The 138,182-nt window shown below is 57.5% G+C and overlaps 5 protein-coding genes across 11 annotated transcripts; 4 read left to right on the top strand and 1 right to left on the bottom strand.

The window, feature by feature from the left end:
- Positions 1–7,150: 7,150 nt before the first annotated feature.
- Positions 7,151–15,260, top strand: CSF1 (colony stimulating factor 1). Of its 5 annotated transcripts, none has more exons than XM_071578548.1 (9): positions 7,151–7,258; positions 8,554–8,685; positions 10,463–10,525; positions 10,779–10,958; positions 11,142–11,319; positions 12,154–12,920; positions 13,418–13,473; positions 13,559–13,611; positions 13,902–15,260. In XM_071578548.1, exons 1-8 carry the CDS (start codon positions 7,238–7,240, stop codon positions 13,608–13,610), a joined length of 1,449 nt encoding a protein of 482 aa, XP_071434649.1. In that variant the 5' UTR covers positions 7,151–7,237; the 3' UTR covers position 13,611; positions 13,902–15,260. The 5 variants fall into 5 exon arrangements, with proteins under 5 accessions (XP_071434649.1, XP_071434654.1, XP_071434651.1 ...); XM_071578553.1 differs by having other exon boundaries at positions 12,793–12,920; XM_071578550.1 differs by lacking the exon at positions 7,151–7,258 and adding an exon at positions 8,250–8,281.
- Positions 15,261–27,909: 12,649 nt separating this feature from the next.
- AHCYL1 (adenosylhomocysteinase like 1) lies at positions 27,910–78,704 on the top strand. 2 transcript variants are annotated; one of them, XM_071578452.1, is made up of 17 exons: positions 27,911–28,505; positions 52,520–52,631; positions 54,232–54,375; positions 55,020–55,120; positions 58,635–58,737; positions 60,679–60,773; positions 62,952–63,058; positions 63,133–63,249; positions 63,397–63,460; positions 65,908–65,996; positions 66,462–66,532; positions 67,180–67,274; positions 68,586–68,684; positions 70,953–71,021; positions 73,199–73,277; positions 73,666–73,786; positions 75,941–78,704. In XM_071578452.1, exons 1-17 carry the CDS (start codon positions 28,401–28,403, stop codon positions 75,945–75,947), a joined length of 1,578 nt encoding a protein of 525 aa, XP_071434553.1. In that variant the 5' UTR covers positions 27,911–28,400; the 3' UTR covers positions 75,948–78,704. The 2 variants fall into 2 exon arrangements, with proteins under 2 accessions (XP_071434554.1, XP_071434553.1); XM_071578453.1 differs by lacking the exon at positions 75,941–78,704 and having other exon boundaries at positions 27,910–28,505; positions 73,666–73,790.
- A 731-nt stretch (positions 78,705–79,435) lies between these two features.
- On the top strand, positions 79,436–81,303 carry LOC139683379 (uncharacterized). Its single transcript, XM_071578455.1, has 2 exons — positions 79,436–79,940; positions 79,988–81,303. Exons 1-2 carry the CDS (start codon positions 79,436–79,438, stop codon positions 80,395–80,397), a joined length of 915 nt encoding a protein of 304 aa, XP_071434556.1. The 3' UTR covers positions 80,398–81,303.
- Positions 81,304–81,713: 410 nt separating this feature from the next.
- Positions 81,714–112,193, top strand: STRIP1 (striatin interacting protein 1). Of its 2 annotated transcripts, none has more exons than XM_071578681.1 (21): positions 81,714–81,863; positions 83,740–83,809; positions 84,054–84,128; positions 88,785–88,919; positions 91,869–91,989; positions 93,341–93,409; positions 95,534–95,640; positions 98,304–98,431; positions 100,115–100,297; positions 101,145–101,362; positions 101,600–101,665; positions 102,642–102,705; positions 103,897–103,968; positions 104,198–104,272; positions 104,399–104,496; positions 105,618–105,744; positions 106,475–106,575; positions 106,829–106,895; positions 107,780–107,884; positions 109,083–109,287; positions 110,786–112,193. In XM_071578681.1, the coding sequence occupies exons 1-21, from the start codon at positions 81,810–81,812 to the stop codon at positions 111,031–111,033; spliced, it is 2,388 nt and encodes a 795-aa protein (XP_071434782.1). In that variant the 5' UTR covers positions 81,714–81,809; the 3' UTR covers positions 111,034–112,193. The 2 variants fall into 2 exon arrangements, with proteins under 2 accessions (XP_071434782.1, XP_071434781.1); XM_071578680.1 differs by lacking the exon at positions 81,714–81,863 and adding an exon at positions 81,878–82,013.
- A 1,693-nt stretch (positions 112,194–113,886) lies between these two features.
- ALX3 (ALX homeobox 3) lies at positions 113,887–121,152 on the bottom strand. Its single transcript, XM_071578753.1, is given in 6 exon segments — positions 113,887–114,168; positions 116,764–116,826; positions 117,864–118,165; positions 120,943–121,013; positions 121,015–121,050; positions 121,052–121,152. Coding segments are annotated over 6 exon segments (855 nt in total).
- Between the last annotated feature and the right edge of the window lie 17,030 nt (positions 121,153–138,182).

A 138,182-nucleotide genomic window follows, 5' to 3' on the forward strand; every position in this document is an offset into this window, starting at 1 on the left:
ACCGGCCCCTGGCCCAGCCAAAGCTGCGTGTTTGTGGAGAGCTTTGCTTCCTGTTTCTCTGTTCCGGTGAGGAGTCCCTGGCACAGCCAGGGGATCACCTCGTGGTCACTGATCGTTCCACTCCCCTGCAAAACAAACGGGCAGCCAAGGGGAAAATCCCAGATTTGGGAATGGGGCCTGCATGGCCTTGGATCCGGCCCCACGGAGATCTGTGTGGGCTTCCCTGCACCTGGATCCATCCCTGCACTCATGGATTCATCCCTGCACTCATGGATTCAACCCTGCACCTGGATCCAACCCTGCACTCATGGACCCATCCTTGTACTCACAGATCCATCTCTGCACTCACAGATCCATCCCTGCACTCATGGATCCATCCCTGCACTCATGGATCCATCCCTGCACTCACAGATCCATCCCTGCACTCTCAGATCCATCTCTGCACTCACAGATCCATCCCTGCACCTGGATCCATCCCTGCACTCATGGACCCATTCTTGTACTCACAGATCCATCTCTGCACTCACAGATCCATCCCTGCACTCACAGATCCATCCCTGCACTCACAAATCCATCCCTGCACTCTCAGATCCATCCCTGCCCTCATGGATCCATCCCTGCACTCACAGATCCATCCCTGCACTCACAAATCCATCCCTGCACTCTCAGATCCATCCCTGCCCTCATGGATCCATCCCTGCACTCACAGATCCATCCCTGCACTCACAGATCCATCCCTGCCCTCATGGATCCATCCCTGCACTCACAGATCCATCCCTGCACTCACAGATCCATCCCTGCACCTGGATCCATCCCTGCACTCACAGATCCATCCCTGCACTCACAGATCCATCCCTGCACTCATGGATCCATTCCTGCACTCACGGATCCATCCCTGCACCTGGATCCATCCCTGCACTCACAGATCCATCCCTGCACTCATGGATCTATCCCTGCACTCACGGATCCATCCCTGCACTCACGGATCCATCCCTGCACTCATGGATCCATCCCTGCACTCACAAATCCATCCCTGCACTCTCAGATCCATCCCTGCCCTCATGGATCCATCCCTGTACTCACAGATCCATCCCTGCACTCACAGATCCATCCCTGCACTCACAGATCCATCCCTGCACTCACAAATCCATCCCTGCACTCTCAGATCCATCCCTGCCCTCATGGATCCATCCCTGCACCTGGATCCATCCCTGCACTCATGGATCCATCCCTGCACCTGGATCCATCCCTGCACTCACAGATCCATCCCTGCACTCATGGATCCATTCCTGCACTCACAGATCCATCCCTGCACTCATGGATCCATCTGTGCACTCACAGATCCATCCCTGCACTCACAGATCCATCCCTGCACTCATGGATCCATCTGTGCACTCACAGATCCATCCCTGCACCTGGATCCATCCCTGCACACTTGGATCCCTTCTATACACCCGTGAAAATGGATTGCACAAGCACCTGGATCCATCCATGCACATGGGTCTGTCCATGCACACCTGGATCTGTCCATGCACACCTGGATCCATCCATGCACACCTGGATCTGTCCATGCACACCTGGATCTGTCCATGCACACAAGTCTCTCTAAGCACATGTAGGTCTGCCCATGCACATGTGAATCCATCCATGAACATGAGGATCTACCCACACACACATGGATCAATCCATGTACATGGATCTGTATGTGCACATGTGGATCCATCCATGCACATGGATCCATCTGTGTACATAGAACTGTCTGTGTCTGTGGATCTATCCATAGATGTGGGTCCATCCATGCACATCCATGGAAACGCAGCTGCTGGTGCACATGTGGATCTGTCCATGCACATGTGGATCCATCCATGCTCACAGATCTGTCCATGCACATGGATCCATCTGTGTACATAGAACTGTCTATGTCTGTCTGAATCTATTCGTGTGCATGTGGATCCATCCATGCTCATGGATCTATCCATGCTCACATGGGTCCATCCATGCACATGGATCCATCTGTGTACATAGAACTGTCTGTGTCTGTGTGGATCTATCCATGCACATGTGGATCCATCCATGCTCACAGATCTGTCCATGCACATGTGGATCCATCCATGCTCACGGATCTATCCATGCACACATGGGTCCATCCATGCACCCATGGATCCATCCATGCACATGTGGATCCATCCATGCACACGGATCTGTCCATGCACACTTAGATCCTCCATTCCCAGAGCTCAGATTCTGGAACAATGAGGTGCCTCCTGCCATTCCCTGCTCCCTGACACCTCCATTCCAAGAGTTCATATTCTGGAACAATGTGGCTCCTCCTGCCATTCCCTGTTCTCTGACACCTCCATTCCAAGGGCCCAGATTCTGGAACAGTGAGGTGCCTCCTGCCATTCCATGTTCCCTGACACCTCCATTCCAAGGGCTCAGATTCTGGAACAATGAGGTGCCTCCTGCCATTCCCTGCTCCCCGACACCTCCATTCCCAAAGCTCAGGTTCTGGAACACTGAGGTGCCTCCTGCCATTCCCTGCTCCCTGACACCTCCATTCCAAGGGCTCAGATTCTGGAACAATGTGGTGCCTCCTGCCATTCCCTGCTCCACAACACCTCCATTCCCAGAGCTCAGATTCTGGAACACTGAGGTGCCTCCTTTCATTCCCTGCTCCCTGACACCTCCATTCCAAGGGTTCATATTCTGGAACACTGAGGTGCCTGCTGCCATTCCCTGCTCCCCAACACCTCCAGTCCAAGGGCTCAGATTCTGGAACAATGTGGCTCCTCCTGCCATTCCCTGCTCCCTGACACCTCCATTCCCAGAGCTCAGATTCTGGAACACTGAGGTGCCTCCTGCCATTCCCTGCTCCCTGACACCTCCATTCCAAGGGTTCAGATTCTGGAACAATGTGGCTCCTCCTGCCATTCCCTGCTCCCTGACACCTCCATTCCCAGAGCTCAGATTCTGGAACAATGTGGTGCCTCCTGCCATTCCCTGCTCCCCAACACCTCCATTCCCAGAGTCCAGATTCTGGAACACTGAGGTGCCTCCTGCCATTCCCTGTTCCCTGACACCTCCATTCCCAGAGTCCAGATTCTGGAACACTGAGGTGCCTCCTTTCATTCCCTGCTCCCTGACTCCTCCATTCTCAGAGCTCAGAATCTGGAACAATGTGGCTCCTCCTGCCATTCCCTGCTCCCTGACACCTCCATTCCAAGGGCTCAGATTCTGGAACACTGAGGTGCCTCCTGCCATTCCCTGCTCCCTGACACCTCCATTCCAAGGGCTCAGATTCTGGAACACTGAGGTGCCTCCTGCCATTCCCTGTTCCCTGACACCTCCATTCCCAGAGTCCAGATTCTGGAACACTGAGGTGCCTCCTTTCATTCCCTGCTCCCTGACTCCTCCATTCTCAGAGCTCAGAATCTGGAACACTGAGGTGCCTCCTGCCATTCCCTGCTCCCTGACACCTCCATTCCAAGGGCTCAGATTCTGGAACACTGAGGTGCCTCCTGCCATTCCCTGCTCCCTGACACCTCCATTCCCAGAGCCCAGATTGTGCCTATGCCATTCCCAGGGCACTGGGAGCTGCACACACGTGTGGGAGGGGGGCGGTGTTTGTGCAAACGTGCTGTGTGTGGGGGCTTGGGGTGCACGTGTGTGTCAGGGGGTGCTTGTGGTTTGGGCACAGGTATGAACATGTGACCCCGTGTGTGTGTTATGGACATGTGACCCTGTGTGTGTGTGCACATATGTGTGAGTGTGTGCATGTTCCATGGGGTAATCATGCACATACACACGTGTGTGAGGTCCAGGGCTCTCTGTGTGTGCACGGGTGTCCAGGGGTGTCCAGGAGTGTCCAGGGGTGTCCAGGGGTGTCCAGGGGTGTCCAGACACACACAGAGGGGTATCTATCCCTGGTGTGTACATGTATGTGCACATATGTATGAGTGTGTGCATGTTCCATGGGATAATCATGCACATACACACGTGTGCAAGGTCCAGGGCTCTCTGTGTGTGCACGGGTGTCCAGGGGTGTCCAGGAGTGTCCAGGGGTGTCCAGGGGTGTCCAGGGGTGTCCAGACACACACAGAGGGGTATCTATCCCTGGTGTGTACATGTATGTGCACATATGTATGAGTGTGTGCATGTTCCATGGGATAATCATGCACATACACACGTGTGCAAGGTCCAGGGCTCTCTGTGTGTGCACGGGTGTCCAGGGGTGTCCAGGGGTGTCCAGGGGTGTCCAGGAGTGTCCAGGGGTGTCCAGACACACACAGAGGGGTATCTATCCCTGGCGTGTGCACATATGTGCACATATGTGTGAGCACTAATAAGAGTGCCAAGGGGTGTCCATGCCCCTGAGGGAGTGTCTGTCCCTGGCGTGTGCACACATGTGTGCATATATGTGTGTGTGTGTGTGTGTGCTATGGGGTAATCACACACATACACACGTGTGTGCAAGGGCCAGGGCTCTGTGTGTGTGTGCACATGGGTATAAATGCCCAGGGGTGACCACACACATACACCTGTGTGCAGGGCTGTGCATGTGTGTGTGTGTGCACATGTGTCCAGGGGTGTCCAGGGGTGTCCAGGGGTGTCCAGGCACACACAGAGGGGTATCTATCCCTGGTGTGTACACATATGTGCACGTATGTGTGAGTGTGTGCATGTTCCATGGGGTAATCATGCACATACACACGTGTGCAAGGGCCAGGGCTCTGTGTGTGTGCACGTGTGTCCAGGGGTGTCCAGGGATGTCCAGGGATGCCCAGGGGTGTCCAGGCACACACAGAGGGGTATCTATTCCTGGTGTGTGCATGTATGTGCACATATGTGTGAGTGTGTGCATGTTCCATGGGGTAATCCTGCACATACACACGTGTGCAAGGGCCAGGGCTCTGTGTGTGTGCACGTGTGTCCAGGGGTGTCCAGGGATGTCCAGGGATGCCCAGGGGTGTCCAGGCACACACAGAGGGGTATCTATCCCTGGTGTGTGCATGTATGTGCATGTATGAGTGTGTGCATGTTCCATGGGATAATCATGCACATACACACGTGTGCAAGGTCCAGGGCTCTCTGTGTGTGTGTCTGCACGTGTGTCCAGAGATGCCCAGGAGTGTCCAGGGGTATCCAGGGGTGTCCAGGGGTTTCCAGGGATGTCCAGGGGTGTCCAGGCACACACAGAGGGGTATCTATCCCTGGTGTGTACACATATGTGCATGTATGTGTGAGTGTGTGCATGTTCCATGGGGTAATCATGCACATACACACGTGTGCAAGGGCCAGGACTCTGTGTGTGTGCACATGTACATGTTCCAGTGGGTATCCAGGCACATATCAAGGTGTCTGCCCCTGGCATGTGCAGGTGTGTGCACATATGTGTGTGTATGTGCGTGTGTGCTATGGGATAATCCTGCACATCCACAGACATGGGGGCCCACGGCTCTGTGTGTGTGTGTGAGCACATGTGGAAGTGCCAGGGGGTGTCCATGTCCATGACGGGGCGTGTCCCTGCTGTGTGCATGTGTGTGCATGCATGTGCATGTGCCAGGGGTGAGCAGGGACACACACACGTGTGTGCAGGGCCTGGGGCTGTGCATGTGTGTACATACATGTGCATGTATGTGTGTGCATGTGCCAGGGGTGAGCACGGACACACACACGTGTGTGCAAGGCCGGGCTGTGCATGTGTGTACATACATGTGCATGTATGTGTGTGCATGTGCCAGGGGTGAGCAGGGACACACACACGTGTGTGCAGGGCCTGGGGCTGTGCATGTGTGTACATACATGTGCATGTATGTGTGTGCATGTGCCAGGGGTGAGCACGGACACACACACGTGTGTGCAAGGCCGGGCTGTGCATGTGTGTACATACATGTGCATGTATGTGTGTGCATGTGCCAGGGGTGAGCAGGGACACACACACGTGTGTGCAGGGCCCGGGGCTGTGCATGTGTGTACATACATGTGCATGTGCCAGGAGTGAGCAGGGACACACACACGTGTGTGCAGGGCCCGGGGCTGTGCATGTGTGTACATACATGTGCATGTGCCAGGGGTGAGCAGGGACACACACGTGTGTGCAGGGCCTGGGGCTGTGCATGTGTGTACATCCATGTGCATGTATGTGTGTGCATGTGCCAGGGGTGAGCAGGGACACACACGTGTGTGCAGGGCCCGGGGCTGTGCATGTGTGTGCATGCATGTGCCTGTTCCAGGGGTGAGCAGGGACACACACACGTGTGTGCAGGGCCTGGGGCTGTGCATGTGTGTACACACATGTGCGTGTTCCAAGGGTGTCTGTACACACCCAGGGGTATCTACATGTGCCGGGGGTGAGCACACACGTGTGCTCATGGGATGGTTTGGGGGGTCACACATGTGGCAGGTGCCGCGATCCGACCCGACCGGGACACACCCGAGCGGTTCCGATCCGACCCGAGCGGTGTCGGTTCCACCCCGGCGGTTCCGATCGGACCCGATCCATGGGAGCCGAGCCCATCCGGGTACACCCGAGTGGTTCTGAGCCCACCCGGACCACCCGAGCGGTTCCGATCGGACCCGATCCGTGGGAGCCGAGCCCATCCGGGCCACCCGAGCGGTTCCCATCCGATCCGATCCATGGGAGCCGGGGCCACACGAGCGGTTCCGATCCGATCCGATCCATGGGAGCCGAGCCCATCCGGGTACACCCGAGTGGTTCTGAGCCCATCCGGGCCACCCGAGCGGTTCCCATCCGATCCGATCCATGGGAGCCGAGCCCACTCGGACCACCCGAACGGTTCCGATCCGATCCGATCCATGGGAGCCGAACCCACCTGGGCACACCCGAGCCGTTCTGAGCCCAGCCGGACTACACCGAGAGGTTCCGATCCGACCCGATCGGTTTCGATCCGACCCGAGCGGTGCCGGTTCCACCGAGGCGGTGCCGAACCGAACCGATCGGGCGGCCCGGGCGGTGCCGATGGCTCGCACTGGCCCCGGCGGTGCCGCTCGGTGCCCGCCCGATGCCCGCCCGGTGCCGCTCGGTGCCGGCCCGGCCCGTCCGGTGCCGGCGCGGGGCCCTGGCCGCCCGCCAGCCCCTTTCTCATAAACCACATGCTGCCGCGGCGCTATAAAGGGGAGCGCGGCCGCGGCGGCGGCTCAGCCCGGCCCCGCTCGGCCCCGCCGCTGCCGCCTCGCCCGCTCCGCTCCGCCCGGCCCCGGCCCCACGGCAGCCCCCATGCCCCGCCTCGGAGCCAAGGTACGGCGGCCCCTCCCGCTGCCCACGGCCGCGGAGACCCCCCGAGCCCCCGGTGCCCGCTGCCACCTGTGCGGGGGTCCCGCGGGGACGGCGGCCCCGGTTCTTCTCGTGTCCCCGGGGCGGGTCCCCTCCGCGGGGATGCTCCAGCCCCGGCTCGGTTCGCGGCTCCAGCCCCGGACCCGCGGGATGAAGCCTCGGCTCCAGCCCCATTTCCCGGCTTCAGCCCCGTCCCGATTCCCGTTCCTGGCGCGGGGAGGCCCCGATTCCAGTCCCGGGCCGTCCCCAGCCCCGGCGGGGTGATGCTTTAGCCCCGGCTCTGTTCCCGGACGCGCAGGATGAGGCTCCAGCCCCGTCCATGTCCTTGGTTGCAGTCCCGGACCCGCGGGGTGAAGCCCCGTTCCCGCCCCGGTTCCCGGCTCCAGCCCCATCCCGGTCCCCGTTCCCGGCGGGGGGAGGTCCCGGCTCCAGCCCCATTGCCAGCTCCATTCCCGGCTGCATTCCCGGCTCCAGCCCCATTCCCTGCTCCATTCCCCGTTGCATTCCCGGCTCCAGCCCGTCCCCGGCGGGGTGAGGCTCCGTTCAGCCGTGGCCGCATCTCGGCGGTGGCCCGGGAGGCATCTTGGAGTTTCACAAGAGGGGAGGATTCCTGGACACCCTCCGAGGGAAATTTCCCCCCACCCATCACCCAGGCACCCTGTCCCTGCCGGTGCCCCGCGAGAGGGGTGCACCCCTACCCCGGGGGTCCCCTCTATCCCTGCCTCGGGGGTCTTGGCTCTGGGACAAGTCCCCGTTGCCCACCCGGGGGTCCCTCCACGGTTCGGGGCCTCCTCGTTCCTTTGCAGGGGGATTGGGAGGAGAATTTGGGACGAGGCCAGAGCTGCTGCATGGAAAGAGCCCGGCGGGTGCAGCTGGGGGGGTCCGGAGGGTGGGAAGAGGATTTTTGGGGATGGGTGGGTCAGTGTGTCAGACGGCTCCGGAGAGCCGGGGCGGAGGAGGAGATTTTACAGGAGAGACGGAGAAATGGTGTGGGAGAGGGGCTGCCTGGGGGACGTGGAGGTGGCCAAGAGTCACATCCAGGCTGCTGTCACCGGGCCCTGGGAAATTCCCTGCTGACCTGGTGCTCCTAAAAATAGCAGGATGGGGACGGGCGCGGGGTTGGAGGACCACAGTGGGATTATCCCGCTGGCCCGTGGCCAAGCCTTGTCCACCGCAGGGGTGGGGAGCGGAGGGGAAGGGCAGGGGGCTCGGTGTCGGGAGGTTATCCCTGCTCCAAGCTTTTCCTGTGCCGTGCTCAGGTGTGCCTGCTCCGCTGCACGCTGCTGTCCTCCCTCCTCCTCCTCCTGGTCTGCAGCATCCATGAGACGGAGCAGAACAGCTACTGCCAGCAGATCATCACCGAGAGGCACCTGGCCGAGCTGCAGGAGCTGGTGAGTGCCCTCCGGGGGCTGTGCCGTGGGACGAATCCACCTTTATTTAGGGCTGAGGGAAGGAAATCCGGCGGGTTTCAGCTCGCCCAGCGAAGTGGTGGTACCCAGGAGCTGAGCATCCCTGGGCACCCTGAACCAGCTGGCACCGGGGGGTGACAGTTGTAGTGCCTTTATTAAGGGTGGCTGTGGAAAAGTGACAGCAGGAGGAATGGGAGAAGAGGGAAGCAAGCAGGAGTGTGGATGGGAGGGGGACAGGAGTGGGGCTTGGGGGGAGCAGGAGCGCTGGGGAAGCGGCGGAGGGGCCGGCACTGCGGGCTGGGGTGTTTTCTGGACGGCTCCGCAGGGGTTAAGCCGAGGAATCCGGCTGCATTCCTGAGTCCAGCTGCTTGCCTGGAAGCTGGGCTGGCAACGGGGCTGTGGGTGGGTGGCAGGCAGCGAGGGGGGCCGCTGGCCAGGCCGGGTGGGCGATGGAGCCAGCGGGGTTGGGGCGGTGGGTGCCGGCATCCCTCGGGCAGCTCCGGGGACTGGCACCCGCCCCGCACCCCCGGCCCCAGGGGATCCAGTTACCGGGGTCGTGTCTCCCTCTCGGTGGCCCTTGGCTCACCTCCGAGCGGGGAATCACGCGGACGTTCAGGGGAGAAGAGGGAATCGGGGGCACGCAGGGATTTGCAGGGTTGTCGCAGATTAAATTCCTCCGGGTGTGCGGGAGAGAGGCGGGAGCGGCGCCTTCGCATCCGAGGGTGGTTGCTCCGAGCTCCGGTAACCGCCGTGTCCGGGCTCGCTTCGCCTCCTCCTCTTCAGCCAGACGGTGCTCGGCTTCCTCTGCCCGAGCCCTCCCTGCACCTCCAGCCCGGGAGCCTTTGCTCTGCACCCCAGGGCTTAAAATTGGGTGCTGTTAGTGAGAGAAAAGGGATCCCCCGGGCCTTCCCTGGAGCCTTTGCACCCCCAGAGGTTCCAGTTTGGTCCGTGACTATGGGAGAAAGGGAACCCCCCACCCCTGGAGCCTTTGCTCTGCATCCCCAGGGATTCCAATCGGGTGCTGGTTGTGGGATGGAGCAGGTTTGAATGGAAACCGTGGTTTTCCTGCTGGGGTTTGTAGCCCTCTCCTCGCTGATGGAGGAGCTCCAGCGCCTGCAGGATAATGGAGCAATTGTTTCCGGGACGGCATCCCAGGCTGGGAGGAGAATTGCCGGCCGGCAGTGCTGGCAGCCCTCGCTCTCCCAGCCTGGGATGCCGGCCCGGAGGGAGGGGGGTTTGCCCGAGGGTGGGTTTTTACTCTGGGTGGGAAGGATCTCGTGGCACGGGGGGTCGGCGGCGCTGCGGGGGCGACCCCGGCACTGTGTGATCCCGAGGGATGTGTGACCTCCGTGTCACGGCCACCGCCTGCACTCCAGGATGCTCCTTTGCAGCCTGGATTTAGCGGAGGGAGAGGCGCGGGGGAGACCCGCGGGGAATTAAGCAGGGCTGGGCTCTGCCGTGGCGCTGGCAGGAAGAGGAGGAGGACGAGGAAGAGGAAGAGAGGCGGGGTAGGAGGGCAACATCCTGATGGGAGCAGGAGCCCTGGGCTCACCCCTGCCAGAGCATCGACCTGGGGGATGTGCCGGTGTGAGGAGGAGGATGAGGATGGCGTGGGATGAAATAGGGGTGGGAGATTCAGGGGGCTCAGGCACCGCTTTGTGCCCACAGCGTGGCACCCCTGGCACTGCTCAGCTCCAGCCCCTCAGAGCTCCCTGCCTGTCCCTGGGCATGTGGGTGACTCCCTGCTTTGTCCCTCCAGGCTGACACCCAGATGCAGCACCCGGGCAGGGTCTCCTTCAAGTTCATCGACAAGATGCAGTTGGTGAGTGGGGACAGAAGGGCATAGAGACCAGGACTGGCTGGCACATGGTGGGGGGCTCCCAGATCCCAAATCTCCCTCTCTTGTCCCCGTTTGGGGGAGGCAGCCCAGGAGGGACCCATCCTGATGGGCCAAGTGGCTTCCAAGTACCACTTTGGGCATTCTGTGGGGTTGTAGAAAGGTTCCCCTTGGGCAAGAGTGGGATGCCCACCCAGTAACCACTCACTCTCATTTTTGGGGGTCTATGTCATTGCAGAACGACTCCATCTGCTACGTGAAAGCTGCTTTTCCTCTGCTGGGCAAGATTTTGGAGAGAACAGAGTTCAAGGAGAACTCTTCCAACGCCAGGAAGATGCAGATGGTGCGCAGGATGTACAACAGCATCGACGAGAACGTCGACCCCTGCATCAGGGAGGAGGATGATGAGGAGAGAATGGTACAGTGCTCTTGGCTCTGGCTCTGGGTCCTCATCCTGGGGTGAAATGGGGTGTCCAGACTGTGCTGGGACAGGTGTGTGGAGGAAAGCTGGGGTGTCCATAGACACAGGGAGCCACCAAAGCCTGTCCTGGGGACACTGAGAGGGTCATGGAGCTGATGCTGAGTCTGGCACTTCCTGCAGCTCTCCCAGATGTGCTTCAAGGAGTTCACCACCTCCCCCTACGAGATGCTGGTGCTGGTGAAGGATTTCTTCCAGGACATCAACCAGCTGCTGCAGAACCGGGAGACCTTCGAGAAGGATTGCAGCCAGGTCTACCACAGATCCTGCCCGGGGCCCAGGGAGGCTGAATCCCCACCAGGTGAGATGCCAAGGCTTTGCTCTGCCTGGTTAATAACCCCGTGCCAGGCTGGGGGGATTTGGGGTCACCTGCATGAAGCAGCATGAGAGCCACATGTCCCTGTCCGTGGGCACACGTGGCCGCCTTGGTCCTTGTCATGTGGGTGGTTGTGGCGCTTTGTCAGCAAGCTCTGCATCAGTGTCGGGGGGAAAAGGGGCTGGCTGCCCTTTGGAGGTGGGATCTGACCCCATTCCTGTTGGAGGCAAGGCCAGGGAGAGGTGCTGAGGGGAATAAGGAGGTGTCTCCATGGGCTGGCTGGGGGCATCAGACTCGGCTCTGTCTCGAAGCCCCAGAGGAGTAACGGAGGTGCTGGGACTGCTGTGCCACCACCGTGCTGCATGACCTGGGCAGTGCCACTCCAGCTGCCCCAGTGTCCCCTGATCGAGCCTTCAGGGAGAGCGCTGTTGCCATCGTGCTGTGTGTGCATGGCCCTGGAGGAGCTGTGTCGCTGTCACCCCGTGTCGGAGCTGTGTCGTGTCCCTGTGCCCTGGGGGATGTTAAACGTGTCTCTCTGGCTCCTGCAAGTCATGGACAACCCACTGCCATCGGCTCGGGGGACCCGGTGACACGGGTTTGCTTCATCCCAGCCCGCTGCTTGTCACCTCCGTGCTGCCCTGCTCCTGCCTGCTCCTGCCTGCTCCTGCCTGCTCCTGCCTCTCCCGTTTTGGCGGGGGCTGCTCGACCCGCTTGCCCCGGGGGAGGGCCGAGGGTGCGCCCCCACCCTCGGATCTGCTGGCTGTGCCCCTCTGGGAGGCTGGTGACCCCATGGCCGTCTCTTCTCTCTGCTTCTTTCAGGTGTCGGGACAGATCCTGACTGCAATTGCCTGTCCCCTGCCCTCCCTCCTGCCACCCAGCCCTCCCTCTCCGCTGCCACCCGTTCCGGCGGGGACGTGGCCCCCGTTAGCACCCGGGTCCCCCCCAGCCCCCTCCGTGCCACCCTCGCTGACTTAGAGACCCCACCTCAGTCCCCCAGTGTCACGGACGGGGGCTCGGGCACCGACGAGCTCCTGGGTGCCGGGGGAGGTGACCCAGCGTCGGTGCCACTCCCCGGGATGCGGCAGATCCCGCAGGATGCAGCCGACAGTGCCGAAGCCCCGCAGGATGCGGCCGGGATGCTGAGCCTGGCAGAGGAGGACGGCCCTGGGGATGGAGAGCTGGGCGAGTGGGGCACCAGCCACCCGCCACAGGACCACCCCGGCGGGCTGCGGAGCACCCCGGCAGCTCAGCCCGGCTCCGGCGCCAGAGCCGCGATCCGCCCCGCGCCCGCATCCGAGCCCGTCCCGCAGCTGCGCTTCTCCAGGATGGCCCCGGAGCTGCGGGAGGGCCCCGGGGCCGGGGCGAGGGCGCGGGGCTGGGGGCTGAGCAGGATGCGGGGCCCCGAGGATGGCGCAGGAGCCGGGCCCAGCTTTGACTCGGGGTTTGTTCCGGGCACAGAGCAGCGCAGGAAGGAGCCGCCCGCCCGGGAGGGTCCCCCGGAGCCCCTCGTGTTCGTCGTGGTGCCCGGCGTGGTGGCCGTGCTGCTGGCAGTGGGGGGGCTCCTCCTCTACAAGTACAAGGGCAGGGTAAGACCCCCTCCCAGCACCCACAGCCCCCCCTGCCCGGTCCCCCAGTGGGTTGAGCCCCTTTTTCCCATCACTTCGAGGTTGGTGGCGCTGGGAGGGGTGGGAGGGTTTTATTGGGGAGATCTGTCCCCCCCCCCCGCCCGGTCCTCACGTGGGTTGAGCCCCTTTTTCCCATCAGTTCGAGGTTGGTGACGCTGGGAGGGGTGGGAGGGTGTTACTGGGGACATCTGCCCCCCCTGCCCGGTCCTCACGTGGGTTGAGCCCCTTTTTCCCACCACTTCGAGGTTGGTGGCGCTGGGAGGGGTGGGAGGGTTTTATTGGGGAGATCTGCCCCCCCCGCCCGGTCCTCACGTGGGTTGAGCCCCTTTTTCCCATCACTTCGAGGTTGGTGGCGCTGGGAGGGGTGGGAGGGTGTTACTGGGGAATTCTGTGTCCCCCCCTGCCCCAGCCCTCCGCTTCCTCAGGGCTCATTCCCTGTTTCCCCTCCCTCCACACAGGTCCTGGAACGGCCGCTGGAGGACGGAGACTGTGACCCCGAGGAGCCAGAGAGGAGGTGGGTGTGATACCACCCTGCTTAGGGGGGTGAGGGACCCCCACCCTGTGCCACCCTGCCCTAACCCCCCATCTCTCCCTTCCAGGGCACTGCAGGGAGTGAGGGAATGTCCAGAGCTGGAGACTCAGGACCTCTGAGGTGAGCAGGGTCTGGGTGGGAACTCACAGGGCTCCTGTCCAAGCCGAGGGGGGACGATGTCGACTCCCTGGGCTGTTCCCCTTGGCCACGGAGAGGGAAATTGCGGGTGGGAAGGCAGTGGAGAGGAGCAGGTCTGCGCCCCAGCGCTGCCAGCATGTGGTTTCTCAGCTCGTTAATCCATTACCGGCGCTTTCTTAATACACGGGGTGTTTTTTCCTGCGGTTTCCTTGCGCTTCTCCCCTCCCTGGCAGCGACTCGGCTCCCGCTCATCCTTCTCCCGCTTTTTCCAGGGCCCCAGGCGGGATGTGAAGCTGCTGGGGGATGGATCCGAATGGAAAGGATTCTGCTGCTCCCCCTTCCCTCGGCCAGAGACTGCAAACCCCTCCCTGGCAGGGACAAAGGGATGGGGGATGTGCCCCCAGTGGGACCCCCGGGCACCGGGAAGCGACGGGCTGGAAGGTGTTGGACTGTCACAGGGTGGTGGCAGTGGCTGAGGTGACACTGCAATGCTGAGCAGGACGATGGAGATGCTGGATTTGGGATGGTGGATCCCGTTTGGACACGGCAGAAGATGGAGAGAAGCAGCTCCCTCACTCCTCTGGCTCTTCTGGTTTGGAGCACCACCTGTTGCTCTCTCCACCTTTCCCTTCAGCTGGAGCATCCTGGATGCCGGGGGGACACCCCCAGCCCTGACTTGCAACTCAAACCCTCACACTGTGAATATTTAAAGCCCACCCCGTGCCCGTGTCCCCGTGTGCGGCCGGCTCTGGGGTGGCCCTTGGCACGCCCGTCCCCATTCCCACCCTCCTGCCACTCCCAGATCCGAGCTGGCCTCGGCTCTGCCACCATTAGGGCTATTTTTGATAAAGTCTTTATCCTGCACAAGTTTTTTTGGTTTTTTTTTTTTTTTGGGGGGGTCCCATGTGCCCCTCGAAGGGTCCCTGCCCCGAGCTGGCCTCGCTGGGTCCCATTCCTACATTTGGAGAAGGGAATGGGGCCGGGAAGGACGGGACCCACATGAGATGGAGCAGCCCAGACGAGTCCTCAAAGGCTCCTCAGCTCAGCTGGCTTTGGGAAGAGCCTGGTTTGGGATTCAAGAGCCCTGGAGACCCCCGCAAAATCCAGCAGCTCCTCCAGCCCCGGGTGAAGCCTGAGCTGCTCTGGGGCTTTGAAGTGTTATTTTTCTACGAAGGATGAAAATATGGACAAAGCAAACTGGTTTTAAAGAAAGCATTGCTATTAATTTGGGGGTTTTATATATATATATATATATGTATTTATGACTGTCAGAAAAAGGGACTGGTGTTAAGTCAGGAGGAACAGCCCTGAAGGCTGGGGCCAAACTCCTGCTCTGGTGTCAGTTCACACCATGGAGGAAGGAGCTGATCCTGGGGGAACAACTTGCCTTTATCCCTGTTGGATTGAAATTGCCTTTTTTTTTTTTTTTTTTTTGGGCTGGTTGGGGGTTTCTTTTGTTGGTTTGTGTTGGTTTTTGTTTGTTTTTCTTTTTTTCTGGTTTGTTTGTTTTGTGATCTTTTTATACAATGAAATGTTGAAATATTTTATACAAAGGCATTTAAAAAGTCTATTTAAAGAAAAATAATGGAAAGCAACTTGTATATTTAATATTATTAATAAACAGAGAGGTGAAGCTCCGTGTAAGTGGGGGGGGGATGGTGGAGCTGTGACCCGACCCTGGGCTCCCTGAGGGGCAAAGTCCTGGATTGTGTCACCCTGCCCTGATTCCCTGGGAGTTCATGGCCATTGGAATGAGGGCAGAAGGATGGGATGGATTTATCCTTCCTGCCCCCAGCACTGGGAGCTCCAGGAAACGGATCTGTCTCTGGGTCCCCCCCAAAAAATCTGTGTCAAGCATCTGCTTAAAGAAAACACACTTGAGGCAAAGCTTCCTGGAGCCACTTTGCTTGGAGAAATAGTTCTGGAAGAGGCATTTCCTTCCACTCCCTCAGCCCCCTTTGGCTCCTTCTCCTTCTTTCCAGGAGCGGGGGAGCCCCACAAGCCGCTCCCCCTGCAGGGATCCAGCATGTCTGGACTGGAGCACAAGCCCTGTGGGGAGAGGCTGAGGGAGCTGGGGGTGTTCAGCCTGGAGAAGAGGAGGCTCAGAGGTGACCTCAGCACTGTCTGGAACTGCCTGAAGGGAAGTTCTGGCCAGGTGGGGGTTGGTCTCTTCTCCCAGGCACTCAGCAATAGGATCTATGGGGTTCTATGGGGGGCCCATGGGGGTCTATAGGGGATCTATAGGGGTGTGTGAGGGTCTATGGGGTGCATGGGGGTCTATGAGCATCTATAGGAGATCTATGGGGGGTCTATGGAGGGGTCTATAGGGGTTCTATGGGGTTCTGTGGAGGTCTATGGGGGCCTATGGGGTTCTATGGGGAGTCTGTGGGGGTGTATGGGGGGTCTATAGGGTTCTATAGGGTATCTATAAGGGGTGTGAGGATCTGTGGGGTCTATGGGAGTCTTGGAGGGGTCTATAGGGGGTCTATGGGGGATCTACAGGGGGTGTGTGAGGGTCTATGGGGTGCATGGGGGTCTATGAGCATCTATAGGAGATCTGTGGAGGGTCTATGGAGGGGTCTATAGGGGTTCTATGGGGTTCTGTGGAGGTCTATGGGGGCCTATGGGGTTCTACGGGTAGTCTGTGAGGGTGTATGGGGGGCTATAGGGTTCTATAGGGTATCTATAGGGGGTGTGAGGATCTGTGGGGTCTATGGGAGTCTTGGAGGGGTCTATAGGGGGTCTATGGGCAGTCTGTGGGGGTGTATGGGGGGTCTATAGGATTCTATAGGGGGTGTGGGGATCTGTGGGGTCTATGGGAGTCTTGGAGGGCTCTATAGGGGGTCTATGGGGGATCTATAGGGGTGTGTGAGGGTCTATGGGGTGCATGGGGGTCTATGAGCATCTATAGGAGATCTATGGGAGGTCTATAGGGGGTCTATGGGGGGTCTATGGGGAGTCTGTGAGGGTATATGGGGGGTCTATAAGATTCTGTGGGGTATCTATAGGGGGTGTGAGGATCTGTGGGGTCTCTGGGGGGTCTATAGGGGGTCTGAGGGGGGTCTATAGAGGGTCTATGGGGAGGTCTCTAGGGGATCTATAGGGGGAGCGTGAGGGTCTGTGGGGTGAATGGGGAGTCTGTGGGGTGAATGGGGAGTCTGTGGGGGTGTATGGGGGGTCTATAGGGTTCTATAGGGTATCTGTAGGGGGTGTGAGGATCTCTGGGAGTCTATAGGGGGTCTGTGGGGGGTCTATGGGGGTCTATAGGGGATCTATAGGGGTGTGTGAGGGTCTATGGGGTGCATGGGGGTCTACAAGCATCTATAGGAGATCTATGGGGGGTCTATGGGGGGGTCTATGGGGAGTCTGTGGGGGTGTTTGGGGGGTCTATAGGATTCTATAGGGTATGTATAGGGGGTGTGGAGATCTGTGGGGTCTATGGGAGTCTTGGAGGGGTCTATAGGGGGTCTATGGGGGGTCTATGGGGGATCTATAAGGGGTGTGTGAGGGTCTGTGGGGTGCATGGGGGTCTACAAGCATCTATAGGAGATCTATGGGGGGTCTATGGGGGGGTCTATGGGGAGTCTGTGGGGGTGTATGGGGGGTCTATAGGATTCTATGGGGTATCTATAGGGGGTGTGAGGATCTGTGGGGTCTCTGGGGGGTCTATAGGGGGTCTGGGGGGTCTATAGAGGGTCTATGGAGGTCTATAGGGGATCTATAGGGGTGTGTGAGGGTCTATGGGGTGTATGGGGGTCTATGAGCATCTCTGGGGGGTTTATGGGGGGTCTATGGGATTCTATAGGGCTCTCTAGGGGTGTGTGAGGATCTATGGGGTGTATGGGGGTCTATGGGATTCTGTAGGGGGTGTGTGAGCATCTATGGGGGGCTATGGGGGGTCTGTGGGATTCTATAAGGCCCCAGACACTCAGCAATAGGACAAGGGGGCACGATGGGCTCAAGCTCTGCCAGGGGAAACTGAAGTTGGAGATCAGGAGGAAATTCTTTGCAGAGAGAGTGCTCAGGGATTGGAATGGGCTGCCCAGAGAGGGGGTGGATTCCCCATCCCTGGAGGTTTTTCAGCTGAGCTTGGCCGTGGCACTGAGTGCCATGATCTGGTAAAGGGACTGGAGTTGGACCAAGGGTTGGACTGGATGATCTTGGAGGTCTTTTCCAACCCAATCCATTCTATGGATGTGACACTGAGTGAGAATCCACCACGTCTTGATCCAACCCCACTGGGATCATCATGTCTTGATCCAACCACGTCTTGATCCAACCACGTCTTGATCCAACCATGTCTTGATCCAACCCCACTGGGATCATCATGTCTTGATCCAACCGTGTCTTGATCCAACCCCACTGGGATCATCATGTCTTGATCCAACCATGTCTTGATCCAACCCCACTGGGATCATCATGTCTTGATCCAACCGTGTCTTGATCCAACCCCACTGGGATCATCATGTCTTGATCCAACCGTGTCTTGATCCAACCCCACTGGGATCATCATGTCTTGATCCAACCGTGTCTTGATCCAACCATGTCTTGATCCAACCCCACTGGGATCATCATGTCTTGATCCAACCATGTCTTGATCCAACCCCATTGGGATCATCATGTCTTGATCCAACCATGTCTTGATCCAACCCCACTGTGATCACCAGCCCAGGGCACTCCGTGCCCTGGGCTGGTGATCACAGTAGGGTTGGATCAAGGGTTGACTTGATGATCTTGGAGGTCTTTCCCAACCCAATCCATTCTATGATTCCATGTCCAGGGGGATATTTGGGGGCTTCCACATCATCCTGAGCCCCTCCCAGCGGGTTGGGGGGTACAGGGTGTCCTCCTCATGACTCATCCCAGGGGTGGGAAGGGCAGGATGGAACCCAGGGGTGTTTTGTGGGTGTTGGGGCTGAGCTGTTTGCTGACAATTCAGGATTCCTCGAGTGGAGCTGACTCAGCCCAGCTCTTCCTCTCCCCAGCAGTGACCGCCGGGGCTTTCCCAGCTCCACATCCCCTTCCCAGGGAAGTGGGACCTATAAATATCCTATAAATATCCCTCTGGATCCAGGCCACTGCCATTATGGTTGGATTTGGGGGGGTATTTGAGGTCTTAGGGGTGGGCAGAGTGCCCAGATTTGGGGGTGCTGGGGCAAAGAGCCCCTTCCCTGCTTCAGGATGTTCTGGGCAACTCCAGGTGGATTTTGGCAGCCCAGGAGAGGAGGGTGTGAACTCTGGAGCTGAATGATGGCAACTTGAAGCATTGGTAGAGCTCAGCATTTACATTCCACAATCCTTCATCCTGGATTTTTCTTGCTGCTGTCAACATACATGGGAAAATTCGGGAAAAAAATTAAATTCCTTCTCCCCATCCTGGGGTTCAGGCCAGGAGGGGCTTTCTGCCCATCTTGTCCCCAACTTGTGGCCTTTTCCCCACCCTGCCACCAAGCAGAGAGAGGTGATTCCCTGCCCCAGGCATCCCCCAAACCCAACTCCCTACAATTTAGGGGGCAAAACCTTCTCTAACCTCCCACATTGGGGATCCCACAGCTGGGGGGACATGGAGTTGTTTCCCTGTCCCTCCACCCTTGTAGGCTGAGTGGCACAGGGGGGGTGGTGGCACCCTGGGGACCCTCCTGGGGCACCAAACGGGTGTTGGTGCCTTGAAAAGCTGCTTTGTTGGGGTGAGAAAAGGGGATTTGGGGGAAAAGGTGAGTGGTGGAGGGGAAAGGAATCAGCAAGAGGCTCCTGGGCCCTGAGCAAGGGCTGGCACAGGTCGGGGTCACCCTGCCCCAGTGCCCACCTCGGGGGTCCCGGGGGTTCCCCAACATCCCTGGTGCTCGTGGCAGCAGCTGGGCTGGGACCTCCCAGGCTCATCCTGAGACCCTCCCAAGCACCGAGACCCCCCCAAATGCTTTGAGACCCCACAAATGCTTTGAGACCCCACAAATGCTTTGAGACCCCCCCAAAATGCTTTGAGACCTTCCACAAATGATTTGAGACCCTCCCCAATTGCTTTGAGATCCTCCCCAAATGCTTTGAGACCCTCCCCAATTGATTTGAAACACCCCTAAATGATTCGAGACCCTCCCCAATGCTTTGAGACCTTCCCAAGTGCTTTGAGACCCCCCAACTGATTTGAGACCCCTCCAAACGCTTTGAGTTCATCCCAAACGCTTTGAGTTCATCCCAAACGCTTTGAGACCCTCCAAAATGATTTGAGAACCCCCCAAACGATTCGAGCCCCCCCCCAAAAGCTTTGAGATCCTCCCCAAATGCTTTGAGAGCCCCCAAATGTTTTGAGACCCCCTAAAATGATTTGAGACACCCCCAAATGCTTTGAGGTCCTCCCCAAATGCTTTGAGACCCTCCCAAATTATTTGAGACCCTCCCAAATTATTTGAGACCCTCCCAAAATGCTCTCAGACCCTCCCAAATTATTTGAGACCCTCCCAAATACTTTGAGACCCCCCAAATGATTTGAGACCATCCCCAAATGATTTGAGACCTTCCCAAGTGCTTTGAGACCCCCCAAATACTTTGAGACCCTCCCAACTGATTTGAGATCCCCTAAAATGATTTGAGACCCCCCCAAATGCTTTGAGACCCTCCCAAATTATTTGAGACCATCCCCAAATGATTTGAGACCCCCCCAAATGATCCGAGCCCCCCCCAATGCTTTGAGACCCTCCCAACTGATTTGAGACCCCCAAATGCTTTGAGACCTTCCCAAGTGCTTTGAGACCCCCCAAATGCTTTGAGACCCTCCCAACTGATTTGAGACCCCCTAAAATGATTTGAGACACCCCCAAATGCTTTGAGATCCTCCCCAAATGCTTTGAGAGCCCCCAAATGTTTTGAGACCCTCCCCAAATGCTTTGAGACCCCCCCCAACTGATTTGAGACCCCTCCAAATACTTTTAGACCCCCCCAAATGCTTTGAGACCCTCCCAAATTATTTGAGAGCCCCCAAATGCTTTGAGACCCCCCAAATGATTTGAAACACCCCCTAAACGATTTGAGACCCCCCCAAATGCTTTGAGATGATCCCAAATGATTTGAGACCCCCCCAAATGATCCGAGCCCCCCCCAATGCTTTGAGACCCCCCAAATGCTTTGAGACCCTCCCAACTGATTTGAGACCCCCTAAAATGATTTGAGACCCCCCCAAAAGCTTTGAGACCCCCCCAACTGATTTGAGACCCCTCCAAATACTTTTAGACCCCCCCAAATGCTTTGAGAGCCTCCCAAATTATTTGAGACCCCCAAATGATTTGAGACCCCCCAAATTATTTGAGACCCTCCCCAAACGCTTTGAGTTCATCCCAAATGCTTTGAGAACCCCCCAAACAATTCGAGCCCTCCCCAAATCCTTTGAGACCCCCCAAATGCTTTGAGACTCTCCCAAATGATTTGAGACCCTCCCAAATTATTTGAGACCCTCCCCGAATGCTTTGAGACCCCTCAAATACTTTTAGACTCCCCCAAATGCTTTAAGACCCTCCCCAAATGATTTGAGACTCCCCCAAATGCTTTGAGACCCTCCCCAAGTGCTTTGAGACCCCCCAAATTATTTGAGACCCCCCAAACGCTTTGAGACCATCCCCAAATGATTTGAAACACCCCCTAAACGATTTGAGACCCTCCCCAAATGCTTTGAGACTTTCCCAAGTGCTTTGAGACCCCCCCAAATGCTTTGAGATGATCCCAAATGCTTTGAGACCCCCCCAAATGCTTTGAGATGATCCCAAATGATTTGAGACCCCCCCCAAATGCTTTGATACCATCCCAACTGATTTGAGACACCCCCAAATCCTTTGAGACCCTCCCAAATGCTTTGAGACCCCCCCAAAATGCTTTGAGACCCCCCCAAATGCTTTGAGATGATCCCAAATGATTTGAAACCCCCCAAATGCTTTGAGACCCTCCCAAGTGCTTTGAGACCCCCCAAATGCTTTGAGACCCTCCCAAATTATTTGAGACCCCCCCAAATGCTTTGAGACCCTCCCAAATTATGTGAGACCATCCCCAAGTGATTTGAGACCCCCCCAAATGCTTTGAGATGATCCCAAATGATTTGAGACCCCCCCAAATGATCCGAGCCCGCCCCAATGCTTTGAGACCCTCCCAACTGGTTTGAGACCCCCTAAAATGATTTGAGACACCCCCAAATGCTTTGAGATCCTCCCCAAGTGATTTGAGACCCCCCCAAATGCTTTAAGATCATCCCATATGATTCGAGACCCCCCCAAATGCTTTGAGACCCTCCCCAACTGATTTGAGACCCCTCCAAATGCTTTGAGTTCATCCCAAACGCTTTGAGACCCTCCAAAATGATTTGAGAACCCCCCAAATGCTTTGAGAGCCCCCCCCCAAAAGCTTTGAGACCCTCCCCAAATGCTTTGAGACCCCCCAAATGCTTTAAGACCCCCCCCAATGATTTGAGACCCTCCCAAATGCTTTGAGATGATCCCAAATGATTTGAGACCCCCCCAAATGATCCGAGCCCCCCCAATGCTTTGAGACCCTCCCAAATTATTTGAAACCCTCCCCAAGTGATTTGAGACCCCCCCAAATGCTTTGAGATCCTCCCCAAGTGATTTGAGACCCCCACAAATGCTTTGAGACCCTCCCAAATTATTTGAGACCCTCCCCAAGTGATTTGAGACCCCCCCAAATGCTTTAAGATCATCCCATATGATTTGAGACCCCCCCAAATGATCCGAGCCCCCCCCCCCCCCAATGCTTTGAGACCCCCCCGAAGCGCGCCAAGAGGGCAGTGCCCACCCTGGCAGCCCCCCCATCCCGGCCGCGGGCACCGCAGAGCTGCTGACGGGGCAGAAGTGCCCGGAAGGGTTCGAGGCTGCGGCTCGAGGGGCACGGCGGGTCCGGGACGGGGTTTTGGCCAAGGAGTCGCTGCAGGATTTTGGTGACCAGAGGCCGTTTTGTGGCCAGACAGAGTGATTTTGGTTCCAACCCCTGATCCGAACTTCCCCCTGGGGTTTTAACCCAAGTGCTGATGTTTGTCCTGCTCGTCCTTCAGGGAATGCCCCTGGGAAAGGGGGCTGGGACCACCCAGCGGGGTGAGGGGTCGGGGTCGGGGCGCCCCGGGGGCAGCGGAGGGGGGTCCCTGTCCCGGGACTGGGGCACAAGGGGGTCCTCAGAGCCTGTTTGGGGACCCGACAGGGTTGGGGACCACCGTCCATGGGGCAGGAGGGCCCCGGGTGGGGGGTCCCGTCCCCATGGAATAAAGAGGTCAGTGGGGACCCCCCTGCGGGGGGAACCTGGACAGGGAGGCAGGAGGGGACCCCCAGAGCAGAGGGGCAGGAGGGGCTGGGCAGGGTGTGGGGCTGGGCAGTGTGTGGGGCTGGGCAATGTGTGTGGGGCTGGGCACAGTGTGTGGGGCTGGGCAGGGTGTGGGGCTGGGCACAGTGTGTGGGGCTGGGCACAGTGTGTGGGGCTGGGCACGTTGTGTGGGGCTGGGCAGTGTGTGGGGCTGGGCACAGGGTGTGGGGTTGGGCAGGGTCTGGGGCTGGGCACAGGGTGTGGGGCTGGGCACAATGTGTGGGGCTGGGCACAGTGTGTGGGGCTGGGCAATGTGTGGGGCTGGGCACAGTGTGTGGGACTGGGCACAGTGTGTGGGGCTGGGCAGTGTGTGGGGCTGGGCAATGTGTGGGGCTGGGCAGGGTGTGGGGCTGGGCAGTGTGTGGGGCTGGGCACAATGTGTGGGGCTGGGCAGGGTGTGGGGCTGGGCACAGTGTGTGGGGCTGGGCAGTGTGTGGGGCTGGGCAATGTGTGGGGCTGGGCAATGTGTGGGGCTGGGCAGTGTGTGGGGCTGGGCAGGGTGTGGGGCTGGGCACAGTGCGTGGGGCTGGGCAGTGTGTGGGGCTGGGCAATGTGTGGGGCTGGGCACAGTGTGTGGGGCTGGGCACAGTGTGTGGGGTTGGGCAATGTGTGGGGCTGGGCACAGTGTGTGGGGCTGGGCACAATGTGTGGGGCTGGGCAGGGTCTGGGGCTGGGCACAGGGTGTGGGGCTGGGCACAATGTGTGGGGCTGGGCAGTGTGTGGGGCTGGGCAATGTGTGGGGCTGGGCAGGGTGTGGGGCTGGGCACAGTGTGTGGGGCTGGGCAGGGTGTGGGGCTGGGCACAGTGTGTGGGGCAGGGCAGTGTGTGGGGCTGGGCACAGTGTGTGGGGCTGGGCAGTGTGTGGGGCTGGGCAATGTGTGGGGCTGGGCAGGGTGTGGGGCTGGGCACAGTGTGTGGGGCTGGGCAGGGTGTGGGGCTGGGCACAGTGTGTGGGGCAGGGCAGTGTGTGGGGCAGGGCAGTGTGTGAGGCTGGGCACAGTGTGTGGGGCTGGGCAATGTGTGGGGCTGGGCAGGGTGTGGGGCTGGGCACAGTGTGTGGGGCTGGGCAGGGTGTGGGGCTGGGCACAGTGTGTGGGGCTGGGCAGGGTGTGGGGCTGGGCAGTGTGTGGGGCTGGGCACAGTGTGTGGGGCTGGGCAGTGTGTGGGGCTGGGCACAGTGTGTGGGGCTGGGCAGGGTGTGGGGCTGGGCAGTGTGTGGGGCTGGGCAATGTGTGGGGTTGGACAATGTGTGGGGCTGGGCAGGGTGTGGGGCTGGGCACAGTGTGTGGGGCTGGGCAGGGTGTGGGGCTGGGCACAGTGTGTGGGGCTGGGCACGGTGTGGGGCTGGGCAGTGTGTGGGGCTGGGCAATGTGTGGGGTTGGACAATGTGTGGGGCTGGGCAGGGTGTGGGGCTGGGCACAGTGTGTGGGGCTGGGCACAATGTGTGGGGCTGGGCAGGGTGTGGGGCTGGGCAATGTGTGGGGCTGGGCAATGTGTGGGGCTGGGCACAGTGTGTGCGGGTGGGCAATGTGTGGGGCTGGGCAGGGTGTGGGGCTGGGCACAGTGTGTGGGGCTGGGCAGGGTGTGGGGTTGGACAATGTGTGGGGCTGGGCACAGTGTGTGGGGCTGGGCACAGTGTGTGGGGCTGGGCAGGGTGTGGGGCTGGGCACAATGTGTGGGGCTGGGCAGGGTGTGGGGCTGGGCAGTGTGTGGGGCTGGGCAGGGTGTGGGGTTGGACAATGTGTGGGGCTGGGCAGGGTGTGGGGCTGGGCACAATGTGTGGGGCTCTGCAATGTGTGGGGCTGGGCACAGGGTGTGGGGCTGAGCAATGTGTGGGGCTGGGCACAGTGTGTGGGGCTGGGCAGGGTGTGGGGCTGGGCACAGTGTGTGGGGCTGGGCAATGTGTGGGGCTGGGCACAGTGTGTGGGGCTGGGCACAGTGTGTGGGGCTGGGCAGGGTGTGGGGCTGGGCAATGTGTGGGGCTGGGCAGGGTGTGGGGCTGGGTACAGGGTGTGGGGCTGGGCACAATGTGTGGGGCTGGGCACAGTGTGTGGGGCTGGGCAGTGTGTGGGGCTGGGCACAGTGTGTGGGGCTGGGCACAATGTGTGGGGCTGGGCAGGGTGTGGGGCTGGGCACAATGTGTGGGGCTGGGCACAATGTGTGGGGCTGGGCACAGTGTGTGGGGCTGGGCACAGTGTGTGGGGCTGGGCAGGGTGTGGGGCTGGGCAATGTGTGGGGCTGGGCAGGGTGTGGGGCTGGGCAATGTGTGGGGCTGGGCAGTGTGTGGGGCTGGGCAGGGTGTGGGGCTGGGCACAGGGTGTGGGGCTGGGCAGGGTGTGGGGCTGGGCACAGGGTGTGGGGCTGGGCAGGGTGTGGGGCTGGGCACAGTGTGGGGCTGGGCAATGTGTGGGGCTGGGCACAGTGTGGGGCTGGGCAGGGTGTGGGGCTGGGCAGGGTGTTGGGCTGGGCAATGTGTGGGGCTGGGCACAGTGTGTGGGGCTGGGCAGTGTGTGGGGCTGGGCAGGGTGTGGGGCTGGGCAGTGTGTTGGGCTGGGCACAATGTGTGGGGCTGGGCAGTGTGTGGGGCTGGGCAGGGTGTGGGGCTGGGCAATGTGTGGGGTTGGACAATGTGTGGGGCTGGGCACAATGTGTGGGACTGGGCACAGTGTGTGGGGCTGGGCACAGTGTGTGGGGCTGGGCACAATGTGTGGGGCTGGGCAGTGTGTGGGGCTGGGCAGGGTGTGGGGCTGGGCAATGTGTGGGGTTGGACAATGTGTGGGGCTGGGCACAATGTGTGGGACTGGGCACAGTGTGTGGGGCTGGGCACAGTGTGTGGGGCTGGGCAATGTGTGGGGCTGGGCAGGGTGTGGGGCTGGGCACGGTGTGGGGCTGGGCAATGTGTGGGGCTGGGCAGTGTGTGGGGCTGGGCACAGTGTGGGGCTGGGCACAGTGTGGGGCTGGGCAGTGTGTGGGGCTGGGCACAGTGTGTGGGGCTGGGCAGGGTGTGGGGCTGGGCAGTGTGTGGGGCTGGGCACAGTGTGTGGGGCTGGGCAATGTGTGGGGCTGGGCAGGGTGTGGGGCTGGGCACGGTGTGGGGCTGGGCAATGTGTGGGGCTGGGCACAGTGTGTGGGGCTGGGCACAATGTGTGGGGCTGGGCACAGTGTGTGGGGCTGGGCACAATGTGTGGGGCTGGGCAATGTGTGGGGCTGGGCACAGTGTGTGGGGCTGGGCACAATGTGTGGGGCTGGGCACAGTGTGTGGGGCTGGGCACAATGTGTGGGGCTGGGCAATGTGTGGGGCTGGGCACAGTGTGTGGGGCTGGGCAGGGTGTGGGGCTGGGCAATGTGTGGGGCTGGGCACAATGTGTGGGGCTGGGCAATGTGTGGGGCTGGGCACAGTGTGGGGCTGGGCAGGGTGTGGGGCTGGGCAATATGTGGGGCTGGGCAGTGTGTGGGGCTGGGCAATGTGTGGGGCTGGGCACAGTGTGTGGGGCTGGGCACAGTGTGGGGCTGGGCAGGGTGTGGGGCTGGGCAGTGTGTGGGGCTGGGCAGGGTGTGGGGCTGGGCAGGGTGTGGGGCTGGGCACAGTGTGTGGGGCTGGGCAGTGTGTGGCGCTGGGCAGTGTGTGGGGCTGGGCACAGTGTGTGGGGCTGGGCAGGGTGTGGGGCTGGGCAATGTGTGGGGCTGGGCAATGTGTGGGGCTGGGCAGGGTGTGGGGCTGGGCAGGGTGTGGGGCTGGGCACAGTGTGTGGGGCTGGGCAGTGTGTGGCGCTGGGCAGTGTGTGGGGCTGGGCACAGTGTGTGGGGCTGGGCACAGTGTGTGGGGCTGGGCAGGGTGTGGGGCAGGGCACAGTGTGTGGGGCTGGGCAGTGTGTGGGGCTGGGCAGGGTGTGGGGCTGGGCCCTTCCCGGATCTTCATTAGTGAAGCTCGGCATTGATGACGTCACAGCAATTTAATTGGGAGTGATGCCTCTGTCAGTCCCTGGCCACGCCCATGACCACGCCCCTCGTTTGACCACGCCCCATTGTCGTTACCATGGGAACCCATCATGGCCACGCCCATTGACCACGGCCCCTTGGATACGCTTGTCCTTTGACCACGCCCCACAACCGTTACCATGGCTACTCATTATGGCCACGCCCCTTGACCACGACCCCTTGGATACGCTTGTCCTTTGACCACGCCCCACAACCGTTACCATGGCAACCCTTTATGGCCACGCCCCTTGACCACGGCCCCTTGGATACGCTTAGCCTTTGACCCCGCCCCTCGGCCGCTACTATGGCAACGCCTGGTGGCCACGCCCCACTGGCCCCGCCCCTTCAATGGCCACGCCCTGCCCTCTCTTCTCCGCCAGGGGGCGCCCCACGGCCCGCCCTTCCCTCCCGCCGGCGCGGCCTCATCTGCCCGGCGGGTGCGCGGTGACGTCAGCGCGCGATGACGTCAGGCGGCCCCGCCCCTGGCGCGCCGGCCGCAGTCGCGCCGCATCCCCCGCGCGGGGCAGAGGGACCGAGGGACGGAGCGGGCTGAGGGACCGGCCTGGGGACCGGCCTGGGGCACGGAGCGGGCTGAGGGACCGGCCTGGGGACCGGCCTGGGGGACGGAGCGGGCTGAGGGACCGGCCTGGGGACCGGCCTGGGGGGCGGAGCGGGCTGAGGGACCGGCCTGGGGGACGGAGCGGGCTGAGGGACCGGCCTGGGGGACGGAGCGGGCTGAGGGACCGGCCTGGGGACCGGCCTGGGGGACGGAGCGGGCTGAGGGACCGGCCTGGGGGACGGAGCGGGCTGAGGGACCGGCCTGGGGACCGGCCTGGGGCACGGAGCGGGCTGAGGGACCGGCCTGAGGGACGGAGCGGGCTGAGGGACCGGCCTGGGGACCGGCCTGGGGGACGGAGCGGGGGGACCGGACTGAGGGACCGGCCCGGGGGACGGAGCGGGGGGACCGGCCTGGGGGACGGAGCGGGCTGAGGGACCGGCCTGGGGGACCGGCCTGAGGGACCGGCCTGAGGGACGGAGCGGGGGAACCGGCTTGAGGGGCCAGACAGGTCTGAGAGACCAGCCTACGGACACGGCTGGGGACCGGCCCGAGGGGACAGCCCGGCCTGAGAACCCGGCCTGAGGGGACGGACTGGCCTGGGGGACCGGCCTGAGGGGACAGCCCGGCCTGAGGGGACAGTCCGGGGGGACACGGCCTGAGGGAACAGACCGTCCTGGGGGGACAGCCCGGGGGGACAGCCAAGCCTGACGGACTGGCCTGAGGGGACACCCCGGCCTGAGGACACAACCCGCGGGGACAGCCCGGCCTGAGAGGACAGTCCGGCCTGAGGGGACAACCCGGCCGAGGACACAGCCCGGGGCACGGCACCAGCCCCGCTCAGCGCGGCCCCGACCACCCGGCCCTCCTCCCCCTGAGCCGCAGCACGATGTCGGTGCCGGAGCCCGCCGGCGGCGAGGAGAAACAGGCCAAGGAGGTGGAGGACGCCGAGAAATATTCCTTCATGGCCACCGTCACCAAGGCGCCCAAGAAGGTAGAGGGGGAGCAGCCCCCGGTTCGGGGGAGCAGCCCCTGGATGGGGGGGAAGAACAGCCCCTGGATGGGGGGGAAGAACAGCCCCTGGATGGGGGGGAAGAACAGCCCCTGGTTGGGGGGGAAGAGCAGTCCCCGGGTTGGGAGTGGAGGGGGAACAGCTCCTGGTTTGGGGGAACAGCCCCCGATTTGGGGTCAGTCCCTGGCTGGAGGGAGGAACCTGAGCTGGTGCTGGGCAGAGCAGCCCCACGGGCCGGGCTTTGTGCTGGGAAAGCCGGAGCTGGTCCAGTTTGGGGTGACTGGGAAGAGGGGACTGTCCCCATTGAGTGGAGGGGCTGGGGACTGTTGGCAGCGAGGGGGACTCTCGTGCCATTGATGGGGCTCTCGTGCCAGTGAGGGGGGCTCTGTTGCCAATTAGGGGGGCTCTGGTACCAGTGAGGTGGCTCTGTTGCCAGTTAGGGGGGCCCTGGTGCCAGTGAGGGGGGCTCTGTTGCCAATTTGGGGGGCCCTGGTGCCAGTGAGGGGGCTCTGTTGCCAATTAGGGGGGCTCTGGTACCAGTGAGGGGGGCTCTGTTGCCAGTTAGGGGGGCCCTGGTGCCAGTGAGGGGGGCTCTGTTGCCAGTTAGGGGGGCCCTGGTGCCAGTGAGGGGGGCTCTGTTGCCAGTTAGGGGGGCCCTGGTGCCAGTGAGGGGGGCTCTGTTGCCAATTGGGGGGCCCTGGTGCCAGTGAGGGGGCTCTGTTGCCAATTAGGGAGGCCCTGGTGCCAGTGAGGGGGCTCTGGTGCCAGTCAGGGGGACTGTGGTGCCAATGAGGGGGGCTCTGGTGCCAGTGACTGGGCTCTGGTGCCACTTAGGGGGGCTGTGGTGCCAATAAGGGGGGCTGTGGTGCCAGTGAGGGGGGCCTGGCCTGGTCTAGGGGCAGCAGGTACGAGCAGGGGGGGCAGAGGTGCCCACCGGGGCTGCTGGCCCAGTTTGGGAGGGGAGGGGAGGGGCTGGGTACTGGGGGGAGAGGGGTCTGTACTGGGGGACAGCCCTGACCCGGCTGGGCAAGGGACTGGTCTGGAGGGGCAGAGGAGGGCTTGGCTGTGCCATAGGGGTGCCTGGGGACAGGGTGAGCCCGGGAAGGGTCGGGGGTCCCTGTGTGGGACCCTGGGGGGGATAGCAGGGACTGAGCAGGGCACCCATTAAACGCGACGAGCCCCCAGGCTGTGGGTCACTGGGAAGGGCAGCCGCGGGAATTGGGGGTGTTGGATTTATTTTGGGCCGGGGGTGTGGAGTGTGTTGGAGGTTTGGGTGGGAGCTCACTGGGGGTCGCTGCTGGTGCCGAGCGCTCCCGGGTCACCCCGTCCCCTCCATCCTTGAGATCTCCGGGTGCCGCTCCCGCAGCCCCGCGGGGTGCAGATGCCGCTGAGGATGGGGCAGCGCTGGCACCAGGGGGGCAGGACCCCTCTAACCCCACTCTGGGGAGGGGGAGCTCCTCCCGCCCCGCGCTCCGGGCTCGGGGCTCCATTCCCGGTCCCTCCCGGGAGGCAGAGCCGTGTCCCGATCCGCGCAGCCCGTGCCGAACATCGTGTTCCCCTCGGGGCTCCAACAGCCGCCTGCGAGTGGTGGAAGCGAAGGCAGAGCAGTCGCAGGGAATGGGAACATCCTCCTTCTCTGCGGGAGTCTCTCCTGCCTGCCCCGGGTGGGATCAGGGCTGGGTTGGAGGCACCTCCTCACCCAGGGAGTTGGACACTCCTGTTTATCCGGGCTGTGGACGTAGCCTGGAGGAAGGAGCAGAGGAATGTGGAGTTGGTGTCTGCCCCTTCCAGCCCAGCCCAGCTCCTGCTCAGGGGTTGTTTTTACCTTTTCATAACCATCATCTTTGTCAGAGGAAACTGCTCATCCCAGAGTATCAGGGATGGGATCAGGGATCACCGGCCCGGCTCGGCTGGGTTGGAGGCATCTCCTCACCCAAGGAGCTGGAGACTCCTGTGGATGTAGCCTGGAGGAAGGAGCAGAGGAATGTGGAGTTGGTGTCTGCCCCTTCCAGCCCAGCACAGCTCCTGCTCAGGGGTTGTTTCTACCTTTTCATGACCATCATTTTTGTCAGAGGAAACTGCTCCTCCCAGAGCATCCGTGGGCCAGAATAGGTGAAAAGGAACCGATCCAACATCCTTGTGGTTTCTCGGGGCAGGAGATGTTGTATGCCCTGGGTTTGCCGGGTTGTGCGGGGTGAGGAGCCCCTCTGGACTCGGCAGCGCTGCCCGGCTGGGTTGAGGACACCGAAGGTGCCCAGAGCGACACGAGACATTTGAGGCTGATAACATCGACAGGCAGAGAGGGCTGAGCTGGCGAACAAACCGCTCCGGGCCACTGTTTTCCTTGCCTGGCTAATTCCTGCGAATAGCTGGGAATGGCAGAGGCGTTGGCTGGAGGATGAAAGGCCAGGGCAGGGAGAATTGCCCTCCTGAGATAAGCTGAGTGCCCCCAGCTCTGCTGCCCCAGGACGAGGATCGCAATTAAGCCATTAAAGCTCTTTTCTGATTCCAGGAAAAGTGAGTTTTGTGCCGCCCAGGAGCTCCCGGTGTGAGCAGAGGCTGGTGGAGGGCGATGATCTCCCGTGGTGGAGCTGCTCCCTCCCGGGATTTTGGGCTCAGTGTGCTGTTCGTGAGGCGTTTGGAGATGGGAGGGTGGGAATGTGGCCAAGCTGGGGGCAGGCTCCGTGTGAAAGGCTTTTCTGAGGAGTCTTGACCTGTGCTGGAGCTCAGGGAAAGTGCCAGTTTGAGCTCACCCACACCCATCTGGGAGCTGGGGGAGCACCTTGCAGTGGGTGCTGTGGAGAGGTCGGTGTCTCCTTGTTGGGATCCAGCCCAGGGATCGCTGACATCGCTGTCTGCCCTGCCAGGGACTTGTTTGAGGTGAAAAAGTGAAACAGCAGGAGGTAAGAGATTAAGAGATTAAATCTGCTCAGCTCCAGGTTGAGGCAGGAGCTGGTGAAGTGGAGGTGAAGGGAGAGACAGGGGGGTTCTCCCCAAAAGCTGGGCTTGCCTGGCTCTGCCAGAGCTGCCTTTTCCCTGCAGTTCCCGAGAGTTGGGCTGTCAGCAAAACAACCTCAGTTTGCCCTGAGTGAGGCGGATCTTTGGTGTTTTACAGGCAGGGCAGGGGTGATCAGTGCTGAGCTTTGCACCTTCTCCAGATGTGCTGCTGGGGCAGGTCAGGTATGCTGAGCCGTGGGGCTGGATGGGGAGGCTGAGCCGTGGGGCAGGATGGGGAGGCTGAGCCGTGGGGCAGGATGGGGAGGCTGAGCCGTGGGGCAGGTCGGGGATGCTGAGCCGTGGGGCTGAATGGGGAGGCTGAGCCGTGGGGCAGGATGGGGATGCTGAGCCGTGGGGCTGGATGGGGATGCTGAGCCGTGGGGCTGGATGGGGATGCTGAGCCGTGGGGCAGGTCGGGGATGCTGAGCCGTGGGGCAGGTCGGGGATGCTGAGCCGTGGGGCTGGATGGGGATGCTGAGCCGTGGGGCTGGATGGGGATGCTGAGCCGTGGGGCTGGATGGGGAGGCTGAGCCGTGGGGCAGGTCGGGGATGCTGAGCCGTGGGGCAGGATGGGGATGCTGAGCCGTGGGGCAGGATGGGGATGCTGAGCCGTGGGGCAGGTCGGGAATGCTGAGCCGTGGGGCAGGTCGGGGATGCTGAGCCGTGGGGCTGGATGGGGATGCTGAGCCGTGGGGTAGGTCGGGGATGCTGAGCCGTGGGGCAGGATGGGGATGCTGAGCCGTGGGGCAGGTCGGGGATGCTGAGCCGTGGGGCAGGTCGGGGATGCTGAGCCGTGGGGCAGGATGGGGATGCTGAGCCGTGGGGCTGGATGGGGATGCTGAGCCGTGGGGCTGGATGGGGATGCTGAGCCGTGGGGCAGGTCGGAATGCTGAGCCGTGGGGCTGGATGGAGATGCTGAGCCATGGGGCAGGTCGGGGATGCTGAGCCGTGGGGCAGGCTGGGGATGCTGAGCCGTGGGGCTGGATGGGGAGGCTGAGCCGTGGGGCAGGATGGGGATGCTGAGCCGTGGGGCAGGTCGGGGATGCTGAGCCGTGGGGCTGGATGGGGATGCTGAGCCGTGGGGCAGGATGGGGAGGCTGAGCCGTGGGGCAGGTCGGGGATGCTGAGCCGTGGGGCTGGATGGGGATGCTGAGCCGTGGGGCAGGTCGGGGATGCTGAGCCGTGGGGCTGGATGGGGATGCTGAGCCGTGGGGCTGGATGGGGATGCTGAGCCGTGGGGCAGGTCGGGGATGCTGAGCCGTGGGGCTGGATGGGGATGCTGAGCCGTGGGGCAGGTCGGGGATGCTGAGCCGTGGGGCAGGATGGGGATGCTGAGCCGTGGGGCAGGCTGGGTATGCTGAGCCGTGGGGCTGGATGGGGAGGCTGAGCCGTGGGGCTGGATGGGGATGGTGAGCCGTGGGGCTGGATGGGAATGCTGAGCCGTGGGGCTGGATGGGAATGGTGAGCCGTGGGGCTGGATGGGGATGGTGAGCCGTGGGGCTGGATGGGAATGCTGAGCCGTGGGGCTGGATGGGGATGCTGAGCCGTGGGGCTGAATGGGGATGCTGAGCCGTGGGGCAGGTCGGGGATGCTGAGCCGTGGGGCTGGATGGGGATGCTGAGCCGTGGGGCTGGATGGGAATGCTGAGCCGTGGGGCTGGATGGGGATGCTGAGCCGTGGGGCTGAATGGGGATGCTGAGCCGTGGGGCAGGTCGGGGATGCTGAGCCGTGGGGCTGGATGGGGATGCTGAGCCGTGGGGCAGGTCGGGGATGCTGAGCCGTGGGGCTGGATGGGGCTGATGTGGGGTGGGTGATGGCACAGCTCAAGGGCAGGCCGTGCTCTTCCAGGTGTGCCATCGCTGCTGTGTCCGGGCATCTGCTCCTCTGCTCCCTGGAGGCTGCAGGTGCCCTTGGCAGCAGTTCCTTTCCCAAAACACGCCAGTGGAGCCTTAAATTCCTGGCTGAGCCGAGCTGGGGGTGCCCTGCGGCGGGCAGGACGTGGTTGTAGCAGGGCTGGGAGGGGTTTGGTGCTGTCCCTGTCCCCTCCCCTGCCGCTCCCGTATCCCAAGGGATCCCTACCGAGCCCCCACACACCCGGGTGCCCACAGACACGGGCACTGTGGGTGCTGCAGCATTGCTGGGGTATCCCTGTCCCCTCCCCTGCCATGGGATCCCTGCCGAGCCCCCACACCCCCGGGTGCCCACAGACACACAGGCACTGTCCCTGTCCCCTCCCCTGCCATGGGATCCCTGCCGAGCCCCCACACCCCCGGGTGCCCACAGACACACAGGCACTGTCCCTGTCCCTGTCCCCTCCCCTGCCATGGGATCCCTGCCGGGCTCCCACACCCCTGAGTGTCCACAGACACAGGGGCACTGTGGGTCCTGCAGCATCCCTGGGCTGTCCCTGTCCCCTCCCCTGCCGTGCCCATATCCCAAGGGATTCCTGCCGGACCCCCACACCCCCGGGTGCCCACAGACACAGGGGCACTGTGGGTGCTGCAGCATTGCTGGGCTGTCCCTGTCCCCTCCCCTGCCGCTCCCGTATCCCAAGGGATCCCTGCCGGGCTCCCACACCCCCGGGTGCCCACAGACACACGGGCACTGTCCCTGTCCCCTCCCCTGCCGCTCCCGTATCCCAAGGGATCCCTGCCAGGGTCCCACACCCCCGGGTGCCCACAGGCACACGGGCACTGTGGGTCCTGCAGCCTTGCTGGGCTGTGGGCTGGGCTGTGATGTGGGGAGGTGGGTCGGGGGGTGTCTGGGGGCGCGGTGCCCCTGCGGATGCCGCGCTGCTCCAGAGGGATCCCACGGGGAGGCAGTGGCAGGGAATGCTAATGCACAGCACTGCAGCTCTGCGGTGACAGCCAGCCGGGCACTGCCTGGCGTGGGGGTGGCAGAGACGGAGCAGGGAAAGGCTGGGAAGGGGGGGATGGGGCCCCTGGGGAGGGCTGGGTGTCCTCTCTGCACCGGCATTGCAGGAGACACCGACCTTGCTGCTTCCCAGCCCCTTCCCAAAGATCTGTGCCTGTCTGTTCTGCTCCATCCCCACTCCCCTCCGGTCCCTGCAGCTCTGCCAGCCCAGGGATGGCAAACCACCTTCCCTGGGTCTGCTCCATCCCCACTCCCCTCTGGTCCCTGCAGTTCTGCCAGCCCAGGGATGGCAAACCACCTTCCCTGGGTCTGCTCCATCCTCACTCCCCTCCGGTCCCTGCAGTTCTGCCAGCCCAGGGATGGCAAACCACCTTCCCTGGGTCTGCTCCATCCTGACTTCTCTCTAGTCCCTGCAGCTCTGCCAGCCCAGGGATGGCAAACCACCTTCCCTGGGTCTGTCTGCTCCATCCTGACTTCTCTCTGGTCCCTGCAGCTCTGCCAGCCCAGGGATGGCAAACCACCTTCCCTGGGTCTGCTCCATCCTGACTCCTCTCTGGTCCCTGCAGCTCTGCCAGCCCAGGGATGGCAAACCACCTTCCCTGGGTCTGTCTGCTCCATCCTGACTCCTCTCTGGTCCCTGCAGCTCTGCCAGCCCAGGGATGGCAAACCACCTTCCCTGGGTCTGTCTGCTCCATCCTGACTCCTCTCTGGTCCCTGCAGCTCTGCCAGCCCAGGGATGGCAAACCACCTTCCCTGGGTCTGTCTGCTCCATCCTGACTCCTCTCTGGTCCCTGCAGCTCTGCCAGCCCAGGGATGGCAAACCACCTTCCCTGGGTCTGTCTGCTCCATCCTGACTTCTCTCTAGTCCCTGCAGCTCTGCCAGCCCAGGGATGGCAAACCACCTTCCCTGGGTCTGTCTGCTCCATCCTCACTCCTCTCTGGTCCCTGCAGCTCTGCCAGCCCAGGGATGGCAAACCACCTTCCCTGGGTCTGCTCCATCCTGACTCCTCTCTGGTCCCTGCAGCTCTGCCAGCCCAGGGATGGCAAACCACCTTCCCTGGGTCTGTCTGGGGACAGGACTGTCCCTGTTTGTCCTGACAGCTCCAAGGGTCTCTCGTTTTTCCTCGCCCTTTAATTCCACTCTTAGTCTGTTTGCCCATAAATCCTCTGTGCCTTTGTGGGCCTGTCTGGGGTCGTGGCCACCACCTCCTGTCCTGGCTGTTCCACAGGCTCCACACACTCAGCTCTCCTTGATCCCTGCCCAGCTCTTCACTTCTTTGGCTTCTTTGCTCCATCACTACAGTTTTTCCTTCTCACAACGAGGTGCCTGGGTTGGGATGAGTTGAATGGCTCATCCTCCTCCCTGTGGATAACTGGGATGGGTCTGACCTTCCCTGGGGTGCAGGAAAAGCCTGAGGGATGAACACATTGCTGTGTTAGAAGGTCCAGGAGGAGCTGATCATCCCCTGCCCCAGGGCAGAGCAGGAGGGTGTTTGGAGTGGAGGAGATTCCTGGGGTTGGGAGCAGCCATTCCTGATGCTGTGTTAAATGACAGAATCCTTTTTTTTTTTCTGTGATAAGCTGTTATGGGTCCTTCCCAAGTGTTTTGGGGGGTCTCCTGGGTGGCCAGAGGACAGGCTTGTCCAGGTGTCCCAGCACTGCTGCAAGACCAGAAGAGGCTTCTTTGAATCATTGAACCCAAGAGCAGGATGAAAGGAGGTTTTGGGGGTCTGATGGGCACAAACCACCTTCAGAATGTTCTGGGACCTGTGTCTTTTGCTTCCCCCTCCTCTTCCTGCATCCCTGAGGGAGTCTGGGTTCCCACTCCACGCCTGCCCTTTGGAGTTCAGGCAGCAGCTGGATATTCATTCTCCCCATGTCTTGTCACCTCTGGATGGTGGGGTGTGGAGACCCCCCATCCTGGGAGTCCCTTCCCAGGGGAGCTGCTGGGTCTGGAGCACAGGGATGTGCTGCTGGCAGGAGTCTGGTGTTTCCCTTGGCCTGGCATTTTGGGCAAGGTCTGCCCCGTGCTGGGGCCCAGCCCACCACAACACATTCTGTGGGACCTGAGCAGCTCCCAGCCCGTGCAAACCTTGGGGTGAGTTCCTGTGCTCCCTGCTGGAGGTTGAAACTGGGATTTTTTTGCTCTGGAAATCAGGTTTTCATGGTCAGGTTGGAGCTGATCCTTGGCAGGTGAGGATTCTCTGTCCATGCCACTCCCCTGAGGGGTTGGTGAGTGCCTCATCCCAGCTGCTGGAGCAGGGAAGGGGTGGGATTTCAGCACTCACAGAGGGATTTGCTGTGGGTTTTATCACCAGGAGTTTGGTGGCCTTTGCAAAGGGCTCCTTGTGTTTCCTGCTGAGCCCTTTGATCAGAGCTGCTTATCTGGGGCCTCTGGCTCACCTTCACTCAGCACGGGGTGGTGGCATTCCAGGTGAATGTCCCAGCACCTACTGGTGGCCTCAGGGACCTACAGTGGGAAGGACTTTGTGCCCAAACTTTTCCCAGAGTGAGACCCTCTGTGAAGCCATCAATGAGGGGCTGGGAGGAGGGTCAGGGTGTCCCACCAAGGAGGAGCATCCTGGTGACATCTCAGCAGGGTCTGTGGAGCCTCTTCACAGGGGACTTGCTAATTCCAGAGTTTGGCCACCCTTGGCAATGCTGGAATCTGCTCTGCACTGTCTGTCTCTGCCCCATCATCTCCATAGGCCTCCCTGCTGGGGTAAACCCTTGGGAATGAGTGCTCTGGGGCTTCCAGGGTGAAAGCTGCCATGATTTGGGAATGCTTTGGGTTGGAAGGGATCTTAAAACTCCTCCAGTCCCACCCCTGCCATGGGCAGGGACACCTCCCACTGTCCCAGGTTGCTCCAAGCCCTGTCCAACCTCCCCTTGGACACTTCCAGTGCTGGAGCAGCCACAGCTTCTCTGCCCAACCTGTGCCAGGGCCTGCCCACCCTCCCAGGGCAGAATTTGGGGTGTTTTTTGGGCTCTGTGGCCCTGAGAAAGCAGAATGTGGCAGCTCTCCCTGCCTTTGGGAAGCTGCCTCTGTGGAGTTGGGCTGCCTGGACTGTGAATTTTAATTACCCTTCGGGATCAATACGGTGGCCTTGGTAACGAGCTTATTGCTGCTGCACAATCTGTTTGCTCCAGGCTGGGGACAGCCAAGGGACAGAGGTGGAGGTGGCCGAGGACACGATGTCCCAAACAGCCTCCCTTGGAACTGGGCTGAGCCCTGGGGGTGGGAGCAGCTTCCCCTTGGCTGCCCCTTCGGACAGGCAGCACCCATTCCTGCCCGGATTGGGAGCTGGGATTGGGATATGGGGGGGCTCTGGGAGCCTGGATGCAGGAGCTGGGATTTGGGAGCTTGGATTTGGGAACTGGGATTGGGATATGGGGGGGCTCTGGGAGCCTGGATTTAGGAGCTGGGATTGGAGTGGGGGCTCTGGGAGCCTGGATGTAGGAGCTGGGATTGGAATGGGGGGCTCTGGGAGCCTGGTTGCAGGAGCTGGGATTGGGATGGGAGGTTTGGGAGCCTGGTTGCAGGAGCTGGGATTGGGGTGGGAGGTTTGGGAGCCTGGTTGCAGGAGCTGGGATTGGGGTGGGGGCTTTGGGAGCCTGGATGCAGGAGCTGGGATTTGGGAGCCTGGATTTGGGAGCTGGGGTTTGGGAGCTTGGATTTGGGAACTGGGATTGGGATGGGGGTCTTTGGGAGCTGGGATTTGGGAGCCTGGTTGCAGGAGCTGGGATTTGGGAGCCTGGATTCGGGAGCTGTGGTTGGGGTGGGAGTTTGGGAGCCTGAATTTGGGAGCTGGGATTGGGGTGGGGGGTTTGGGAGCCTGAATTTGGGAGCTGGGATTGGGGTGGGTGCTCTGGGAGTCTGGATTTGGGAGCTGGGATTGGGGTGGGGGATTTGGGAGCCTGGATTTGGGAGCTGGGATTGGGGTGGGTGCTCTGGGAGCCTGGATGTAGGAACTGGGGTTTGGGAGCTTGGATTTGGGAACTGGGATTGGGATGGGGGACTCTGGGAGCCTGGATGAAGGAGCTGGGATTGGGATGGGTGCGCTGGGAGCCTGGATTTGGGAGCTGAGATTTGGGAGCCTGGATAGAGGAGCTGGGATTTGGGAGCCTGGATTTGGGAGCTGGGATTGGGGTGGGGGGCTCTGGGAGCCTGGATTTGGGAGCTGGGATTGGGGTGGGGGTTTGGGAGCCTGGATTTGGGAGCTGGGATTGGGGTGGGGGATTTGGGAGCTGGGATTTGGGAGCCTGGATGCAGGAACTGGGATTGGGGTGGGGGGTTTGGGAGCCTGGATTTGGGAGCTGGGATTGGGGTGGGGGTTTGGGAGCCTGGATACAGGAACTGGGATTGGGGTGGGGGATTTTGGGATCCTGTTTCATCTCCAAGGCATGGGCTGAGGGAGTGATTCCTTCCAGCCTTTTGCTTCTGGAAAAGGAGGGTCCTGGAGGGCTCTGCCTTCCTGAAATTCTTGTTTTGGTTCCCTCCTTCCAGCTGGCCCGGGCTGAGGTTCAACCTGTGCCTGCTGCTTTCTGTCCCTCCTCCTTTTGCCTCCCATCAGGGAGTCCTGAATTTCACACATTCCTGCACTGTGGGGGGAGAGTTTTGCATCCAACCTGGGCATGTTTGGGAGTGGGAACATCTGGCTGGTCCCTGTTGACCTTGGAGCCTCTTACAGGCAGCACAACATCTCCTGCATTAACCAGCCCCTTCTCCAAATATTCTCCCAGCTCAACATCCCCAAGGGATGTAATTTTTATCCCTCTTTTCCTCATTTAAAAGAGGAGGCTCCATGGAATCAGCCCTGTTTGCAGGGAGGGCTTGGCTTTGCTCCCAATGTCCAGGAGGTTTGTCCATCCTGGTGGTGATTCCATGGACTCCTGAGGAGGGAACAACCTCAGGTTTCTCCTGCTTTGCCTCCAACAAGAGGCATAAAATTCCAAGTGATTTCCAGGGCTGAAAAGAGAGTAAATGAGGAATGGGCAGCTCTAGTGGGGATAACACCATGATGGGCCTTTAGGATCAGGGCAGAGGGGGGATAAATTCCCACTTTTCCAGAACAGGCTGCTCCTGTTTCCATGCTGATCCTGCCTGGTGTTTCCATTAGGGATGGAGCATCTGCTAAGGGTGACTGACACTACCAGGACCCTCTTCCAGGTGGGATTTGCTCTTTTGGTGTCTTGAAAGACCAAAAGAGGTTTTGGAATGCTGGGATTTGAAAGGCAGTTCCAGGGGGAGAAAAGGAGGCAGGTGAGGCACAGGCAGAGCAATTTCTGCCCCAAACCACAGGATCTGCTCCAGGAGTGTGGAGGAGGGTTTGGGGGTGGCATTCTGGGGTGTTGGTGGCCAACCAGCCCTTGGGGTGCTGCTGAGGGAGCCCCCTGGCAGCTCTTCCCAGTGTTCCTGTGCTCTCCCACAGCTCTGCTTCTGGAGGAGTTTTCTAATTAGTTTAAAAATCGGTGCTAATTAGAGCTGCTTCCCTCTCAGCTCTGACACACAAACACATTTCCATGGGATTCCAGCTCTGCAGCTGCCAGTCCTTGGATTGCCCCACAAGCTGCTGGAAGTGCTTGATTTAACCCAGTCCTGGAATCATGGATTGCTTTGGTGGGAAGGGGCCTTACAGCCCTTCCAATCCCACCCCATCCCATGGGCAGGGACACATTCCAGCAGACCAGGGGCCTCCAAACCCCATCCAGCCTGGCCTTGGACACTCCCAGGATGGGGCATCCTCTGGGAAATCCAGTCCAGGGCCTCAGCACCCTCCCAGGGAGGAATTCCTGCCCATTATCCCATCTATCCCTGCCCTCTGGCAGTGGGAGCCATTCCCCCGTGTCCTTGCAGGGACATTGCCTTGTCCTGTCCATGCAGCCTCCTGTGGTAGCTCCAATTAGTACCAATTATCCTCTGCCATGGGCTGGGTGGCTGCTGGGCACGAATCCAGTTGTGAGGAATCTGGGATGCTGTTTGCCCATCCAGGCAGTTCATGGGATTAACTTGGGAGACACGACAGGAGCTCAGTTCCCTTTGGGATCTCAGGGGTTGGATTTCTGCTGTTCCTGCCAGGAAGGAGCCTCCCTGTGTGTCCCAGGAGATCCCTTTGTATTTCAGGGGGTCTCTCCATGTGTGCCAGGATTTATTCCTGTGTGTCCCAGGAGATCTCTTTGTGTCCCAGGATGTATCCCTGTGTGTCCCAGGAAATCTCTCTCTCTGTGTCCCAGGAGATCTGTCTGTGTCCCAGGATTTATCCCTCTGTGTCCCAGGATTTATCCCTCTGTGTCCCAGGAGATCTGTCTGTGTCCCAGGAGATCTGTCTGTGTCCCAGGAGATCTGTCTGTGTCCCAGGATGTATCCCTGTGTGTCCCAGGGTTTATCCCTCTGTGTCCCAGGATTTATCCCTGTGTGTCCCAGAATTTATCCCTCTGTGTCCCAGGAGATCTCTCTCTCTGTGTCCCAGGATTTATCCCTGTGTGTCCCAGGAGATCTGTCTGTGTCTCAGATCTCTCCATGTCCCAGGATTTATCCCTGTGTGTCCCAGGAGATCTCTTCATGTCCCAGGATGTATCCCTGTGTGTCCCAGGATGTATCCCTGTGTGTCCCAGGATTTATCCCTGTGTGTCCCAGGGTTTATCCCTGTGTGTCCCAGGAGATCTCTCCCTGTCCCAGGATTTATCACTCCCCATTACAGCCCAGCCCAGCCCAGCCTTTGCCTCCATTCCCACAGTCCAAGGACAGATCCCTCTCTGCTGCTGGGGAGTTTTCCCTCTGCTCCTGCTGGATCCCACCTTTGGCCTCCAGGTGTTCTCAGGGCGGGAGTTACTCCCAGTTACTCTTTAACACTCCAAACCTCCTTGATTTTATTGAATCCCTCCTGTTTATTTGTCCTTTCCCTGGACATTTGCAGTGATTCCCATCACAGCTGAAATCTTGGAGTGATTCCAGCCTATCACCCTTTGGAATCCGTGTCTTTCCTGCTGTTTCTTCTCTGCTGAGTTTTGGGATTGGTGTGGAAGTCCTTAATTCTCCTCTTGGACTCAGGGAAACTTTTGCCCCACCAGGATGGAGTTGGGATCAGGGCTTGGCCAGTTTGCTGTGCCAGGACCTTGGTGTCCTTTATTTCCTTGTTGGGAGTGGTGGGAAGGTTTCCAGGCGGAGCTTTGGCTGCGATTCCCGCTCAGGGAGTGCCAGGCAGGGAGAACAACCTGCCCTGTGAACCCTCTGCAGATCCAGGAGTGCCAAATTCCACCCTGGCTGTGCTTCCATTCCCAGAGCAGCACCCTCGGGAAGCTCTTCCAGTGAAGGAAGCACTTGGGGGTTTCTTCTAAAACTTGGGAAAAACCATCAGGAAAAAGTTCTTCTGTTGCAAAGGCCACACCTGGAGCAGGAGCAGATCCTGTTCCTGGGGGTTGTGCCACTTTCTGCCCAGAACTGCAGTGCTGGGGCTGTGGAGGATGAGGAAGTTTCTGCTGAGCACCCATCCTGCTCCTGCTGCATCCCTGTGGAATGGCAGGGCTGGGGATGGGTGCTCAGCAGGAGCAGATCCTGTTCCTGAGGGTTGTGCCACTTCCAGCTCTGCCCAGAACTCCAATGCTGGGGCTGTGGAGGATGAGGAGATGCCTGCTGAGCACCCATCCTGCTCCTGCTGCATCCCTGTGGAATGGCAGGGCTGGGGATGGGTGCTCAGCAGGAGCAGATCCTGTTCCTGAGGGTTGTGCCACTTCCAGCTCTGCCCAGAACTGCAGTGCTGGGGCTGTGGAGGATGAGGAGATGCCTGCTGAGCACCCATCCTGCTCCTGCTGCATCCCTGTGGAATGGCAGGGCTGAGATTGGGTGCTCAGCAGGAGCAGATCCTGTTCCTGAGGGTTGTGCCACTTTCTGCCCAGAACTGCAGTGCTGGGGCTGTGGAGGATCAGGAGATGCCTGCTGAGCACCCATTCTGCTCCTCCTGCATCCCTGTGGAATGGCAGGGCTGAGATTGGGTGCTCAGCAGGAGCAGATCCTGTTCCTGAGGGTTGTGCCACTTTCTGCCCAGAACTCCAGTTCTGGGGCTGTGGAGGATGAGGAAGTGTCTGCTGAGCACCCATCCTGCTCCTCCTGCATCCCTGTGGAATGGCAGGGCTGGGGATGGGTGCTCAGCAGGAGCAGATCCTGTTCCTGAGGGTTGTGCCCCTTCCAGCTCTGCCCAGAACTCCAATGCTGGGGCTGTGGAGGATGAGGAGATGCCTGCTGAGCACCCATCCTGCTCCTGCTGCATCCCTGTGGAATGGCAGGGCTGGGGATGGGTGCTCAGCAGGAGCAGATCCTGTTCCTGGGGGTTGTGCCCCTTCCAGCTCTGCCCAGAACTCCAATGCTGAGGCTGTGGAGGATCAGGAGATGCCTGCTGAGCACCCATCCTGCTCCTGCTGCATCCCTGTGGAATGGCAGGGCTGGGGATGGGTGCTCAGCAGAAGAGATCCTGTTCCTGAGGGTTGTGCCACTTTCTGCCCAGAACTGCAGTGCTGGGGCTGTGGAGGATGAGGAGATGCCTGCTGAGCACCCATCCTGCTCCTGCTGCATCCCTGTGGAATGGCAGGGCTGAGATTGGGTGCTCAGCAGGAGCAGATCCTGTTCCTGAGGGTTGTGCCCCTTCCAGCTCTGCCCAGAACTGCAGTGCTGGGGCTGTGGAGGATGAGGAGATGCCTGCTGAGCACCCATCCTGCTCCTGCTGCATCCCTGTGGAATGGCAGGGCTGGGGATGGGTGCTCAGCAGGAGCAGATCCTGTTCCTGAGGGTTGTGCCCCTTCCAGATCTGCCCAGAACTCCAGTACTGGGGCTGTGGAGGATGAGGAAGTTTCTGCTGAGCACCCATCCTGCTCCTGCTGCATCCCTGTGGAATGGCAGGGCTGGGGATGGGTGCTCAGCAGAAGAGATCCTGTTCCTGAGGGTTGTGCCACTTTCTGCCCAGAACTGCAGTGCTGGGGCTGTGGAAGATGAGGAGATGCCTGCTGAGCACCCATCCTGCTCCTGCTGCATCCCTGTGGAATGGCAGGGCTGGGGATGGGTGCTCAGCAGGAGCAGATCCTGTTCCTGGGGGTTGTGCCACTTCCAGCTCTGCCCAGAACTCCAATGCTGGGGCTGTGGAGGATGAGGAGATGCCTGCTGAGCACCCATCCTGCTCCTGCTGCATCCCTGTGGAATGGCAGGGCTGGGGATGTGGGCACTGGTTTGTCCCTGAGGGTTGTTGTGATCCAGGAATGTCCCTGCAGGAGAAGAACCTTAAAAACACCCCTTGCTGGTGTCCCATGGGCTGGGGGAGCAGGAGCTGTGTCTGGTCTGTGTGTCCCCTGTTCCCAGCCCCATCCTGTGGGAACAGGGGTTGGCTTTTCCAGCCTGGAAAGAGGACAGAGGGGGCCTGAGGGCACAGGGCAGCCAAGTCCTCTCTAAACAAACCCAGCCCCTGGCACGGCCACGGCGGGAGCGGTGCCAGCCCCGGGGCCAGCACAGGGAATGCTCTGGGAGCTGGGATGGCCCCAGACACTCATCCAGAGGAGGGAAACGTGGCAGGGTGTCCTCAGGAATGGCTCTTGTGTCCTGGTTGGGAAGTGTGAGGTCCCATCCAGGACTTGGATGGCTGTGGAAAAATCCTGGAAGGATTCTGTCCCCTCCCCAAGGAGGTGGCCCAGGGAAACGTGTTCCACTCCTCTTTTTGACCTGGAAAGCAGGAAAATATCGATTATCTGGGGTGTTTTTAACCTCTGCTGATGTGGTTGAAGAGCCCCTGGGGTACCTCCCCACACTCCTTCTGCAAATAAGGGGATTAAAACAACTTGTGCTTTAGAGACCCAGCTCCTTCCTGGGAAAACCACAACATTCCCGGGGGGATAAGGAATCCTTGGAGCCTCAGACCTGGAGGTGTCCTGGAGTGCAAAACCCGCCCTGGCCTGAGCTGCTGCTCCCACCTGACGTGGGAGTGGGGCGGAGGGGGAGGAGGAGGAGGGGGAGGGGGACGAGGAGGAGGAGGAGGAGGAGGAGGATGACGAGAAGGAGGAGGAGGAGGACAAGGACGAGGAGGAGGAGGAGGAGGAGGAGGACGAGGAGGACGAGGAGGAGGAGGAGGACGAGAAGGAGGAGGAGGAGGAGGAGGAGGACGAGGAGGAGGAGGACGAGGAGGAGGAGGAGGAGGAGGAGGACAAGGAGGAGGAGGAAGAGGAGGAGGAGGACGAGGAGGAGGAGGAGGACGAGGAGGAGGAGGAGGATGAGGACGAGGAGGAGGAGGAGGACGAGGAGGAGGAGGAGGACGAGGAGGAGGAGGAGGAGGAGGAGGAGGAGGAGGACAAGGAGGAGGAGGAAGAGGAGGAGGAGGAGGAGGACGAGGACGAGGAGGAGGAGGAGGATGAGGACGAGGAGGAGGATGAGGACGAGGAGGAGGAGGAGGAGGAGGAGGACGAGGAGGAGGAGGAGGAGGAGGAGGAGGAGGAGGAGGACAAGGAGGAGGAGGAAGAGGAGGAGGAGGAGGAGGACGAGGACGAGGAGGAGGAGGAGGACGAGGAGGAGGAGGAGGATGAGGAGGAGGAGGAGGAGGACGAGGAGGAGGAGGAGGACGAGGAGGAGGAGGAGGACGAGGAGGAGGAGGACAAGGAGGAGGAGGAGGAGGATGAGGCTCAGTGGAGCTGTAGAACATTCCTCGTCTGGCTGAATTCCCAGGAATGGTAAAGAAATGAGGAACTTCAAAGCCAGGTCACGTCAGGGAGTGTTGGGCATCCAGCAGTGCCCTCCCTGCCCCTGCCAGGGGGGAGAACAGATTAAATAAGGAGAATTTGCTCTGAATAGTCCCGAGCCAAGGACAGTCCCAGGACTCTGGATGCTCCCAGGAGGAGGGAAGTGGTTTGCAGGGAGCCCCTGCCTTTGCAGGGGGTTCTGTGCCTGCTCTGCTCCCATTCTGCTGTTTCTCACTGGGTGGCTGTTCTGTGTCCTCCCATCCCTTGGATGGGAAACTCCACAGTCTGGAGGGGTTTAGGTGGTTCCTGCTGGTCTTGGGTGACATGTGGAGTCTGCTCTGGTCCCTCCTCCAGCTCTCCAGGACGGGAGGGGTGGGATGACACTTTCCCACCACTCCAGATGTGCCAACACTCTCGTTGTCCTTAATAATAACTCAAAGTAAGGGTTGCTGAGGCAAATCTTGGGATGGCAGGACAGAGCCTGGAGCTGCTCCTGGCACGTGTCCTTTCCCTGTGGAGCCTGTGCCTGGGTGAGCTGGGTCAGCTGGGAGCTGGGGGGTGTTTTCCAAGCCCTCCTTCCTCAACCTGCTCCTCCGCCATCCCTGGGGCTGCCTGGGATGGAGTCAGGGGTGCAGAGCATGGCAGGGGAGCTCAGCATCCCCCCTGGAGCTGCTCTGGCAATGGAAGGAGTGTTAAAATCAGTTTTAAGATGGAAGTGGGGCTGTCCCGTGGGAGAGGGAGGGACATGTTGGGATCATCTGTAAATCCAGCTGTGTTTACAAATCCCTCTGGAACTTGGAGCCAGGGGGTGGAACTTTCCTTACTCTGTCAGCTCCAAAAGCTGCTCTCTCAGTTGACTTGCTGGGAATTTCCTTATGATCCTGGGATTTGGGGATCTTGGAATCTGGGCTCAGGAGGGGATGGCACAGTCTGTAGTGACAAGCTGAGCATGCCAGTCCAGCCCTGGGACCTCCTTGCCCTCCCTGGGTGTGCTGGGGGTGTTCCTGCTGCTGCTCTGGGCTGTGTTCCTGCTGCATTTATCCTTAGAACCCTGGGAAAAGCTTCCTGGTGGCTTGGGATGCTCTGGGCAGTGCAGCCAAACACGGTGGATGGTGTTGGGAGCATCCAGGGATTCCTGGTGCCTCCTTTGAGCCCTTTTTGGGATGTTGGGGGGACTTCACCAACAAGGGTGATGCTCCCTCATCTCCAGCTCCAGCCCTGGAAAGGGTGAATAGAGCTGGAAACGAGAGGCTGTTGTTGGGGAATGTTGGATCTGGGTGGGACTGGTCCTGGTGGCTCCAACTTGGACCATCCAAGGGGACAAAAGATCCTCATGGCTTGGCAGGTGTGAGCAGGAGCAGCAGCGCCCCGTGAGGACTTGGCAGGAGGCAGAGGATCCCAGTGTTTTCCCACAGAACACCTCCCCAGATCCCTGCTGTTCCCAGCTCTTTGGCACCGAGCTGCCCCCTGGCCCTCATCCCCATCTCCTCCTTTTCCGGGATAGCTCCGTTGCTGTGCCGGGAAGTGGGTGCTGCCTTGTTTTCCCTCCTTGCCCTCCAATCCCTGGGCCAAAACAATCTTTTCCTTGCCCTGAAACCCTCGTACTCCACCTTGGAAAAGCCGCTCGGAGCAGGAGGAGGGTTGGGATGGCATTCCCAGAACGCCCTGCCCCGCAGGCTCCGGCCGGGAATGCCGCTGGGTCCAATCCCGGTGACGAGCCGAGGGATTAGGAGCTTTTCTCGGCCTCCTTAATGCAGCGGAGCACGTGGAGGGCTCTGGTCACGCACTCGGCTCCCGGAGCCTTCCCGAGCTCCCCGCGCTGCCTCCGGCCCTGCGGGAACTTCCCGGTAACATCCAGGGGTTGGATGTGCCCGTTCCTGGCTGGATTGGGGACCTGCCGTGGGGCTGGGGGGGGGTTGTGGCCGGGGCAGACTCTGCTGAGCTGCAGCCTCGGGGATTAGGGGGGTGGTGCAGCCCCTGGGCTCTGACTGGGGGGTTTGCCTTTCCCTTGGCTTCCATCCTGCCATTCCCACGTTTCCTTAAGGAAAACTGGGGCTGTGCTTGGGGCTGGCTCAGCACCTGCTGCTGGTGCCCAGAAGGGGGTGATGGACGATTGTGCTGTGGGATATTGTGGGATATTGTCTCTCCATCCCCATCCTCTCCTTCCCAATGAATCCCAAACCTTCCTCCCTGAGAGCATCCCCTGCAGGGATGTGCCCAATCCCGGGATTCCCACCCCCTGGATGCTGCAAACCAGGACAAACAGACCTGGGCTGGAGCACCTTGGGATGTCTGTGCCTTGTCTGATTTTTCCTTCCTGGATTCACCTCTTCCCTGGAAACCTTTCCCTGGTATAGAGAGAATTCCCAAGCTGACACTTTAAGCTGGTTTAATGCCAGCAGCTGCTTTGTGGGGTGTGTTTTTATTCCCTCTGCTTTGATGAGCTGCCAAAGGAAGAGCCTGGTGTGAAGGGATGGGAATCCAGGCCTGGAATTGCTGACATTTCCTCTCCCTGGAAGTGCCCTCAGGGAATACACCAGCAGGAAGGTGTCTCCCCTGGATTATTGTCCCTCTGCTCTGCCATAGGGTGGGGCTGTGATTCCCTCTGGATCCTCTGCTCTCCCATGGGAATGGGGGCTGTGATTCCCTCTGGATCCTCTGCTCTCCCCGTGGGAATGAGGGCTGTGATTCCCTCTGGATCCTCTGCTCTCCCCGTGGGAATGAGGGCTGTGATTCCCTCTGGTTCCTCTGCTCTCCCTTGGGAATGGGAGTTATTTCCCTCTGGATCCTCTGCTCTCCCATGGGAATGGGAGTTATTTCCCTCTGGTACCTCTTCTCTCCCATGGGAATGGGAGTTATGTTTCCCTCTGGATCCTCTGCTGTCCCCATGGGAATGGAGTCTGTGTTTCCCTCTGGATCCTCCCTCTGCTTTCCCATGGGAATGAGAGTTGTGATTCCCTCTGGATCCTCTGCTCTCCCTTGGGAATGGGGGTTGTGATTCCCTCTGGATCCTCCCTCTGCTTTCCCATGGGAATGGGGGTTGTGGAGCCCTCTGGATCCTCCCTGTGCACCAAACCACCCCCACCAAACCACCCCCCAAAACTCCAAACTACATTTAACATTCCCATTCCTTCCACTGGTACAAATTCCAGCAATTTGTATCAGTATCCAGCTGGAGTCTGCTGGGAATTCCTGTCTGGGAAGCAAGTGCATGTCCATGGAGGAGCTGGCTGGGAACCCCCAGGAATGCCTGGGATGCTTGGCTGGGTGTGCTGGTGGATCTGATCCGTGCTGGGCTGTTCCTGGAGTCCTCCATCATCCCACCTGTCCTCCCCTGGATTCCATACCCCCAGTGGGGTATGTCAGTCACCAGTGGTGTCCCCAGGGGTCTGTGTTGGGTCCAGTCCTGTTTAACATCTTTATTGATGGTTTAGATGAGGGGATTGAGTCCATCAGCAGCAAATTTGCTGATGACACCAAGTTGGGAGGGAGTGTCGACCTGCTGGAAGGCAGGAGGGGTCTGGAGAGGGACCTGGACAGGCAGGAGGGGTCTGGAGAAGGACCTGGACAGGCAGGAGGGCTCTGGAGAGGGATCTGGATGAACTTGAGAGATGGGCTGATTCCAATGGGATGAAGTTCACCAAGGCCAAGTGCAGGTCCTGCCCTTTGGCCACCCCAAGCCCTGCAGCGCTCCAGGCTGGGCACAGAGTGGCTGGAGAGCAGCCAGGCAGAGGGACCTGGGGGGACTGAGGGACAGGAAGCTCAACAGGAGCCACCAGTGTGCCCAGGTGGCCAAGAAGGCCAAGGGGATCCTGGCCTGGATCCAAACTAGCGTGGCCAGCAGGCCCAGGGCAGTGACCCTTCCCCTGGACTCTGCCTTGGGGAGGCCACACCTTGAGTGTTGTGTTCAGTTCTGGGCCCCTCAGTTGAGGCAAGAGATTGAGGGGCTGGAGCGGGGCCAGAGAAGAGCAACGAGGCTGGAGAAGGGACTGGATGTGGCACTGAGTGTCCTCTGAAACACCTCCAGGGACAGAGAATCCACCATGTCTTGATCCAACCCCACCGTGATCACCAGCCCAGGGCACTGAGTGCCAGAGTGATCCCAGTGGGGTTGGATCAAGGGTTGGACTTGATGATCTCAGGGGTCTCTTCCAACCCAAGTGAGAAGAGCAACGAGGCTGGAGAAGGGACTGGAGCACAAGTGCTGTGGGGAGAGGCTGAGGGAGCTGGGGGTGTTCAGCCTGGAGAAGAGGAGGCTCAGAGGTGACCTCAGCACTGTCTGGAACTGCCTGAAGGGAAGTTCTGGCCAGGTGGGGGTTGGTCTCTTCTCCCAGGCACTCAGCAATAGGACAAGGGGGCACGATGGGCTCAAGCTCTGCCAGGGGAAACTGAACTTGGAGATCAGGTAGAAATTCTTTGCAGAGAGAGTGCTCAGGGATTGGAATGGGCTGCCCAGAGAGGGGGTGGATTCCCCATCCCTGGAGGTTTTTCAGCTGAGCTTGGCCGTGGCACTGAGTGCCATGATCTGGTAAAGGGACTGGAGTTGGACCAAGGGTTGGACTTGATGATCTGGGAGGTCTTTTCCAACCCAATCCATTCTATGATTCTATTCTATGTCCCACCCCTGCTTTTGGCTCATCCTCTGGAATTCTGCAGGAATGGCTCCAGTTTCTGGTGCTGTCCCACTCCGTTCACATTCCCACTTTCTGGAATGGATCATCCCACCATGTGCTCTCATTGCTCTCCCCTCCCAGGCTGTTTCCCAGATGGAAGCTTTTCAGGGAGTTTTTGGGATGGCTGTGGCATGGAAGCCCCTGCTGGAGGCCACTCTGAGCTTCCTCTTCCCATCCCTCCCTCCCCTCCAGGTCTCCTGGGGGTGCTTTGCTGTTCCCATTCCCTGCCATGACGTCTCATCCCTGTGGAGTGGCACAATCAAATCCTGGAGAGACACAATCCGAGGGAAGAGGCTGTGCTGGGGTTCTGTGGCAGGGCCTCCTGCAGTGCAGCATTCCAGGGAAGGGACTCCAGGCTGGATTCACTGGAGCTTTCCCTAATTTCCTTTTATCTCTCTTGGCTTTCCCTGGCAGGAGCAGCAAAAAGGCCTTTTCCAGCTCCTCACACGCAGCAGTTTTGGGTTGTTTTCCCCTCTTTTTTTTGGCCCAACACTCTTAAATTTGATGATCCAGTGGAAGGTGCTGGAGCTTGGAGTTGCCTCTGGCCAAGAGAGGGAGGAGGGGGGGCTTTTTGGGGGGATTCTCTTCCAATGGAAACATCTCCTCGTGCCGAGGGGCCGGAAGCCAACACAGTGTCAGTGTCTCTTTGTTGAGATGTTCTCTCCTGCTGAGCTTTTGGTGTCAGTTTTGGAAGGACGTGCCGTGTTTTTAACCTGTGGGATGTTCTGCTCCTGGGGAAGGGCCTGGAATCATCCAAGGATCTGTTGGGGCCATCCCAGCTTCTTGTTGCTGCATTTTGGGGCAGGGATTTGGGTTGGACAGGTGGGAGCCTTGGAGGAGCCTCCTGGAGCTGGGAATGAGTTAAAGGGCATGTTCCTGAGTTGCCTTTTTGTTTCCCACATGATTGAACCCTTGGGGTGGGTCAGGCAGAGGGAGGGAGGTATAATTTTGGGACCCATAACCTCGTTGTGTTTGGGGGTGTTTTGTCTAATTGTTAATTTTGTTAATTTGGACTGTGTCAGATCAGGGGTCCATAGGCCCCAAGAGCTTGGGAGGGGAACATCCTGGAAGCACCAGGGATCTTCTGGGACCACCCCAGCTTATTGCTGTGCACTTTTGGGCAGGAATCTGTTGGGATTGGGGCATGGATTTGGGTTGGACAAGTCTCAGGGAGTTGGGAATGGGTTAAAGGGGATGTTCCTGGTTTGCCTTTTTGTTTCCCACATGATTGAACCCTTGGGGTGGGTCAGGCAGAGGGAGGGAGTTTTGGGACATGTAACCTTGTTGTGTTTGGGGGTTAAGTTTCATCTAATTGCTAATTTTAATTTGGACTGTGGCAGATCAGGGATCCATAGACCCCAGGAGCTTGGGAAGGGAACATCCTGGAAGCAACAGGGATCTTCTGGGACCACCCCAGCTTCTTGCTGTGCACTTTTGGGCAGGAATCTGTTGGGATTGGGGCAGGGATTTGGATTGGACAGGTCTCAGGGAGTTGGGAATGGGTTAAAGGGCATGTTCCTGAGTTGCCTTTTTGTTTCCCACATCCTGGAACCCTTGGGGTGGGTCAGGCAGAGGGAGGGAGTTTTGGGACATGTAACCTTGTTGTGTTTGGGGGTTAAGTTTCATCTAATTGCTAATTTTAATTTGGACTGTGGCAGATGGATCCATAGATCCCAGGAGCTTGGGAAGGGAAGAGCCTGGAAGCACCAGGGACCTTCTGGGACCATCCCAGCTTCTTGCTGTGCACTTTTGGGCAGGAATCTGCTGGGACTGGGGCAGGGATTTGAGTTGGACAGGTGGGACCCTTGGAGGAACCTCCTGGAGCTGGGAATGGGTTAAAGGGGATGTTCCTGAGTTGCCTTTTTGTTTCCCACATGATTGAACCCTTGGGGTAGGTCAGGCAGAGGGAGAGAGTTACTTTTGGGACCCATAACCTCGTTGTGTTTGGGGATGTTTTGTCTAATTGTTAATTTTGTTAATTTGGACTGTGGCAGATCAGGTGGACTGAAGGGATCCATAGGCCCCAGGAGCTTGGGAAGGGAACATCCTGGAAGCACCAGGGACCTTCTGGGACCATCCCAGCTTCTTGCTGTGCACTTTTGGGCAGGAATCTGTTGGGATTGGGGCAGGGATTTGGATTGGACAAGTGTGATCCTTGGAGGAGCCTCCTGGATCTGGGAATGAGTTAAAGGGGATATTCCTGAGTTGCCTTTTTGTTTCCCACATGATTGAACCCTTGGGGTGGGTCAGGCAGAGGGAGGGAGTTAATTTTGGGACCCATAACCTCGTTGTGTTTGGGGGTGTTTTGTCTAATTGTTAATTTTGTTAATTTGGACTGTGGCAGATCAGGGATCCATAGACCCCAGGAGCTTGGGAGGGGAACATCCTGGAAGCACCAGGGACCTTCTGGGACCATCCCAGCTTCTTGCTGTGCACTTTTGGGCAGGAATCTGTTGGGATTGGGGCATGGATTTGGGTTGGACAGGTCTCAGGGAGTTGGGAATGGGTTAAAGGGGATGCTCCGGGGTGCTCTTTTTATGTCCAATCTACTTTATCCTGGTTGGATCAGACAGAGGATCCAAATCAGGGCTGTGATTTTTGGGATCTGTAGCCCCTTTGGTGGTGTTGGTTTTTGGGACTGTGGCAGCCCAGGTGGACTGAGGGGATCCATGGGCAGCCTGGGAAAGCTGGTCATGCCTTGGGATCACCCTCTGATCCAGAACTTCTTCCCTTTGCTCCCAGCAAATCCAGTTTGCTGATGACATGCAGGAGTTCACCAAATTCCCGACCAAGACGGGCCGGCGCTCCCTGTCCCGCTCCATCTCCCAGTCCTCCACCGACAGCTACAGCTCTGGTAGGTGCCACTCCCTGTCCCTCTGTGTCCCACATCCCACCCTGGGCCTTTGTGCCACTGGGAATGTGCTGCTCACACCCCGGGGTGGGATTGGTGCTGCTGTTTGCACCTGGACACGGAGGGGATGAATCCAGGGGGTTCCTGAAGCTCAGGCATGGATTGCTTGTGGATAATCCTGTTGTAGGGAACAAGAGTGCAAAATTCCTTCTGGATGGTGGCATTCCTTAGGGGATTGGTAGTTTGGGCTGGGAGTGAAAGCTGGGAAGGGACACAGGGCAGAAACCTGAGGGGTGGGAGGTCCCTGGATTTGTAAGACCTGGATTCATAGGATCTGGATTCCTAAGACCTTCCCCCCTTGCCTTTCAGCCTGTGAGGGTGGGGAGGGCCTGGCTTCCCACTGCCAGAGGGCAGGGATAGATGGGATATTGGGAAGGAATTCTTCCCTGGGAGGATGGTGAGACCTTGGAATGGGTTTCCAAGGGGATACCCCACCCCTGGAAGTGTCCAAGGCCAGGTTGGATCAACTTGGAACAGCTTGGTAGAGTGGAAGGTGTCCCTGCCCATGGCAGGGGGTGGCACTGGATGAGCTGTAAGGTCATCCCTTTCCACCCAAACAATCTGGGATTCCATGATTCTGGAGCCCCTCTGCTCTTGGGCCAGGCTAGGAGAGCTGGGAATGTTCCCCTGGAGAAGGGAAGGCTCCAGGGAGACCTGAGAGCCCCTTCCAGGGCCTAAAGGGGCTCCAGGAGAGCTGGAGAGGGACCTGGACACAGGATGGAGGGACAGGATAAGGAGGAATGGCTTCCCACTGCCAGAGGGCAGGGATAGATGGGATATTGGGAAGGAATTCCTCCCTGTGAGGTGCTGAGGGGCTGGGACAGAATTCCCAGAGGATGCCCCATCCCTGGAAGTGTCCAAGGCCAGGCTGGATAAACTTGTAGCACCCTGTGCTAGTGGGAGCTGTCCCTGCCCTTGGCAGGGGTGGGATGATCCCTGGAGGTGTCCCTGTCCTTGGCCGAGGGTGGGATGATCCCTGGAGGGGGTGGGATGGTCCCTGGAGGTGTCCCTGCCCTTGGCAGGGGGTGGGATGATCCCTGGAGGTGTCCCTGCCCTTGGCAGGGGGTGGGATGATCCCTGGAGGTGTCCCTTCCCTTGGCAGGGGGTGGGATGATCCCTGGAGGTGTCCCTTCCCTTGGCAGGGGGTGGGATGATCCCTGGAGGTGTCCCTTCCTTGGCAGGGGGTGGGATGATCCCTGGAGGTGTCCCTTCCTTGGCAGGGGGTGGGATGATCCCTGGAGGTGTCCCTGCCCAGGGCAGGGGGTGGGATGATCCCTGGAGGGGGTGGGATGGTCCCTGGAGGTGTCCCTGCCCAAGGCAGGGGGTAGGATGATCCCTGGAGGGGGTGGGATGATCCCTGGAGGTGTCCCTGTCCTTGGCAGGGGGTGGGATGATCCCTGGAGGGGGTGGGATGGTCCCGGGGGTGTCCCTGTCCAGGGCAGGGGGTGGGATGGTCCCTGGAGGGGGTGGGATGGTCCCTGGAGGTGTCCCTGCCCAGGGCAGGGGGCGGGATGATCCCTGAGGTCCCTCCTCTCCGGTTCAGCTGCCTCGTACACGGACAGCTCTGACGACGAGGTGTCCCCTCGGGAGAAGCAGCAAACCAACTCCAAGGGCAGCAGCAACTTCTGTGTGAAGAACATCAAACAGGCCGAGTTCGGGCGCCGGGAGATCGAGATCGCAGAGCAAGGTACAGCTGGAATGTTGGGATGGCACTGCTGTGCCCTCTGTGCACCAGCAGCTGAGCCCTGGCCATTCCCACTCCTGCTCCAGCCTGGGATACCCTGGTTTCCCCCTCAGATGGGTTAGGGAAGAGCCCTGTTGGTGCCCTGTCACATCCATTTTCTAGCAGCAGGGCTTAATGTTCTGGTGGCTTTGGGTGGACAAGGATCTTGGAATGTTTTTGGAAAGTGGGAGTCCCCACCCTTCCCCTGGGGCCTGTGGGAAGCTGAGTTTATATTTCCAGTGAGGTGATTTGAGTGACTCTCCTTTCCTTTTGGAAGGGGGAGAGAATCCATGCATGTTTAGAGCAGGAATTCTGAGGTGTGGCAGCTCCGTTTTCATCCTCAGGTGCTTCTGCTGCCACAGGCTGGGACTGTCCAGAGGTGCTTTCCCAGGGCAAAGCCAGTCCCAGATCTCTGTCCTCATATGGCCAAGTGACAAATGACACCGTGGTTTGGTCCTGCCAGGCCAGGGATGAGGAGTTTTCTCCCAGGCTCTGTAACAGCTGCAGCACAAACTGGGGGGCTGGAGGGATCCTGGAGAGCCCAACCTGGGAGAGGAGCTCCAGCACCTCCAGCCTGAGCCCACGTTGAAGCCTCTGTTCCTTTGCAGACATGGCTGCTCTGATTTCACTCAGGAAACGAGCCCAGGGGGAGAAGCCTTTGGCAGGAGCCAAGATCGTGGGCTGCACCCACATCACAGCCCAGACCGCAGTGAGTCCTGACCTGGGGGAGATCCCGGCTCTGCCCTGGGGAACAGAGTCCTGGCCTGGGGGAGATCCCGGCTCTTCTGGGGAACAGAGTCCTGACCTGGGCAGGGGGATCCCAGCTCTTCCCTGGGGAACAGAGTCCTGGCCCTGGGCAGGGGGATCCCAGCTCTTCCCTGGGGAACAGAGTCCTGACCTGGGGGAGATCCCAGCTCTTCCTGGGGAACAGAGTCCTGACCTGGGGGAGATCCTGGCTCTTCCTGGGGAACAGAGTCCTGACCGGGGCGGGGGGGAATCCTGGCTCTTCCCTGGGGAACAGAGTCCTGACCTGATGGGAGATCCCAGCTCTTCCCTGGGGAACAGAGTCCTGGCCCTGGGCAGGGGGATCCCAGCTCTTCCCTGGGGAACAGAGTCCTGGCCCTGGGCAGGGGGATCCCAGCTCTTCCTGGGGAACAGAGTCCTGACCTGGGGGATGATCCCAGCTCTTCCTGGGGAACAGAGTCCTGGCCTGGGGGAGATCCCGGCTCTTTCTGGGGAACAGAGTCCTGACCTGGGGGCAGATCCTGGCTCTTCCTGGGGAACAGAGTCCTGACCTGATGGGAGATCCCAGCTCTTCCCTGGGGAACAGAGTCCTGGCCCTGGGCAGGGAGATCCTGGCTCTTCCCTGGGGAACAGAGTCCTGACCTGGGGGGAGATCCCAGCTCTTCCCTGGGGAACAGAGTCCTGACCTGGGGGCAGATCCTGGCTCTTCCCCGGGGAACAGAATCCTGACCTGGGGGGAGATCCCAGCTCTTCCCTGGGGAACAGAGTCCCGGCCCTGGGTGGGGACATCCCAGCTCTTCCCTGGGAAACAGAATTCCAGCCTGGAGAAGCAGCCTGGCTCTTCCCTGGGGAACAAAGGCCCAGCCTTTGGAAATCTGATGAGACACCATCAATGCTCTGGAAATCCTTTGGAAAGGTTTTGCTGGCAGTGTTTCCACAGGAGCTGGTCTGGGATCAGTTCCTGAGCCCATCACCACCGCTGCCTTCCCTGATCCCAAGGGTATCCTTGATCCCTGAGTATCCCTGATCCCTGCTATCCCTATCCCCCAGCAGCTGGTTGACATGCTGTGTGCCTGGGGTATCCCTGCCATCCCTGTCCCCAGGTGCTGATGGAGACACTCTCTGCACTGGGTATCCCAGGGTTATCCCAGAGTTATCCCTGATCCCTCTCCCTGTCCCCAGGTGCTGATTGAGATGCTCTGAGCACTGGGTATCCCAGAATTATCCCTGATCCCTGGGGTATCCCTGTATCCCTGATCCCTGTATCGTGTCCCCAGGTGCTGATGGAGGCTCTGTGTGCCCTGGGCATGCAGGGTTATCCCAGGGTTATCCCTGATCCGTTATCCCTGTCTCTCTGTCTCCAGGTGCAGACGGAGACACAGTGTGGGGTGGGTGCTCAGGGTTATCCCAGAGTTATTCCAGGGTTCTCCCTGATCCCTGTCTCCCTGTCTCCCCGTGCAGGTGCTGATGGAGACACTGTGTGCTCAGGGTTATCCCAGGGTTATCCCAGAGTTATCCCTGATCCCTGTCTCCAGGTGCTGATGGAGACACTGTGTGCTCAGGGTTATCCCAGGGTTCTCCCAGGGTTATCCCTGATCCCTGTCTCCAGGTGCTGATGGAGACACTGTGTGCTCAGGGTTATCCCAGGGTTCTCCCAGGGTTATCCCTGATCCCTGTCTCCCTGTGCAGGAGCTGATGGAGACGTTGTGTGCGCTGGGTGCTCAGTGTTATCCCAGAGTTATCCCAGGGTTCTCCCAGGGTTATCCCTGATCCCTGTGTGTCCCCCCGTGCAGGTGCTGATGGAGGCTCTGTGTGCTCAGGGTTATTCCAGAGTTATCCCAGGGTTATCCCAGGGTTATCCCTGATCCCTGTGTGTATCCCTGTCTCCAGGTGCTGATGGAGACGCTGTGTGCTCAGGGTTATCCCAGGGTTATCCCTGATCCCTGTGTGTCCCCCTGTGCAGGTGCTGATGGAGGCTCTGTGTGCTCAGGGTTATTCCAGAGTTCTCCCAGGGTTATCCCTGATCCCTGTGTGTCTCCCTGTCTCCAGGTGCTGATGGAGACGCTGTGCGTGCTGGGTTATCCCAGAGTTATCCCAGGATTCTCCCAGGGTTATCCCTGATCCCTGTGTGTCTCCCTGTCTCCAGGTGCTGATGGAGACGTTGTGAGCTCAGGGTTATCCCAGGGTTATCCCAGGATTATCCCTGATCCCTGTGTGTATCCCTGTCTCCCCATGCAGGTGCTGATGGAGACGCTGTGTGCTCAGGGTTATCCCAGGGTTATCCCAGAGTTATCCCAGGGTTATCCCTGATCCCTGTGTGTATCCCTGTCTCCCCATGCAGGTGCTGATGGAGACGCTGTGTGCTCAGGGTTATCCCAGGGTTATCCCTGATCCCTGTGTGTCTCCCCGTGCAGGTGCTGATGGAGGCTCTGTGTGCTCAGGGTTATTCCAGAGTTCTCCCAGGGTTATCCCTGATCCCTGTGTGTATCCCTGTCTCCAGGTGCTGATGGAGACGCTGTGCGTGCTGGGTTATCCCAGAGTTATCCCAGGGTTCTCCCAGGGTTCTCCCTGATCCTGATCCCTGTGTGTCTCCCCGTCCCAGTTGCTGATGGAGACGTTGTGAGCTCAGGGTTATCCCAGGGTTATCCCAGGATTATCCCTGATCCCTGTCTCCCCATGCAGGTGCTGATGGAGACGCTGTGTGCTCAGGGTTATCCCAGGGTTATCCCAGGGTTATCCCTGATCCCTGTCTCCCCATCCCAGGTGCTGATGGAGACGCTGGGCACTCAGGGTTATCCCAGAGTTATCCCAGGGTTATCCCAGGGTTATTCCTGATCTCTGTCTCCCCGTGCAGGTGCTGATGGAGACGCTGTGTGCTCAGGGTTATCCCAGGGTTATCCCAGGGTTATTCCAGAGTTATCCCAGGGTTATCCCGGGGTTATCCCTGATCCCTGACTCCAGGTGCTGATGGAGACGCTGTGCGCGCTGGGCACTCAGAGTTATCCCAGAGTTATCCCAGAGTTATCCCAGAGTTATCCCAGAGTTATCCCAGGGTTCTCCCAGGGTTATCCCTGATCCCTGATCCCTGTGTGTCTCCCTGTCTCCAGGTGCTGATGGAGACGCTGTGCGCTCAGGGTTATCCCAGGGTTATTCCAGAGTTATCCCAGGGTTATCCCGGGGTTATCCCTGATCCCTGATCCCTGTGTGTCTCCCCATCCCAGGTGCTGATGGAGACGCTGTGTGCTCAGGGTTCTCCCTGATCCCTGATCCCTGATCCCTGTCTCCAGGTGCTGATGGAGACGCTGTGCGCGCTGGGCGCTCAGGGTTATCCCAGGGTTATCCCTGATCCCTGTGTGTCTCCCCATCCCAGGTGCTGATGGAGACGTTGTGCGCGCTGGGCGCTCAGGGTTATCACTGATCCCTGATCCCTGTGTGTCTCCCAGGGTTATCCCTGATCCCTGTGTGTCTCCCCATCCCAGGTGCTGATGGAGACGCTGTGCGCGCTGGGCGCCCAGTGCCGCTGGGCCGCCTGCAATATTTACTCCACACAGAACGAGGTCGCTGCTGCGCTCGCCGAGGCAGGTCCGTGCTGGGGGCGGGTTAGGGGGGTTAGTTCATCTCTATTCATCTCATTAATTTTGGTTTATTTTGTTTTCTTGGCGCTTATTTTAGTAATAATTTATTTTTATTTTTAATTATTTCTCTGAATTGTGTATATTTTTATTGTGTTTATTTTTATTCATTTTTATTTATTTTGTCTTATTTTACTTAATATTTTCTTATACTTTTTCCCAATTTATTTTAATAACTTATTTTAGTTAACATTTAATTAGATTTATTCCTAATTTATTTAATAATTTATTTTAATTAATATTTACTCCTAATTATTTCTAATTTGTTTTTTACCTTTACTTATTTTGAAATTTTTATAAATTTTTATTTATTACTTACCTGTTATTTTTATATATTTTTATTTATCACTTACCTGTCATTTTTATGTATAAATGATTTCTTTATATAATATTTAATTTTGATTTTGATTTTTCATTTTATTGTAGTTATTTTGTATTTTTATACATTACACTTTATTTCATCTTATTATTTAATCGTTATTTATGTTTTATTGTATTATTTAATTGATATTTATTATTTTTAATTGTTATTTGTATTTCATTTTATTATTTAATTGTTATTTAATTATTATTTAATTGTTATTTATATTTATTTTTTATTTAATTGTTATTTAATTATTATTATTTAATTGCTATTTATATTTTATTTTATTATTTAATTGTTATTTATATTTTATTTTATTACTTAATCGTTATTTAATTATTATTATTTAATTGCTATTTTATTTTATTATTTAATTGCTATTTATATTTTATTTTATTATTTAATTGTTATTTATATTTATTTTTTATTTAATTGTTATTTAATTATTATTATTTAATTGCTATTTATATTTTATTTTATTATTTAATTGCTATTTATATTTTAGTTTATTACTTAATTGTTATTTAATTATTATTATTTAATTGCTATTTTATTTTATTTTATTATTTAATTGCTATTTATATTTTGTTTTATTATTTAATTGTTATTATTTAACTGTGATTTATATTTTCTTTTACTTTATTTATTTACTCATTTAAATAATATTTTTCACTTTATTTTTATCTTAATAATTATTTACCTTTTTACTTTTATAGAACTTCTTTAATATATTTATTCTTATCTATTTTCATCTTATTTTACATCTTATTTATTAATTATTTATTTTATGTTATTATTTTGTCTTTTAACAGTTTAGTTTATTTTGTCTTTTGTTTAGTGGTTTTTTTTTTCCTATTTCCCATTTCCCTTTTAGGGAATTACCATTTTCAGGGAATCTCTTTCAGGAGGGCTGGGCAGCTGTGCCAGTGCTGTGATCCCTGCTGGGCTCTGTGTCCCTGTTTTCCCAGAGGGAGCTGTGCTGGGCTCTGTATCCCTGTTTTCCCAGAGGGAGCTGAGCTGGGCTCTGTATCCCTGTTTTCCCAGAGGGAGCTGTGCTGGGCTCTGTATCCCTGTTTTCCCAGAGGGAGCTGAGCTGGGCTCTGTATCCCTGTTTTCCCAGAGGGAGCTGAGCTGGGCTCTGTATCCCTGTTTTCCCAGAGGGAGCTGAGCTGGGCTCTGTATCCCTGTTTTCCCAGAGGGAGCTGTGCTGGGCTCTGTATCCCTGTTTTCCCAGAGGGAGCTGAGCTGGGCTCTGTATCCCTGTTTTCCCAGAGGGAGCTGTGCTGGGCTCTGTATCCCTGTTTTCCCGGGGCTGGCACAGCAGGAGGGAGCTGAGCTGGGCTCTATCCCTGTTTTCCCGGGGCTGGCACGGCAGGAGGGAGCTGAGCTGGGCTCTATCCCTGTTTTCCCGGGGCTGGCACGGCAGGAGGGAGCTGAGCTGGGCTCTATCCCTGTTTTCCCGGGGCTGGCACAGCAGGAGGGAGCTGTGTCTGCCGGGCAGTGCCAGGAATGCTCCTGTTGTTCCAGGGGTTGCCGTGTTTGCCTGGAAGGGAGAGTCGGAGGATGATTTCTGGTGGTGCATCGATCGCTGCGTCAGCGTGGACGGCTGGCAGCCCAACATGGTGAGGCTCCTGATCCTGATCCTGTTCCTGATCCTGCTTCTGCCCCTGATCCCATGCCTGCCCCTGATCCCATGCCTGCCCCTGTTTCTGCTCCTGCTCCTGATCCCTCTCGTGTTCCTGCTTCTGCCCCTGATCCCACCCTGCTGCTGCTGCTGCTCCTGCCCCAGTCCCACCCCTGCTCCTGGCCCTGCTCCTGGCCCTGTTCTTGCTCCTGCCCTTGACCCCACTCCTGCCCCTGATCCCACTCCTAATCCCGCCCCTGATCCCATTCCTGCCCTGATCCCATTCCTGCCCTGATCCCATTCCTGCCCCTGACCCCACTCCTGCCCCCGATCCTGCTTCTGCCCCTGATCCCACTCCTCATCCTGCCCCTGATCCCACTCCTGCCCCTGATCCCACTCCTCATCCTGATCCTGCTTCTGCCCCTGATCCCACTCCTCATCCTGCCCCTGATCCCACTCCTCATCCTGATCCTGCTTCTGCCCCTGATCCCACTCCTCATCCTGCCCCTGATCCCACTCCTCATCCTGATCCTGCTTCTGCCCCTGATCCCACTCCTCATCCTGATCCTGCTTCTGCCCCTGATCCTACTCCTCATCCTGATCCTGCCCCTGTTTTCGCTCCTGCTCCTACTCCTGCCCCTGATCCCACCCCTGCTCCTGCCCCAGTCACACTCCTGCTTCTGCCCCTGTTCTTGCTCCTGCCCCTGTTCCCACTCCTGCTCCTGCTCCTGCTCCTGCTCCTGCCCCTGCTCCTGCCCCTGCCCCTGCCCCTGCCCTTCCCACCTGGGCATCTCCTGATGAATGGGGATCCTGGAGAACCACAGCTGGAGATGGACTGGGAACAGCCATGGGAGCATCAGCAGCTGCAGGGATGATGTCCTGGGTTGGGAACAGCTCCTGGTGGAGGTGCAGGGACAGTGTCCTGGGTTGGGAACAGCTCCTGGTGGAGGTGCAGGGACAATGTCCTGGGCTGGCACATCCCAGTGACACGGGGACAGCTCCTGATGGAGCTGCAGGGACAATGTCCTGGGCTGGCACATCCCAGTGATGTGGGAACAACTCCTGATGGAGCTGCAGGGACAATGTCCTGGGTTGGGAACAGCTCCTGATGGAGCTGCAGGGACAATGTCCTGGGTTGGGAACAGCTCCTGATGGAGGTGCAGGGACAGTGTCCTGGGCTGGCACATCCCAGTGACACGGGGACAGCTCCTGATGGAGCTGCAGGGACAATGTCCTGGGTTGGGAACAGCTCCTGGTGGAGCTGCAGGGACAATGTCCTGGGCTGGCACATCCCAGTGACACGGGAACAGCTCCTGATGGAGCTGCAGGGACTGTGTCCTGGGCTGGCACATCCCAGTGACACGGGGACAGCTCCTGATGGAGCTGCAGGGACTGTGTCCTGGGCTGGCACATCCCAGTGATGTGGGAACAGCTGCTGATGGAGCTGCAGGGACAATGTCCTGGGCTGGCACATCCCAGTGATGTGGGAACAGCTCCTGATGGAGCTGCAGGGACTGTGTCCTGAGTTGGGAACAGCTCCTGGTGGAGGTGCAGGGACAATGTCCTGGGCTGGCACATCCCAGTGACACGGGAACAGCTCCTGATGGAGCTGCAGGGACATTATCCTGGGCTGGCACATCCCAGTGACACGGGAACAGCTCCTGATGGAGCTGCCATGAGCCAAGAAACAGGAGATCCATTTCCCGCTCCGGGAGCCTTCCCAGCCGCTCCCATCCCAGAGTTGGGGTCTCTGGGGGTCTCTCCCTGGCTGAGCCCACGTCCCCCCGCTCATGGTCCGTGGCCACCAGGGCCATGTCCATGTGCCAGGGCAGCTCCTGCAGCCTCTCCTCTCCCGTTTGCTTCCAGGGCATGGATGTGGTGGTGTCCTGAGCTCAGCCTGGTTAGTTAGTGCTGCCTGTGCTCTCGTGTCCAGGCTGCAGAGCAGTAGGAGAGGCAGGAAATCCCGTTAGGATCCAGCTGCTCCACACAGGGGTAAGGAACCCTCTGTGTTTGGAGGAGACCCCGAGTTGCAGGCAGGAGTCCTGGCCCCCAGACCTCTGCCCAAACAGCCCTCCAGCAGAGTCTGAAGATGTTCTCCACTTCTTTTCAGCCCCATCCTGTCCTCAGCCAGTGCTTTTCCCTGTGGGAAGGCCTGACTGCTCCATGTTTTTCCCAGATCCTGGATGATGGCGGGGACCTGACCCACTGGGTTTATAAGAAATATCCCAGCGTGTTCAAGAAGATCCGAGGGATCGTGGAGGAGAGTGTGACTGGCGTGCACAGGTGGGGAGCTGGGAATGCTGATCCCTGGGGCCATCCTTAGGGATTGCTGCTGACCTGGCTGTGCCCTCTCCCAGGCTGTACCAGCTCTCCAAAGCTGGGAAGTTGTGTGTCCCAGCCATGAATGTGAACGACTCTGTCACCAAGCAGAAGTTTGACAACCTGTACTGCTGCCGGGAATCCATCCTGGATGGGTGAGTCCAGCTTTTCCCTCCTGGCACTTCCCCACGGGTGGGTTTGGCAGCTCCTGGGCAGGGCCCAGGCTCTGCTCTGCCCTGTGCCCACAGGCCTGGCCTTGGTGGGCCAGACTGACCCCAGCACGGGTCTCTCTCTGTCCCCAGCCTGAAGAGGACCACGGACGTGATGTTCGGAGGGAAGCAGGTGGTGGTGTGTGGTTATGGGGAGGTGAGTCCCTGAGCTGTGCCAGCCTCCCCCGAGCCCAGCACCCTCCACTGCCCTCTGCCCAGACCTCTGGGCCGTGCCAAGGAGCAGATCCAACCTGGGGAGTGATTACCAGGGAGATCTTGCTGGAGGGCAGGGATCAGGTTTCCCAGTTTGCTGCAGCTTAGCTGGGCTGCACAGCTGACATTGCTGGGAACACTGGCCTGAATTACAACCCTCCACGGTGCTCCATCTGCTGTCCCTGGCCCCAGTTCAGCATCCAGCCTGGCTGTCACCAGGCAGGGACAGGCTGCAGCTCCCTGGGAATAATATCCTGGCAGAGGGCAATCATATCACACACTTGTCACTGGTTCTGCCCTGGCACTGCAGGGAGCTGCCACCTTCCCTCCATCTGTGCATGTCTGAGAGGGTGTTTGTCTTCCCACGCTGTGCAGGGCTTGGCAGGAGCTGCAAAAGCTCTTCCCAGCAGGAATTTGCTCCCTGATTTATTTAGGCACCAGTGGAGCCCAGGTCTGCTCAACCAAGAGGCTCTGCTGGCTCTGGCTCAGGACCCTGTCTGGTTCTCCATGCAGGATTTGTGCTGGGAATTGTTGTCTCCAGGGCCTGTGCTGAGTTTTACTGGAATTCTTCAGAAAAAGGGAGTCATAGAATCATAGAATCCTGGAATGGTTTGGGTTGGAAGGGACCTTAAAGCTCATCTTGTCCATGCCAAGGGCAGGGACACCTCCCACTAGCCCAGGGTGCTACCAGTTTATCCAGCCTGGCCTTGGATGCTTCCAGGGATGGGGCATCCTCTGGGAATTCCATCCCAGCCCCTCAGCACCTCACAGGGAGGAATTCCTTCCCAGTATCCCATCTATCCCTGCCCTCTGCCAGTGGGAAGCCATTCCCCCCTTTCCTGTCCCTCCATCCCTTGTCCAAACTTCTCTCCAGCTCTCCTGGAGCCCCTTTAGGCCCTGGAAGGGGCTCTCAGGTCTCTCTGGAGTTTTCTCTCCTCCACACTGACCACCCCCAGCTCTCCCAGCCTGTCCACCCTCACTGGTTTCCCCTTTGGATGTGGGATGGATCCCAATTTCCCCTTCCTGGCTGTGTCCAGCAGAGCCAGGGCAGAGCTGGGGGATAATTTTTTGGAGCCCCTCTGGTGCAGCAGCCCCTCCCTGGGCAGCCCTGGGGGATAAAGGAGGGTGTTTTTGGAGCCCCCCTGGTGCAGCAGCCCCTCCCTGGGCAGCCCTGGGGGATAAAGGAGGGTGTTTTTGGAGCCCCCCTGGTGCAGCAGCCCCTCCCTGGGCAGCACTGGGGGATAAAGGAGGGTGTTTTTGGAGCCCCCCTGGTGCAGCAGCCCCTCCCTGGGCAGCACTGGGGGATAAAGGAGGGTGTTTTTGGAGCCCCCCTGGTGCAGCAGCCCCTCCCTGGGCAGCACTGGGGATAAAGGAGGGTGTTTTTGGAGCCCCCGTGGTGCAGCAGCCCCTCCCTGGGCAGCCCTGGGGCAGCTGAGCTGGGGCTGTGTGTGGGTCAGGGCCTGGAGAGCTGCCCCCCAGCCCAGAGTGCCAGGGGGCAGAGGCAGCAAGTGCAGCTGCTGCAGGATGTGGGGGGAGGATGTGCCCCTGGGCAGGACAGCTGGAATGCCAAAGGAACCCTCTGGCTCCAAGGCAAGGGGGGAGGAAGTGTTTGCTCCTCCAGACTGGCTTCAATTCCCTCTTGGAAAAGGGCTGGGGCTGCTGGGGAGTGTTGGGCTGGGAGATCTCCAGGGTTGGGGCAGCCTCAGATTCCTTGGACAGGCTGTGCCAGGGCCTGCCCACCCTCCCAGGGAAGGATTCCCTCCCAGTATCCCCCCTCTCCCTGCCCTCTGGCAGTGGGAAGCCATTCCCTGGGTCCTGGCCCTCCATCCCTTGTCCCCAGTTCCTCTCCATCTTTCTTGGAGCCCCTTTAGGCCCTGGAAGGGGCTCTCAGGTCTCCCTGGAGCCTTCCCTTCTCCAGGGAAACATTCCCAGCTCTCTCAGCCTGGCTGCAGAGCAGAGGGGCTCCAGAATCATGGAATCCCAGGATTGTTTGCATGGAAAGGGATGACCTTAAAGCTCATCCAGTGCCACCCCCTGCCATGGGCAGGGACACCTTCCACTCTGCCAAGCTGTTCCAAGTTGATCCAACCTGGCCTTGGACACTTCCAGGGGTGGGGTATCCCCTTGGAAACCCATTCCAGGGTCTCACCACCCTCCCAGGGAAGAATTCCCTCCCAGTATCCCATCTATCCCTGCCCTCTGGCAGTGGGAAGCTGGTGGGCTTGGAGGGGGGATCTGGGCTTGTGACAGCTCTGCCACTCTCCAGGTACATCTCGAGCCACTCCTGGCATTGGGTAGAAGGTTGAGTGAGGATTTCCCAGCCTGGGGTGGGCTTGGGGAGGGGTTGTATCCCTGGTGTGTCCATGTCCCACCTCCCCTGGATCTCTGCAGGTGGGGAAGGGCTGCTGTGCTGCCCTCAAAGCCCTGGGGGCCATCGTGTACGTCACGGAGATCGACCCCATCTGTGCCCTCCAGGCCTGGTAAGGTGCTCCTGCTGCACTGGAGCAGCTCCATCTGCTCTCCAGCCTTGTCCAAACCCTTCCCAGAGGATAGGACAGAGCCAGGGGGACCTGGGGCTCATTTGGGGGGACTAAACAGCTCGTTGGGCTGTGATGGGGTGGATTTCAGGGCTGGGGTTTCCTGCAGAAGGTGTTCCCTGGCTGGTTGCAGAGGGGGCTGCAACTTGGGAAATAAAAGGTATTTCCAAAGGATAAAATATGGAAATCAGGAGTGGAAAAATAATTGTCATGGGTGGTTGTTTTGGTCCAAGCTGTAAAGGGGCCTGGCTTTGGGGAGGGAGAGGGTGGGCATTGCACAGCCCATGTGCATCCCCTGCCCCTGGAGGGGGGAGGATTCCCTGGCTGTGCAGGACCAGTTGGGAGCTGCTGAGGTGGAGAGGGAAGAGGCTTCTCCTCATTGTGATCCCTCTTCCAATGTTTTCCCAGCATGGATGGATTTCGGGTGGTGAAGCTGAGCGAGGTGATCCGTCAGGTGGACGTGGTCATCACCTGCACAGGTAGGGCTGGAGGAGGTCGGAGCAGCCATTCCCAAGGGAATTCCCAAGGACACTTTGCTGCTGTGTGGTCCTGATTTTCCAGGAGTTCTGGCAGGAGGTTTTTGTCCTTCCTTCTCCCCAGTCTGATACTTGGCTCAGTCCTGGGGCAAAGGGACATCCCAGTGTCCTGAGGGGATTTTGGGGTCTCCTCCTTAGTTCATGGGACCAGAGATCAAAGATTTGGGGTCTGCAGCTTCCTCAGGAGGGGCAGCTCTGATCTCTGCTCGGTGTGACCAGGGACAGGCCCCAGGGAATGGCTGGAGTTGTGTCAGGAGATGTTTGGGATGGATATTGGGAAAAGGTCCATCCCCCAGAGGGTGGTGGGCACTGAACCAGCTCCCCAGGGAATGGCCATGGCCCCGAGGCTGCCAGAGCTCCAGGAATGTTTGGACAACGTTCTGAGGGACAGGGTGGGATTGTTGGGGTGTCCTGGGATGGGATCCCTTCCAGCTGAGGACATTCCATGACAGCACTTGTGCCACGTGTTTCTCCAGTGGCCCAGCCAGAGGGGAGTTCACGTCCTGGTGGGAAGTTCATCAGATGTGCCCTGGAGCAACTCGAGCTCAGGGCAGGAGAAACCAGAGGGGTTGTTTTTCCTGTTCCTGCAGGGAACAAGAACGTGGTGACCCGGGAGCACCTGGACCGGATGAAGAACAGCTGCATCGTGTGCAACATGGGCCACTCCAACACCGAGATCGACGTGGTGAGTGCCGACCTCGGGGTGCGCCCACGTTCCTCCTCCCACCTTCGGGGTCTGCCCACCCTCCCTCCTCCCTCTTCCCGCCCCTCGGGGTGTGCCCACCCTCCCTCCTCCGCCCCCTCAGGCTGTGCCCACCTCCCTCCTCCGCCCCCCGGGGTGTGCCCACCCTCCCTCCTCCGCCCCTCGGGGTGTGCCCACCCTCGCACCCTCGGGGTGTGCCCACCCTCCCTCCTCCCTCTTCCCACCCCTCGGGGTGTGCCCACCCTCCCTCCTCCCTCTTCCCACCCCTCGGGGTGTGCCCACCCTCCCTCCTCCCTCTTCCCGCCCACTCGGGCTGTGCCCACCTCCCTCCTCCGCCCCTCGGGGTGTGCCCACCCTCCCACCTCCCACTCTCGGGGTGCGCCCACCCTCCCTCCTCCCTCTTCCCGCCCACTCGGGCTGTGCCCACCTCCCTCCTCCGCCCCTCGGGGTGTGCCCACCTCCCTCCTCCGCCCCTCGGGGTGTGCCCACCTCCCTCCTCCGCCCCTCGGGGTGTGCCCACCCTCCCACCTCCCACTCTCGGGGTGCGCCCACCTCTCTCCTCCCCGCCCCTCGGGCTGTGCCCACCTCCCTCCTCCGCCTCATCGGGGTGCGCCCACCCTCCCACCTCACCCTCGGGGTGTGCCCACCTTCCCACCTCCCACCCTCGGGGTGCGGCCACCCTCCCACCTCCCTCTTCTCGCCCCTCGGGGTGCGCTACCTCCCGCCCTCGGGGTGCGCCCACCTCCCTCCTCCGCCCCCTCAGGATGTTCCCAGCCCTTCCTCCTCCGCCCCCTCGAGGTGCGCCCACCTCCCACTTTCCTCCCTCGGGGTGCGCCCACCCTCCCACCTCCCTCCCTCGGGGTGCGCCCACCTCCCTCCTCCCGCCCTCGGGGTGTGCCCTCCCTTCCTCTCTCCCTCCCTCCCTCCCTCCCACGTCCTTCCCTCCCTCCCTCTCACCTCCCTCCCTCCCTCCCTCCCTCCCTCCCCCTCTCCCACCTCCCTCCCTCCTCCCCTTCCTTCTCCCTCCTCCCCTTTCTCCTCCCTCCCTCTCTCCCTCCCTCCCTCCCACCCTCCCACCTCCCTCACACCCTCCCTCCTCCGGCCCCTCGGGGTGTTCCCAGCCCGACCTCCTCCGCCCCCTCGGGGTGCGGCCACCTCCCACCCTCGGGGTGTGCCCACCCTCCCTCCTCCGCCCCCTCGGGGTGTGCCCACCCTCCCTCCTCCGGCCCCTCGGGGTGTTCCCAGCCCTCCCTCTCCCTCCCTGGCTCAGCTCTCCCTCCTCCTCTCCCCCAGACCAGCCTGCGGACGCCGGAGCTGACCTGGGAGCGGGTCCGTTCCCAGGTCGATCACGTCATCTGGCCCGATGGGAAGCGCGTGGTGCTGCTGGCAGAGGTGTGTTGGGGCTATCAGGAAATCATGGATTTATCCAGATGGAAAAGCACTGTGGGACGAACTTCAGGGCTCAGAAAAGGGTTTATTGTTCTTTTATTTATTATTTATTATTTTTACCTGCCTTTTCTTGAGGTTGGGGGCGTGTCATGTCCCACGTGCAGCCACACCTGGCTCCGTTATTCCAAGCTGGGAGTGATTCCCCTGAGCCAAACCTGCTCCAGCTTTTCCAGGAATTCCCAGGCAGCTTTTCCAGGAATTCCCAGGCAGCAGTCTGGCTCCTCTTCCCACTGGAGCTGCTCTGGCAGGAGCTGGGACTGGCTTTTCCATGGACATTCCCCAGCCCTGAGGCACAGGGTGGGAGCCAGGGCAGGGTTGGGATCTCTGCTTATAGAGGTGATCCTTGGGAGGGGTGGAGGTGATTCCCACCTTGGACAGGTGTCCCCTCTGCTGGATTAGGAGTGGCTGGAGGGCTCAGAGAGTGCTGGTGAACGGGGCTGTGTCCAGCTGGTCACCAGTGGTGTCCCCCAGGGGTCTGTGTTGGGTCCAGTCCTGTTTAACATCTTTATTGATGGTTTAGATGAGGGGATTGAGTCCATCAGCAGCAAATTTGCTGATGACACCAAGTTGGGAGGGAGTGTCGAGCTGCTGGAAGGCAGGAGGGGTCTGGAGAGGGACCTGAACAGGATGGAGGGATCTGGAGAAGGACCTGGACAGGCAGAAGGGATCTGGAGAAGGACCTGGACAGGCTGGAGGGATCTGGAGAAGGATCTGGACAGGCAGGAGGGCTCTGCAGAGGGATCTGGATGGACTTGAGGGATGGGCTGATTCCAGTGGGATGAAGTCCAACAAGGCCAAGTGCAGGTCCTGCCCTTTGGCCACCCCAAGCCCTGCAGCGCTCCAGGCTGGGCACAGAGTGGCTGGAGAGCAGCCAGGCAGAGGGACCTGGGGGGACTGAGGGACAGGAAGCTCAACAGGAGCCACCAGTGTGCCCAGGTGGCCAAGAAGGCCAATGGGATCCTGGCCTGGATCCAAACTAGCGTGGCCAGCAGGCCCAGGGCAGTGACCCTTCCCCTGGACTCTGCCTTGGGGAGGCCACACCTTGAGTGTTGTGTTCAGTTCTGGGGCCCTCAGTTGAGGCAAGAGATTGAGGGGCTGGAGCGGGGCCAGAGAAGAGCAACGAGGCTGGAGAAGGGACTGGATGTGGCACTGAGTGTCCTCTGAAACACCTCCAGGGACAGAGAATCCACCAGGTCTTGATCCAACCCCACTGGGATCACCAGCCCAGGGCACTCAGTGCCAGAGTGATCCCAGTGGGGTTGGATCAAGGGTTGGACTTGATGATCTCAGAGGTCTCTTCCAACCCAAGTGAGAAGAGCAACGAGGCTGGAGAAGGGACTGGAGCACAAGTGCTGTGGGGAGAGGCTGAGGGAGCTGGGGGTGTTCAGCCTGGAGAAGAGGAGGCTCAGAGGTGACCTCAGCACTGTCTGGAACTGCCTGAAGGGAAGTTCTGGCCAGGTGGGGGTTGGTCTCTTCTCCCAGGCACTCAGCAATAGGACAAGGGGGCACGATGGGCTCAAGCTCTGCCAGGGGAAACTGAAGTTGGAGATCAGAAGGAAATTCTTTGCAGAGAGAGTGCTCAGGGATTGGAATGGGCTGCCCAGAGAGGGGGTGGATTCCCCATCCCTGGAGGTTTTTCAGCTGAGCTTGGCCGTGGCACTGAGTGCCATGATCTGGTAAAGGGACTGGAGTTGGCCCAAGGGTTGGACTTGATGATCTTGGAGGTCTTTTCCAACCCAATCCATTCTATGGATGTGGCACTGAGTGAGAATCCACCACGTCTTGATCCAACCCCACTGGGATCATCATGTCTTGATCCAACCATGTCTTGATCCAACCCCATTGGGATCATCATGTCTTGATCCAACCATGTCTTGATCCAACCCCACTGGGATCATCATGTCTTGATCCAACCATGTCTTGATCCAACCCCACTGGGATCATCATGTCTTGATCCAACCATGTCTTGATCTAACCCCATTGGGATCATCATGTCTTGATCCAACCATGTCTTGATCCAACCCTACTGTGATCACCAGCCCAGGGCACTCCGTGCCCTGGGCTGGTGATCACAGTGGGGTTGGATCAAGGGTTGGACTTGCTGATCTCAGAGGTCTTTTCCAACCCAATCCATTCTATGATTCTGTGTCAACTTGGTTTGGATGTGGGGCCATGTCCAGGTCTGTGCTGACCCCTCCTGTTTCCCCCCAGGGTCGGCTGCTCAACCTGAGCTGCTCCACAGTTCCCACCTTCGTCCTCTCCATCACAGCCACCACCCAGGTCTGTGCCAGGGGGTTGGGATGCTTTGGGAACAGCCTGGGGTGGGTCCTGGGGTGGCACCAGGGCTGGGAATGCCACAGGAGGCCCCTCCTGCCTAGGAGGGAGTTAATGGTGGTGGGAACTCGGTGGTTTGGGGATAGGAAGTTTTGGGAGAGCTTTGGAATGAGCCGGAGTTCCTGCTGGGCTGCAAGACAGGCTTAAGCCCTCTTAGGACAGGCTTAATCCCCCCTTAGGACAGATTTAAGCCCCTTTAGGACAGGCTTAAGCCCCCTTAGGACAGGATTAAGCTTCCTTAGGACAGGTTTAAGCCCCCTTAGGACAGGATTAAGCTCCCTTAGGACAGGTTTAAGCCCCCTTAGGACAGGTTTAAGTTCCCTTAGGACAGGTTTAAGCTCCCTTAGGACAGGTTTAAGCTCCCTTAGGACAGGATTAAGCTTCCTTAGGACAGGTTTAAGCTCCCTTAGGACAGGCTTAAGCCCCCTTAGGACAGGTTTAAGCCCCCTCAGGACAGGTTTAAGTCCCCTTAGGACAGGTTGAAGCCCGCTTAGGTTTAAACCCCCTTAGGACAGGTTTAAGCCCCCTTAGGACAGGTTTAAATCCCCTTAGGACAGGTTTAAACCCCCTTAATTCAGGTTTCAGCCCCCCCTGTACTGGTTTAAACCCCAGCACAGGTTTAAGCTCCTCCAGCACAGATTTGAGCTCCCCTAGCCCAGGTTTACGTCTACTCAGCACAGGTTTAAGCTCCCCCAGTGCAGGTTTAAACCCTCCTAGCACAGGTTTAAGCCCCTCATTGCAGGTTTAAGTCCCCTAGAACAGGTTTAGGTCCCCTAGAACAGGTTTAAGCTCCCTAGAATAGGTTCAAGCTTAACCTCAAGGCAAGGCTGGTGGGACTGGGAACACAGAGGGGACTGGTGGGACTGGAGGAGACTGATGGGACTGGGATCATGGGGGGACTGGTGGGACTGGTGAGACTGGGAACACAGAGGGGACTGGAGGAGACTGGTGGGACTGGGATCATGGGGGGACTGGAGGAGACTGGTGGGACTGGGATCATGGGGGGACTGGTGGAGACTGGTAGGACTGGGATCATGAGGGGACTGGTGGAGACTGGTAGGACTGGGATCATGGGGGGACTGGTGGGACTGGAGGAGACTGGTGGGACTGGTGAGACTGGGAACACAGAGGGGACTGGAGGAGACTGGTAGGACTGGGATCATGGGGGGACTGGTGGGACTGGAGGAGACTGGTGGGACTGGTGAGACTGGGAACACAGAGGGGACTGGAGGAGACTGGTAGGACTGGGATCATGGGGGGACTGGTGGGACTGGAGGAGACTGGTGAGACTGGGAACACAGAGGGGACTGGAGGAGACTGGTGGGACTGGTGAGACTGGGAACACAGAGGGGACTGGAGGAGACTGGTGGGACTGGGATCATGGGGGGACTGGGTGGGACTGGAGGAGACTGGTGGGACTGGTGAGACTGGGAACACAGAGGGGACTGGAGGAGACTGGTGGGACTGGGATCATGGGGGGACTGGGTGGGACTGGAGGAGACTGGTGGGACTGGTGGGACTGGGAACACAGAGGGGACTGGAGGAGACTGGTGGGACTGGGATCATGGGGGGACTGGTGGAGACTGGTAGGACTGGGATCATGGGGGGACTGGGTGGGACTGGAGGAGACTGGTGGGACTGGTGAGTCTGGGAACACAGAGGGGACTGGAGGAGACTGGTGGGACTGGGATCATGGGGGGACTGGTGGGACTGGAGGAGACTGGTGGGACTGGTGAGACTGGGAACACAGAGGGGACTGGAGGAGACTGGTAGGACTGGGATCATGGGGGACTGGTGGGACTGGGAACAAGGAGGGGACAAACCCCCCCATTCCCAAGGGGCACAGCAGCGTCAGGAGCTGTAAGAGCCCCTGGGCTCCATCCCCATTCCATGTTTTTTCCATGGAATGTTAAGCTCAGCTGCCACAAACAACCTGCTGGCACCTCATCCCAGACCTCTGAGCCCCTTCCCGGTGGGATCCTGGAGACCCAGGGGGGGTGGGTGTGCCCTGAGCTGGGTGGGAGCTGCTGGAATTGGCTGTGCTCCCAAGTTCCTGTGTCTCTCCCTGGGTGTTCTGGGCTATCCCTGAGTATTCCCAGTTATCCATCCCTGTGCTCCCACAGGCCCTGGCTCTGATTGAACTCTACAACGCCCCCGAGGGCCGCTACAAGCAGGACGTTTATCTGCTGCCCAAGAAGATGGGTGAGTGAAGGGGCCCCACACTCCCTTTTCCCAGGAATTCCGTGTCTCAGCAGTGTGGGATGTCAGGAAAAAATCACCTCTGGGCTGGGAAATGCTTCCAGAGGGAGCAGGAGTTCGACCTTAAAGCTCATGGGGGTGGTTTAATTTATTTCCCTTGGTGTCCTGCAGGGTGGGAGACATCCCTTAATCCTTGTGCCTCCCTGCTCCAGGCTTTCTCCAGGGATTTTCCAAGGTTTTCCATGCCCTCCTGATGTCTTCTGGGGCTCATCCAGCCCAGGCTTGGGCTGTTTCTGTTCCTTTGGGTGGTGGTGAATCCATGTGGTGACTCCATCCCCCAGTTCCCGGGGTGTGGATCCCGCTGATCCCGTTTTCCCTGTGCCATTCCCAGACGAGTACGTGGCCAGTCTGCACCTGCCCTCCTTCGACGCCCACCTGACGGAGCTGACGGACGACCAGGCCAAGTACCTGGGGCTGAACAAGAACGGCCCCTTCAAGCCCAACTACTACAGGTAATCCCCAGGGAATGCTGCGCTGGGAATGCTGCCCTGGGAATGCTGCGCTGGGAATGCTGCCCTGGGAATGCTGCGCTGGGAATGCTGTGCTGGGAATGCTGCGCTGGGAATGCTGCGCTGGGAATGCTGTGCTGGGAATGCTGTGCTGGGAATGCTGTGCTGGGAATGCTGCGCTGGGAATGCTGCGCTGGGAATGCTGCGCTGGGAATGCTGCGCTGGGAATGCTGCGCTGGCACTGGGAGTGCTGTCCTGGGAATGCTGCCCTGGGAATGCTGTGCTGGGAGTGCTGTGCTGGGAGTGCTGTGCTGGGAGTGCTGTCCTGGGAATGCTGCCCTGGGAATGCTGCCCTGGTGCTGGGAATGCTGTCCTGGGAGTGCTGTCCTGGGAATGCTGTGCTGGGAATGCTGCGCTGGGAGTGCTGTCCTGGGAGTGCTGCCCTGGGAATGCTGTGCTGGGAATGCTGCGCTGGGAGTGCTGCCCTGGGAATGCTGCCCTGGGAATGCTGCCCTGGGAATGCTGTCCTGGGAATGCTGCCCTGGTGCTGGGAGTGCTGCCCTGGGAGTGCTGTGCTGGGAATGCTGTGCTGGGAATGCTGTGCTGGGAGTGCTGCCCTGGGAGTGCTGCCCTGGGAATGCTGTGCTGGGAATGCTGCGCTGGGAATGCTGCGCTGGGAATGCTGCGCTGGGAATGCTGTGCTGGGAATGCTGTGCTGGGAATGCTGTGCTGGGAATGCTGTGCTGGGAGTGCTGCCCTGGGAGTGCTGCCCTGGGAATGCTGCCCTGGGAATGCTGCCCTGGGAGTGCTGCCCTGGGAATGCTGTCCTGGGAATGCTGTCCTGGGAATGCTGTCCTGGGAATGCTGCCCTGGGAATGCTGCCCTGGGAGTGCTGTGCTGGGAATGCTGTGCTGGGAATGCTGTGCTGGGAATGCTGTGCTGGGAGTGCTGCCCTGGGAATGCTGTGCTGGGAGTGCTGTCCTGGGAGTGCTGCCCTGGGAGTGCTGTGCTGGGAATGCTGCCCTGGGAGTGCTGCCCTGGGAATGCTGCCCTGGGAATGCTGTCCTGGCTCTGGGAATGCTGTCCTGGGAGTGCTGTCCTGGGAGTGCTGCCCTGGGAGTGCTGTGCTGGGAATGCTGTGCTGGGAATGCTGTGCTGGGAGTGCTGCCCTGGGAGTGCTGCCCTGGGAATGCTGCCCTGGGAGTGCTGCCCTGGGAATGCTGTCCTGGGAATGCTGTCCTGGGAATGCTGTCCTGGGAATGCTGTCCTGGGAATGCTGTCCTGGGAATGCTGCCCTGGGAATGCTGCCCTGGGAGTGCTGTGCTGGGAATGCTGTGCCGGGAATGCTGTGCTGGGAATGCTGCCCTGGTGCTGGGAATGCTGTCCTGGGAGTGCTGTCCTGGGAATGCTGTGCCGGGAATGCTGCCCTGGGAATGCTGCCCCGGTGCTGGGAATGCTGCCCCGGGAATGCTGCCCCAGCCCCGGGAGTGCTGCCCTGGCACTGGGAATGCTGCCCTGGGAATGCTGCCCCAGCCCTGGGAATGGTGCCCTGGCACTGGGAATGCTGCCCCAGCCCTGGGAATGGTGCCCTGGCACTGGGAATGCTGCTCCAGCCCCGGGAATGCTGCTCCAGCCCTGGGAATGCTGCTCCAGCCCCGGTGCCTCCAGAGGGAGGATGTGGAGCTGCTGCAGCGAGGCCAGAGAGGCCTCAGAGATGCTCTGAGAGCTGGAGAACATTTCCTTTGGAGACTGGGAGAGCTGGGAATGTTCCCCTGGAGAAGGGAAGGCTCCAGGGACACCTGAGAGCCCCTTGCAGGGCCTGAAGGGGCTCCAGGAGAGCTGGAGAGGGACTGGGACAAGGGCTGGAGGGCCAGGCCCCAGGGAATGGCTTCCCAGTGCCAGAGGGCAGGGAGAGGGAGGAGATGGGGAAGGAATTGCTGGCTGGGCTGGAATTCCCAGAGGATGCCCCAGCCCTGGCAGTGCCCAAGGCCAGGCTGGATAAACTTGGAGCCCCCTGGGCTGTGGGAGGGGTCCCTGCCCAGGGATGGGGTGGGATGGGATGGGCTTTAAGGTCTGTCCCCACCCAAAGCAGGCTGGAATTCCCTGCCAGGGATCCCCTGGATCTGCCCCATCCCTCACTGTGCCCTTCTCTCCTAGATACTGACGGACCATTCCCAGAAGGACCAGACCACACAAGGCAACATTCGAGAGATTATTTTTGAGAATCATTTTTATTTTTACCTTTTTTGTTTTTAATTCTTTTCCCCACCAACAGTCCCCGTTTTCCCTGTTTTTACATTTCTCTGGGATTTCAAGGCCAGGATTTCTTTTTCTCCCCCCTTTTCCACCATCACATCTCAGTCTGACCTTACCAGATAAACCTGGGATTTGCTTCTTGCTTCCACGTGCTGAAGCTTCAGATTCCCAGCCCTGGCTTTGGGAGAGGTTTTCCCTTTCCTGTTGTTCCAAGGGCACTTCATTCCTGCAGCGAGGGGGTTTTATTTTGCTTCCCTTTGGTGTTTCTTTCCCACTTTTCCAGCCCGCCTTGGTCTCCCTGATGATCTGGAGATGCTTTTTGTTCCTTCTCTTCTCTTTTCTTTCTTTGTGTGGAATTTCTGCAACTTCTAAATTGCCTTAAAGAGCCCAGTTTTAGCTGCTGATCCCTGGAATGGGGTCCCTGTGCCCAGGTGGGCCAGCGTTGGTGGCCACTCCCCTGGCATTGGTGGCCACTCCCCTGGCATTGGTGGCCACTCCCCTGGCATTGGTGGCCACTGCCCTGGCTTTGGTGGCCACTCCCCCGGCATTGGTGGCCACTGCCCTGGTGTTGGTGGCCACTCCTCTGGCTTTGGTGGCCACACCCCCGGCGTTGGTGGCCACTCCCCCGGCGTTGGTGGCCACTCCCCCGGCATTGGTGGCCACTCCTCTGGCTTTGGTGGCCACTCCCCTGGCTTTGGTGGCCAGTCCCCTGGCGTTGGTGGCCACTGCCCAGGCTTTGGTGGCCACTCCCCTGGGTTTAGTGGCCACTCCCCCGGGTTTAGTGGCCACTCCCCCGGCTTTGGTGGCCACTCCCCCGGCTTTAGTGGCCACTGCCCCAGTGTTGGTGGCCACTCCCCCCGGCTTTGGTGGCCACTCCCCCGGCTTTGGTGGCCACTCCCCTGGGTTTAGTGGCCACTCCCCCGGCTTTGGTGGCCACACCCCCGGCTTTGATGGCCACTCCCCCAGTGTTGGTGGCCACTCCCCCCGGCTTTGGTGGCCACTCCCTTGGGTTTGGTGGCCACTCCCCCGGCTTTGCTGGCCACTCCCCCGGCATTGATGGCCACTCCCCCCGGCTTTGGTGGCCACTCCCCCAGTGTTGGTGGCCACTCCCCCGGCTTTTGTGGCCACTCCCCCGGCTTTGGTGGCCACTCCCCTGGTGTTGGTGGCCACTCCCCTGGCTTTGGTGGCCACTGCCGCGGCTTTGGTGGTCACTCCCCCGGCGTTGGTGGCCACTCCCCCGGCGTTGGTGGCCACTCCCCCAGTGTTGGTGGCCACTCCCCCCGGCATTGGTGGCCACTCCCCCAGCGTTGGTGGCCACTCCCCCGGCTTTAGTGGCCACTGCCCCGGCTTTAGTGGCCACTGCCCCAGTGTTGGTGGCCACTCCCTTGGGTTTGGTGGCCACTCCCCCGGCTTTGGTGGCCACTGCCCCGGCTTTGGTGGCCACTGCCCTGGTGTTGGTGGCCACTCCCCCGGCTTTGGTGGCCACTCTCCTGGCTTTGGTGGCCACTCCCCCTGGCGTTGGTGGCCACTGCCCCGGCTTTGGTGGCCACTGCCCCAGCTTTGGTGGCCACTCCCCCGGCTTTGGTGGCCACTCTCCTGGCTTTGGTGGCCACTCTCCTGGCTTTGGTGGCCACTCGCTTGGGTTTGGTGGCCACTCCCCCGGCTTTAGTGGCCACACACCCGACTTTGGTGGCCACTCCCCCGGCATTGGTGGCCACTCCCCCGGCATTGGTGGCCACTCCCCTGGGTTTGGTGGCCACTCCCCCGGCTTTGGTGGCCACTGCCCCAGTGTTGGTGGCCACTCCTTTGGGTTTGGTGGCCACTGCCCCGGCTTTGGTGGCCACTCCCCCGGCTATACTGGCCACACCCCCGGCATTGGTGGCCACACCCCCGGCTTTAGTGGCCACTCCCCCGGCTTTAGTGGCCACACCCCCGGCTTTGATGGCCACTCCCCCGGCTTTGGTGGCCACTCCCCCGGCTTTGGTGGCCACACCCCTGGCATTGGTGGCCACTGCCCCGGCTTTGGTGGCCACTGCCCCGGCTTTAGTGGCCACTCCCCCGGCTTTGGTGGCCACTCCCCCGGCTTTGGTGGCCACTGCCCGGGCTTTGGTGGCCACTGCCCGGGCTTTGGTGGCCACTGCCCCGGCATTGGTGGCCACTGCCTCGGCATCGGTGGCCACTCCCCCAGCATGGGTGGCCACTCCCCCGGCTTTGTTGGCCACTCCCCTGGGTTTAGTGGCCACTCCCCTGGGTTTAGTGGCCACTCCCCCCGTGTTGGTGGCCACTCCCTTGGGTTTGGTGGCCACTCCCCTGGCATTGGTGGCCACACCCCCGGCTTTAGTGGCCACTCCCCCAGTGTTGGTGGCCACTCCCCCGGCTTTGGTGGCCACTCCCCCGGCTTTGGTGGCCACTCCCCCAGTGTTGGTGGCCACTCCCCCGGCATTGGTGGCCACTCCTCTGGCTTTGGTGGCCACTCCTCCGGCTTTGGTGGCCACTGCCCCGGCGTTGGTGGCCACTGCCCCGGCGTTGGTGGCCACCTGGGCCCCGGGGGTGTTTTTTCAGGGTGCTTTTTCCAGCATTTTCCTCATCTCTCCCAGTTCTTTTTTCTTTTCTTTTGATGATTATTTTTTTTAGCAGAACTGCACCTTACTTGAGTTTTAAACCATTTCTTTGTTGGTTCTTTCCTTCCTCTTTTCCTTCTTTGATCTTTCCAGAGCCGTTTTAAAGAGTGGGGACATTCCCAGGGGATGTTCAAGGGATCTTTCCAGGGATGTGGCAGCTTTCCCATCTCCCACTGGGAAGCGCCGGGGGGTTGTTGGAGTGTCTGGGGTGGTTTTTTTTGGGATGTTTTCCCAATTTTTTGCAGCAATGAGCCTTCCCCACCCCACCCTGGCCCTGCTGCTCCCTGTCCTGGCCCTTCCCTGGATATCCCACTGACATTCCCCATCCCCATTCCCGCAGTTTTTCCCAGGGGTGGGACAAGCCCCTTCCATCCAATCCCAGAAGTTTCTCTTGGCTCTTTTTATCCTCCCCCACCCTCGTCCTTCCAGCCCCGGCCCAGGGCAGGGGAGGGGCAGCCCCAATCCGGCATCTCCCGGTCCAGGGATCACGGAGAGGCTTTGGAGCCCGGGATTGGAGCTGCTCCTTCCCCTCATCCCGAGGATCCCCCCGGGAATCTGCAGCTCTGGGGGGCGACAGGAGGGAGGTGGGAGAGGTGCTGGTGGGTCACCCCTCTCTCATCCCCTTCCCACCCTGCCCTGTCTCCTCCTGGGATGTGTCTCCAGGGATTTTGGGGATCCTCCTCCTTGCTCTTCTCCCTGTAGATTTTTGGGGATCACATTCCCCTTCCCAACCCTCAAACCTCACTGGGATGGCTCAGGGTGGGCGTCTGTGGGGATGGACTGGGAGTGGGAGCATCCCCTTCTCCTGGGGCCGGGATCCTCCCAGCCTGGGATTCCCAAACCCCCTTTTCCCACCCGGGATCCTCCCAGCCTGGGATTCCCAAACCCCCTTTTCCCGGGGCCGGGATCCTCCCAGCCTGGGATTCCCAATCCCCCTTTTCCCGGGGCCGGGATCCTCCCAGCCTGGGGAATCCCAATCCCCCTTCTCCTGGGGCCGGGATCCTCCCAGCCTGGGATTCCCAAACCCCCTTTTCCCAGCTGGGATCCTCCCAGCCTGGGATTCCCAAACCCCCTTTTCCCAGCTGACTTCTCCCAGGCTGGGAATTCCCAAACCCCCTTTTCCCAGCCGGGATTCTCCCAGCCTGGAGATTCCCAATCCCCCTTTTCCCGGGGCCAGGATTCTCCCAGCCTGGGGAATCCCAATCTCCCTTTTCCCAGCCTGGGATTCCCAATCCCCCTTTTCCCAGCCTGGAGATTCCCAAATCCCCCTTTTCCCAGCTGGGATTCCCAATGCCCCTTTTCCCAGGGCCAGGATTCTCCCAGCCTGGGGATTCCCAATTCCCCTTTTCCCAGCCAGCTTCTCCCAGGCTGGGAATTCCCAATCCCCCTTTTCCCAGCCTGGGATTCCCAATCCCCCTTTTCCCAGCTGTGATTCCCAATGCCCCTTTTCCCAGTTGGGATTCTCCCAGCCTGGGATTCCCAATCCCCCTTTTCCCAGCCTGGAGATTCCCAATCCCCCTTTTCCCAGCTGGGATTCCCAATCCCCTTTTCCCAGCTGTGATTCCCAATCCCCCTTTTCCCAGGGCCAGGATTCTCCCAGCCTGGGGAATCCCAATCCCCCTTTTCCCAGGTGTGATTCCCAATGCCCCTTTTCCCAGTTGGGATTCTCCCAGCCTGGGATTCCCAATCCCCCTTTTCCCAGCCTGGAGATTCCCAATCCCCTTTTCCCAGCTGTGATTCCCAATCCCCTTTTCCCAGCCGGGATTCCCAATCCCCCTTTTCCCAGCCTGGAGATTCCCAATGCCCCTTTTCCCAGTTGGGATCCTCCCAGCCTGGAGATTCCCAATCCCCCTTTTCCCAGCCTGGAGATTCCCAATCCCCCTTTTCCCAGCCGGGATTCCCAATCCCCCTTTTCCCAGCCTGGAGATTCCCAATCCCCCTTTTCCCAGCCTGGGGATTCCCAATCCCCCTTTTCCCAGCCTGGAGATTCCCAATCCCCCTTTTCCCAGCCTGGGATTCCCAATCCCCCTTTTCCCAGGGCCAGGATTCTCCCAGCCTGGAGATTCCCAATCCCCCTTTTCCCAGCCTGGAGATTCCCAATCCCCCTTTTCCCAGCCTGGAGATTCCCCAATCCCCCTTTTCCCAGCCTGGAGATTCCCAATCCCCCTTTTCCCAGTTGGGATCCTCCCAGCCTGGAGATTCCCAATCCCCCTTTTCCCAGGGCCAGGATTCTCCCAGTCTGGAGATTCCCAATCCCCCTTTTCCCAGCCTGGAGATTCCCAATGCCCCTTTTCCCAGCTGGGATTCCCAATCCCCCTTTTCCCAGGGCCAGGATTCTCCCAGTCTGGAGATTCCCAATCCCCCTTTTCCCAGCCGGGATTCCCAATCCCCTTTTCCCAGCTGGGATTCCCAAATCCCCCTTTTCCCAGCTGGGATTCCCAATCCCCTTTTCCCAGCCGGGATTCCCAATCCCCCTTTTCCCACCCCAGGGCTGTGTGGGGCCGTTGCAGGGCCCGGGGCGGCGGCGGTGGCAGGAGAGGTTTATTTTGTATATGGATGATTTTTACTGGATGCAATATTAATCCTCGCAGATGAGCAATAAATCATGAACTCCAATTAATTAATTAAAGATCAGGAAAAGCCTCCTGGTCCCGGGAGGTTTATTTGGTGTCCCGAGTTGTGTCCGAGTGCGCTGGGAGGGGGGTGGGATCCGCCCTTGGACACCTCCAGGTGGGTTTGGGGTGCCCACAGAATTCCCTGAGCGTCCTCAGCACCCCGGAGTGTGGGGGGATGTCCCTGTCGGGGTGTGGCTCCCCCTGAGCCCCCCCAGTTCCCCCCAGTTTCCCCAGTCCCGGGACTGGGAGAGCCCCTTTGCTCCAGGGACGGATGGGGGACCCGCCCCGCGCATGCGCCATTCGAGGAAATGCCCTTCCCAGCATGGCGGCGCCCATGCCGCGCCGCGCCCAAGATGGCGGTGCGGGGGCGGAGCCCTCTCTCCAGCGCCCGTCGCGCCGCCCGCGGCCGCCGGGGGCGGGCAGGGCCTCGCCGTGACGCGGCGGCCTCGGCGGAGCCTCCGCGCCGGGCGGGCGGGCGGAGCCGCATCGCACCCACCGGGCGCACCGGAGCGGCCCCGCGGCGCCACTCCCAACATGGCGGCGGCGGCGCTGCCTCGGCTGTCGCTGCCGCTCCCGCGAGAGGAGGGGGTGAGTCCTCGCGAGAGCTGCGGCGGAGCGGCCGCCATGGAGGCGGGCGGGGGGCCCGGCACCGGCCCGGGCAACAACAAGGGCCGCGGGGGAGCCGCCGCGCCCGGGAGGGGCCGCGACACGGCCCGGCCGCCGCGCAAGGACTCCGAGGTCAGCGCTGCCGCCGCGGGCCGAGAGGCGCTGCCCAGGCGGGGAGAACCGCGCCCGACCTCGGCCCGGGGCCTGCGCGGAGGGGCCGGGCCGGGGCGCGGCCCGGGGGTGTCTGAGGGGCCCGGGGGTGTCTGAGGGGCACGCAGGTGTCTGAGGGGCACGGAGGTGTCTGAGGGGTCTGGGGATGTCTGAGGGGCCCGGAGGTATCTGAGGGGTCTGGGTGTGCCCGGGGCTGTCTGAGGGGCCCGGGGGTGTCTGAGGGGCCCGGGGGTGTCTGAGGGGCCCGGGGGTGTCTGAGGGGCCCGGGGGTATCTGAGGGGTCTGGGGGTGTCTGAGGGGTCTGGGGGTGTCTGAGGGATACGGAGGTGTCGGAGGGGTCTAGGGGTGTCTGAGGGGTGTCTGAGGGACACGGGGGTATCTGAGGGGTCTGGGTGTGCCCGGGGGTGTCTGAGGGGTGTCTGAGGGTCCCGGAGGTGTCTGAGGGGCCCGGGGGTGTCTGAGGGGCCCGGGGGTGTCTGAGGGGCCCGGGGGTGTCTGAGGGGTCTGGGGGTGTCTGAGGGACACGGGGGTATCTGAGGGGTCTGGGTGTGCCCGGGGGTGTCTGAGGGGTGTCTGAGGGTCCCGGAGGTGTCTGAGGGGCCCGGGGGTGTCTGAGGGGCCCGGGGGTATCTGAGGGGTCTGGGGGTGTCTGAGAGGCCCGGAGGTGTCTGAGGGACACGGGGGTGTCTGAGGGGCCCGGGGGTATCTGAGGGGTGTCTGAGGGACACGGGGGTGTCTGAGGGGTATCTGAGGGGTCTGGATGTGCCTGGGGGTGTCTGAGGGGTCTGGGGGTGTCTGAGGGACACGTGGGTGTCTGAGGGTCCCGGAGATGTCTGAGGGGTGTCTGAGGGGTCTGGGGGTGTCTGAGGGACACGGGGGTGTCTGAGGGGCCCGGAGGTGTCTGAGGGGTCTGGGGGTGTCTGAGGGGCCCGGGGGTGTCTGAGGGGTCTGGGTGTGCTCGGGGGTGTCTGAGGGGTCTGGGGGTGTCTGAGGGTCCCGGAGGTGTCTGAGGGTCCCGGGGGTGTCTGAGGGGTCTGGTTGTGCCCGGGTCTGTCGGTGCCGCTGTCCGGTGTCTGTCGGTGCCGGTGCCGATGCCCGGGCGGTGCTTCCAGCCCTGCTCTGTCACCGCCTTCCCTCGGCTCGGTCCTGGATCAGCCGCTGCCCCGGTCCCGGTTCCCCCAGCTCATCCCGGGGCTCTCCCAGCTCATCCCGGGACTCTCCGGGCGCATCCCGGGGCTCTCCCAGCCCTTCCCGGAGCTCTCCCAGCCCATCCCGGGGCTCTCCCAGCCCTTCCCGGAGCTCTCCCAGAGCATCCCGGGGCTCTCCCAGCTCATCCCGGGGCTCTCCCGGCCCATCCCGCGGCTCTCCCGGCCCATCCCGCGGCTCTCCCGGCCCATCCCGCGGCTCTCCCGGCCCATCCCGGGGCTCTCCCGGCCCATCCCGGGGCTCTCCCGGCCCATCCCGGGGCTCTCCCGGCCCATCCCGGGGCTCTCCCGGCCCATCCCGGGGCTCTCCCGGCCCATCCCGGGGCTCTCCCGGCCCATCCCGGGGCTCTCCCGGCCCATCCCGGGGTTCTCCCAGCACATCCCGAGGGTCTCCCAGCTCATCCCGGGGCTCTGCCAGCCCTTCCCGGGGCTCTCCCGGTGCGTCCCGGGGCTCTCCCAGCCGATTTTTCCCACGTTTTCAGGGCTATTCTGAGTCGCCAGACCTGGAGTTCGAATATGCAGACACGGATAAATGGGGAGCAGAGCTGTCAGGTGAGGAATTCCCTGGGATGCAGGGATGAACCAGCTGGGATTGCCTTTCCTGCTGCAATTAAAGGAGCTCTCTCAGCTCCACGATTATCCTTAAACCCATTATTGGTTTTTAGGGGGAAATACACATTTAATTAATATCTTTAGCCTTATGCTCGGTGGGGTTTGTTTCAGATTTTGGGTATTTGGGGTAAAACTTCAGTTTCCAAGTTCTCCAAGGTTTTTGGGACTTGTCCTGTTTTGGCAGAGCTTTACAGCTACACGGAGGGGCCAGAATTCCTGCTCAACCGAAAGTGCTTCGAGGAGGACTTCAGGATCCACAGTAAGAGCCTTTCCTGGGTCTGTGTCCCCCTGGGGAGGGACAGGGTTCTCTCTTCCTGGAGAAGAAGAGCCTGAGGGCAGAGTTCTCAGGGATCTGCAGCTTCCTGGGAATAGCAGCTCTGATCTCTGCTCTGTGTGAGCAGTGACAGGACCCTGGGAAGGGCCGGAGCTGTGTCAGGAGATGTTTGGGATGGATATTGGGAAAGGGCTGTGGTCAGGCACTGACCAGGCTCCCCAGGGCAGTGGGCACAGCCCCAAGGCTGCCAGAGCTCCAGGAGTGTTTGGACTGGATAATCCCATGGATATTCCATGAGTCCATGACTCAGCTGGAAGGCAGGAGGATCCCTCTGTCTGTGACAGACATCCCTGGATATCCACAGCTCCCAGCAGCACCGTGTTCCATGTGGTGCTGGATCCATTGGGCCTGTCCCATCCCCTCATCCCACTGGTGTGGTTTGCTGTGGTGCTGGATCCCTGAGGTGTGTCCCATCCCCTCATCCCACTGGTGTGGTTTGCTGTGGTGCTGGATCCCTGAGGTGTGTCCCATCCCCTCATCCCACTGGTGTGGTTTGCTGTGGTGCTGGATCCATTGGGCCTGTCCCATCCCCTCATCCCACTGGTGTGGTTTGCTGTGGTGCTGGATCCCTGAGGTGTGTCCCATCCCCTCATCCCACTGGTGTGGTTTGCTGTGGTGCTGGATCCCTGAGGTGTGTCCCATCCCCTCATCCCACTGGTGTGGTTTGCTGTGGTGCTGGATCCCTGGGGTGGGTCTATGGGTGTCCCATTCCCTCATCCCACTGTTGTGGTGTCCTGTTCTGCTGGATCCCTTGATTGTGTCCCATTCCCTCATCCCAGTGTTGTGGTTTATCAGTGCTGCTGGATCCCTGGGATGGGTCTATGGGTGTGTCCCATTCCCTCATCCCATTGTTGTGGTTTCCCTCATCCCAGTGCTGCTGGATCCCTGGGATGTGTCTATGGGCATCCCCTCATCCCAATGTTGTGGTTTCCTGTTCTGCTGGATCCCTTGAGTGTGTCCCATTCCCTCATCCCCAGTGTTGTGGTTTCCCTCATCCCAGTGCTGCTGGATCCCTGGGATGTGTCTATGGGTGTCCCACTCCCTCATCCCACTGCTGTGGTTTCCTGTAGTGCTGCATCCCTGAGGATGCTGCTGAAGTGCTGCTGGATCCCTGGGATGTGTCTGTGGGTGTCCCCTCATCCCAGTGTTGTGGTTTATCGGTGCTGCTGGATCCCTGGGATGGGTCTGTGGGTGTGTTCCATTCCCTCATCCCACTGTTGTGGTTTCCTGTTCTGCTGGATCCCTTGAGCGTGTCCCATTCCCTCACAGGGCTGAGGATTGTGGGATTTGGGATGTTGCAGATCCCTGGAGTGAGTCCATGGGTGTGTCCATCCCCTCATCCTGCTCTTGTGATTTCCCTGTGGTGCTGGATCCCCTGGGCATGTCCCATTCCCTGATCCCACTGTTGTGGTTTCCCAGTGGTACCAAATCCCTCTGAGTGGGACTTCCCTGTGGTGCTGGATCCCTTGGGTGTGTCCATCCCCTCATCCCACTGTTGTGCTTTTCCCAAGGTACTGGATCGTGTGTCCATGAGTGTGTCCCATTCCCTCCTTGGGATGAGGGTTGAGGTTTTTGGGATGTTGTGGATCCCTGGAGCGAGTCCATGAGTTTGTCCATCCCTTGATCCCACCCTCTGTTGTGGTTTTCCCTTGGTGCTGGATCCCATGTCCATGAGCATGTCCCATTCCCTTGTTGGGATGAGGGTTGCGATGCACCCACACTGGCATTGCCTGTCCCTGCAGTGCTGGATTGGGCTCAGCACCCCCACTGGCATTGCCTGTCCCTGCAGTGCTGGATTGGGCTCAGCACCCACACCGGCATTGCCTGTCCCTGCAGTGCTGGATTGGGCTCAGCACCCACACGGGCATTGCCTGTCCCTGCAGTGCTGGATTGGGCTCAGCACCCACACTGGCATTGCCTGTCCCTGCAGTGCTGGATTGGGCTCAGCACCCACACCGGCATTGCCTGTCCCTGCAGTGCTGGATTGGGCTCAGCACCCACACGGGCATTGCCTGTCCCTGCAGTGCTGGATTGGGCTCAGCACCCACACTGGCATTGCCTGTCCCTGCAGTGCTGGATTGGGCTCAGCACCCACACCGGCATTGCCTGTCCCTGCAGTGCTGGATTGGGCTCAGCACCCACACGGGCATTGCCTGTCCCTGCAGTGCTGGATTGGGCTCAGCACCCACACTGGCATTGCCTGTCCCTGCAGTGCTGGATTGGGCTCAGCACCCACACCGGCATTGCCTGTCCCTGCAGTGCTGGATTGGGCTCAGCACCCACACGGGCATTGCCTGTCCCTGCAGTGCTGGATTGGGCTCAGCACCCACACGGGCATTGCCTGTCCCTGCAGTGCTGGATTGGGCTCAGCACCCACACGGGCATTGCCTGTCCCTGCAGTGCTGGATTGGGCTCAGCACCCACACTGGCATTGCCTGTCCCTGCAGTGCTGGATTGGGCTCAGCACCCACACCGGCATTGCCTGTCCCTGCAGTGCTGGATTGGGCTCAGCACCCACACGGGCATTGCCTGTCCCTGCAGTGCTGGATTGGGCTCAGCACCCACACCGGCATTGCCTGTCCCTGCAGTGCTGGATTGGGCTCAGCACCCACACCGGCATTGCCTGTCCCTGCAGTGCTGGATTGGGCTCAGCACCCACATGGGCATTGCCTGTCCCTGCAGTGCTGGAGCTGGATTGGGCTCAGCACCCACACTGGCATTGCCTGTCCCTGCAGTGCTGGATTGGGCTCAGCACCCACACCGGCATTGCCTGTCCCTGCAGTGCTGGATTGGGCTCAGCACCCACACGGGCATTGCCTGTCCCTGCAGTGCTGGATTGGGCTCAGCACCCACACGGGCATTGCCTGTCCCTGCAGTGCTGGATTGGGCTCAGCACCCACACTGGCATTGCCTGTCCCTGCAGTGCTGGATTGGGCTCAGCACCCACACCGGCATTGCCTGTCCCTGCAGTGCTGGATTGGGCTCAGCACCCACACTGGCATTGCCTGTCCCTGCAGTGCTGGAGCTGGATTGGGCTCAGCACCCACACCGGCATTGCCTGTCCCTGCAGTGCTGGATTGGGCTCAGCACCCACAGTGGCATTGCCTGTCCCTGCAGTACCAGAGCGGGCTCAGCACCCAGACGGGCATTGCCTGTCCCTGCAGTGCTGGATTGGGCTCAGCACCCACACCGGCATTGCCTGTCCCTGCAGTGCTGGATTGGGCTCAGCACCCACATGGGCATTGCCTGTCCCTGCAGTGCTGGAGCTGGATTGGGCTCAGCACCCACACCGGCATTGCCTGTCCCTGCAGTGCTGGATTGGGCTCAGCACCCACACGGGCATTGCCTGTCCCTGCAGTGCTGGAGCTGGATTGGGCTCAGCACCCACACCGGCATTGCCTGTCCCTGCAGTGCTGGAGCTGGATTGGGCTCAGCACCCACACCGGCATTGCCTGTCCCTGCAGTGCTGGATTGGGCTCAGCACCCACACCGGCATTGCCTGTCCCTGCAGTGCCGGAGCAGGCTCAGCACCCACACTGGCATTGCCTGTCCCTGCAGTGCTGGATTGGGCTCAGCACCCACACGGGCATTGCCTGTCCCTGCAGTGCTGGATTGGGCTCAGCACCCACACCGGCATTGCCTGTCCTTGCAGTGCTGGATTGGGCTCAGCACCCACACCGGCATTGCCTGTCCCTGCAATGCTGGATTGGGCTCAGCACCCACACGGGCATTGCCTGTCCCTGCAGTGCTGGATTGGGCTCAGCACCCACACTGGCATTGCCTGTCCCTGCAGTGCCGGAGCGGGCTCAGCACCCACACGGTCATTGCCTGTCCCTGCAGTGCTGGATTGGGCTCAGCACCCACACCGGCATTGCCTGTCCCTGCAGTGCTGGAGCTGGATTGGGCTCAGCACCCACACGGGCATTGCCTGTCCCTGCAGTGCTGGATTGGGCTCAGCACCCACACGGGCATTGCCTGTCCCTGCAGTGCTGGATTGGGCTCAGCACCCACACTGGCATTGCCTGTCCCTGCAGTGCTGGATTGGGCTCAGCACCCACACCGGCATTGCCTGTCCCTGCAGTGCTGGATTGGGCTCAGCACCCACACTGGCATTGCCTGTCCCTGCAGTGCTGGAGCTGGATTGGGCTCAGCACCCACACGGGCATTGCCTGTCCCTGCAGTGCTGGATTGGGCTCAGCACCCACACGGGCATTGCCTGTCCCTGCAGTGCTGGATTGGGCTCAGCACCCACACGGGCATTGCCTGTCCCTGCAGTGCTGGAGCTGGATTGGGCTCAGCACCCACACCGGCATTGCCTGTCCCTGCAGTGCTGGAGCTGGATTGGGCTCAGCACCCACACCGGCATTGCCTGTCCCTGCAGTGCTGGAGCTGGATTGGGCTCAGCACCCACACCGGCATTGCCTGTCCCTGCAGTGCTGGATTGGGCTCAGCACCCACACCGGCATTGCCTGTCCCTGCAGTGCTGGAGCTGGATTGGGCTCAGCACCCACACCGGCATTGCCTGTCCCTGCAGTGCTGGATTGGGCTCAGCACCCACACTGGCATTGCCTGTCCCTGCAGTGCCGGAGCGGCGCTGGCCGGAGCTGGAGCGGGCTCAGCACCGAACCCACGCCATGCGGCTGCTGGACGGGCTGGAGGTGACGGCGCGGGAGCGGCGGCTGCGCGTGGCACGGGCCATCCTCTATGTGGCACAAGGTGACACGGGGACACTGCAGAGCTGGGAGGGAGGGACTGGGGTCGGCAGAGGGTGTGTGGGATGTGTCCCATGGTTGGTGTCCTTATCCTGGGTGTTGGTGTCCCTGTGGTGGGTGCTGGTGTCCCCATAGTGGGTGTTGGTGTCCCTGTGGTGGGTGTTTGTGTCCCCTAGTGGTTGTTGATGTCCCCATAGACAGGTGTTGGTGTCCCCATGGCGGGTGTTGGTGTCCCCATGGCGGGTGTTGGTGTCCCCATGGCGGGTGTTGGTGTCCCCATAGACAGGTGTTGGTGTCCCCATGGCGGGTGTTGGTGTCCCCATAGTGCGTGTTGGTGTCCCCATAGTGGGTGTTGGTGTCCCCATAGTGTGTGTTGGTGTCCCCATGGCAGGTGTTGGTGTCCCATGGAGGGTGTTGGTGTCCCCATAGTGGGTGTTGGTGTCCCATAGCGAGTGTTGGTGTCCCCATAGCGGGTGTTGGTGTCCCATAGCGAGTGTTGGTGTCCCCATAGCGGGTGTTGGTGTCCCATGGAGGGTGTTGGTGTCCCCATAGTGGGTGTTGATGTTCCCATAGCGGGTGTTGGTGTCCCCATAGCGGGTGTTGGTGTCCCCATAGCGGGTGTTGGTGTCCCATGGAGGGTGTTGGTGTCCCCATAGCGGGTGTTGGTGTCCCCATAGCGGGTGTTGGTGTCCCATGGAGGGTGTTGGTGTCCCCATAGCAGGTGTTGGTGTCCCATAGCGAGTGTTGGTGTCCCTATAGCGGGTGTTGGTGTCCCATGGCGGGTGTTGGTGTCCCCATAGCGGGTGTTGGTGTCCCATGGAGGGTGTTGGTGTCCCCATAGCGGGTGTTGGTGTCCCATAGCGGGTGTTGGTGTCCCTGTGGCGGGTGTTGGTGTCCCCATAGCGGGTGTTGGTGTCCCTGTGGTGAGTGTTGGTGTCCCCATAGCGGGTGTTGCTGTCCCCATGGTGGGTGTTGGTGTCCCCATGGAGGGTGTTGGTGTCCCATGGAGGGTGCTGGTGTCCCTGTGGTGAGTGTTGGTGTCCCATGGAGGGTGTTGGTGTCCCTGTGGTGGGTGTTGGTGTCCCATGGAGGGTGTTGGTGTCCCATGGAGGGTGTTGGTGTCCCTGTGGAGGGTGTTGGTGTCCCCATGGCGAGTGTTGGTGTCCCATAGTGGGTATTGTTGTCCCCATGGCGGGTGTTGGTGTCCCATAGCAGGTGTTGGTGTCCCATGGCGGGTGTTGGTGTCCCCATAGTGGGTGTTGGTGTCCCATGGAGGGTGTTGGTGTCCCCATGGCGGGTGTTGGTGTCCCCATGGTGGGTGTTGGTGTCCCATGGAGGGTGTTGGTGTCCCCATAGTGGGTGTTGGTGTCCCATGGAGGGTGTTGGTGTCCCCATAGTGGGTGTTGGTGTCCCATGGCGGGTGTTGGTGTCATACACTATATATATTATTAAATAAATTATATATATTATAAATAAATATTTGTATTTTATATATACACATTATTATATATTATAGTGTATATATAGTATATAAACATATCTGAATATGCATTTAAAGTGTAAATACACATTATGAATATATAAAAATCTATTTAAATATAATATATATAATATTTATTATTAATATATATAATATTATACATAATATAATGTATATATTATGTAATATATATTAATATTTGTTAACATATAAATATAATATACATATTATATTATAATTTATATTATAACACATTATAATAATATATGTATTATATTATAATTTACATTATATTATAACATATTATAATAATATATGTATTAATATATTATATAATGTATATTAATATATTAAAATATAAATATAATAATATATGGCACAGTACATACTGTATGTACTATGTATTCTGCATTGTTTTTTAAAATGTATATAATATACATAATTATATATAATTATATAATATATAATATTATATGCAATGTATTTTAATATATTAATATATCATTATATGTAATATATATTGTATGTAATTATATACAATATGTATTATTTGCTATTACTATATATGCTATATACTAGATATATATAATTGTGTATATTAGATGTTATATATAATATATAACATATATCTAACATATATCTAGTATATATTATATGATTAATATGTATATTTTACATGTTTTTATAATATATAGTTGTGTGATCTATAGACATAATTTTTATATGTACTGTATATTATATAATATATAATGATATGTAATTTATACCTATTTATGTACAATTTGTGTAATTCATATATTTAGATAATGTGTTATGTTTATGCAATATGGGTGTTATTATATATTATATAATGCACTACATTTATTATGCATGATACATTCCATAACACAATATTTTCCCTATGGAATATTGGTATCAAGTGACCATTAACAGTCATTGTAATAATATTTTAATTGATTTTCCCTCCCTGTGGATCTCAGGGAGCTGATCCTGACAGGACCACACACTGGGGCAGTTTATTCCCCAATTTCCCTCATTTCCCCGTGCCCTCCTGGCTCTGCCATCCCAGGGCTGTGTCTCCCACAGGGCACTCCCATCCTCTCCATCCCACCTTTCCCTCCATCCCAGGGCTGTGTCTCCCACAGGGCACTCCCATCCTGTCCATCCCACCTTTCCCTCCATCCCAGGGCTGTGTCTCCCACAGGGCACTCCCATCCTGTCCATCCCACCTTTCCCTCCATCCCAGGGCTGTGTCTCCCACAGGATCGCTCCCATCCTGTCCATCCCAGGGCTGTGTCTCCCACAGGATCACTCCCATCCTCTCCATCCCACCTTTCCCTCTATCCCAGGGCTGTGTCTCCCACAGGACACTCCCATCTTCTCCCTCCCACCTTTCCCTCCATCCCACCTTTCCCTCCATCCCAGGGCTGTGTCTCCCACCCCCTCCAAGCCCCTGGCTGGTTTTCCTTGCAGGGACCTTCGGGGAGTGCAGCTCCGAGGCCGAGGTGCAGGCCTGGATGAGGTACAACATCTTCCTGCTGCTGGAAGTGGGGACCTTCCATGCCCTGGTGGAGCTGCTCAACATGGAGATCGAGTGAGTGCTGGGGGAAAACCTGGGAATGGCTCTGGAGCAGCTTGGCAGGGGGTTTGTGGCAGTAAAACTGTCCTTCCCTCCTGATTCCTGCAGCAAGTGGAGCAATTCCCAGAGTTCTGGGCAGATTTGTAGGATTAGAGCTGATAAATTCAATATATATTTTATATTTTTAATACTTTCTATAGCTTTAAATAAATACAGAATAAATTATATGACTATAATTTATATTGTATTTATGTAATAATATTGAGATACATCCCAAAGTTCCTCCTCCTGAAAGGAGGGAATTCCTGGAAGTAGCAGCTGTCTCAGGGTTTGGGTCTGGGACACCTGTGGCAGAGTCCAGATGCTCCCAGATTCACTCCCAAATTCCCCCAGATTCACCCCCAAATTCCCCCAAATTCTCCCAGATTCCTCCAGATTCTCCCAAATTCCTCCATATTTCCCCAAATTCTCCCAAATTCCCCCAGATTCCCCTAAATGCCCCCAAATTCTCACAGATTCCCCCAAGTTCCCTCAAATTCCCCCAGATTCCCCCAAATTCACCCAAATTACTCCAAATTCCCCCAAGTTCCACCAGATCCCCCCAAATTCCCCCAGATTCTCCCAAGTTCCCTCAGATTCTCCCAAATTCCCTCAGATTCCCCCAAATTCCCCCAGATTCACTCCCAAATTCCCCCAGATTCCCCCAAATGTCCCCAAATTCACCCAAATTTCCCCAGATTCCCCCAAGGTCACCCAAATTCTCCCAGATTCCCCCAAGTTCCCCCAGATCCACTCCCAAATTCCCCCAGATCCACTCCCAAATTCCCCCAGATTCACTCCCAAATTCCCCCCAGATTCACTCCCAAATTCCCTCAGATTCCCCCAAATTCCCCCAAATTCCCCAGATTCCCCCAAATGCCCCCAAATTCCCCCAAGTTCCCCCAGATTCCCCCAAGTTCCCCCAGATTCCCCCAAATTCCTCCAGATTCCCCCAATTTCCCCCAGATTGACCCAAATTCCTCCAGATTCCCCCAGATCCCCCCAAGTTCCCCCAGATTCACCCAGATTCACCCAAATTCCTCCAGATTCCCCCAAATTCTCCCAGATTCCCCCCAGATTCCCCCCAGATTCCCCCAGATTCCCCCAGATTCCCCCAGATTCACCCAAATTCTTCCCCATTCCCCCAAATTCCTCCAGATTCCCCCAAGTTACCCCAGATTCCTCCAAGTTCCCCCAAATTCCCCCAGATTCCCCCAGATTCTCCCAATTTCCCCCAGATTCCCCCAGATTCCCCCAGATCCCCCCAGATCCCCCCAAATCCCCCCGAATCCCTCCCCATTCCCTCTGGGCTCTTCTCCCTCTGCAGCAACAGCGCCGCCTGTTCCAGCGCCGTCAGGAAACCGGCCATTTCCCTGGCTGACAGCACCGACCTCAGGTATGGAGTGGGAATTCTGGGCCTCCAGGGATTGCCAGGCTTTTCCAGGAGCTGGGACAGGCCCCAGGGAGGGGCCCAGAGCTCCGTGAGCACCCCCAGGAATGGGGCAGGTCTGGAATGTCAGAGCGGGAAAATTGGGAAGGGAGATTTTTTTTTTTTTCCTGCTTGGACCTTTTTCCTGAGCCCTGGTGTGGGGCAGGAATGTGGAATCTGTTTCAGTCTGGACTGAAAACACTGGAAAAAGTCAGTTAAATTCCAGCATATTCCAGGAAAACCAGAATCACTGCAAACATCTGCAGTTCACCTTGTCCTCCTGCAAATCCAGGGCTGGTTTTCCTGGTTCGGAGACCAGAAATATCCCTGGAATCCTCCTGTCAATCCAGAGCTGTTTTCTCATTAAGAGACCAAAATTCCCTGCAAAAATCCCCAATTCTCCTCCTCCTGCCAATCCAGGGCTGGTTTTTCTCATTTAGAGACCAAACATCCCCAATTCTCCTCATCCTGCCAATCCAGAGCTGGTTTTTCTCATTTAGAGACCAAAAATCCCCAATTCTTCTCCTCCTGCCAATCCAGGGCTGGTTTTATTTGTTTAGAGACTAAAACTCCCTGCAAACATTCCCAATTCTGATCCTGCCAATGCAGGGCTGTTTTTTCTCATTGAGAGACCAAAACTCCCTTCAAACATCCCCAATTCTCCTCATCCTGCCAATCCAGGGCTGGTTTTCCTGCTTTAGAGGCCAAAACTCCCTGCAAACATTCCCAATCCTGCCAATCCAGAGCTGTTTTTTCTCATTTAGAGACCAAAACTCCCTACAAACATTCCCAATTCTCCTCCTCCTGCCAATCCAGGGCTGTTTTTTCTCATTTAGAGACCAAAAATCCCCAATTCTCCTCATCCTGCCAATCCAGGGCTGTTTTTCCTGATTTACAGACCAAACATCCTCAGTTCTCCTCCTCCTGCCAATCCAGAGCTGGTTTTCCTGATTTAGAGACCAAACATCCCCAATTCTCCTCCTCCTCCTGCCAATCCAAGTCTGGTTTTCCTGATTTAGAGACCAAAACTCCCTGTAAACACCCCCAATTCTCCTCATCCTGCTGCCAATCCAGGGCTGTTTTTCCTGCTTTAGAGGCCAAAACTCCCTGCAAACATTCCCAATTCTCCCAATCCTGCCAATCCAGAGCTGTTTTTTCTCATTTAGAGACCAAAACTCCCTTCAAACATCCCCAGTTCTCCTCATCCTGCCAATCCAGGACTGTTTTCCTGGTTTAGAGACCAAACACCCCCAATTCTCCTCCTCCTGCCAATCCAGGGCTGTTTTTCCTGATTTACAGACCAAACATCCCCAATTCTCCTCATCCTGCCAATCCAGGGCTGTTTTTTCTCATTTAGAGACCAAACATCCCCAATTCTTCTCCTCCTCCTGCCAATCCAGGGCTGGTTTTCCTGATTTAGAGACCAAACATCCTCACTTCTCCTCATCCTGCCAATCCAGAGCTGTTTTTCCTGGTTTAGAGACCAAAACTCCCTGCAAACACTCCCAATTCTCCTCATCCTGCCAATCCAGGGCTGGTTTTCCTGATTTACAGACCAAACACCCCCAATTCTCCTCCTCCTGCCAATCCAGAGCTGTTTTTTCTCATTTAGAGACCAAAACTCCCTGCAAACACTCCCAGTTCTCCTCCTCCTGCCAATCCAGAGCTGTTTTTTCTCATTTAGAGACCAAAACTCCCTGCAAACACTCCCAATTCTCCTCATCCTGCCAATCCAGGGCTGGTTTTCCTGATTTACAGACCAGACACCCCCAGTTCTCCTCATCCTGCCAATCCAGGGCTGGTTTTCCTGCTTTAGAGACCAAAACTCCCTGCAAACACTCCCAGTTCTCCTCCTCCTGCCAATCCAGGGCTGGTTTTCCTGGTTTAGAGACCAAAACTCCCTGCAAACACCCCCAGTTCTCCTCATCCTGCCCATCCAGGGCTGGTTTTCCTGCTTTAGAGACCAGAAACATCCCTGTGGGAGCACAGACATTCCTGTGGCACCTCCTGCCTCTCTCTCCCGGGATTTTGGGTGCCGGCAGCTCTTCCCAAACTCATCCCAGCTCATCCCAGGCTGCTTTTCCCACCCAGGGTGCTGCTGAACATCATGTACCTGATGGTGGAGACCCTTCGCCAGGAGGCCGAGGGGGACAAGCCCGAGTGGAAGAGCATGAGACAAACATTCCGAGCTGAGCTGGGTGAGGATCCTGAGCTTGGCCTGGAGAGGGACAGCGAGGGGGGATTTGCCTCCCAGCCGTGGTTAGCAGGGACTGACAGCACTGGGTTGGTTGAAACTCAGCTTGGAGGGTGAGCACAGGGAGCCATCCAGCCTTTTCCTGCTCTTCCCAGGGGAAAAATTGGGATATTGGAGCTGTTGTTGAACACAGAATGAGAAATTAGGGAGGTTCTGAGGCCTTGGAGAGGAAAAGAGAGATGTCTGGTGTCACTTGAAAGGGAGGAGGGAGACAGGAAAACAAAGATTTCTAGTCTTAACTGTATTAGTTAAAAGTTATTAGCTGTAAGTGCTTCCAGACAATCAAATCCTGATGTCCCCAACACTGTCTGTCCTTTCACTGACAGCACAGAGGAGGGAAGGGGTTCTGAGCTCTGGTGTGAAGGCATGGATTGGAAGGGGTTCTGAGCTCTGATGTGAAGGCACAGCATGGAAGGGGTTCTGAGCTCTGGTGTGAAGGCATGGATTGGAAGGGGTTCTGAGCTCTGGTGTGAAGGCACAGCATGGAAGGGGTTCTGAGCTCTGATGTGAAGGCACAGCATGGAAGGGGTTCTGAGCTCTGATATGAAGGCACAGCATGGAAGGGGTTCTGAGCTCTGATGTGAAGGCACAGCATGGAAGGGGTTCTGAGCTCTGGTGTGAAGCTACAGGAGGGAAGGGGTTCTGAGCTCTGGTGTGAAGGCACAGCATGGAAGGGGTTCTGAGCTCTGATGTGAAGGCACAGCATGGAAGGGGTTCTGAGCTCTGATGTGAAGGCACAGCATGGAAGGGGTTCTGAGCTCTGGTGTGAAGGCACAGCATGGAAGGGGTTCTGAGCTCTGGTGTGAAGGCACAGCATGGAAGGGGTTCTGAGCTCTGATGTGAAGGCACAGGTGGGAAGGGGTTCTGAGCTCTGGTATGAAGGCACAGCATGGAAGGGGTTCTGAGCTGTGATGTGAAGGCACAGCATGGAAGGGGTTCTGAGCTCTGATATGAAGGCACAGCATGGAAGGGGTTCTGAGCTCTGATATGAAGGCACAGGATGGAAACGGGTTTTGAGCTCTGATGTGAAGGCACAGCATGGAAGGGGTTCTGAGCTCTGATATGAAGGCACAACATAGAAGGGGTTCTGAGCTCTGGTGTGAAGGCACAGCATGGAAGGGGTTCTGAGCTCTGGTGTGAAGGCACAGGAGGGAAGGGGTTCTCAGCTCTGATATGAAGGCACAGGTGGGAAGGGGTTCTGAGCTCTGATGTGAAGGCACAGGATGGAAAGGGGTTCTGAGCTCTGATGTGAAGGCACAGCATGGAAGGGGTTCTGAGCTCTGGTGTGAAGGCACAGGTGGAAAGGGGTTCTGAGCTCTGGTGTGAAGGCACAGCATGGAAGGGGTTCTGAGCTCTGGTGTGAAGCCACAGGAGGGAAGGGGTTCTGAGCTCTGATATGAAGGCACAGGTGGGAAGGGGTTCTGAGCTCTGGTGTGAAGCCAACACTTCAGCCAGGGAGAAAATTATTAGCAATAATTATTAGCCTTCAGGAAAATTAGAGCCTTAATGAACCCAGCACTGCCTGCCCAACCAGGACAGAACACAGCCTGGAAGGATTTCTAACCACACTTAATAACTAGATAAGAACTTTTCCCACAACAGCTCCTGAAATAACATTTATTAACACAAATATGTGACAGTTATTGTGGGTTTCGTGTTGCTGGTGAAAACATTGAGCTGTATTTAATTGATAATAAAAGACCCCAAAAGAAACCAGCACAAAACACATTTCACAGAGACAAACACACCAAACTCAAGTTACAACCACGACAGACAGAAACCAGCCCCAAAGAACTACTAACTAAAAACACCACCAATTAAAACACTTATCCAGACACTCTCTCAATAACACAGGACAATAAAATATCTTGCACACAACTCTCTCTGCAACACAAAACAAAAAGAAAGAACAGAGTTTCTTTTTATCAACACAGATGTTGAAAAAGGAGCTGCACATTGAAGGTAAAACAAGTTACTGGAGTTGCAAACCAGAACTGGGCTTATAAAGTAAGAACAGCAAAAAGCAATAATATAAAGCAGCAGAGTGTGAAGCAAGTTACTGTTATTAGGATTAAGGCAGCAAAACACAGTAAAGGAAATGCTTATAAAGCAAGAATCAAAGTAGCTGTTAGAAAGGAAGAAAATAAAGTGTAGAAAAATAGAAAGCACGTGGTCTTCTCACCCCTACGTTGTTCCAGGAGGAGGAGGAGACAGGACAAGCTGCAGCAATTGCCCTCACAGAGTCCTGGCATTTCCCCTTCTCTGCTGGAGTTTAAACTCCACACACTTTTTATACTTTTTTTTTCCTTCATGTGGTTTTGGGACCAACAGTCAATCAACTGGGGGGATGATGGAGATGCCTGAGGGGAGGTGGCTCCTTGAGCAGTCATAGAAGATACTGCAAAGGAAGGCTGGGCTATTTCTTAACACTCCATCCTTTGTTAATCTGATCAGTTTGAAAGGCCTTTGTCCTCCCCCAGGGGGCTGGGGCCTCTCCCTCAACCCATCAGGCTTTATCAGGGGCCATCACCCCCCATCTGGGGTGGGATGGGCTCGTGGAGATGCTGGGGTGAGGATTTCCTGGCTATAATCCCTGTGTGGTTCCAGGAGCCCCCCTGTACAACAACGAGCCCTTCTCCGTGATGCTCTTTGGGATGGTGACCAAGTTCTGCAGTGGCCACGCCCCACATTTCCCCATGAAGAAGGTGCTGCTCCTGCTCTGGAAGACCGTGCTGGTGAGAGGGGAGGATGTGGGATGTGTGGTTTGATGTTTGGGAGAGGAGGGAATGGCTGGAATTGCTCCATCCTCTTGTCGTGATGCTCAGTTTGCACCTTATTAAGCCAAATTCCAGGTTTTCCCTTATAGGGAAGTACTGGATGGTGGTGTCTGGAGCTGGACACCAAGGATGGACCTAAAGCAAGGTCCCTGGCTGGGATCTGGGAAGGGAAAGGTCTGGACACTCCAGTTGTGGATGCCTGGACACCCTCCTGGCTGTCACAAGCACAAGGGGAGCACAGGGACAGGCAGCTCCTGTTTTACACCCTGGAGAAGGATTTGGGTCTCTCCAGAAGGACATGGAGGGGCTGGAACAGCAGGAGGGGCTGAGGGAGCTGGGGGGGCTCAGCTGGAGCAAAGGAGGCTCAGGGGGGACCTTCTCCCTCTCCAGGATTCCCTGCCAGGAGGGGCAGCCGGGGGGGTCGGGCTGTACCCCAGGAACAGGGACAGGAGGAGGGAACGGCCTCAGGCTGGGCCAGGGCAGGGGCAGGGGGGACAGGGGGGAATTCCTGCCTGGAAAGGGTGGGCAGGCCCTGGCACAGCTGCCCAGGGAGGGTTGGAGTACCCAGCCCTGGAGGTGCCCAGAAAACACCTGGATGTGGCACTTGGGGACATGGTCAGGGGATGGATGGACTCGGTGACCCCAGAGGGCTTTTCCAGCCTTGAGGATTCCATGGGAAAACAACCCCCTGCTGGCACATTCAGGATGGATATTTGGGGAAATTCCTGCCTGGAAAGGGTGGGCAGGCCCTGGCAGGGGCTGCCCAGGCATGTTTGGAGTGCCCAGCCCTGGAGGTGCCCAAGGCAGGACTGTTTGTGGCACTCAGAGCTCTGGGCTGGGGGACTAGGTGGGCATTGGACACAGGGTGGGCTCCATGGGCTGGGAGGGCTTTTCCAAGGTGGGCATCGGGCACAGGGTGGGCTCCATGGGCTGGGAGGGCTTTTCCAAGGTGGGCATCGGGCACAGGGTGGGCTCTGTGGTCCTGGAGGGCTTTTCCAAGGTGGGCATCGGGCACAGGGTGGGCTCTGTGGTCCTGGAGGGCTTTTCCAAGGTAGGCATCGGGCACAGGGTGGGCTCTGTGGTCCTGGAGGGCTTTTCCAAGGTGGGCATCGGGCACAGGGTGGGCTCTGTGGGCTGGGAGGGCTTTTCCAAGGTGGGCTCCATGGGCTGGGAGGGCTTTTCCAAGGTGGGCATCGGGCACAGGGTGGGCTCTGTGGTCCTGGAGGGCTTTTCCAAGGTGGGCATCGGGCACAGGGTGGGCTCTGTGATCCTGGAGGGCTTTACCAAGATGGGCATTGGCCACAGGGTGGGCTCCATGGGCTGGGAAGGCTTTGCCAAGGTGGGCATTGGGCACAGAGTGGGCTCTGTGGGCTGGGAGGGCCTTTCCAAGGTGGGCATCGGGCACAGGGTGGGCTCTGTGGGCTGGGAGGGCTTTACCAAGGTGGGCATTGGGCACAGAGTGGGCTCTGTGGGCTGGGAAGGCTTTTCCAAGGTGGGCATCGGGCACAGGGTGGGCTCGGTGACCTTGGCCATCTTTTCCAGCCTCCGGGACTGGGTGACCGATCCTGTGGGGTGGGTTTGGGCAGGGCAGGTGGGGACGCGCCGGGAGCCCCCCGTGCTCAGCCCGGGCTGTCCCTGCAGTGCACCCTGGGCGGGTTTGAGGAGCTGCAGAGCATGAAGGCGGAGAAGAGGGAGGTGCTGGGGCTGCCCCCGCTGCCCGAGGACAGTATCCAGGTGATCCGCAGCATGAGGGCGGCGTCGCCACCCGCGTCCGCATCCGACCTCATCGAGCAGCAGCAGAAACGCGGCCGGAGGGAGCACAAGGTGGGGACGGTGACATGGCTGAGGGGATGGGGACATGGCTGAGGGCGTGGGGACATGGCTGAGGGCGTGGGGACATGGCTGAGGGGATGGGGACATGGCTGAGGGGATGGGGACATGGCTGAGGGGGTGGGGACATCACTGAGGGGGTGGGAACATCGCTGAGGGGTGGGGACATGGCTGAGGGGGTGGGGACATCACTGAGGGGGTGGGGACATCACTGAGGGTGGGGACATGGCTGAGGGGGTGGGAACATGGCTGAGGGGTGGGGACATGGCTGAGGGGGTGGGGACATGGCTGAGGGGGTGGCGACATCGCTGAGGGGGTGGGGACATGGCTGAGGGGGTGGGGACATCACTGAGGGCGTGGTGTCATAACTATGGAGGTGGGGACATCACTGAGAATGTGGTGACATCAAGGAGGGGATGGTGACATCAAGGAGGAGATGGTGGCATCAAGGAGGGGATGATGACATCAAGGAGGGAGTAGTAACATCAAAGAGGGGATGGTGACATCAAGGAGGGGATGGTGACATCAAGAAGGGGATGGTGACATCAAGGCGGGGTTGGTGACATCGAGGAGGGGATGGTGACATTAAGAAGGGAGTAGTGACATCAAGGAGGGGATGGTGACATCAAGGAGGGGATGGTGACATCAAGGAGGAGATGGTGACATCAAGGAGGGGATGGTGACATCAAGGAAGGGTTGGTGACATCGAGGAGGGGATGGTGACATTAAGAAGGGAGTAGTGACATCAAGGTGGGGATGGTGACATCAAGGAGGTTGTTCCAGGGTCTGGCACTGCCCTTGGAGCAGGGACATTCCCTGGAATGCTCTGCCCTCTCCTCAGGCCCTCATTAAGCAGGACAACCTGGACGCCTTCAACGAGCGGGATCCCTACAAAGCTGACGACTCCCGGGAGGAGGAGGAGGAGAACGACGACGACAACAGCCTGGAGGGAGAGACCTTCCCCCTGGAACGGGATGAAGTGATGCCCCCACCCACCCAGCACCCCCCCAGCGACCGCATCACCTGCCCCAAGGGGCTGCCCTGGGCCCCCAAGGTCCGGTGAGTCCCCAGGGATCTGCTGGCAGAGCCAGAGAGGGGTCAGGAAAACGGAGGCTGGACATTGGGAATCTCAGCAGGGATGGAGGAAGAGCTGGGGATGGGGTGGTCACCTGGATGGCTGTTCTTTAGGGGCTGGGCTGGGCATCATCCCCTTGTCAGGCTTCTGCCTGTGGCCAGAGCTGTGGCATTGCAGGGTGGGCAGGGAGATGTGACTCCTCTGTTTCTGCTTTTCTGCAGGGAGAAGGACATCGAGATGTTCCTGGAGTCCAGCAGGAGCAAATTCATCGGATACACCTTGGGCAGGTGGGACCAGGGCCAGCCAAGGGATGCCAGTTTGGGGTGGGGCTGGGGAGGAGGCCTGTCTGGGGGTGTGGGAGGGGTCAGCTGGGGGTCTGTGGGAGAGGGGCCAGTCTGGGGGGGTCGGGGGATAGACCACTCTGGGAGGGGTTTTGTAGAGGCCAGTTTGGGGGCTGTGGTAGAGGCCAGTTTGGGGGGCTGTGGGAGAGGCCAGTTTGGGGGGCTGTGGGAGAGGCCAGTTGGGGGGCTGTGGGAGAGGCCAGTTTGGGGGGCTGTGGGAGAGGCCAGTTTGGGGGCTGTGGGAGAGGCCAGTTTGGGGGGCTGTGGGAGAGGCCAGTTTGGGGGGCTGTGGTAGAGGCCAGTTGGGGGGCTGTGGTAGAGACCAGTTTGGGGGCTGTGGTAGAGGCCAGTTTGGGGGGCTGTGGGAGGCCAGTTTGGGGGGCTGTGGGAGAGGCCAGTTTGGGGGGCTGTGGTAGAGGCCAGTTTGGGGGGTCTGTGGTAGAGGCCAGTTGGGGGGCTGTAGTAGAGGCCAGTTTGGGGGGCTGTGGGAGAGGCCACTTTGGGGTCTGTGGGAGAGGCCACTTTGGGGGCTGTGGTAGAGGCCAGTTTGGGAGCTGTTTTAGAGGCCAGTTTGGGGGCTGTGGTAGAGGCCAGTTGGGGGGCTGTGGTAGAGGCCAGTTTGGGGGTCTGTGGTAGAGGCCAGTTGGGGGGCTGTGGTAGAGGCCAGTTGGGGGGTCTGTGGTAGAGGCCAGTTGGGGGGCTGTGGTAGAGGCCAGTTGGGGGGCTGTGGTAGAGGCCAGTTTGGGGTCTGTGGTAGAGGCCAGTTTGGGGGCTGTTTTAGAGGCCAGTTGGGGGGCTGTTTTAGAGGCCACTCTGGGGGCTGCTGTTGCCTCCATGTGGGCTCATGACTTCAGCCCTGGGGGTCCCTGCCCCACCCCTGGGTGCTCAGCTCTGCTCCCAGCCTGGCTCTTTCCCTCCCCAGTGACACCAACACGGTGGTGGGTCTGCCCAGGCCCATCCACGAGAGCATCCGCACCCTGAAGCTGGTGAGTCTGCTCAGGAATTCCTGCAGTCCCTGCTCCTGCCCCTTCCCCATCCCCCTGTTCCCAGCACAGCTCTGGGGGGGGTTCCTGAGCCATCTCCCCCTTCCTCAGCCCTGTGGTGGGAGCAGTCTGAAGTTCCCATCCCATCCCTGCTCTCCCAGGCTGTGCAAGCCCCTTCCTTAGGGGGCTTCTTCCCTTCCTTAGGGGGCTTCTTCCCTTCCATAGGGGGTTTTATCCCTTCCTTAGGGGGCTATATCACTTCCATAGGGAGCTTCTTCCTTCCTTAGGGGGCTTCCTCCCTTCATTAGGGGGCTTCTTCCCTTCCATAGGGGGCTTTATCCCTTCCATAGGGGGCTTTATCCCTTCCATAGGGGGCTTTATCCCTTCCTTAGGGGGCTTCTTCCCTTCCTTAGGGGGCTTCTTCCCTTCCATAGGGGGCTTTATCCCTTCCATAGGGGGCTTTATCCCTTCCTTAGGGGGCTTCTTTTCCCTTCCTTGTGGGGCTTCTTCCCTTCCATAGGGGGCTTCCTCCCTTCCGTAGGGGGCTTTATCCCTTCCATAGGGGGCTTCCTCCCTTCCTTAGGGGGCTTCTTCCTTTCCTTAGGGGGCTTCCTCCCTTCCATAGGGGGCTTCCTCCCTTCCTTAGGGGGCTTTATCCCTTCCATAGGGGGCTTTATCCCTTCCTTAGGGGGCTTCTTCCCTTCCACAGGGGGCTTTATCCCTTCCATAGGGGGCTTTATCCCTTCCTTAGGGGGCTTCTTTTCCCTTCCTTAGGGGGCTTTTTCCCTTCCATAGGGGGCTTTATCCCTTCCATAGGGGGCTTCTTCTCTTCCATAGGGGGCTTTATCCCTTTTTTTAAGGGGATTCATTCCTGTCTGAGAGGTCTTCACCCCTTGCTTAGGGAGCTTTATCCTTTTCTTAGGGGGCTTCATCCTTTCCTTAGTGGCTTCTTCCCTTCCTTAAGGAGCTCCTTCCTTTGAGAGCTTCATCCCTTCTCAGGGAGCTTCATCCCTTCCTTAGGGGGTTTATCCATTCAAGTTTTCCTTCTTTTCTCCTGGGATTGTCCCAGAGCCGAGTCTGGCAGCTCCCACCCTGCCCACCACCCCTGGGACAGGGATCCAGGAGGGACATTATGGGATGGTGGGAGCAGGGTGGGGCCGGAGGGGGCTGTGCTGACCCCCTGTCCCCCTGCAGCACAAATACACGTCCATTGCCGAGGTCCAGGTGCACATGGAGGAGGAATTCCTGCGCTCCCCTCTCTCTGGAGTGAGTGTGGGATGGAGGGGGGTGGGATAGGATGGGGATCCAGGGCTGGGAGCTGGGTCCTGCCAGGAATTCAGGCAGGGGTGGGAGATTTGGCTCTGCTGGTGAGGGATCTCTCTGGGCTGTAGGGGAGCTGAGGGCTGGAACTGTCCTGCCCTTGGGATCTTATCCCAGGGTCAAGGTGCTGCTGGAAGCTCCTGGGATAAGGGTTTCTGGTCTCTCCTGGCACCAGGGGGAAGAGGAAGTGGAGCAAGTTCCTGCAGAGATCCTGTACCAGGGCCTGCTGCCCAGCCTGCCCCAGTACATGGTGAGCTGGGAGCACTGGGATCCCCTGGGATCAGTGTCCCTTTCCAGGTTTACATCACTGGCCACATCCATATTCCTGTTAATCCCTCCTGTTCCCATCCCCTCTCCATGTCTCCCTGCTCCCCAGATTGCTCTCCTGAAGATCCTCCTGGCTGCAGCCCCCACCTCCAAAGCCAAGACAGACTCCATCAACATCCTGGCAGATGTGCTGCCCGAGGAGATGCCGTGAGTGTCCCTGGAGGAGACGGGGTGGGATGGGGAGGGAAAGAAAGGGGGAAGAGGAGGGAGCCAGGAATGGTTTGGGTTGGGACTCCCTGGGTGGTGTGACCCTGCCCTGCTGCAGGAGCTGAGGGTCAGATGCTGCTCCAGTCCATGGAACATGGAATCATGGAATAGGGACTTTAGGGATCCAATTCCCATGGACAGGGACACCTTCCACTGTCCCAAGTTGCTCCGAGCCCCGTCCAGTCTGGCCTTGAACACTCCAGGGATGGGGCAGCCACAGCTTCTCTGGGCAACCACAGTCTCACCTCCCTGTCAGGGAGGGATTCCTTCCCAACATCCCATCTATCCCTGCCCTCTGGCAATGGGAAACCATTCCCCCTTCTCCTGTCCCTCCAGGCCTCAGCCAAAGCTCCTGTCCAGCTCCTGTCAGATGCTCTGGGCAACCACAGTCTCACCTCCCTGTCAGGGAGGGATTCCTTCCCAACATCCCATCTATCCCTGCCCTCTGGCAATGGGAAACCATTCCCCTTTCTCCTGTCCCTCCATGCCTCAGCCAAAGCTCCTGTCCAGCTCCTGTCAGATGCTGCTCCAGCCCACAGACCATGGAATCATGGCATGGTTTGGGTTGGAAGGGATTTTAGGGATCCAATTCCCATGGGCAGGGACACCTTCCACTTGACCAGGTTACTCCAAGCCTTGTCCAACCTGGCCTTGAACACTCCAGGGATGGGGCAGCCACAGCTTCTCTGGGCAACCACAGTCTAACCTCCCTGTCAGGGAGGAATTCCTTCCCAACATCCCATCTATCCCTGCCCTCTGGCAGTGGGAAGCCATTCCCTGTGTCCTGTCCCTCCATCCAAAGCTCCTGTGCAGCTCTTTGAGGAACAGCACCCTGTGCAAGCTGCTCCAAGGGTTTAAAACCACTCTGTTCCAAGTTTCATGGAATCGGCCCAGTGCCACCCCTGCCAGGGGCAGGGACACCTTCTGGGTTGCTCCAAGTTTATCCAACCTGGCCTTGAACACTTCCAGGGATGGGGAAGCCACAGTTTCTCCAGGAATTCCATTCCAGCCCCTCACTGCCCTCCTGAGGAAGAATTCCAACCCAATCCCTGTGTCCCCAGGACCACCGTGCTGCAGAGCATGAAGTTGGGAGTGGATGTCAACCGGCACAAGGAGATCATTGTCAAGGCCATCTCTGCTGTGCTGCTCCTCCTGCTCAAGCACTTCAAGCTCAACCACATCTACCAGGTGAGGTGGGCTGGGGTCCCCCCACCCCCGAGGGGGCTCTGGGGACAGGCAGGACCCCTGGTCTGGGAGGGCTTTGCCAAGGTGGGCATCAGGCACAGGGTGGGCTCCATGGACTGGGGGAGCTTTTCCAAGGTGGGCATTGGGCACAGGGTGGGCTCTGTGATCCTGGAGGGCTTTTCCAAGGTGGGCATTGGGCACAGGGTGGGCTCCAGGGGCTGGGAGGGCTTTGCTAAGGTGGGCATCGGGCACAGGGTGGGCTCCATGGGCTGGGAGGGCTTTTCCAAGGTGGGCATCGGGCACAGGGTGGGCTCCATGGGAGGGCTGGGAGGGCTTTGCCAAGGTGGGCATTGGGCACAGGGTGGGCTCCGTGGGCTGGAGGAGCTTTTCCAAGGTGGGCATCGGGCACAGGGTGGGCTCCGTGGGCTGGAGGAGCTTTTCCAAGGTGGGCATCAGGCACAGGGTGGGCTCCATGGGCTGGGGGACAAGGTGGGCATTGGGCACAGGGTGGGATCTGTGATCCTGGAGGGCTTTTCCAAGGTTGGCATCAGGCACAGGGTGGGCTCTGTGGGCTGGGAGGGCTTTTCCAAGGTTGGCATCAGGCACAGGGTGGGCTCCAGGGACTGGGAGGGCTTTTCCAAGGTGGGCATCGGGCACAGGGTGGGCTCTGTGGGCTGGCAGGGCTTTGCCAAGGTGGGTCCCCACTGACCCTCTCACCCTCCTTTCCCCCCAGTTTGAGTACATGGCCCAGCACTTGGTCTTTGCCAACTGCATCCCGCTGATCCTCAAGTTCTTCAACCAGAACATCATGTCCTACATCACTGCCAAGAACAGGTGGGTGAGGGGGCTGCTCTCCTGCATCCCTGTGGGCTGTGGGGAGGGGTCTCTGCTTCCTTTTCCCTCTGGAGTCCCTCCCTGGATGCAGGTAGAGTTGGGCAGTGCCCAGTGCAGACGGTCTCCCGTGGGTGGGAGGTGGGGGCTGCATTTCCCCCCATGCCCAGAGGGCATCTGGGGGGGCTCAGGGAGGGATCTGAGGCATCAGGGCAGGATCTGTGGGATCAGCATGACCCCCCTGTCCTTCCTGCAGCATCTCTGTCCTGGACTATCCCTACTGTGTGGTGCACGAGCTGCCAGAGCTGACAGCTGAGAGCCTGGTGAGTGACTCCTCCTGTGCCAGTCCTGACTCCTGGGGTCCTTCCCAGGGGAAAAGGGATGCAGGGAGAGAGCAGGGCTCTGGCACCAAGCCCTGGCGCCCTCAGCATTCCTGTGATCCTGGTGCTGCTGTGGGTTTTGGTGGGGATATGGGGATGGCACATCTCAGGGCAGGGAATGGAGCTGGGAAGGGGCTGGAGCAGCAGGAGGGGCTGAGGGAGCTGGGAAAGCTCAGCTGGAGCAAAGGAGGCTCAGGGGGACCTTCTCCCTCTCCAGGATTCCCTCCCAGGACAGGGGGAACCATCCTGTCCCTCCTGGCTGTCACAAGCACAAGGGGAGCACAGGGAGAGGCAGCTTCTGTTTTACACCCTGGAGAAGGATTTGGGTCCCTCAAGACAGGAAGGACATGGAGGGGCTGGAGCAGCAGGAGGGGCTGAGGGAGCTGGGGGGGCTCAGGTGGGACCTTCTCCCTCTCCAGGATTCCCTTCCAGGAGGGGCAGCCAGGGGGGGGTCGGGCTGTGCCCCAGGAACAGGGACAGGAGGAGGGAATGGCCTCAGGCTGGGCCAGGGCAGGGGCAGGGGGGACAGGGGGGAATTCCTGCCTGGAAAGGGTGGGCAGGCCCTGGCACAGCTGCCCAGGAAGGTTTGGAGTCCCCAGCCCTGGAAGTGTTCAAAAACCACATGGATGTGGCACTTGGGGACATGGTTGGAGTGGCCTTGGCGGTGCTGGGGGATGGTTGGACTCGATGCTCTCAGAGGGCTTTTCCAACCTTAACAATTCCACAAGGGGATGATTCCATGTCTCCACACTCTTTGGACAAGGCTCCTCAGCCCAGCCCAGCCTCTCCCCATCCCTACTCCTGACCTTGCCTGTCCTGCCCCACAGGAAGCTGGAGACAACAACCAGTTCTGCTGGAGGAACCTCTTCTCCTGCATCAACCTCCTGCGCATCCTCAACAAGCTGACCAAGTGGAAGCATTCCCGCACCATGGTGAGGGCTGGGGAACGTTCTGGAGCTCAGCCTGGCTGGACTGAGACTCACTGGGGCCCTGGAGTGGGGACATCTTGGGGAGACCCTGGAGCAGGGACATCTTGGGGAGACCCAGCCCTTGGTGGGAGTGGGAAGCAAGAGAGAGGAGAGAGGGTTGGCACAAGAATCCACCCCAGACACACCCCCTGAGATCCAGGAGCCTGGACAAGCTGAGCAAGGGGAAACATTCCCACACCGTGGGGAGGGCTGGGAATGTTCTGCAGCTCAGCTTGGCTGGACTGGAACCTCACTAAGGACGTGGAGTGGGGATACCTGACCTGGGTGGGGAGTGAGAGGTGACCGAGGGGGGCTGGAAGGAGGAAGGGCAGCTGGGACAGGAGGAGGGGCAGCTGGGGCAGGAGGAGGGGCAGCTGGGGCAGGAGGAGGGGCACTTGGGGCGGGGGCTGGCAGGAGGAGGGACAGCTGGGGCAGGAGGAGGGGTGGCTGGGGCAGGGGCTGGAAGAAGAAGGGATAGTTGGGGCAGGAGGAGGGGCAGTTGGGACAGGAGCAGGGGCAGCTGGGGCAGGGGCTGGCAGGAGGAGGGGCAGCTGGGGCAAGAGCAGGGGCAGCTGGGACAGGAGGGGCAGCTGGGGCAGGAGCAGGGGCAGCTGGGGCAGGGGCTGGAAGAAGAAGGGATAGTTGGGACGGGAGGAGGGGCAGTTGGGACAGGAGGGGCAGCTGGGGCAGGAGCAGGGGCAGCTGGGGCAGGACTGGCAGGAGCAGGGGCAGCTGGGGCAGGAGCAGGGGCAGCTGGAGCAGGAGGAGGGGCAATTGGGGCAGGAGGAGGGGCAGTTGGGGCAAGATCAGGGGCAGCTGGGACAAGAGGGGCAGCTGGGGCAGGAGCAGGGGCAGCTGGGGCAGGACTGGCAGGAGCAGAGGCAGCTGGGGCAGGAGCAGAGGCAGCTGGGGCAGGGCTGGCAGGAGCAGGGGCAGCTGGGGCAGGAGCAGGGGCAGCTGGGGCAGGGCTGGCAGGAGCAGGGGCAGCTGGGGCAGGAGCAGAGGCAGCTGGGGCAGGAGCAGGGGCAGCTGGGGCAGGACTGGCAGGAGCAGGGGCAGCTGGGGCAGGACTGGCAGGAGCAGAGGCAGCTGGGGCAGGAGCAGGGGCAGCTGGGGCAGGGCTGGCACAGGACCCTGTCCCACCCCCGGGCCATTCTGGCAGATGCTGGTGGTGTTCAAGTCCGCGCCCATCCTGAAGCGGGCGCTGAAGGTCAAGCAGGCCATGATGCAGCTCTACGTGCTGAAGCTGCTCAAGGTGCAGACCAAGTACCTGGGCAGGCAGTGGAGGAAGAGCAACATGAAGACCATGTCAGCCATTTACCAGAAAGTCCGACACCGCCTCAACGACGACTGGGCCTACGGCAACGGTACCCCCGGTGGTCCCGCCGCGTTCCCGCCCCGGGGCTGGGGCTGCCCCGGGCTTGGCTCTGGGGGGGGCTGACCTTGCTGGGCCTGGCTGGTTCACCTGGACCAGGTGACCACCAAGCTGCTCTTCCTGGCTCTTTCCAGCTCTTCCCCGACTCTTCCTGGTGCTTCTCAACCCTTCCTGGGCCTTCCCAGTTCTTCCCAGTCCAGCTGAACCAAACCCAGTCCAGCTGAGCCAGGCCCAGTTCAGCTGAGCCAAACCCAATCCAGCTGAACCAAACCCAGTTCAGCTGAGCCAGACCCAATCCAGCTGAACCAAACCCAGTCCAGCTGAGCCAGGCCCAGTTCAGCTGAGCCAGATCCAGTCCAGCTGAGCCAAACCCAATCCAGCTGAACCAAACCCAGTTCAGCTGAACCAAACCCAGTTCAGCTGAGCCAGACCCAATCCAGCTGAACCAAACCCAGTCCAGCTGAGCCAAGCCCAATCCAGCTGAGCCAGACCCTATCCAGGTGAGCCAAACCCAGTTCAGCTGAGCCAGACCCAATCCAGCTGAGCCAGACCCAATCCAGCTGAGCCAAACCCAGTTCAGCTGAGCCAGACCCAATCCAGCTGAGCCAGACCCAATCCAGCTGAGCTAGACCCAATCCAGCTGATCCAGACCCAATCCAGCTGAGCCAGGCCCAATCCAGCTGAGCCAGGCCCAATCCAGCTGATTCAGACCCAATCCAGCTGAGCCAGGCCCAATCCAGCTGATCCAGACCCAATCCAGCTGAGCCAGATCCAGTTCATCCGATCCAGACCCAGTCCAGCTGAGCCAGGCCCAATCCCGAGCTCTGGGATGCAGGAAGGATTCCAGGGAGAGGCTTTGCAGATCTATCCCAGCTCTCAGAGCTCCCTTTGGCTGAAAACCTCGGGGTTTTGCCCTAAATTGGGCTTGACCAGCAGCTTTGATGCCTCCCTGAGGGGGTCCTGGTGCCCCCCACTCAGGATTTGGGAGCTGGGGCAGGGCAGCACGAATTTTTGGGAATGTGATTGGCACGAGGGGTCCGAAGAAAGAGCATCTCCTGTTGGAGCTTTTGAGGACCCCCAACCCCCTTTCCTGAGGGATTTGGGGCAGGGCAGCACGAATTTTTGGGAATGTGATTGGCACGAGGGGTCCGAAGAAAGAGCATCTCCTGTTGGAGCTTTTGAGGACCCCCAACCCCCTTTCCTGAGGGATTTGGGGCAGGGCAGCACGAATTTTTGGGAATGTGATTGGCACGAGGGGTCCGAAGAAAGAGCATCTCCTGTTGGAGCTTTTGAGGACCCCCAACCCCCTTTCCTGAGGGATCTGGGGCAGGGCAGCACCAATTTTTGGGAATGTGATTGGCACGAGGGGTCCGAAGAAAGAGCATCTCCTGTTGGAGCTTTTGAGGACCCCCAACCTCCTTTCCTGAGGGCTCTGGGCTGATGGAAATGCCCTCAGCTCTTCTCTAACCCATTTCCTCCCTCCTGCCCAGACCTGGATGCCCGTCCCTGGGATTTCCAGGCAGAGGAATGTGCCCTCCGTGCCAGCATCGAGCGCTTCAACTCGCGGCGCTACGACCGTGCCCACGGCAACCCCGAGTTCGTGCCCGTGGACAACTGTCTGCAGAGCGTGCTGGGCCAGCGCGTGGACCTGCCCGAGGACTTCCAGGTCAACTACGACCTGTGGCTCGAGAGGGAGGTCTTCTCCAGGCCCATCTCCTGGGAGGAGCTGCTGCAGTGATGGACACGGGGGGGCACACACCAGCCTGGGGGTGCCTGGGGAGAGGGGGCAGGTGGGGGGTCCTTGCCAAGGTGCCATCCTGGGGGTGCCTGGGGAGAGGGGATGACTGGGGGGTCCTTGCCAAGGTGCCATCCTGGGGGTGCCTGGGGAGAGGGGGCAGCTGGGGGGTCCTTGCCAAGGTGCCATCCTGGGGGTGCCTGGGGAGAGGGGGCAGCTGGGGGGTCCTTGCCAAGGTGCCATCCTACCCCTTGGTGTCATTCCAGGCTTGGCCCAGAGCTGAGGGTGGGGGTGCAGCGGCCTGGGGGGCCCTGCTGGGTGGAGGGGTCTGTGTGCACCCTGGGGTAGATCTGCCCACTTTGGGGGATCTGTGCCCACCTCTGGGTAGGGATGTGCCCACCTTGGGTCAGTGCCCACCCTGGATCTGTGCCCACCTCTGGGGGATCTGTGCCCACCCCTGGGTAGGGATGTGCCCACCTTGGGTCAGTGCCCACCCTGGATCTGTGCCCACCTCTGGGGGATCTGTTCCCACCCCTGGATCTGTGCCCACCTGGGTGCCTGTGCCCACCCCTGGCTAGGGACGTGCCCACCCTGGGTCTATGCCCACCCCTGGGGTAGGGATGTACCCACCTCTGGGGGATCTGTGCCCAGCCCTGGGTAGGGATGTGCCCACCCTGGGAGTCTGTGTCCACCCTGGGGTAGATCTACCCACTCTGGGGGATCTGTGCCCAGCCCTGGGTAGGGATGTGCCCACCTCTGGGTGTCTGTGCCCACACCCCCCCCTCCCCAGGGCACATCTACACACCCCTGGGTACATTTAAACCCCCCTGGGTAGATCCACCCAGCCCCGGGTCTGTGCCCACCCTGGGGTAGATTTGCCCACTCCTGGGTGGATCTAAACCCCCTGGGGTAGTTGTGCCCCCACCCCCCGGGTATTTCTGCCCCCCCCCCCCCAGGGAACACTTTCAGGGCCACCACCCTCCTCATGCCCACCCAGCCAGGTGGCACTGAGGGGAGCAGGTCCCTGGGGTGGCACAACAGGCTGGCCCTGCCCAGCCTCTCCTGAAGGGGCTCTGGGGGGCTCAAGGGGTTGTGGGGCCCCCCTTACCCCATGGTGGGGGAGGAGCTGTACATAAATTCTATATATTTGGTGATACCTCTGCCCTGAGTGTGCCCAGGCTCTGTCTGTGCCCCCTCCTGGGCTGGAAGGGGGTTCCCTCTCTCCTGTCCTTGTCCCCATCACCCCCAAAGTCCCCTGGGGGGTCCTGGCCCGTCCCCTGAAGGTTTAATGTTCACCCTTCCCACCTCTGTCCTGGGATTTCTCTGCCCCAGACACCAAACCCACCCCCCCAAGCCTGGCCTTGCCCAGGCTCAGCCTGGCACCCTGCAGGGCCTCGGCTTCCCTGGCACAGGGGCAGCTGCCAGGGCTGGAATCCCGGGGGATTCACCCTGGTTTGAGGGAGGGGAGGCTGGCACAATTCCCACCTATCCCTGCTGGGATGGATCAGGGCTGAGCCTGGTGCAGCTCCAGGAGTGAATCCAGCCCTGGGAATGCCCCTGGAGACTCCAAACCCCATTCCCAGGATCCAGGTGGGAATTGCCCTCCCTGCCCTGATTTTATAGCAGTGCCAAAGCCATAAATAACTTATTAAAAATATGTTTTATTGTTTAAAATGAAAATCCAAATCCCCCCAGTGTGGGATGGGGGGGGGCACCCATGGTCAGATTTGCCTCAAAACCTTTGAGTTTTGGCCAAAACCTTTGGGGCACAGGTGTGATGCCCCCCCAGGGGGGTCCAGGTGCCCCAGCAGTGCCCACCCCACCCCAACCAGGGTGGCATCACAATTTGGGGGATTTTTGACTCAAGGGGCTGTAAAAGATTTGGGGTGACACCCTCCAGGACCCCCAGAGCAGATGAAACGTTGGATGCCACGGGGTGACCCTCCCTCTGTCCCCCTCAGGACTGGCCATGCAGGTGCCACCTCTACAGGTCCCCCAAAATGAGGAAACCCCCCTAAAGTGGCAGAACACCCCCCCCCAAAATGGGGACCTTCCCCAAACTGACCAGTTGTGCCCCCACCACCCCAACTGGAGCACTTTGGGGGGGGGTTCCACCTGGGGGGGTTAAAGCATCTCCCCAACCTCATCCATCCACCCACGGGATAACCAGTGACCCCTCCAGTTTGGGAATCTCTGTCCCCACCCCATGGATTCACTGCCCACCTGGGGGTCCAGGTGCTCTGCAGGCACTGGGGCTGTGCCAGGGCTTGGCCTGGGTCTTATTCCCCCCCAAAAAAAAGGGGAGCAGAAAGACCTGTGGTGTTTTTGGGGGGCTTCTTGGACATGGCCCTGCCCCCAGTAACCCCCCTCGAACACCAGTACCTGTCCCAGTGCAGTGAGTCTTCCCAGTATGGACTGGGAGAGGACGAGCCCAATTTCTGCCCTTGCTGGTTGCACTGGGGGGTGTTTGAACTGCCAAATTTCAGCTGGGGAGGGGAGAGGACCCCCTGAAACACCCAGTGCCCCCCACCATGGTGCCCCCAGGCCAGTCCCCACTCCCAGACTGGGACGCAGATTCTGGGGGGTGAGGGGGCTGCAAACTGCTGGGAATGTCCATCAAACCCCGTTCACTGAACGTGAGGAGCCACTTTTGGGGGGTCCTGAGCTGCCAATGCCAGCCCAGGGGGCGGGGGTGACCCTTTCCCCCCCCAAATCCCCCCGTTAACCCTCCCAGTGCAACAACATCGCGCTGGATTCAGGACAGCGGGAGTGGCGAAGGGCGATCCCCCCCCGCTGCTCCCAAATCGCGGTGCTGGGGGCGGGGGGTGGAGGGTCCGTGTCCCTCCCCCGGGGGGATCATGTGGCCCAACTGAGCAGGTTCCCGGCCCCCTCTTTGCTCTTCATCCTCAGCGGCATCAGCGCTTTGTAGTCGTGCTGGGGGGGCGGCTCGAAGGGGTGGGGGGCCAGGCCGGGCAGCCCGTGCAGGGGGTACAGGCTGCTGATCCCGGGGTGGGCGCCCGCGGAGCCGGGAATGGCCATGAAAGCGGGGCTGGGGGCGGGGGGCGCGTACGGGGACAGCCCCGGGGCGGGGGGCGGCTCGGCGGGGCTGACGGGGCTCGGCCACACGTGGGTCTGCAGCTGAAAGGACCGAAAACAAGCCCAGAGTGAAGGGGGAGAGCTGGGTGAGGGAACATCACCCCCTGCCCCACTCACATCCTGCTCTTGCCCACCTCCGATCCCCCTCATTCCCCCTTGGATCCCCCTGAGCTCTCCCTCAGATCCTCCTCACCACTCCCCTCTCAAATCTCCCTCACCAGCACCACCCCATTTCCCCCCTTGGATCCCCCTCAGACGCCTCCTGCCCCTCCCTGGGATCCCCCTCATTCACCTCCTTGGATCCTCTTCATTTCTCCCCATCTCAGGTCCTGCTCACCACCTTTGGATCCCTCTCTTCCCCCCCTCAGACCCCCTTCATTCCCACTTGGATCCCCCTCATTGCCCCCTCGGATCCCATTCACCCTTCCTTGGATCCCCCCCATAACCTCAGATCCCTCTCATCCCCCCTCGGATCTCCCTCATTCCCTTTTGGATCCTCCTCATCTGTCCCCCCCATATCTTACTCACACACCCTTCAAATCCCACTCATCCCCCCTTGGATCCCCTCCATAACCCCTCCTCAGATCCCACTCATCCCTCCTCGGATGCCCCCTCGGATCTCCCTCATTCCCTCTTGGATCCTTCTCATCTGTCCCCCCCCCCCATCATCCCACTCACCCCCCCCTTCAAATCCCCCTCATCCCCCCTCAGATTCCCCACATGCCCTTTGGATCCTCCTCATCCCCCCTGGATCCTCCCCATACCCCTATTGGATCCCCCTCATCCCCCCCAAATCCCCCTCATCCCCCCTCAGATCCCCCACAAGCCCTTTGGATCCTCCTCATCCCCCCTGGATCCTCCCCATACCCCTATTGGATCCCCCTCATCCCCCCCAAATCCCCCTCATCCCCCCTCAGATTCCCCACATGCCCTTTGGATCCCCCTCATCCCCCCTGGATCCTCCCCATACCCCCCTCAGATCCCCCACACCCCCATTGGATCCCCCACACCCCCATTGGATCCCCCACACTCCCATTGGATCCCCCTCATCCCCCCTGGATCCTCCCCTTACATCCCCCACACCCCCATTGGATTCCCTTCATCCCCCCTGGGTCCTCCCCATACCCCCCTCACATCCCCCACACCCCCATTGGATCCCTCCCTGGGTCCTCCCCATACCGCCCTCAGATCCCCCACACCCTCATTGGATCCCCCTCATCCCCCCTGGATCCTCCCCATACCCCCCTCAGATCCCCCACACCCCCACTGGATCCCCCTCATCCCCCCTGGATCCTCCCCATACCCCCCTCAGATCCCCCATACCCCCCTCAGATCCCCCACACCCCCCTCAGATCCCCCTCATCCCCCCCAAATCCCTCTCATCCCCCTCAGATCCCTCACACCCCCACTGGATCCCCCTCATCCCCCCTGGATCCTCCCCATACCCCCCTCAGATCCCCCACCCCCCCCTCAGATCCCCCACACCCCCCATTGGATCCCCCACACCCCCCATTGGATCCCTCCCATCCCCCCTGGATCCTCCCCATACCCCCCTCAGATCCCTCACACCCCCACTGGATCCCCCACATCCCCACTGGATCCTCTCCATACTACCCTCAGATCCCCCACACCCCCATTGGATCCCCCACACCCCCCCTGGATCCTCCCCATACCCCCCATTGGATTCCCCACACTCCCACTGGATCCCCCACATCCCCACTGGATCCCACTCATCCCCCCTGGATCCTCCCCATACCCCCCATTGGATCCCCCATACCCCCCTCACATCCCCCACACCCCCATTGGATCCCCCTCATCCCCCCCAAATCCCTCTCATCCCCCCTCAGATCCCTCACACCCCCACTGGATCCCACTCATCCCCCCTGGGTCCTCCCCATACCCCCCATTGGATCCCCCACACCCCCACTGGATCCCCCACATGCCCTTTGGATCCTCCTCATCCCCCCTGGATCCTCCCCATACCCCCCTCAGATCCCCCACACCCCCATTGGATCCCACACACCCCCACTGGATCCTCCCCATTCCCCCCTCAGATCCCCCACACCCCCACTGGATCCTCCCCATACCCCCCTCAGATCCCCCACACTCCCATTGGATCCTCCCCATACCCCCCCCCGATCCCATTTACACCCCTCGGATCCCCCTGAGATTCCCCCTGAGATCCCACTTATCCCCCCCCACCTCCTTTTCTCTATTTTAGTGGCCTTGAGGGGGGTTAAATCCTGGCTGAAATATTCCCCCCGGGAAGGTTTGGCCCTGGAGATGGGGGTGAAACTGAATTTTCAATTATTTTTATACTTTTCCATACTGGGGAGGGAAAAAAAAAAAGGCAGGAAAGGGGCGGGAAGCACAAATGGACTGTGGGGACATCCCAAAACCTTCCCCAAAGGATTCGTTCCCACGGGAGCTGGAGTGGGACACACACCACCTTCCTACATGGGGGAAAATGTGATTTTCCCTCTTTTTTAATCCAGGGCCACCCTTTTCCCAAGGGCTGACGGAACTGCAGGGCCCGTGGTGGGGAGGAGGGTCGGGAATGGGGGATGTCTGGATTCCCTGGGATGGGACCCTCCCCGGGAATGGGGGACACAGGGCCGGGACACACCCGGCTCTCACCTCCTGGATTTTCCCGTAACGTTCCCGTTTCCTCCACTTGGCCCGTCGGTTCTGGAACCAGACCTGGGGACGGAGAAGGGGGTGAGGGGCGGGGACCCTCCCCCTGCAGCCGGACCCTCCCTCCTCCTTCCCGGCAGGAAAACGCCTGGATGTGGTGCCAGCCCTGGGCAGGAACCCGCCCCGTGCCCAGCGCTGGAGCCCACGGGCCTTTCCCTCTGCAGACAGCAGGAATTCCTCTTACTCCTCCTGCAAAAGGATCGGTCCTGCTCCGTGCGCGGTTCTTTTCCCTTCCTGCTGCTTCTGGGCCTCGTTTATCCCAGATTTTGCTGCAGAATGCGGCAGGTTTGGGGTCCCGATGTCCCTCCGAGCTGGGGCGGGACTGGGGCTCCAGCAGCGCCTCCCGAGGAGGAGGATGGAGGAGCGAGCCCTGGATCCTTGGCTTGGGGCTCACGTGGTTACAGGTGGTTACATCCAAATCCACCCCAAATCCAGCCCTGGCAGCTCCGGGGGCGCGTCCCCTGCCTGTGTTTTGTCGCCATTCCCGGCTCTGGGAATGGCAGTTTCCAGATGCCGGCGGGATTTCCCTGCCTTCATTCCCTCCTCCCTGGGTGTCCCTCCAGCCTCTTCCCTCCGGGAGCCTCAAACCCCGCGGAGATGCCTCTGGAAGCGCTGCCGAATGTGATGCCGACGGAGCCAGGAATGAGGCTCATCCTCCCCCATATCTCGGGATGTGCCACCCCCTTTCCCATCCTTGCTGAGCTCCAGGGATCGATCCCTCTCCTGGGCTGGCAGCTGGGCATGATGGATACAAGGGAGGGATCACCTTAGGGAATGCCCCGTGGACAGGTTGGCAGTGGCCTCCCAAATTTTGGCTCTTCCAACCCCCTTAATGCAGGAGAGAGGGGGGAAAAAGGGAAAACTGGAAGGAGTTGAGACAACCAGGACCCCCATTCCAGCAGGGGGTGAAGTGGGAGCAGGATTTCCCTCCTGGGATTTAGCATAACCCTGGGAAAACCTCAGCGTGGAGGAGGATGGCACACCCCCCAGCAGCTCCTGCGGTGCCCATTCCCGTCCCTCTGGAGCCAGGACCGTGCCCGTACCTGCACCCGCGCCTCTGTCAGGTCTGTCCGCAGTGCCAGCTGCTCCCGGGCATAGACGTCGGGATAATGAGTCTTCTGGAAAACCTTCTCCAGCTCCTCCAGCTGGAACGTGCTGAAGGTCGTCCTGTTCCTCCGCTTCTTGCCCTTGCTCTTGCCCAGGGGCTCGGGGAGCTCGGGGGTGCCGTGGTCCCGGAGCACGCCCAGGGGTGATGCCAGAGGGCACCCCAAATCCCCCGCGGTTTTTGGGGGGGCTCTGCAGCCTCCAGGAATCGTCTGGAACCCCCCTTTGCAGCCCTTCTCACCTGGGACGGGGGGGAAGGAGAAGGAAGGGGAGGGTGTAAGTGGTGCCAGGGAAGCCGAGAGCTCCTTGTGCCACAACAATCCCATCCCTCATCCCAGCTCCAAGAGAAAGGGGCTCGGTACGGGCACGCAGCAGGACAAATTCATCACCGGGGAGGGCAAAATCCTGCTCGGTGCGGGAGATGAGGGCAGGAAAAGCCTCCCGGAGGTGCGGAACGCCTGAGTGGAGCAGCGGGGACTCAGGGACCCGCTGGGATGTTGGGAGTGGCAGAGAGGGTGGGCACAGGGTTGTCTTGCAGACAGGGCTTTGCCCTCGGCATTCCTCTCCCCATCCATCTCCTCCCACTCCCTTCCTGCCCAGGACAGACCCACAGGACCCACCAGTGGCCCCCCCAGCTCTGGTGGTGCCCAGACCCCCACCTCGGTTCAGGGGGAGCTCCGTGCCCACGAGCTGGCACTTCCTTGGAGCTGCAAATCCCAGGAAAACACTTGGAAAGGAGCAAAAATTAACGCCCTATTTTTTTTTTCTGGAAAAGAGCTCCCCTTTCCCTGGGATTTTGGGAAGGGAATTTGGGAGTCCTCCCTTCCCCACACTCGTCTGGGACCAGGGCAGGAAATCTGGTGTTGCCCCTCTCCCCTCTGTGCTGCTGCACCTCGGGAGTGGCAGCTGGAGCGGGATCAGGGTCCGGAGGTCACCTCTGTCCCCGCAGGAGGATCGTTTGGCCCCACCTGGGGGCACACAGAGCTCAGCAGCCCAGGGTGGTTCTGGCTGTCCTTGGGATCCCGAGGAGCTGAGTCAGGGAAGGGAGAACCGAGGAGGGAATTCGGGCATGGCGTGGGGTCTCCCAGTAGCGGAGGAAACAACCTAAAAACGCTGGGATTGCCCTGATCCCACCTCAATCCCAGCTCCAGGGATTTGGAATTCCCGGGGCTGGGAATCCCCGGACCCCTTGGAGGGGCAGGATCAGCCCCGCGGCCGCTGCTTGGGGGAAGTGGATCCTCCTTCCCAGCCTTTAACCCCCACATCCCACAGGAGAGAGGGAATGGGATCCCCATCCCTGCGGGCTCCCCGGGGCTCTGCACCCCCCAAACCAGCCCCTGCCGAGACCTTTTCCGGCCTTTCGGGTTTGATTTTTGGTTGTTTCCTAATTAAGGCAATTTGGGGGTTACGGCGCAGCCCAGCCCGGATCCAGCTGCTTTGAATTAATGGGAAAACGGAATCTGGGGGAGCTTTTGGGGGGCGGCTGCTCCTCATCCCTCTCGGTACCGACCTGTCCCTGTGCCTGGACATGGATAACGGTGAGGGGATGAGCCCAAATTCCCATTTCCTCCCTGCTTTGGCCTCCGAAGGGTTTTAATGATAAAAAACAAGTCCCACCAAAATGCAGAGCGAAGGCAAAACCCCCAAATAGAACCAAAATTAAGGGGGAAATTACCAAAATAAAATTCCACTGCACAAAGGGTTAATTTGGGTCTTTGTTTCCCTCTTTTTAAAGGCAAAAAAGGAGCGATTCCAAGCGGGATTCAGCATCGCAGATAAATAAATAAATACCCAGAAAGAAGGAAAAGGCAGGAAAGAAGCGGGATCCGGTCACGCAGCTAAACAAACACAGCGGCACAGGGGGACAAAATACGGGAAAAGGGGAAGAAATAGATATTTCCTCCCCTCTCCTTCCTAAAGTGACCCCCCCGGAAGATTCGGCGGCGCTGGGTCAGGCGGCAGCTGCGGAACAGCTGCACAATTCCTGGGATAACGCGGAGGGGAAAGGAGAACTCCAAGGGATGGGGGCACGGAAAGAGCTCCCGGGAACGGGGGGAGACCCCCGGGGAAGGGCGGCGGGAGCAGGTAAGAGTGGGGGGCGTCCCGGTGTCCCCAGTTCCCTCTTCCAGGGGCTTTTTCTACCTGTTCCCTGCGGCGGGGGCGGCTTTGTTGGGTCCCACCTGGTTCCCATTTTCCCGCTCCGCTGCCTTTTGCTTCTTATATTAAAACGAAACGGGGGTTAAAAGGACGGGGGGTCCTGGAGGAGCCCCCGACGGGCCCGGCCGGGAAAGGCGAGGATGCAGGACCAGAGACCCCGAGGGTGAGCCCGGAGAGGGGTGCGGAGCCGCGGGACCCCCGGGCCGAGGGGATCGGGGTGTTCTGAAGCCTCGGGAGCCCCGGAGTTGGGTACGGGGACCCCCGGGCGTTGCCACCCCCGCGGCCCGGCCCCCTCCCCGGGCCCGAAGCAGCCCCCGGTTTGTGCCGCCGGTCCTGCCCGGTGGGGTCCAGGAACGGGAGGGGTGGCCGGGTGCGACTTCCAGACTCCTTCGGGGAACGCGCCCCATCCCCGGGAACGCGCCCCATTCCCCGGGCACGCGCCCTATCCCCGGGCACGCGCCCCATCCCCGGGCACGCGCCCCGATCCCGCCGGGCCCCGCCGCTGCCCCCGGGCCGGTCCCCGCTGTCACGGGGGTCTCTCCCGGGTCTCTCCCGGGTCTCTCCAGAGTCTTGGAGCAAGGGAACCGTCCCAGAGCCCGTGGGCTCTGTCGCGACACAGTCCTGGCTGCCGACACCCGGACTCGGCTGCCGTCGGGGGATGCCCCGACGGGGCCATATCGCGACAGCGGCCCCCTGGCTGAAGCGGCCGGGAAGCGTGTTGGCGATAGGACGCTCTGGGAGGGGGACAGGGCTGGGGGTCCCGGCAGGGCCCGCGGGCGGCTCAGAGAGGGGCGAAGAGAAGCAGAAGGGGCCGGGAGGGGCTGGACGCGGAACCCCCCACCCCGCGCCCCACCCCGGTACCTGCGGCCCCGGGCGGGTACTGCGGCTTCCCAGGGACGGCCACGGCGGGGGGGGCGCGGGCTGCAGCCCCCCGGGCACCGCGCGGGGCGGGGGCTGAGCCGGGGGGGGCCCGGGGGGGCCGAGGGCGAAGGCGGCGGGAGGCCGAGGGACCCCCGGGGGACCCCCGGGCCGGCGCGGCGGGGGGAAGGCCGGGCAGTTCGGAGCCTCCATGGCGCGGGTTGGAGGGGCCGGGGGTGGCCGGTGGGAGCGCATTTTGTGCGGGGGGACCGGGAGGAGGGGGCCGGGGGGGAGGGATCGCCCGGCAGCCCCCCCAGCTCGCACCCCCCACACTCCACAGCCAGTCACGTGCGTCCTCCCAACAGCTTCGTTAACCCTCTAATCCCAAATCCACCCCCCACCCCGAGGGCCCTTTCCCGAGGGGGTCAAATCCCTCCATCCCGAGGGCAGGGGTGTGGGAAGAGCTTTGCTCCCCCCTCCCAGTGTTACCCAGTGTCTCCCAGTGTTTCCCAGGGTTACCCAGTGCTCCCAGTGTTTCCCAGTGTCTCCCAGTGTTTTCCTGTGTTTCCCTGTGTTTCCCAGTGTTTCCCAGTGTTTCCCAGTGTCTCCCAGTGTCTCCCAGTGTCTCCCAGTGTTTCCCAGTGTCTCCCAGTGCTCCCAGTGTCTCCCAGTGTTACCCAGTGTTACCCAGTGTTACCCAGTGCTCCCAGTGTCTCCCAGTGTTTCCCAGTGTTTCCCAGTGTTACCCAGTGCTCCCCAGTGTTTCCCAGTGTTTCCCAGTGTTACCCAGTGCTCCCAGTGTCTCCCAGTGTTTCCCAGTGTTTCCCAGTGTCTCCCAGTGTCTCCCAGTGTTTCCCAGTGTCTCCCAGTGTTTCCTAGTGTCTCCCAGTGTCTCCCAGTGTTACCCAGTGCTCCCAGTGTCTCCCAGTGTCTCCCAGTGTCTCCCAGTGTTTCCCAGTGTCTCCCAGTGTTACCCAGTGCTCCCAGTGTCTCCCAGTGTCTCCCAGTGTCTCCCAGTGTCTCCCAGTGTTTCCCAGTGTCTCCCAGTGTTTCCCAGTGTCTCCCAGTGTCTCCCAGTGTCACCCAGTGCTCCCAGTGTCTCCCAGTGTCTCCCAGTGTCTCCCAGTGTCTCCCAGTGTTTCCCAGTGTTTCCGAGTGTTACCCAGTGCTCCCAGTGCTCCCAGTGTCTCCCAGTGTTACCCAGTGCTCCCAGTGTTTCCCCGTGTTACCCAGTGCTCCCAGTGTCTCCCAGTTTTTCCCAGTGTTTCCCCGTGTTTCCCCGTGTCTCCCCGTGTCTCCCAGTGTTTCCCAGTGCTCCCAGTGTCTCCCAGTGTCTCCCAGTGTCTCCCAGTGTCTCCCAGTGTTTCCCAGTGTCTCCCAGTGTCTCCCAGTGTCTCCCAGTGTTACCCAGTGTTACCCAGTGCTCCCAGTGCTCCCAGTGTCTCCCAGTGTCTCCCAGTGTCTCCCAGTGTTTCCCAGTGTTTCCCCGTGTCTCCCAGTGTCTCCCAGTGTTACCCAGTGCTCCCAGTGCTCCCAGTGCTCCCAGTGCTCCCAGTGTCTCCCAGTGTCTCCCAGTGCTCCCAGTGTTTCCCCGTGTTTCCCAGTGTCTCCCAGAGTCTCCCAGAGTCTCCCAGAGTCTCCCAGTGTTTCCCAGTGTTTCCCAGTGTTTCCCAGTGTCTCCCAGTGTTTCCCAGTGTCTCCCAGTGTCTCCCAGCTCCAGGCAATGTCCAGGGCCCTTCCTTGATTTAAACCTTCATCCCTGACCTCTGAGAGCAGCAAGAAATTCCAGGCACGGGGAGAAATTTGCCTTTTCCCAACACCCTCTGGATTGTTTTCCCCTTTCCAAGATCTGCTGAGCCAATTTGTGGCCTTTTCCTCCCCAGAGCTGGGGCTGAGAACTGGGACAGGTTGGTTCAGGGGTGATGGAGATCCTGGGATGTGGAATCCAGACCCGGAATGTGGGATCCAGGGATTATGGGAGGCCTGGGACATGGAATCCAGACCAGGATGTGGGATCCAGGGGTGATGGAGACCCTGGGACATGGAATCCAGACCCGGAATGTGGGATCCAGGGGTGATGGAGGGCCTGGGACATGGAATCCAGGGATGATGGAGACCCTGGGACATGGAATCCAGACCTGGAATGTGGGATCCAGGGATGATTGAGACCCCGGGACACGGGATCCAGGGATGATGGAGATCCTGGGACACGGGGTCCAGGGGTGATGGAGAGGTTGGGACATGGAATCCAGACCCGGAATGTGGGATCCAGGGGTGATGGAGACCCTGGGACATGGAATCCAGACCCAGAATGTGGGATCCAGGGGTGATGGAGACCCTGGGACATGGAATCCAGACCCAGAATGTGGGATCCAGGGGTGATGGAGACCCTGGGACGTGGAATCCAGACCTGGAATGTGGGATCCAGGGGGGATGGACACCCTGGGACATGGAATCCAAACCCGGAATGTGGGATCCAGGGGTGATGGACACCCTGGGACATGGAATCCAGACCCGGAATGTGGGATCCAGGGGTGATGGACACCCTGGGACATGGAATCCAGACCCGGAATGTGGGATCCAGGGGTGATGGAGACCCTGGGACATGGAATCCAGACCAGGAATGTGGGATCCAGGGGTGATGGAGACCCTGGGACATGAAATCCAGACCAGGAATGTGGGATCCAGGGGTGATGGAGACCCTGGGACACGGGATCCAGGGGTGATGGAGACCCTGGGACATGAAACCCAGACCAGGAATGTGGGATCCAGGGGTGATGGGGAGGCTGGGACACGGGATCCAGACCCAGAATGTGGGATCCAGGGGTGATGGAGACCCTGGGACATGAAATCCAGACCAGGAATGTGGGATCCAGGGGTGATGGAGACCCTGGGACACGGGATCCAGTATCCCAGAGAACCCCTGGAGCAGGGAGTGGGCCCTGCTGGGGTGGGAAGTGGTTGCTCCCAGCACCAAGGAGCTCCTGTCCTGCTTTCCACAATCCCTGTTGTCCCACCTCCCAGGATTTGGGTCTCCTCATCCCAACATCCCAAAGACTTTGCCTGTGGCAGTGCCCACTGTGTTGGCACAGAGCAGATCTGAGCTCACCTGCACCTTTTCCTCCCCTTTCCCCCCACATTTTTTCACTCTGTGCTCCCCAGGACTGGAGGTTGGACTTATTTGGGGGCAATACAATTTTTGGGGTGTTTTTGTGGAAAATAAGGGAATAAAGAGGATTAAATAATAAGGTCTGTAGGAGTGAGCAGAAATCTGGGCTGAGGGGTGAGTTTTACCCCTCCATTTGCTGTTTTTCCCATTTTAAACTCACCCTTGGACATCATTCCTCCCTCCAGCTCCAGGAAAATCCACCCTGCAGGTTCCAGGGCTGCAGAGCTGGGGATGAACCAGGTGGGAGCAGCAAGAGGTGGAGAAGGACCCGGCAGATCCCAGAGGGCTGATGACAAACGGCAGAACGAGGGGATAACACTGAGCAGAAACAACATTATCACTTCTGTCGGTGCTGCCGGGGAAGGGCTTTGTTATTCCAGGCACGGGGAAAACCGGGAATCACGAGACAACCTCATTCCAAAGAGCTCTTGATACAAACGCAACATCCCCCCCCTCTGTCCGGGCAAGGGGAGAGGAGTGATGGGATGGTGGGGGGTTGGAAAAATCGGTGGAATCCCAAGAGAAATGGATTTGGGATGTCAATCACGGCTGGATTTTCCTGCTCAGGGAAGGAAAAAGCAGGGGCTGAGTGCTCAGAATTGTTTTTTCAGAGCCCTGTGAGGGGCTGGTTGTGCACAGGGGGCTGAGAGTGAAGTGCCCCCTTCCAGCCCCCTCCCTTTAAATGCCCCCCCCTATGAATCCCACAGCATTCCCTGTCAGGATTCTCCCTGTTTTCCACCCTCCACAGCTCCCTGTGTGCTAAACCAGGACTGGGAGGGCTCTGGCACAACACAAACATTAAATATTATTAAAAATAACTCCTGGAAAGGCTGGTTAAGTTTTGACTCCTGGTGTTATTACTGGAATTTAATGGGATTTAAGAGCAGGGTGAGACTATCCAGGTGTGCCAGTGGGGTGGAGAGGGACAGGCTTTGGGATGGGCTGGTTTTCCAGGCTGGAAGGATCACTGGGACCCTCCTGGGCAGGTGGAAAGTTGGGATTTGGAGGGTTTGGAGCTGAAGGCAGCAGGAGGTGTGTGAGATTTGGGGGGTTGGTGTCAGTCCCTGGAGATGCTGAGGAATTTGGCAGGATGAGGACCAGGATTTCAGGATCTCCTTCTGGGAGGCCACCAAGCTCCACCCTGTGTGCAGGGCCAGGCCAGGGAGTCTCATCCTCCTGGATTTGGGATGTGGTGGGTGCCTCAGGATCAGGGAAAAGGCTGAAAGGTGGTGCTGGGATGGGGCTGCCCAGGGCAGGGAGATCCCTGTGCTGCTCCAGGGGATCCTTTGCCATGGACCAGCTTATCTGGGGGGCAAGGAACAAACCCAACCAACTCCTTGGCTGAGCAGCTTCCAGGAGAAACCTCCCACAACATCCCAGTGTCCAACTCCAACATCTCTGGCAGGGGAAGAGCTGCTGGGTCGGCTCTTGGGTTGAAATGACCTTTTCTTGCCCAATTTTAATTGGATTTGCCACCGAATCCAATTAAAATTGGCATCACCAGAACCACCAAGAGCATCAGGAAGGATTTCAACGGGATCCTCTGTGGGAAAACACGTTTTGGTTTCGGTTTCTCTCTCGCCTGTTGGGAGGAGGATTTTCCCCCTCTCTTTGCATCCCTTTGGTTTTCCCGGTCCCTCCAGCCATCCCAGGGAGCTGCTCCTCCTCCCTTGGGATTCCAGCGTGTCCTGGGGAGCTCTGCAGGAGCCTGGGAGGTTTTTAGGACCAGGCCAGACTTCACAGCATTATCCAGAACTTTGGGAATGCTGGAGAGGGAGTGGAGTAGGTTCTGACACACAAGGAATGAGCTTCTCCTTCCCTAAGGATGTTTTTCCCTCCCATCCTGAGGGTTGGGAAGTACAGATGAGGATCAGCATCATCCTCTGGGTCCAATTCCAGTCTCTGGGCTTTTCCTCCAGGAGGGTGAGGTTTATTGTTTTCTAATTTGTTTTAAAATTATTTTTAATTATTATTTTTAACAGTTTTGAGAAGAAATTCCATTCCCAGGGAGGAAAAGCTGTGGATTTCCCAGGAGAGAGGGAGGGAGGGAGGGAAGGAGGGAGCTCAGCTCAACGTGGCACAGGAGCTTCAGACCCAAGGGACAACCAGGATCTGAGGGTCCTTCCATCCTTCAGCATTCCCAGGGTTGGTCACCAGGCCCAGGGCAGTGACCCTTCCCCTGGACTCTGCCTTGGGGAGGCCACACCTTGAGTGTTGTGTTCAGTTCTGGGCCCCTCAGTTCAGGCAAGAGATTGAGGGGCTGGAGTGGGGCCAGAGACAGAGAATCCACCTCCAGGGACAGAGAATCCACCATGTCTTGATCCAACCCCACTGTGATCACCAGCCCAGGGCACAGAGTGCCCTGGGCTGGTGATCACAGTAGGGTTGGATCAAGAGTTGGACTTGATGATCTCAGGGGTCTCTTCCAACCCAACTGAGAAGGGAGTGGAGCACAAGCCCTGTGGGGAGAGGCTGAGGGAGCTGGGGGTGTTCAGCCTGGAGAAGAGGAGGCTCAGAGGTGACCTCAGCACTGTCTGGAACTGCCTGAAGGGAAGTTCTGGCCAGGTGGGGGTTGGTCTCTTCTCCCAGGCACTCAGCAATAGGATCTATGGGGGTCTATGGGGGGTCCATGGGGGTCTATGGGGGATCTATAGGGGTGTGTGAGGGTCTATGGGGTGCGTGGGGGTCTATGGGCATCTATAGGAGATCTATGGGGGGTCTATGGGGGGGTCTATGGGGAGTCTGTGGGGGTGTATGGGGGGTCTATAGGGTTCTATAGGGTATCTATAGGGGGTGTGAGGATCTCTGGGGTCTCTGGGGGGTCTATAGGGGGTCTGGGGGGTCTATAGAGGGTCTATGGGGGTCTATAGGGGATCTATAGGGGTGTGTGAGGGTCTATGGGGTGCGTGGGGGTCTATGGGCATCTATAGGAGATCTATGGGGGTCTATGGAAGGGTCTATGGGGGTCTATAGGGGGACTCTGGGGGTCTCTGGGGGGGTCTCTGGGGAGTCTGTGGGGGTGTATGGGGGGTCTATGGGATTCTATAGGGTATCTATAGGGGGTGTGATGATCTGTGGGGTCTATGAGGGTCTCTGGGGGGGTCTATAGAGGATCTATTGGGGGGGTCTATGGGGGGTCTATGGGGTGTGTGTGAGGATCTATGGGGTGCATGGGGGTCTATGAGCATCTATAGGAGATCTATGGGGGGGTCTATAGGGGGTCTATGGAAGGGTCTATGGGGGTCTATAGGGGGACTATGGGGGTCTCTGGGGGGGTCTCTGGGGAGTCTGTGGGGGTGTATGGGGGGTCTATAGGATTCTATAGGGTATCTATAGGGGGTGTGAGGATCTGTGGGGTCTCTGGGGGTCTCAGGGGGATCTATAGGGAGTCTGTGAGGGGTCTATGGGGGATCTATAGGGGTGTGTGAGGGTCTATGGGGTGCGTGGGGGTCTATGAGCATCTATAGGAGATCTATGGGGGGGTCTATAGGGGGTCTATGGAAGGGTCTATGGGGGTCTATAGGGGGACTATGGGGGTCTCTGGGGGGGTCTCTGGGGAGTCTGTGGGGGTGTATGGGGGGTCTATGGGATTCTATAGGGTATCTATAGGGGGTGTGATGATCTGTGGGGTCTATGAGGGTCTCTGGGGGGGTCTATAGAGGATCTATTGGGGGGGTCTATGGGGGGTCTATGGGGTGTGTGTGAGGATCTATGGGGTGTATGGGGGGTCTATGAGCATCTATAGGGGTTTTATGGGGGGTCTATGGGGGGTCTATGGGGGTCTGTAGGGGGACTATGGGGGTCTCTGGGGGGGTCTCTGGGGAGTCTGTGGGGGTGTATGGGGGGTCTATAGGATTCTATAGGGTATCTATAGGGAGTGTGAGGATCTGTGGGGTCTCTGGGGGTCTCAGGGGGATCTATAGGGAGTCTGTGGGGGGGTCTATAGGGGTGTGTGAGGATCTATGGGGTGCATGGGGGTCTATGAGCATCTATAGGAGATCTATGGGGGGGTCTATGGGAAGTCTGTGAGGGTGTATGGGGGGTCTATAGGATTCTATAGGGTATCTATAGGCGGTGTGATGATCTGTGGGGTGTATGGGGGTCTGTTGGGGGTCTATGGGGGATCTATGAGGGGTCTATCGGGATCTGTAGGGGGTGTGTGAGGATCTGTGGGGTCTATGGGGGTCTGTGGGGGGTCTATCAGGGTCTGTGGGGGATCTATGGGGGATCTATGGGGGGGCATGAGGATCTATGGGGTGTATGGGGGTCTATGAGAATCTATAGGGGGTCTATGGGGGGTCTATGGGATTCTGTAGGGCTCTCTAGGGGTGTGTGAGGATCTATGGGGTGTATGGGGGTCTATGAGAATCTATAGGGGGTCTATGGGGGGTCTATGGGATTCTATAGGGCTCTATAGGGGTGTGTGAGGATCTATGGGGTGTATGGGGGTCTATGGGATTCTGTAGGGGGTGTGTGAGCATCTATGGGGGGCTATGGGGGGTCTGTGGGATTCTATAAGGCCCCAGACACTCAGGAATAGGACAAGGGGGCACGATGGGCTCAAGCTCTGCCAGGGGAAATTGAAGTTGGAGATCAGAAGGAAATTCTTTGCAGAGAGAGTGCTCAGGGATTGGAATGGGCTGCCCAGAGAGGGGGTGGATTCCCCATCCCTGGAGGTTTTTCAGCTGAGCTTGGCCGTGGCACTGAGTGCCATGATCTGGTAAAGGGACTGGAGTTGGACCAAGGGTTGGACTGGATCATCTGGGAGGTCTTTTCCAACCCAATCCATTCTGTGGATGTGGCACTGAGTGAGAATCCACCATGTCTTGATCCAACCCCACTGTGAGAATCCATGTCTTGATCCAACCATGTCTTGATCCAACCCCACTGTGAGAATCCACCATGTCTTGATCCAACCCTACTGTGATCACCAGCCCAGGGCACTCCGTGCCCTGGGCTGGTGATCACAGTGGGGTTGGATCAAGGGTTGGACTTGATGATCTCGTATCTCTTTTCCAACCCAATCCATTCTGTGGATGTGGCACTGAGTGAGAATCCACCACGTCTTGATCCAACCCCACTGGGATCATCATGTCTTGATCCAACCATGTCTTGATCCAACCCCACTGGGATCATCATGTCTTGATCCAACCATGCCTTGATCCAACCCCATTGGGATCATCATGTCTTGATCCAACCATGCCTTGATCCAACCCCATTGGGATCATCATGTCTTGATCCAACCATGCCTTGATCCAACCCCATTGGGATCATCATGTCTTGATCCAACCATGCCTTGATCCAACCCCATTGGGATCATCATGTCTTGATCCAACCATGCCTTGATCCAACCCCATTGGGATCATCATGTCTTGATCCAACCATGCCTTGATCCAACCCCACTGGGATCATCATGTCTTGATCCAACCATGTCTTGATCCAACCCCACTGTGATCACCAGCCCAGGGCACTCTGTATATATTTTATATACAGTTATAAAATATATATATATATTTATAAAATATATAAAAATAGTATAAAATATTTCTAATAAATATACAAATATAAAATACACATATTGATAAAATATATAGAAAATTGTATGAAATATTTATATTAAATATACAATTATAAAAATATATATTTATAAACTATATAAAAATAGCAAAAAATATTTATATTAAATATACAATTAGAAAATACATATATTTATAAAATGTATAAAATTTTATAAAATATTTATACTAAATATACAATTATAAAATATATATTCATAAAATATCTAAAAATTGTATAAAATATTTATATTAAATATACAAATATAAAATACACATATTTATAAAATATATTAAAAATGTATAAAATATTTATATTAAATATACAATTATAAAATACATATATTTATAAAATATATAAAAATTGTATTAAATATTCATATTAAATATACAATTATAAAATACATGTATTTATAAAATATATAAAAATAGCATAAAATATTTATATTAAATATTCAATTCTAAAATATATATTTATAGAATGTATAAAAATGGTATTAAATATTTATATTAAATATACAATTACAAAATATATATTTATAGAATGTATAAAAATTGTATTAAATATTAATATTAAATTATAAAATACATATATTTATAAAATATATAAAAATTGTATTAAATATTTGTATTAAATATACAAATATAAAATACGCATATTTATAAAATATAAAGAAAATTGTGTAAAATATTTAAATTAAATATACACTTATAAAATACATATATTTATAAAATATATAAAATTGTATAAAATATTTATATTAAATATTCAATTATAAAATATATATTTATAGAATGTATAAAAATGGTATGAAATATTTATATTAACTATACAAATATAAAATATACATTTATAAAATATCTAAAAATTGTATAAAATATTTATATTAAATATACAAATATAAAATACACATATTTATAAAATATATAGAAAATTGTGTAAAATATTTAAATTAAATATACACTTATAAAATACATATATTTATAAAATATATTAAAAATGTCTAAAATATTTATATTAAATATGCAATTATAAATTATATGTATTTATAAAATATATTAAAAAACATAAAATATTTCTATTAAAAAAGTAATTATAAAATACATCTATTTATAAAATATATTAAAAATGTATGAAATATTTATATTCAATATGCAATTATAAATGATATGTATTTATAAAATATATTAAAAATGTCTAAAATATTTATATTAAATATACAATTATAACTTATATGTATTTATAAAATATATTAAAAACCATAAAATATTTCTATTAAAAAAATAATTATAAAATACATATATTTATAAAATATATTAAAACGTATAAAATATTTATATTAAATATACAATTGTAAATTATATGTATTTATAAAATATAATAAAAACAAAATATTTCTATTAAAAAAGTAATTATAAAACACATATATTTATAAAATACACAAAATAGTAGAAAATATTTCTAGAAACCACACATTTATACAAATATATATTTCTCTATAATTTCAGCTGGTTTTTGGTTCCGTGTCAGGGGGAGGGAACTGGAACTGGAACCCCCCGAGGGTCCCAAAGGCGGGGCCGAGTTTGGGGTTTATTGGGGGGGTCCCAGTTCCAGACCCCCCAAAAATCCCCCTCGTGGGAGCCCCTGGGGAGGGTCAGACACGTCAATATTTGCATTTTAATGTTGGTTCTCGAGTGGATTAATGGAATATATTCATATGTATCTGTATTTTACATGTCAAATATATAATATATGTATTTTCTATATAATATATATTATATTATATATATATTTTCTATATAATATATATATTATATTACATATATATTTTCTATATAATATATATATTATGTTATATATATATTTTCTATATAATATATATATTATATTATATGTATTTTCTATGTAATATATATAATATATATTATAATATATATATAATATATAATATATATAATATAATATATATATTTTATATATATTATATATTATATATATATTATCTACCTATATTGCATATTATTGTATATATTGCATACAATATATACAATATATTATAGTATAAATACTCTATTATATAATTATATATTAATAAAATTAATAAAATTAGTAAAAAATATATATTAATAAAATGAAACTATAAAATTATTTCTGTTCATTATATATTAATAAAATTAATAAATTTGATACATTAACAAAATTAATCTATCAAATTAATTTTAATTATATATTTATAAAATTAATAAATCAATATATTAACAAAATTAATCTATCAAATTCATTTTACTAATTATATATTAATAAAATTAATAAAAATTATATATTAATGAAATGAATATATCAACTTACTTCTATTAATTATATATTAATAAAATTAATAAAATTGGTATATCAACAAAACGAATCTATAAAATTAATTTTAATTATATATTAATAAAATTAATAAATTTTATATATTAGTAAAATGAATCTATAAAATTATTTTAATTAATTATGTATTGATAAAATTAATAAAATTATATATTAATAAAATGAAACTATAAAATTAATTCTATTCATTATATATTAATAAAATTAATAAAATTGATACATTAACAAAATTAATCTATCAAATTAATTTTACTAATTATATATTAATAAAATTAATAAGATTGATATATTAATACAAAGGAATCTATCAAATTAATTTTATTAATTATATATTAATTAAATTAATAAAATTGATATATTAACAAAATGAATCTATAAAACTAATTTTATTAATTATATATTAATTTATTATGTATTAATGTATGGTATATTATATATTTATTATATATTAATATATTATATATTTTATGCATATATAATTTTATTAATTTCATGAATTATATATTAATAAAATTAATAAAGTTATATATTAATAAAATTAATATATAAAATTAATTTTCTTAATAATATATTAATAAAATTAATTAAATTATACATGAATAAAATGAATATATAAAACTGATTTTATAAATTATATATTAATAAAATTAATAAAATTATATATGAATAAAATGAATCCATAAAACTAATTTTTTTAAGTATATATTAATGAAATTAAGAAAATTATATATTTATAATATTAATATATAAGATTAATTTTTCAATTATATATTAATAAAGTGAATAGAATTATACACTAATAAAATGAATATATAAAACTAATTCTATTAATTATATATTAATAAAATTTATAAAATTATATATGAATAAAATGAATATATAAAATTAATTTTCTTAATGATATATTAATAAAATTAATTAAATTATATATGAATAAAATGAATATATAAAACTGATTTTATGAATTATATATTAATAAAATTAATAAAATTACATATGAATAAAATGAATATATAAAATTAATTTTCTTAATTATATATTAATAAAATTAATAGAATTGATATATTAATAAATGAATATATACAATTAATTATATAATATTTTTTATATTATGTTGGGTTTTAAAGACATTTTTCCCTGCAAACATCCCAGTCCAGGTTGGAACACCCTGGAATAGTGAAGGGTTGGAATTGGATCATCCTTAATGTCCCTTCCCACCCAACCCATTCCAGGCTCCAACAATTCCCTAATTCCAGACATGGATATTTATATATAAATTTATATTTAATTATTCGTTCCTGTTTCTCCAAATACCCCAATTTACCCCCACACGGATCCTTTCACCCTGTGCCAATAAATGACATTTTTTTTTCCCCCCACAAACGCCGAAAACATGGAAAAAACCCACCAAAAACATGGAATTTTGTGCGTGGATCGTGGAGGGATGACGAGGAACAGGCGGGAATTGCACCCAAATAATCGCCCAAATCCCGAAATTTGGATCAATATTCTATTTGTGCAATTCCCACTCACGCAGGAGGAACAACCGAGGGACTTCCCGGCGCCGGGAATGGGGGGATTTATCCCGGAAAACAGGGAATTCCTTTCAAAAATCCCATTTTTGGCAGGTTTTTGGGGTTATTTTTTTGCACTTTTGGAACCTCGACGGTCCCTTTTCCATCTCGCGCTTCCATCGGAGCCCGCGAGTTACCGAGGGAAGGGACAGGGAGCGACAAATCCCGGGAAAACAGCGGCGGGGCCGGGACTGATCCCGGGAAAATCCCGGGAAAACAGCGCGGGGGGGCCGGGACTGATCCCGGGAAAACAGCGGCGGGGCCGGAACTGATCCCGGGAAAATCCCGGGAAAACAGCGCGGGGGGGCCGGGACTGATCCCGGGAAAATCCCGGGAAAACAGCGGGGGGGGGCCGGGACTGATCCCGGGAAAATCCCGGGAAAACAGCGGGGGGGGGCCGGGACTGATCCCGGGAAAATCCCGGGAAAACAGCGGGGGGGGGGCCGGGACTGATCCCGGATAAATCCCGGGAAAACAGGAATTTATCCCGGATGAATCCCGGGAAAACAGCGGCGGGGCCGGGACTGATCCCGGGTAAATCCCGGGAAAACAGCGGGAGGGGCGCGGGGATTGATCCCGGGAAAACAGCGGGGGGGGCCGGGATTGATCCCGGATAAATCCCGGGAAAACAGGAGTTTATCCCGGATAAATCCCGGGAAAACAGGAATTTATCCCAGATGAATCCCAGGAAAACAGCGGCGGGCCGGAATTGATCCCGGATTTATCCCGGGAAAAGAGGGATCTATCCCGGATAAATCCCGGGAAAACAGCGGGGGGGGGGGGGGGGCGGCGGGGATTTATCCCGGATTAATCCCGGGAAAACAGCGGCGGGCCGGGATTGATCCCGGGAAAAGCGCGGGGGGGAGCGGGATTGATTCCGGATAAATCCCGGGAAAACATCAGCGGGGGCGGGGATTGATCCCGGATTTATCCCGGGAAAAGAGGGATCTATCCCGGATAAATCCCGGGAAAACAGGAATTTATCCCAGATGAATCCCGGGAAAACAGCGGCGGGGCCGGGATTGATCCCGGGAAAAGAGGGATCTATCCCGGATAAATCCCGGGAAAACAGCGGGGGGGAGGAGAGGGGCGGGGATTTATCCCGGATAAATCCCGGGAAAACAGGAATTTATGCCGGATAAATCCCGGGAAAACAGGAACTTATCCCGGATAAATCCCGGGAAAACAGGAATTTATCCCGGATAAATCCCGGGAAAACAAGAATTTATCCCGGATAAATCCCGGGAAAACCGCGGCGGGGCCGGGATTGATCCCGACGAACTCCGAGCTCGGCGCTTTTGTTCCCCGCTGCATTTCAAGGAATTCTCCTTGGAATTCCAAGGACTTTCCCTTTGTGTTTCAAGGAGGGAAACTCAAGAAAATACGAGAAATATCAACATTATTTTGGCTCCGTTCAAAGCGACCTTTTTTTTTTTTTTTTTTTTTTTTTTTTTTTTTGGGCTCCGCTGGAAAAAAAAACTTCCAAATTTTAATAAATAAACGTGGTGGCCTCTTGAGGAGCTGCGGGAATAAATCGGGAATAAATCGAGGAGGAGCCGGCTCCGTTCTCGCAGTCAGGGAATTTCCCCCCCTCCCCTCGCCGGGAATTCGAGCTCATAAATTCAGTTTTTCCTTCTCCCATCCCCGTCCTGGAATTTTTTTGCTTTAATAAGGAAAGTTTTGCGCTCCATCCATGCGGGGGAATTTCAGGTTGTTTTGGGAATTGCTTCAGGATGGCGAGTTCAGGCTCGTTTTCCTTCCAGATAATCCAAAAATATATATTATAAATATAAAAAAAAGGAGCGGGAATGAAGCCTGGAAAGGGCAGCGAGTCGGGATTCGGGAGAGACGCTGAGCTGGATGTTTTCCTGTGCCATTAATCCCAGTAAAAAATGTGTTTACTGGGAGCAAAACGGGTCTTTTGACTCCTAAAAAAAATAATCTGATAAGCTTTGGAAAACCAGGAAGGCGCGTGGGGATTAAAAGCAATTTATTCCAATATTTGCTTTGCTGGGAAGTGGATTTGGGGTTTTAATTTTAGAGCGACACATCCGAGCTGTAAATCTCAAATATTCCACATAACCAGGAGCGGGATCCAGCCCTTGGATTAACGCAGCAGCTGGAAAATGGGTGTAAATCGGTGTAATTTGGGGTTTATTGAGGATTTCTGCTTCCCACGGGATGTGCCTGAGCGGGGGAATGAATTCCCTGGGGGAGGGAAATTTATTCCATGGAGGGGAATGAATTTATTCCCATTTTTAGTGCAGGGCTGGGCTGAGCCTCTCCCTGGGTCTCCATGGGGTGACCCCGGGCAGAGTTTGGGCTGGAAAATGTTTGTTTGGAAAATGTTTGGAAAATGTTTGGTTGGAAAATGTTTGTTTGGAAAATGTTTGGTTGGAAAATGTTTGTTTGGAAAATGTTTGTTTGGAAAATGTATGTTTGGAAAATGTTTGGAAAATGTTTGGAAAATGTTTGGAAAATGTTTGTTTGGAAAATGTTTGGAAAATGTTTGTTTGGAAAATGTTTGGAAATTGTTTGGAAAATGTTTGGAAAATGTTTGGAAAATGTTTGGAAAATGTTTGGAAAATGTATGTTTGGAAAATGTATGTTTGGAAAATGTTTGGAAATTGTTTGGAAAATGTTTGGAAAATGTTTGGAAAATGTTTGTTTGGAAAATGTTTGTTTGGAAAATGTTTGTTTGGAAAATGTTTGTTTGGAAAATGTTTGTTTGGAAAATGTTTGGAAAATGTTTGGAAAATGTTTGGAAAATGTATGTTTGGAAAATGTATGTTTGGAAAATGTATGTTTGGAAAATGTTTGGAAATTGTTTGGAAAATGTTTGGAAAATGTTTGGAAAATGTATGTTTGGAAAATGTTTGTTTGGAAAATGTTTGTTTGGAAAATGTTTGTTTGGAAAATGTTTGTTTGGAAAATGTTTGGAAAATGCTGGAAGTGGGGATGGGGAGAAGCAAAGGAGAGGGGATGATTTGGGAGGGTTGAGGAGCGGGGGGTGTTCGGCTCCTGCCCTGCAGAAAGGGCTGAAACAAATCCCTGATCCCGGGAGGGATCGGGAATAAATCCCAACCTTTCCAGGGATCAGCTCTGGAGGAGCAAACACGGGGGTGGCTCCAGTTCCCCGATTGTTTGGGATTCATGGAGCAGAGGGAGCAGCCCAGTTCCCCCCGGGGTGGCGCGGGGAGGGCCCCTCGCTGTGCCCGGGGATGTTCCAGGACGATCCCCCCTCTCTGGGGGCTCCTTTCCCCCCCTCAGCCCTCCCAAATCCCACGGGGGGCTCCTCCATCCCGGGAGCCGAGCCCGAATCACCCCCAGGGAGGGTCCTGATCCCAATCCCGCTCCCACCGAGGAATTCCCCCGTAGAACTTGCGAACGGAGCGGGACAAAGCCCTTCCCTCCCCGCGGGATTGATGGATTTATTCATCCATCCCATCCCTTAATGAGGCACTTCCAGGGAATTATACGCACCGGGAAGGGTGAAATGGTGCTCCATAAATCAGACGTGAGGCTGACAAGGACCCGCTGCATCATTATCCCGGCGAGTTTCGGAGGTCCCAGGTACCGCCGCCTCCTCGGCAAATCCCAATAAATCTGGGATTAATCACTCCCGACAGCGAGGCAGCAAAAACACCGGAAAACATTTTCTTCCCTTAAAAAGTAAGTGGAAAATTTATTGCGGGGAAAGAAAAAAGATTTCCCCGCAGAGCCCGTGGCAAACAGAGGTGGGAGCAGCATCCCGGGGGGGATGGCGTTGCCTTGGGATTGTCCTTGGGATTTCTGGGATAAATCCCTCGCAGGCTCTAAAAATTAGGGAAGATTTTTTTTTTCCTTAGGATTGAAACATGAGGCAGAAAATAAAGCCGAGAGTCTCCAGCGTGTCCCGAAAGGACAGAGGAGCCAACGAGCCTCAGTCTGCTGCCTTCTGGTTTGTGTTTAGCCTTCGGAAAAAAAAAAAAGGAATTCCCCCTCCACACACACCTCCTTTTTCCTTAAGGGAAGACGGACTTTATTAACGGGCCGACACCTGAAAGTAATCGGGATTTTTCTGGTGGCTGCGGCGGGAAAAGGAGCCGGCCCTGGGATCGCTCCCAGCCCTGGCTCCTGATGGGTGTTGATGCTCCAGGTCCAGCATTCCAGGCTGGCTGGGTGATGGGGGTGGATTTGTCCTTACCCTTGTGGGTCCCATCAAGGAGGAAACACCAACATTCCCCTTTCCCATGGGGAAACTGAGGCACGGGTTGGAAATTCCTCCTCCAGCTCTTCCTTGGCTGGTTTGGGGGGTGGATTGGGAATGTTGGGCTGGAGGGAGTTGGGAGAAGGGGGGTTGACCCCAACAAACCCCCTTCATGCATTCCAGGGTGTCCCCCCCACCCCTCCACATGTGCTTCCCACTCCTCCCAGCCTTGCAGGGAGATTTGCTGCCCTCAGGAAAACAGGAGCTGTTGTTTTTCCATAACAGGATTGTCCCTGTGAGGGTTTCAAGGGATTTCAGGATGTCTGGACTTGTCAGGATGAATGAGATGTGACAGCTCTGAGAGCAGTGGGAGCTGTGCAGAAAA

The sequence above is a fragment of the Pithys albifrons genome, chromosome 28 (assembly GCF_047495875.1).
Source record: "Pithys albifrons albifrons isolate INPA30051 chromosome 28, PitAlb_v1, whole genome shotgun sequence".
NCBI classification, from domain to species: Eukaryota; Metazoa; Chordata; class Aves; order Passeriformes; family Thamnophilidae; genus Pithys; species Pithys albifrons.

What these genes read in the sequence shown, in the direction of transcription:
- STRIP1 (XM_071578680.1), top strand. Translation starts at nt 81,900, where the DNA reads ATGGAGGCGGGCGGGGGGCCCGGCACCGGCCCGGGCAACAACAAGGGC. An exon ending in AACATTCCGAGCTGAGCTGG is followed by an intron (nt 95,641 to 98,303) that starts GTGAGGATCCTG and finishes GTGTGGTTCCAG; the next exon opens with GAGCCCCCCTGTACAACAAC. An exon ending in CCCTGGGCCCCCAAGGTCCG is followed by an intron (nt 101,363 to 101,599) that starts GTGAGTCCCCAG and finishes GCTTTTCTGCAG; the next exon opens with GGAGAAGGACATCGAGATGT.
- AHCYL1 (XM_071578452.1), top strand. Translation starts at nt 28,401, where the DNA reads ATGTCGGTGCCGGAGCCCGCCGGCGGCGAGGAGAAACAGGCCAAGGAG. An exon ending in ACGGCTGGCAGCCCAACATG is followed by an intron (nt 60,774 to 62,951) that starts GTGAGGCTCCTG and finishes TGTTTTTCCCAG; the next exon opens with ATCCTGGATGATGGCGGGGA. An exon ending in GCGTGGTGCTGCTGGCAGAG is followed by an intron (nt 68,685 to 70,952) that starts GTGTGTTGGGGC and finishes GTTTCCCCCCAG; the next exon opens with GGTCGGCTGCTCAACCTGAG.
- LOC139683379 (XM_071578455.1), top strand. Translation starts at nt 79,436, where the DNA reads ATGGACTGGGAGTGGGAGCATCCCCTTCTCCTGGGGCCGGGATCCTCC. An exon ending in AAATCCCCCTTTTCCCAGCT is followed by an intron (nt 79,941 to 79,987) that starts GGGATTCCCAAT and finishes TCTCCCAGCCTG; the next exon opens with GGGATTCCCAATTCCCCTTT.
- CSF1 (XM_071578548.1), top strand. Translation starts at nt 7,238, where the DNA reads ATGCCCCGCCTCGGAGCCAAG. An exon ending in TCTACAAGTACAAGGGCAGG is followed by an intron (nt 12,921 to 13,417) that starts GTAAGACCCCCT and finishes CCCTCCACACAG; the next exon opens with GTCCTGGAACGGCCGCTGGA. An exon ending in CCCGAGGAGCCAGAGAGGAG is followed by an intron (nt 13,474 to 13,558) that starts GTGGGTGTGATA and finishes TCTCCCTTCCAG; the next exon opens with GGCACTGCAGGGAGTGAGGG.